Raw genomic sequence first — 144,179 nt, 5'->3', positions numbered from 1 at the left:
ACCGTGGAGTTGAGGCACTACCTCAAGACTCTCGAGCATCGCCATCGTGGGAGACCATGGCAACCATTGCTAGCAGGTAGAATGGCAGCGCACTCAAGAAGGTGAGTCCATGGGTTTTTTTATAGGTGTGGTATGGTGGAGATTTGGCAGGATTTTTGAGAGGGAGTATCTGAGGAACAAAGCTCATTTGTCGCCTAAGGATTTGACAGAGCATGGGTGGGGTGGGAGGCCGGAACTTTGTTACAGCTAGTTGGGCATGACTCAGCTTGCCAACAAGGCATTGACTCAGCTAGTTGGGCATGACTCAGCTTGCCAACAAGGCATTGCCGGGCAGATGGGCGTTGCGTAACCTAAACTGCAAGTTCTTGAGCGCCTCTTTTCATTGGCTCATCAATTGAAATGTGTTCCATTTTTTAGCAGACTGAACTGGGCCTAAGATCTCAATACTTGGATGCCCTTGTGGATGACCAAGTGAAAAAAAAAACTAATGGGAAAACAATGTCTTTAGTATACTTGATGGGATGTATCAACTAGGTACATAAGTCTTGAAATTTGTTTTTTGGAGGGATCTTTATAGTAAGACAATATTAGATGGCAAAAAAATCTATAATATTATAATGGGGGAAGGGATTGTGACCCCTCCCCCAGACACGTGTTGATACCAGGTGAGTTTGGCCAGTGTGGCCTGTTGCTCAATGATCATAGAGGTGTTTCTTGCTCCCTCAAACCCTCCACACGTCACCTCCTGTCTCATTGCAGTGTCGAAGGGTGTAATGAAAATAGCCTATGACCTTTCAGAATAGTGGAATTAAGAGAATTAGAGTGAGCATTTTCATGAGATTACTTTGAGAACATAGAGGGTGAACTTATTTAGCGGTAGCAACATAACCATTATACTTAATTAACTTGTCATGAACAATACTTTTGCAAGAGAGAGAATTATTAGAGAACATGACAACAGTTGAGGACCGGATTTATGTGGGGCCAATCCCCCCTCCAATAGGCTTTTGTATTATAGATTCTCCCATAAAGAGAGACTTGATACAATACAATCATTGTGTTCCTTGTGACCTAGGTGATGCAATGAAGATGGAAAGCTTCATGCATCACGAGCATAACATAAACTTTGTAAAAGCATTAACCATCCCCGACCTCAGTCCCAAGGCCCCAAACACCTTCGAAGGTGGAGAGAGATAGCGAGGAATGAGGGTAGGGAAGAGGAAAAAGAAGTAGCATACGAGAAAGATATAGTTCCTCACTTATCATCACTCTTCTTGTATAGCATAGCATATGTTAACCCTCACGGCTCACGGACACCCTATCACCTACGACAAACGTTGTAACCTACGGCGGACATTGTATTATTTATTTGGTAGAGTCAGGTACCGGGCTTGTCGGTCCAATAGGAAAAGGGTAAGAGTGATCGCCGATGAGAGGCGCACTCTAACTGGACATTCAAGGGATTAGTTGGCTAAGCATGGGCACCCAAGTGTGATTGAGGTGAGCTCATATAAAAGTCAACTAAACCTAAAATTCACTCATTCTCTCATTTGTGCAATTGAAGAGTGCTCTTGCTCCATCTCCTTCTTCTTCTTCTTCATCTCTTTGTGTGTGTGTGAGAGAGAGAGAGAGAGTGAGAGAGGGAGAGAGAGGGAGTGTGTGGGCGATCGAGCATTACGAAGGCACGACGGCGGTGAAGCGGTTGAGCGCGGCATAGCGACGTCTCCTTCTTCTTCGCGGCGAGGAATCCTCCACGAAGCAAGCGTAGAGCGGTGAGTGACACACCATCGCCTTCTTTGAGCTTACTAGTTTAAGCTTGTTGTGTGCTTGGAGCCATTTGTGGCTCGCACACGGTGTATCGACAAGTTCCTTGCATTGACACGTACGACATACGCTCACATTTTTGGCGCCGTTGCCGGGGACTGCCATACATGAAGCTCGAGTAGCACTCTGTGCTTCTCCGTGGTGCAATTTCTATTGTAGTAAAGGTAAGGAAGGAGTGTGTGTGTGTGTGTGTGTGTGTGTGTGTGTGTGTGTGTGTGTTAGAAGAGGGATTTGGTGTTATACTGTGTGTTTTTTTTATTAATGGAGTTTTCAAAGGTTCTGTGTTTATTCTGTGTGTATTAAGGTAGTTAGTTTTCTGTGTACAGTAAGTAGGAAGTAGATTAGTGAGAGTTAATAGAGTGTGTTAGTGTGTAAGAGTAGGTATATTAGTTAGAAGTAGGTAGATAGAGTGTGTGTGTGTGCTCTCGCGCAGGCCGCGGCGACCTTATCCTTTATATATATAAAAAAAGGTAGGACCGGGATCGAGAATATCTCCCAGACCCAAACCCAAGCTCACGCTCAGGCCTAGGTCTCAATCGCCTTTTAAAAAAACAAATTTTAGCTTCACACGTAGCTAAAAATTGATTTTTTGAGGACCAACGAAACATCAGATGCCCGAAAATTGTGTTGTAAAGCACACAACGACCCTTTAAGTGATATGCTCGTTTCGAGCTATCACACACTTCAATCAAAAAAATCGAACATTAAAAAAACATTCAAAAAACATCAAAAACAAGAAAAAATCAAGTAGAAAACGGGGTGCAAAACACCCACAAAACAAAGCAAGTAACCTTTGAGGGTACTTGCCGACACTTATAGGGCACCCAAAGCACATGTATCTACGCTCTGGTCGTGTGCTACAGTCCGAACAACTAGCTAGTGCTTCGATTTACGGGGGTAGTCACTATCCTTCCACGCTAGAGTCTACGCCCTCGGCGGGGACCCAAGGTAGTACAACCCAAGACCCAAATATAGCGGCTAGCGACTCTTCCTCTGACTACGATATTATGGAAGAGCATCTTACACAAAGCCCCGGGGGAACAAATGAAACCGTACCTAGCTGGGCCCAACAACCTGGAAGTAGTGTTTTTAGCCATTTGATGGAAACTTTTAGTAGAGCTACGCCCTCTAAACCTACGGCTAGTGAAGTAAACGAAGGGGGTGGGGAAGTAGAATCACCATTCACATCTCCTATAGAGCCCACACTCCCTCAGAGTGTCCACGTGGACATTCTACCTACCTCATTTAATGAGGGCCCTACCGAGCTACCACCTTCCAAAGTCACCTCTAAGGTAGCAGTGACTAATAGTCAAAACACGGGAAGCAACATTGCATCCACCTCACGGAAACCCTCTAGTACACCAAGTTTGGACGGGGTATTTCGCAATGAAAATTGGGAATATGACCTACACACGAAGACTTTGACCGACCTATACATGGGCTACACATACCATGTGGGTTGGTTAGAAGTTGTACAATCCACATCTAGTGCCACTAGTCTAGAGGAACAACAACACATGATCTGCAATGTCATCCATAGGATTATCCAGCCCGAGAGGCAAAATCGAGGAATAAACATACCTTCGACGGGTCCTATGTGATTTTTAGACACGGGAAAAGGGAAACAACCCACTCTATCACAAATGGAGACTCCCCCAGTGAGTCCCATCGATCCCCCATATGTTGTTTCGCCAGGGGTCTCAATGCAATCTGAGCCCACAACTGATAGCTTTACTTTTCCAAGTCTAGCTCATCTTTCCCTGGATGACACCACGGATACCATGCCTACCCCAATGATGGGCATGCCAAGAAACACACCATGGACCTCGTTTTTTAGTAAAGCACCGCTACATGGTAGCTCAATGCCTGCAATAGTACCTACAAGTGCGTACCAATCGTATGCACTTATGGGTCCACGTATTCATGTAGTCCCTACCCCTCCCATTGTTTCAACTAGCTATGCTCCACAACCACAATACAAAAGTTCTTATTTCCATGGGACTATACCGGATAGCATTAGCATGTCACATCCGACGTCTGCTATGCCTAGGGCCACTCATATGAACTATGGACCACCACATGGCACAACATCGTACCCAACGTGGAACCCAAGGGCTTCCTATGCGCCAAGCCCAATGCCAATACCTACTCCACATGTAGTCTCTGGAGCGCCTTCACCCACGGTGCCTACTCACTTAGGTGACTTGGCAACATTTGCTCAAGCTATTGGTCGATCTATTGCTGAGAATATGCATAACACGCCTGATAGAGAGCCTAGAAGTAAGGCAGTACAAATAGCCAAGCTCACACAAAAATTTAGTGGAGACGAGGATGTGAGAAAGCATATCGAAGTGTTTGAACAAATATACGATTCTCTAGGAGAACACAATGACCTACATAAGAGCAATGCTTTAAGCCTAACCTTAAGTGGAAAGACTGGGGATTGGTATAGAACCCTAAGAGTGGAAGAAAAAGCGATTTACCCTACTCTTAGGAGACTGATCTTAAAGGAATACATACGAGAGGGAGTGCTTTGGGGTGTAGCCTCTCAGCGCCAGAAAGCCCAACGAGAGGAAGGAGAGTCGGTGAGAGACTTTATAAGTCGCTTGAAGCATTTGAATTCTCGTTGTAATCCAAATGAGCGCTTCAACAATAACTAATTGCTTGATAGATTCATTAGGGGGTTACGACATGAGGATATCTACAATGGCCTAGTCATTAGAGGTATCACCACTTGGGAAGCAGTCACCACCAATGCGATCCAATTGGAGGATAATTTAATGATTCAAGGAGAAAGAGTGTCTGTTGAGCCTAAATCTATTAGCTCGCAAGCATCAGGGCATCAGCCAATGACCCTAAAGTCTATTGCTAAGGAGCCAGAGATATCTTAGATGACTTTAGCAGATCTCACCAAGGCTATTCAAGAGAGTCTTAGAGACAATCGTGCTCCGCAAAACAATCATATGTATCCAAGAAGGGAGCAGCAATGGTGCTCAGTATGCTATGGACCGCATAGTACCAGTGAATGCCCTACTTTTAGAGTAAAATTCAATGGGAACTGCAATGCATGTGGGAGGTATGGTCATCAAGCTAAGGATTGCATAGTATTTAAGCGTGCGATGGCCAATAGACCAACCTTAGCATGGACAGACACACCTCAAGTGCCTGCCTTGATGCCGGCCCCACCTCTTGAACAAACCGCACAACACATGGTCTCTAGGGCCCAAAATGTTGTTCAAACAACACCCTTACCACCTCCAGTGCTAGGACCGCAACACCACATTCGAGAATCACTTCTGTGAATCAAGTGGGTTGTGAGTCATCTATTTCTTGTTTGGAAGGCTATGAGGAAGATATAGATCCTAATATCGCCTATGGGATGGATGTGCTTGAAGAAAGTCCACAATACTACATGGAGGACTATTGGGGACAAGTCAAACCTGTATATCAAGTAGCTTCTCTTGCGGCAAGAGGCCAAAATATCAACCCACTGCTAAGAGACCACCTCTTCAATGTTATGAGTGTGGAGGTCCACATCGTGTAGTTGAGTGTCCTATTAGGCTACAAAAGAATGCCACACTGATGCAAACCAATCAAGCGAGCACGTCTACAATGCCAATACTCATGTGTAATCGATGTGGCATAGATCATTTGATTGCCCAATGTCCAAATAATCCAAATGCACCGAAGATCACGCCATTAAACTTGATTGAAGTTACCGAGGAGCCATCACCAAGTACACCCATGGTACCATTAAACATACTCACACGATCGATGCTCCAAAAAAAAATTATATTCTTGAGGAAAGAGACACGGCATCAATTGCCCAATCACAGAAAAAGAAGAAAACACGAAGAAAGAGATCGCAAAAAGCAGCGAAGTCAGACCCCAGTTCAAAGACCAACATAGGGACTGGTGATGACCCCGTATATATGAACGACGCTGAAGAAGATTCTGATTCAGGTGAAACCATGGAGACCAAAATGACCACTAACATAGAAACCAACAAGGAAGATCTTCATGAGCCACAATGGCCAGGATCCAAAAAGAAGATAGGAACTTACCCAAACCCTACAGAGGAGATTGAGCGAGTCAAGCAATTAAGGAGTTTGGTAGAAGATATCCAAAGGGATCTAGAACCAGCACCTAGGAAGATCCAGATTACAGACACCGTGTTCCCTACGCAACAACAACCTCACCAAGTCCATAGACCCTTGGATATACCTAGTGTCATCCAAGAAGAAAGTGACTTAAAGTCATGGGAAAGTGGGCGTACTCACTTCTTGATGGAAAGAATGTTTACAGAGGGACTACCTGATCCTATCGAAGAAATGGAGATCCCATCTTCCCCACGTCAAGGGACTCAAGGCCAAAAGGTGCCGTTAAACATTGCCAAATTGATGGATTTCATGTCTTCAGAAGTTAGAACCACCATCATGTCCAAACTATATAAAGACCCCGAGCTAGTCTCAGCTCTTCGAGCCTTCCTCAATGGAGAACTGAAGTTTGGGCTACCACAATTTGCACAGATGGATGGAGCTGGGGAGATGCCAATAGAGGAGGAATACATAGATCCACAACCGAACCTAGATGAGAACCTTGTTATAGAAATACCTGTTAACAAGTTGGGACAATACTTTGAGGGTGATGAATCTAATGCGACTATACCAATCACTACTAAGGGATTAACTGTGAAGGGAATCCTTGATGGTGGCGCTGGGGTTAGCATTGTGACTAAAAATTGCTGGGAAACTATGGGAAGACCTCACCTTGCGACCACAACCATAGTAGTGAAGATGGGCAATGGGTCTATTGTTAAACCTATTGGGATGCTAGAAGATCTCAAGATCAAGGTCTTTGGACATAAAATAAGGATTACCTTTATTGTTATGGATTTCTCCAAACACACTATGGCATCGGAGATGATCTTAGGACGTCCTTTCATGAAGGAAGCAAAAATGGTGCATGACTGGTCTAAAAACCATGTCTACTTGCAGTTCCAAGATTCTGTCATTCGAGTGGATCTTGTGACGGGTCGAGCACATCCTCTAGGAAACAGGTTTATAATCGATCATAGATCTGACACCACAGTTCACTCGGCCCCATTGGAGTATTGTTACACGTGTAAAGCAGACACTGATGTTGGGGAAGATTCTCCTTATATGGATGTACTACCTGGGATGACTGAGTCGGACAATGTGGATTGGGTCCACCTAGCAGCAACCATAGACACTTGGGGAAATAGGGGGATGACCTGGGTAACACCTGAGGGGGATGAAATACCACCACTTGTACCCTTAAACATGCTAGAAGCAATGCATATAGCTTCTGATGATCTACAAGATGAAAGTTTGACTGGCATTGAAACCAGTAGCACCTCACAAGACTATAGCCCACACGATTTGGGATCAGAATCATCGATTGACTTTGACTCTGAGGACGAAGAATCTGAGTTAAATCTTAGTGCAAATGTGGGCACAAACCATTCAGGGCCCAGTGGTAACCTAGATGATAATCTATCCAAGGGAGCAGAAGACACAAGTAGTGATTCATCTAGTGAGTCTTCACTAGAAATCGATCGTAATCGAGAATTAAACAAGAAGAGTAAGAGATATAAGAGGCGACGATATCGAGCAAATGTGCGTGCTATAATAAATGAAAAGAAATCTACCGCAGAATGGATTAATTATATAGGGGCATGTGATGCTCATCAAAAGTTGGTAGATAACTGGGGTGAATACCTTCAAAGCGTTATGTGGTGTAGTTCACAACCCATTGACATCGCACAACTAAAGGCTACAGATAAGCCAAAGTTGAGCCGTACCATAAGGAGACGACAAAATTGAGAGTTAGCTCAACAACAAAAGGACTCAGAAGTTAAATCATAGTCCACAGAACATCACGACCCCACAGACTTACACCCTGCACTTGAACATTTCAAATCCTATACCACAGAGGAACGTAAGGTTGTGTATACAAAGGCTCAAAGAAAACCTATCGATGGGAGCAATGGAGTCTATGATGGTCCAGCGATAGTTAAGGAAATAGAGTTAGCAGACCCAGGAGAAGAGTCTAAACCTGTTTTCATTGCCCAAGATCTGACCGAGACTGAGGAGTGTGTACTTAAAGAACTTCTCAAGGAATTCAGGGATATATTTGCCTGGACTTATCATGATATGAAAGGTGTTCCACCTTCCGTGGTGCAGCACACAATCCCCATGAATAGCATGGCTAAACCAGTTCAGCAATGACCCTACCCAATGAATCCTAAATATGCAAAGATCGTTCAAGAAGAGATTGAAAAGCTTGTGGAATGCGGATTCATATACCCTATTGAGCACTCAGAATGGGTGTCTCCAATAGTGATTGTGCCAAAGAAGAATGGGAAACTCAGAGTGTGCGTGGATCTCAAGAAGGTCAATGCCGCCACTAGGAGGGACCATTACCCCTTGCCATATTCAGAAATCATGCTTGAAAGAGTTGCAGGGAAGGAAGCTTATAGATTTTTAGATGGGTACTCTGGCTACAATCAAATCACAATTGCGTTGGAGGACCAAGCTAAAACAGCCTTTATAACCGAATTTGGAGTGTTCGCATTTCGTGTTATGGCTTTTGGCTTAACCAATGCCCCGGCTACCTTTCAAAGATTAATAAACACTGATTTTAGAGAATATTTGAGGGAATTTTGTGAAGCTTTCTTAGATGACCTTTGTGTTTATTCCTCTTGGAAAGAACATCTATCATGCTTACGAAAATTGTTTGAGAAGTGTAGATTGTATCGCATCTCCTTAAACCCTTTCAAATGTCAATTTTGGGTTAAACATGGAGTCATTTTAGGGCATATAGTGTCCAAAAATGGGATTTCCACAGATGAGAGCAAAATTAAAGCCATTGCAGAATTGCCACCACCTACAAAATATAAAGGAGTTCAAAGGTTCATGGGCCATGTTGGTTATTACCGACGGTTTATTTTAAACTTTGCCGAGATAGCTCGTCCTTTGTACAAGCTTCTTATTGAGTTCCAATGGACTACGGAGTGTGACCATGCTTATGAGTCATTGAAAAAGACCTTGACTAGCGCTCCTATTCTACGAGTGCCCGATTGGAATGTAATTTTTCATGTGCATATTGATGCATCGAACTTTGCTATTGGGTGTGTTCTAGCTCAACCAGGAGAACATAAAATGGACTACCCCATTAGCTTTGCAAGTCGTCAGTTGAATGATGCCGAAAGAAACTACACCACTACAGAGCGAGAAAGTTTAGATATGATTTATGCAGTGAAGAAATTTTGCTACTACCTTCTGGCCAACAAGTTTGTGTTCTATGTTGATCATCAAGCCTTGTTGTATCTAGTAAATATACCTTGTTCCACGGGAAGAATTACACGATGGTTGTTAATTCTCCTTGAGTTTGATTTTACCATTGTGGTGAGACCTGGTAAAAGACATGTCATGGCTGATCATTTGTCTCGCATACCCAATGGTGAAGCCCCTACTGGAGTCGATGATGAATTGCCTGATACTTCTCTATTCCTAGTCGAAACCATACATGAATGGAGTGAGAAGATTGTGAATTTTCTAGTTAATGGTTTTCCACCCAAAGAGCTTCGTAAAGACATGGCTCGAAAATTGTTAAAAGAATGTGAACCTTACTCTCTCATTGCGGGAACTCTCTACAGGCTAGGGAAGGATGATATTCTTAGACGTTGTGCCCGTGAGGATGAGTATTTATACATACTGCAAGAAGCCCACATGGGTATAGCCGGAGGACATTTCTCAGGGGAACTAACAGCTAGAAAGGTGTTACAATCGGGCTATTGGTGGCCAACCTTATTTAAGGATACATCACTTTTTGCAAAAGGATGTGATGAATGCCAACGTTACAAGATCACAAACCAAAAGGATAGGATGCCCTTACATCCTGTTAAAGTGACTCAACCATTTGAAAAATGGGGTTTAGACTTTGTAGGCCCAATTAGTCCGGCAGCTCGTAGCACTCAATCTCGATATATTATCGTTGCCACTGACTATGTGACAAAGTGGGTGGAAGCCAGGGAGACACGTAAGGCCGATGCAAGGTCAACTGCCAAGTTTCTCTTTGAGAACATTGTTACAAGATTTGGTTGTCCCTTTGAGATTGTGAGTGACAATGGTACTCATTTTATAAATGGAGTAATAAAAGAACTCACTACCAACTTTATGATAGCTCACCATAAATCCACACCTTATTATCCACAAGCAAATGGCCAAGCTGAGAGCACCAATAAGACCTTAATCTCTATCTTAACCAAAACGGTGGAAGCTCATCACACAGATTGGGATTTAAAGCTTACATCAACTCTATGGGCTTATCGTACTGCGTATAAAGTTGCCATTAACTGCACATCATTCAAGATGGTGTATGGCCAAGAAGCGGTTATACCATGGGAGTTTGTCGTTCCTAGTCTTCGAGTAGCTTCTCAAGAGGGTTGGGATGGTAACCCCTTAGTTGAGCGATTATATATTCTTGAAAGGCTAGATGAAGAGAGGAAATTAGCTGTGCAAAATGCACTTGTGGAGAAAGATAGGAGGAAGAAATGGTTTGAGCGTCATCTAAAGAACAAAGATATCAATGTTGGTGATAAAGTCCTTATGTATGAAGTGCGTAACGAAAAGAAAAAGTTGAAATATGCGGGAAAAGGACCATATAGAGTATGTGAGATCACCCCACAAGGAACCATTCGTGTGGAGACTCTTGATGGAGTTGAAACCATTGGATTCCTCAATGGGAGCAAATTTAAAAGATACTATGATCCTTTAAGCCAAGAGGAGTTGCGTGCCATCCATACAAAAAAGGCAGCCAAGGCACAAATAGAATTGAAGAAGATACAAGCTCAAGCTGAGGCTAAGGAGCGACAACAACGTATAAGACGAAAACGAGAGGCTAACCTTGGAGTCACACATGCATTCACGTTAAAATCGACGAGGATTGGTTGGACTCTGACACACCTCTACGATACCCTATTGAGCTAAACAGCACCTATGGAAAAGTGCTATATAATGCCTTATTGGACACGGGTGCTAAATATAATCTGCTATCATATGGGGTGTGGTGTCACTTAGGGAATCCACCTCTATCTGAGAGTATTATCCAAGTCAAGGGTGTCAACAAGAAAAAAACTATGGTTTTTGGAATCTGGCACACTTCTGTCAGTTATAACAATGGGGTTGTAGCTCAAGACTTTTTGTTCATGCCTGTTGGAACTATGGAAGGTAATATAAACCTAGGACGCACGTGGATGATAGCCACCAAATGCACTATTGATTAGGGGACTGGGGGTGTCACAACGCAAAAACCAACTCTTATCCCTACCACTCAAGCCATAGTCCCTGAGATATTGCCTAAGGAAATAAAACCCAAGACATTGCATGTCCAAGAGGTTGAACCATACGTCCCCATAGCCCAACTCTCTAGAGCTTCAACTGATGTAGTTGAAAGAAAGCTTGAGACACACAAGAACCATCCTAATATAACAAAGAAAACATACAAGTGGGTCCCTAAAGCTTCTTTAGTAACCATGGCTGATGCTAAAAAACGGAAGCCTCGTAAGAAACGTCCCCCTCACTCCAAGAAATGTAAAGAAACATTGCGTTGGATTCCTAAACGACTATTGGAAGCCCAAGGATACTATGAAGAAAATGCTCAAATCTGGGTGCCCAAACGTAAATTGTACTCTTACCTGTCACATCGGGCCCATGTGAGCTCAATCCTATGGCTCCAAAACAAATTGAAGATCGTGGAAAGGAAAAAATCACAGAATGCGACACACCTGCTCCAGAGCTAGTTTGGGTACCAAAGAAAGAACGATTTGTTCCACCTAGCTCAAGAACAGGGAAAGCAAATGAAGCTTCCTATACGGAAATAGAAGCTTCGATACAACCTCCACCTACCATTGTACATATCCATACAAGAAAGAAAGAGTTTACACCTCCCGTTGTAAGTTCACCACCTACAATGATGTTGCAAATAAAATCATGGGAGAGTACCTTACCACCCTTGCAACTAGATGAAACACATAGAGCGGTCGAAAACTATTGGTTGAAGCCTTCACCTATAACAACTTGGAACAACTGGTTTCAAAGGGTGACGACATCATTTCAAATGGTATGATCTACCCAAGGAAGGGGGGAGTGTTTGTTGACATCCATCATTCACTTGCTTCCCTCTCAACCTTCCTCCCTGACCTCTTAATCTCCCAATCTTAGGGAATGTACATATAAATCTTTATACTCACAAAAAACAAAAATAATAAAGAGCAAGAGCAATTAGCAAACGAGTATGCACAATAAAAGTCAAAACATTGACCCAGACCTACACATTCACATCCGGTACATTGAAATAGAAACCTATGTCATTAAACACCTTTGATCCTCATCACTCGAGTGATGGAGGGTCGGTAAGATTAGTACGATAGAAGTGTTTTTGCTTTAGAGTTGAGTGATTAGCAAAGTTCCTTTTTCCCACTGATGTGCCTCTTAGAGGTATTCTTTGTGTTTCTTAGTGTGTACAGGAACGGGTTGTTGTTGTTAGGATTTGGAACTTCATGGGATTTTTCTCTCATCCACTTCAAATCAAGCGCAACCATCAACACAAACAAGTGTTTCTTGTCCATTAGCATTGCCCCTTATCTTTTTTGCATCTATGATTGTTTGTTTTGATTGTGATTGGTAGCATAATATTCATCACATTTGCTTAGTATCAAACATTTAATTCAATGTAATTTTTTGTCATAATCACTTGTCTAGGATTAAAAATCAAGCAGTCCGACTAAGTTAGTTTGACCAAGTTAGGTGTTAGAGATCTTCTCTTAATACCATGGGGAATTCCTTCCTAATAATCAATGGTTACTTAGGTTCTTAATCCGATTTAGGCAGCATTGTGTGAAATGTACTAGGGCTTTCTAGTGGGCTTGACCCTATTGACCTTTCGCTTAAGTATTATAAAGGGAGTCTACTTGTGTGATGAGCCTGGGGAGGTGTATCAGTGTTATATGACCCCCCAAAGTTACAAAATTAAAATGCTGAAAATGAACAAACAAAAATCAAAGTGCAACATTGTAAAATCTTAAGCTGGAAGAGAAATCTCAGCTTGATTGGGTACTTCACTCACATGTATCGCCTATGGTATTAGAGCCCTAGAGGTTCCCAGTGTGGGCGCTTTTCCTTGAAAAGCAAAAAACCCAAGCCATACAAAATAAGCACACACATCAAAATTGAATCACTGTGAAAAGACTTTGGGGGGTCAAAGAAAAGATAATCAGTCAGGCGATGATTTCATGAGAAATTCCTTTTATCCTAGCTTAACTACAAGGTCTTCTAGGTATAGCCTCTAGTCAGTCCTCGAACATGAAATACTTGGCTCTCGCGATTAAACAACTTAATTGACCAGAGAAAATTAAGAAGCTTACCCATGGTATTAATAGTCAATCTTTAGTGCCTTTCGACCGTTAAATTAGCGACCCCAGACTTGTTTAATTTTTTACCTTTACATCTGTTTATGCATTTGATTATATTGCAATTTAATGTTTATTGCTGACAAATTGTTTAAAATTCTATTACCGATCAATTTGTCTGCCTAAAACTGCATATGCTTTTTAATCGCTTATGAGAATGCAATTATTGTGCCAATGTTGTTTGATTTTGCAGTGAATGAAGAAGGCTAAGGACATTCATCTCAAATGCTCTTCCACCTCGACGAACGAGCTTCAACTCAATAGCTTCCGAGGACGGAATCTACATCAGGAAGGGGGGCATGTTAACCCTCACGGCTCACGGACACCCTATCACCTACGACGGACGTTGTAACCTACGGCGGACATTGTATTATTTATCTGGTAGAGTCAGGTATCGGGCTTGTCGGTCCAATAGGAAAAGGGTAAGAGTGATCGCCGATGAGAGGCGCACTCTAACTGGGACATTCAAGGGATTAGTTGGCTAAGCATGGGCGCCCAAGTGTGAATGGGGTGAGCTCATATAAAAGTCAACTAACCTAAAATTCACTCATTCTCTCATTTGTGCAATTGAAGAGTGCTCTTGCTCCATCTCCTTCTTCTTCTTCTTCATCTCTTTGTGTGTGTGTGTGTGAGAGAGAGAGAGAGGGAGTGTGTGGGAGATCGAGCATTACGAAGGCACGACGGCGGTGAAGCGGTTGAGCGCGGCATAGTGGCGTGTCCTTCTTCTTCGTGGCGAGGAATCCTCCACGAAGCAAGCGTAGAGCGGTGAGTGACACACCATCGCCTTCTTTGAGCTTACTAGTTTAGGCTTGTTGTGTGCTTGGAGCCATTTGTGGCTCGCACACGGTGTATCGGCAAGTTCCTTGCATTGACACGTGCGACATAATAGAATAATAATGATGATGAAGAAGATGGCAAGCTTAAGCTTTGGAGCATGGCTCTTGGTTGGATTTGCATTCCCTAGCCAAGAGTGTTGGTGTAGGCTCTCAACTTCTCAACAAGCTTGGAGAAGGAGATGGAGCTCTTGCCCTTTGCACTTCAGACAATGTGTGTGTGTGTGTGTGTGTGTGTGTGTGTGTGTGTGTGTCTGTGTGTGTGTGTGTGGGGGGGGGGGGGGGGGGGGGGGGGGGGGGGGGGGAGAGTATACCCTGCAAGCAAGCCCCTAGCTTTCCTTGGTCGACCCCTCATTGTAGCTCAAGCTGGAAGTTGAATGGACCCCTACAAGCCTAGCCAATCACATGCATAGTGTATATCAAGAAACCATGCTAGCCTTGGCACAAGTGTCCCCCTTTCCCCTTTGAGAGAGAGGACTTGATAAATGCAAACACAATTAATTTAATTATCTAAATTATCATTGGACCCTTTGAAAGGCCAACCAATAGGATTTAGGCACACCATGAGGGCAACACAGAGAAGAACTTTACATGTGTCCTTGTTGCTTCTTTAGACTAGGCTTGCCTTGTGTGAGGGTGTGTGTGTTCTCTCTCATGCCATTACAATAAGGGCTCGCCCCGTATGAGTAGGGATTGTGGTTGAATTTGGGAACACCTTAAGCCCCTCAAGCACCTTATCATGGAGCACCTTAGAACCATAGTCATTAAGCACCTCAAACACCTTAGTCAGCAAGCACGACAAGCACCTCAAGCACCTTAGTCAGCAAAAGCACGACAAGCACCTCAAGCTTGGGCCAGATTCCCACCTCAAGCACAACCCTAGCTTGCCTACGGTCTAAGGACTTTTAACACTAACCTTTGGAGGTCTTTAATGAGGCTAACCCTAAGGTCTTTAAGCTCTATTAACTAACATTGCGCTTTGACATACCATCTCTCATTTGGACCCTTTAACCTTGGCCTCGTGTTGAGATAGATACATAAGCATATATCTATATTCTAACCCTTGTTCCCATTTATTCTCCCACATTAAATGATGAGTTTAATATAAAAAAATAATTTGGGTTCGTTAGATATTAGATTTCATGACATTACCTCTCTCTTGAAACCATAGTCGTCCTTGACTATGAGGTAGAAGTGATAAAGCCTTAATCATTAGTCGATGTTTCTTAGCAGGTAGAGGATCCCTTTTTACCCTATGACATCATTCCAAGATGGATGACTAATCAATTTGGGGCTTGGGAGACTTAGTTGCCGTAAGCATGTCTGCTCTTGAGTCCATTTCATTCTCCCAAAGTAGAGTGACAAATTCTACTTAGTGTTTGAGAGATGTCGTCATCACAAACATGATTCTAAGCCTGCATACTAATTAAATTTGTGCACAAGAAAAATAATTAATCTTATAAGACAAAAACATTGATCATTTAAAAGAAACATGTACATTTGGTTACTCTAATGTAGCATTGTAAGGATTGACAAGGTTCATACTATCCTTAAGCTGTATTTCGTGCATCCATCTAGCATCTTCAAAAGGATAATTTTTGAACTTAATAAGATACCGTCGGATAATCTTACCATGTTGTAGTACCTTGTCTTCATACCAAACGATAGCTTCGGGTTGGAGCACCTCTTCTTGGTCTTCAATTTTTGGGAGGGTCTTCAATAATTGGTTCTCTTGGTGGCTCTCCTTTGTATGGCTTAAGTAGGCTCACATGAAAAGCATTGTGTATGAGACAATGGTTGGGCAACTTGAGTTTATGAGCCATGTCATTGATTGGCTTCAAGATTTGAAAAGGACCATAGTATCTTTTGGCTAGTTTAGCATAATACTTTTGAAGGCCAATAGGATTTTTGCCCGTTGTTTGCCTTAATCGAGTATTGGGAAACTTGAGTAAGACCCAACCATTTTCTTTGAAATTTAATGCCCTTCTGTGCTTATCAACAATAGCCTTTTGTCTTTGTTGAGAGATGGATATAGCTTCCTGAATCTTTTGGAAAGATTCTTGTAGGTCACAGCTATACTCATCAGTAGTGAAGATCTTCCTATGTAATTTAAGTAGCAAGCGACTTTTAGGTCTTCCATCTATGATCTCAAAAGGTGCCTTTTCCATAGTAGTATGGATAGTATTATTGTTCGTGTACTCTACAAAGTGTACGTACTTCTCCCATTGTGAGCGTTGATCTAATTCTGTAACACAAATCTTTAGTAGATCGAGTATCGTAAGATTGGCTATCTCACTTTGGTTATCCGTTTGTGGGTGATAGGCCGAAGAGAAATTGAATCTTGTACTAGATTTTCAAATAGACCTTTCCAAAAATTACTGGTCATTCTAGGATGTCTATTTGACACGATGGATGTTGGCAACAATCCATGGTGTTTGAAAATCTGGGATATGAAGAGGGTTGCCAACTGGTGTGCCTTAATAGTCTTTTTGACAAGAATAAAGTGTGCTTGCTTGCTAAACCTAACGACTATTGTCCATATTCCCGTATTCCCATGGATAGACTTAGGTAATCCAAAGATAAAATCCATGGATATACTCTCTCATAATGAATTAGAGATTGGCAATGGCTGGAGTAATCCAGGTTGCTTTCCTCTATCATACTTGGTCTTTTTGGCATACCACACATTTTGAAACATACTCTTGTATGTCCACTTTCATGGTAGGCCAATAGAAGTATGTCTCTACTCCTTGAAGAGTAGGTTGAATGACTCTATGCCCGCATAGGGAGGAGCATGAGATTCATACATGACTTTCTCATGAAGGGAGTGTGAGTGCACGTGTACGCGGATTCGTGCGTACGTCCGCAGTGTGGTGCGTGCGGGGAAGGGGAGGAGCACAAGGCCGGTGTGGGTGGAGCAACCTCTGGAAGTAACTCAAGTGAGTGAGTTGGCGGCCTTTTGGCGGCCGGCTTCCTCTGTAAGGGCACCACATTTGGCATGCAAATGATGCTTTTGTAAAGGCGCCACTCTGTTACAATATCGGCCAAGGCATTGTTAAGCATGACATCTTTCCCTAGCAGCCCCCGTCGAGCAACCTCATCATGAAATCTGCTGCCTGTAACAAGAGACGGCCTTAAAAGAGATTCCACTCAAGCACTAATTGTGCTCTCTGAAGAGCATCACATCCGATATACATATCAACCAAAGCACTGCTACGTTGAGCACTTATTCTACTGAAATCCAAACCTTGGTTGCAGCTCAGAATTCCCAGATAGCACTCCGACCAAGCGGACTGGATTGGCACGGAACCGGCCCCCAGTGAATCTTTAACGGCCCATATCTTGGCAACCGGAACTTCGATGATCTAAAAAGACCAACACGCTCCGCAAAGTGAGCACTCCAAGCCCGTGCATTCATTTCATTTCTGTCACCTTAGCTGCAGTTGCCTAATCCGATACAGATATGCAATCGACTCAAACTTCAATATGCCTTAACTTCTTCACCGTAGCTCCAATCGACGAGCCATAAGGACAGGCCGATAGAGCACTTCAAGCACTACAGTTCTAGATCATAATCTCCCACTTGTGCTCACTTCAAGCATACTCATGTTTGGCATCATTAAGGCATTTGTTGGCCCTTTTTAGCCGCATCTGGCATACATTAATCATTAAATGTGGTTGGTTAACAAGCCCTGGTCACTGACCATTAATCAAGTAAGCTTTAAATAAGCTCGATATGTATTTTTTTGGCATCTTTCTTAGCATGGGAGCGGAGCTGCACGACATCCACCCCCTCTGAACATGCACAGCCTTCGGTCTGTGCCAACTGCACGTCAATCTTCATCTGCTTTAGGTACCTTAAGCTCTTTCCATCATCAGACTCACGTAATTGGTAAACATATGAAAAATAATGTAAGGCTTACACCCTATAATCAATGTTCTAACTTAATCAGAGGTAGCTGCCCATCAAAAATCTCTGAACCGTATCTGTCGTATCTTCAAAGCATTCAGTTATGGATAACCTCTTTAGTGAACCCCGCCAGACTCAAGTGCTCCAATTAATGATGCACACGGCTGGACCATTAAGCTCTCTTAAGGGAACCCTGTCAAGCTCAAGTATGCCTTACTCTGTCTGCACACGGAATGGCCGTCAAGTCCCTTACTTCAAGTTCTGTTAGCAGAACCAACTCAAAAAAATGTGAAGATACTTCATCAATTTTCCAAAGAAGTCGGCTAGAAGCTAGCCATGTAATCTTATTGAATGCATAACCAAAAACTCTTCTGACTTAGCGTAATCTAGAAAACAAAACCTTGTACCATGCAACCTGCTACAACAGATAACTGGTACTCTTGAAATCTGGAAATGGCACTTCAGTAGCCCCCAGGATCAAACGGGAACCCAATCATTTGTCCCTTTGTGAGCATTCCTTTAAAAAAATTGCACCATCCTCCAGGATCATAGGGAAAATACAAGAATTTCCGATCAGTAGAGCATAAACATACATTAACCCACAAATCTTCATGCAAACCGCCTGGATCATATGGCATATAAGTCCATTGCCCCAGACCATGCATATATCTGTCACCTCCTGGGTCAAAAGCTAGCTCAAAATCCCCTACATCATAGGGTAACATCAAATTCCATATAGCATTAGGTAGCACCAGATACTGCAATATCCCCTGTGCAATTGGCTCATCCAATTGTCGATAATCAATCACAGGTAAAAGCATTGGCAATGCACCTTCACTCTCACTAGTATTGGAATCCCAATCATGCATATCTGAATACATAAAATCCTCTTCATTAGGCTCAAAAGATGCATCTGAAAACAATTCTCTATCTTGTAGAGGCTCAAAATCAAGTAATGCATAATCTAACAACTGCATAAGTTCATCATCTGTTGAATCTGAACAAATTGGCTCATGCATGAATCTAGATTGATTGGTATCCTTAGCATCTTTGTTTGAGAACCCTTCCAAAGCTTTGTACAGTAAGCACATAAGGTCCAGGTCCACAAGTAGAGAAGGTTCCTCCATCTCGCACATCTCAAGCTGCTGCATACTAAACGTATCTGCTGTAAATTGTTCTTTAAGTCTTTCACCCTCATCCACATATCTTTGCACTTCTGTAGCACAAAGTTCAGCATGTACATTGAAAATTTCATCTACTGCCCTGTCTGTATCATCGGTACAATGAAACCAATCATATTCATCAACAAGAGATTGCACTTCACTACGCACCCCCTCTGAATCAGCATCATCAAGTTCATGATCATTCTGCCATAGTGTGAGCCCTGTGTCACAGATTCTCGATAGAGAAGAAGTTTGCTCCCTCTCTAAATCACCATCATCAAATTCAGGATCAGTCTGCGAGATCGGTAGCTCTAGGTCACAAAAGCGTGTCAAAGGAGTCTGCACCCCCTCTGAATCATCATAATCAAGTTCAAGATCAGCTTTCTAATTTGGTAGCTGTGCTTCACAACAACTTGTCAGTGAAGGAGTCTGAACCCCCTCTGAATCAAGCACATACTCTTGCTTAGCCAAGTCCTCAAAATCTGGTACATCCAAATTTGATAAATCTAGTATACCAAAAACCATGGTATTGTTGCTCTCAACAATAGCCCTGCTTTGACCTATAACATCTATATCATTCATCAACTCTTTGGCAGAACCTGTACCAGTATCTTCAATCACCTCTATGGTAGAATCTGCACCAGAAAAATTTTGCTCTAATTTTGGTTCATTAGCAAAAGTATTACCTATAACCGAATCTTTTTGCATGTCTACTTGAATTTGGTTGCACTCATTTACCTGCAAAATTTCTTCTTGAGCTTTAGCCACTTCACTGTTTTGATCCCCTGATTTCTTTTCTTCATGTACTGCATGCATAGGCTCTTTGCAAAATTCATTATGTGTATCCCGAACTGCATGTGTAGATTCTTTGAAAAATTCACCCTGTGTATCCTGAAGCTGTAAAGCCTCACCCTCAAAGACTTCTACTTCATGCACAACATCTGCAAAACCCAACTTTGCATACACAGCTTCAACTTATATGTCTTCATCATTAGCCTGTAAGAAGGTAGCATCCTGCATAATAAATTCATCAATCACAGCTTCTAACTTTGATCATACTTGTCCTCGAATATCTGCGTAATCTGGTAGACTTGAACTCTGTTCTTGATAGATTTCATATTGCTCATAACGTACTTGCACAATAGCTTCTTTGAAATACTCCCAGTCATCGTTGCAAGCTTTGGTAACCTCTTGAATCTGCTCCTTCGCATCTGAACTCACTAATTGCTGAAAAGATTTGATCATCAACTCTTGTGGTATTCCTCGTACCTTGGTCTCCAACTCATAGCACTCTAGGTAGCCCTATGGATCGTATCCATCAAAGAGTCGTCTCTCATCGTATACTGCATCTAAAGCTACATCCAAAGCTTCATCCATTTGGTTTTTCTTCTTTACGGTCTCTATTTCAAGCAGAGATCCTTGAACCAATTGAAGCATCTTCGAAAAATTTGGAACTGTTGACTTGTCGTCAAAACCGTTTGTACTTAATTCTGCAATCATCTTCATCATCTGCTCTAAATTCTCCATCTTTACCTCCCACCCCGGCTCGTTTCACGTCCGGTTCACCAAAGATGTCTGGGGATATGTATTCGAAATGTGAACCGGGCAGGCGCCGGGCCTCTGGCTGTGAGAGGTGTGAAAGAGAGAGAATGAGAGAAACCGATGCAGCTGAATCTGGAAATCACCGTACCCTTCAATTCATTGATTAAAGCTTTGAGTACAACTTAATTTTTAGCCAAGGCGGGCTGTTAACAGCACCGTCACTTGGATCATCTGCTAATTAGGAGCTTAAGCTCCCGTTTACAAGATTAACCCGGCCGTTAACGACACCGGACTTAACAAAATGCTTAATCAACTTTGGATTGATGTTGGTGATGGAAATTTTCTTATGTCGCTTTATCTGCTTCAAATACCTCGCGGATTTTGCAAGTTTCAATTCAGTTCACTGCCTCGATCATCAAGCTTCAATTATTACCAAAGTGCATGCCTTCTCCTGCTTTCTTCTCTTGCTTTGGTTCAAGACCCAGCTCGCCATCTCAAGCCTGCTTGCTTACTTCAAGCTCCCGTTTGCTTGTAAATCTCCTTCTCACCTTTGCCTGCTCAAGCCTCGACCTCGATCTTCCTTCTCCTCTTTGGCTTGCTCTAGCCTCGCTTGGAATCCCCTTTAAAGTACCTTCCTCGCATGCAATTGCCTTGACCAAGCTCTGAGCCTTGGATTCTTCTTGTTCAAGCTCGAGAGGGAGAGAGAAATATTCTTTGTTCTACCCTTTTTCAAGCTTGAGAGCGAGAGAGCTTGGAGCTAATATCCTTCTTTGATCGATTGAGCACGAGGGAGAGAGAGCAAGATTGCCCCTTGTGAAAGCTCGAGAGAATGACAGAGTGTTCTCTTTGTCCAAGCTCCGAGAGAGAGAGAGATTGTGATTGCCTTCCCAGCTTCGAGCACCCTCTTCCCTTGCTTGTTCACCTCTTCCTGCTTTGCTTACCGAAGAATAGTCGGAACGAGAGCTCAAGATCGGACGAGAGCCCCGAATCCTTGCCTTCTTTCCACCTCTCCTCGCCTTTGCTTACATTCTTGCCTTATTGCCCTCGTCGTTCCCTTCCTTTTGTCTTCAACAACCCATATTCATGCCCTAAAAGGCCCTCTAATAATAGCCCTCACTTCCCCCTAAGCAGCGACGGCGTCGTCGTTGCTAGGTGGGAAGGAACTTGATGACGCGGCAGCCCTGGCTGGGGAGGAGAGCCAAATGCGGCAAAAATTGTGCCGAAAACCTTCGCCATGGACTGTTGATGCTTCTCCCTTCACGCGCAAGCTCACGCGAGCTAAGCCTGTTGGCTCAGCACGAGTCCTCTGCTGCGCCCCTCGCCACTAACCTTAACGCCATGCCTTGGCTTGTTTTTATTTTCCCCCCTTTTCATACACACTAAAGACCTATTTCATTTAAGCAATTGGGCGGCCATTGATTTAGGCTCTTGGGCGGCCTTGCCACTTGGTTGCCTTAGGGTGGTCTAGCCAATTTATGAGGGCACCACATTGGACATGCATAGCGGCCAAAGCATTGCCGAGCAAAACAATTAGGCGGCCTTCATGGGTTAAGTTGGCGGCCTTTTGGCGGCCGGCTTCCTCTGTAAGGGCACCACATTTGGCATGCAAATGATGCTTTCGTAAAGGTGCCACTCTGTTACAATATCGGGTAAGGCATTGGTAAGCATGACATCTTTCCCTAGCAGCCTTCGTCGAGCAACCTCATCATGAAATCTGCTGCCTGTATCAAGGGACGGCCTTAAAAGAGATTCCACTCAAGCACTAATTGTGCTCTCTGAAGTGCATCACATCCGGTATACATCTCAACCAAAGCACTACTACCTTGAGCACTTATTCTACTGCATTCCAAACCCTGGTTGCAGCTCAGAGTTCCCAGATAGCACTCCGACCAAGCGGACTGGCATGGAACCGGCCCCCGGTGAATCTTTAACGGCCCATATCTTGGCAACCGGAACTCCGATCGCTGATCTGAAAAGATGAGCACGCTTTGCAAAGTGAGCACTTCAAGCCCGTGCATTCATTTCATTTTTGTCACCTTAGCTGCGGTTGCCTAATCCGGTACAGATCTGCAATCGACTCAAACTTCAATATGCCTTAACTTCTTCAACGTAGCTCCAATCGACTAGCCATAAAGACAGGCCGATAGAGCACTTCAAGCAATGCAGTTCTAGATCATAATCTCCCACTTGTGCTCACTTCAAGCATACTCATGTTTGGCATCATTAAGGCATTTGTTGGCCCTTTTTAGCCACATCTGGCATACATTAATCATTAAATGTGGTTGGTTAACAAGCCCTGGTCACTGGCCATTAATCAAGTAAGCTTTAAATAAGCTCGATATGTATTTTTTTGGCATCTTTCTTAGCATGGGAGCGGAGCTGCACGACATCGAGAGACTCCATTATTAAGACTATTGTTCCCAATGGTGTACCTCAAACTAAGTCCTTTTCAACCAAGATAATAGATCCCTTTCCCAATTTTTCTATTGCAATGAACAAGTCCAACCTTTCATGGACAACTTAAGGACCTCTCTTCTTAAACAAGAAAAGAGAAACCAATGGCTCTGATACCAATGTAATGAGAATAGCCTATGAACTTTGAGAATAGCGGAATTAAGAGAATTAGAGTGAGCATTTTCATGAGACTACTTTGAGAGGGTGAACTTATTTAGCGGGAGCAACATAACCATCATATTTAATTAACTTGGCATGAACAATACGTTTGCAAGAGAGAGAATTAGAGAACATGATAAGAGTTGAGGATCGGATTTCTTTGGAGCCAGTCCCCCCTCCAATAGGCTTTTGTATTATAGATTCTCCCATAAAGAGATACTTGGTACAATACAATCTTTGTGCTCCTTGTGACCTTGGTGATGCAATGAATATGGAAAGCTTCATGCATCACAAGCATAACATAAACTTTGTAAAATCATTAACCATCCCCGGCCTCGGTCCCAAGGCCTCAAACAACTTCGAAGGCAGAGAGAGATAGCGGGGAATGAGAGTAGGGAAGAGAAAGAAAAAGTAACATACGAGAAAGAGATAGTTCCTCACTTATCATCACTCTTCTTGCATAGCATAGCATAATAGCATAAGAATGATGAGAAGAAGATGGAAAGCTTAAGCATTGGAGCATGGCTCTTGGTTGGATTTGCATTCCCTAGCCAAGAGTGTTGGTGTAGGCTCTCAACTTCTCAACAAGCTTGGAGAAGGAGATGGAGCTCTTGCACTTTGCACTTCACACAATGAGCGAGAGAGAGAGAGAGAGAGAGAGAGAGAGTACCCTGCAAGCAATTCCCTAGCTTCCTTGCTCTCTAGCTTCAACCTTCGATTGTGTGTTGCTCTTGCTCAATTTTCTCTGTCCCTTGAGCCTTGAACGGTTCTCTACTCAATTCCTTTCAAAAGAGCGCTATCTTGAAGCCTTAACACACTCCAAGTCTTAGGATTTCAGTGCTGCTGCCAAGCTTTCTCAAGCTCCAATTTCCTATTCAATTCCTTGCTCACAGTCAATTCTACAGGTCTGCTTGCCCAATTCAGCTATGCAGATCTACTTGCCTTGTCAGGTGCCCAAATTTCCTACGAAGCCTGCTACCTTACTCAATTTTTCCCACAGTTTTGAGCACTATTTCCCAATTTCTTGCTGCAGACTATGTGTATAGAGTGAGTGAGTGAGTGAGTGAGTGAGTGTGTGTGTGTGTGTGTGTGTGCGCGCATGCACGCACATACGCACACATTTCCTCCCTAGCTCCTTCTAGTGCTATAGAAGGCCCCACTTTTTCTTATTCGTTGTGCCTTGGTCTGCATGATCCTGTAGAGCTCCGATTTGCTCACTACTGCTCGATTCTCCTCAGGATTCTTTGCATTTCAATACCTTCAATTTTTGTAGATTTTCCCTCGACTTTTTGCACACTAGCTTGATTGTGTCCTTCAAGCTTGCAGTCTCGATTCTCTCTGCAGAGCTCAAAAAGCTTTTGCTGTAGGTCGATTTACCTTGTTGTTTGGCTTTCAGCAGCTACTCCAAGATCTACAAAAACTCAAGCTACTTGACTTGCAAATCCCCCCTACTTTAGCTACTCTATGAACCCCCCACAACCCCTCATTGTAGCTCAATGTCAGGACAAGGTTCCCGTAGTGGCAAGGCCAAGGGGTCATGGACCTAAGGGGCACGGCCCAAACCTAAGGACTAGGGCGGTCATGGACTACGGCCATGCGATCGGGCTAGTAGACAGTGTAAGAACTAGGGAACTAGACTCTAGGATCCTCCTCCCAACCTCCCATTATATAGGCGGGCTCCTAGCCCCTTGCCCTAGACGGATCCCCTGTCCACACTGTCTAGCCCAATCGCCTACCCCACCGCATGAACCTGAGCAGATTCTTGACTATCATGATTTACATACGTGTCATCATGTACATCGACAAGCTTTAATCAAGTGGAAAGATTGACCTGAAGAAGGTGCCACTTGGGAAAACATTGGTTCTCTTAAGAAGAAGTTTCCCACTTTTGTTTTCGAGGACGAAAACTCTCCCTTAAGGGGGGAGTAATGTCAAGACAAGGGTCCCGTAGGGGCAAGGCCAGGAGGTCACGGACCTAAGGGGCACGGCCCAAACCTAAGGACTAGGGCGGTCACGTACTAGGGCCAGGTGGTCGGGCTAGACAGTGTGGACAGGGGATCCATCTAGGGCAAGGGGCTAGGAGTCTTCCTATATAATGGGAGGTTTGGAGGAGGATCCTAGAGTCTAGTTCCCTAGTTCTTACACTCAAGTGGGAAGTTGATTGGACCCCTACAAGCCTAGTGAATCACATGCATAGTGTATATCAAGAAACCATGCTCCTTGGGACAAGTGTCCCCCTTTCCCCTTTGAGAGAGAGGACTTGATAAATGCGTACACAATTAATTTAATTAGCTAAATTATCATTGGACCCCTTGAGAATCAATAGGCTTTAGGCACACCATGAGGGCAACATGAGAGGAACTTGACATGTGTCCTTGTTGCTTCTTTAGACTAGGCTTGCCTTGTGTGAGTGTGTGTGTGTTCTCTCTCATGTCCCTACAATAAGGGCTCGCCCCCCATGAGTAGGAATTGTGGCTGAATTTGGGAACACCTTAAGCCCCTCAAGCACCTTAGTCATTAAGAACCTCAAGCACCTCAAGCTTGGGCCGGGTTCCCACCTCAAGCACAACCCTAGCTTGCGTACGGTCTAAGGATTTTTAACACTAACCTTTGGGAGTCTTTAATGAAGCTAACCCTAAGGTCTTTAAGCTCCATTAGCTAGCACTTCTCTTTGATAGATCATCTCTCATTTGGACCCTTTAACCTTGGCCCCGTGTTGAGATAGATCCATAAGAACATGTCTACATTCTAACCCTTGTTCCCATTTATTCTCCCACATTAAATGATCAGTTTAATATGAGAAAATCATTTAGGGTGGTTAGATATTAGATTTTATGACAAAGGGAGTAAATGGGATGCGTCGAATCAGAGGTTGTAGGTGCTATTGTATGTGATGTGTTGAGGCCCATGCATGTGCATCCCTACTCAAACAATTTCATATTGTAGCAGGCATTTCCCATCAGTGTTTGTGTGTGCGTGTGTGTGTGTGTGTGTGTGTGTGTGTGTGTGTGTGTGTGTGTGTGTGTGTGTGTGTGTGTGTGTAATTCTGTATTAAATTTAGTACATATACACAAAAGACCATAACATTCAAAATACAACTGGCTTTAGATAACTAGAAAATGATTTGTACAAACATACTCAGTCTTAGATTCTTTTTTGGACAACATAATAAGAATGAAGCATCATCTCAATGATCCTAAACAAAAAGTAGTAGAGCTATCGCGATCATCGGTTGAATCAACAAGGATCTTCAAAGTCGGACTATAGCAATGCTATACCTTTTTAAAGTAAAGATAGAATTCTCACCTGCATCCATACAATCAAGACAACATATTTTGTTAGGCTTGGCTATGTATGGCAAGTGTCTAAGAACCTATTCGTTGTTATCCATGTCAAACTTAAAAAATTATTAGCCTAACTATTGTCCTAAATAGTACTTAAAAGTATAAAAGTATGAGAAAATCTCAAGTAATTCCCACTTTTTTCCGAGTTGAATTTTTCCAAGCCAAAACTGCATTCTCATAGTAAAACCCACATGACCTTGAAAGCCATAAAGTAGCCTTTTATTTTATCCAAGAGCTCAAAAACCATTCTAATTATTCTCACAAGCTAACCACAACTTGTATGCAAAATCACAAAGTGATTTGAGAAGCCATGTTTTGCAACTACAACCATATTGTATGGACCAGAGTCAAGCCCTTCAAATAGTGGGACAAAATTGCCTAGTGGAGAGAATATTCCCATAGTCAACAACTTAGGAGGGCCAACAAACTATACCCATTGTCAACGACTATGGAGAGCCAAATCTCTTATAATGCCAACATACTAGAAACCATTTAGGATGAGAACTGCCTACCTCAATTGAACTTTAATCCGACCAAGTTAGATCACATACTCAAGCAAAAGCCAGAGTAAGAATCAATAGAGATATAAATTTATGCCAAAAAATAATAGGATAACGCAATGAAAAAGAAATTTCTCGATCAATAAAGAAAATCAGAGCAAGTCCCAGTAAGAACCTGAACCAGCTGAATCAATATCAATTTAAACGATTCAGCTACACTATAGTCAAGGAGATCAGACAAGGTGTCTATAGCTTGAACTAAGAGTCCAAAATATTCCCAACATAAAAAAGAATGTGCATTTATCCAAGAATTTTTTGAGTTTCCTCCATAAGATAAATAATTCTAGTGTATTATGCTTTAAAAATCCTCATGCTAGTGGATCAAACTTAAACCTCATTAGCAATTATCCTGCTACTATAATCATTCCCAGACCTTATGTGTTGTGCCAAATTTAGAACTAAATTATGAGTCCAAAAGTAAAGCCTCAATGTTCCATGACCCGTTAGTCCATGCCAACTATATCTCTAAAAGTAATAAATTAAAAATGTGCTACACAATAGTCTAGATCCTTGTCTTTAAGGTATAGATTATTTACACTAGCTATTTTTAGAGCAAGTACCAATATGATGTCATCGTAAAAAACACCTACATGTACAACCAGTCAGCTTTAAAAGTTAATCCCAAAACCATTTTTAGTGCCAATGAGAAGTGGAACCAATTGTCTAATTCTAGTATACCAGCTTAATACATTAACACAATGCCCCAAGTTATGAGCAAACCATTACTATTACTAATGGCACAATAAAAGCAAAAAAAATCAGCCAAAAGTATTTCAAACAAACCAGATCAACCTGGTATTATGAGTATCCAAAATAAGAGCCAATGAGGTAAGTAGCATTAACCAAGTTTAGTGAAAGCCATAATCTAGTGTAGCCAAACGTGAATTTTTAGTAATATGTATCATGTTGAAGCATTCCTAATTTTTATTGAAAAGCCAGACCAGCTATTCTTTGTCAGATATAACAACCAACCCATTAGTCAAGAAACACAAGGAAATGGATTTGAAGTAGCAAGTATGAGGACAAACCCATATTTTTTGTGCCCATGACTGCATGCCCAACAAATTAAACCTTTCTTTAACCATAAGGCACCTCAATAATATGCCAAATGCATAGTTGAAAACCCCTACCCTTCTCACAATAAGATGCTAGGTAACTTCAAAGTGCAATAAAATGATGTTAAGTGAGGAAGAAACACTCGCAAGTTTTCCCTATAATCTCATTGTATTGATGTAAAATCGGTTCAACCAAACATTAGTATGCTAGAAATCAAGGCCACCCAAGTAATGCAGGCAAGTGTTAGTCATGCATAGGATGTGATCAAGAAAATTAAGCTAATACAATGTTAGTCCTTCAAAAGTGTAGTGAGCTAGGCATAGGCTTTTTTTTAAAGGGGGGAAAAAGTGAAACGATTGTAGAATGTATAGATGATCTGTTAAGATGTTTCCAACTCACCAAACTCCTAATGTTTGAAGTCCATAGCAATCAATTTACATTCACTCTCCCATGTTCTTGAAAGTTAAAAAAACACATACATTCCAAGCCTAAGTGAGAGATGGAGAAAATCCCTCACTTTTATAAAGAATCCGTGCTTGGTCTTGGCAGGGAAACTAGCAGCTACCACTCCTCAATTGCATAGCCAGTTGTGTGTGTGAGTGTCTGGGAATTGTTAGTAGCATCCCCTCAATGTAAAGATTTGAGCCATCCTCTTAACGTAAATCTAGCAGTCAGAGGCAATTCTAATCAGGGGATTTTGGCATCTAGAAGGTCATAGGAGAAGGTTGAGAAAAGATGCAAACTTTGAGCCGTTGATCAATGTTGCTTGGATTGGTGACACATGGGGTGTTTGATTTGAATTTTAGGTTTGTTATTTCACCTTTCTTTTCACGGCATGCCATGGCTTGACCTTTCTTGGATTCTATTCTTTCTAATAGAATGCCAAAGTGAAGCTTCACCTCACCTCGCATGGCTTGACCTTTCTTGCATTCTATTCTTTTAGAATGTCATAATGAAGCTTCACCTTAGATAATTATAGTTAAACTCAAACTCATGCTTTTATGGATTTTTTTTTTGGCTTGCTAAAGAAGACCTTAGTCAACGAGGCATAAAGGAGGGCACACTACAACAAAAGAAGGTGTTATCGACGCATATATCGACGCTGCCCGTCGCTATGAGCGTCGCTATACGCGTCGCTGTGAAACCAGTCGCTATTAGTGACGCTGATAGCCACGCGTATAGCGACACGCATAGCGACGCATATAGCGACGACCATAGAAGAAAAAAAAATTCTTGGGCAGAGGGCAAGTAGCCTGGCCTGTGCCCAGTTAAAAGATGGGCACAGCCACAGCCAGACTTCCTGCCCTCTGCCCAAGAAAGCGAGCAGCACCAAAATATCAACCATGCTCCCGCGCGCAGAAATTTCGGCAGAGTTCTCTTTGTTTTTACATAAACTTTTCAAAAAAAACCATATCATGTATACGCCTCCTACATGGATACATGAGATTTAAGGCCAATGAAAGACAGCCATACCAACTGAAAAGCATAGTCATAACTTAAAAGCATAACCATAACGAACCATAACCATAACTTAAAAGCATAACCATAACTTAAAACCATAACCGGCTATAATCACTTTGATCAAAACCATAATGCAGATAACCATAACCATAAACAAAATTAACAATAACCATAAGCATAACCAGAAAGAGGAACAATAACTGTCTATACAATGACAATGACAATAATCATAACCATAAGGGAAACAATAACTGTCTGAACACTAACTATTTGTACAAAAAAGAGACACAAAAGCGTGTCTGTGTCTCACAAAGCATATAGATGAAATCTGGTCCACTAATGACTAGGCGTCGCAACCTGCACATAGGACAACTCGCAAAATTAGTATTGATATTACTTCACATATACTGACTTAATTAAATCAACTCACACGTATTACCGTCTCACCTCAAGCGATCAGCGAGACTGTAAGGCCTCCCAGTCTACAGGCTCTCTTGAAGCTTCAAGATCATTCAATACTTCATAGATACCTCTGCGATATCCATCTGACTCCTCCTCGCGTGATGGAGATCGATGCATCGCAAGATTCTGCGTTTATACAAAAATCAAAGTAATAAGAATACATGATTCATCGCGTTTTAAAAAATGCCATAGTTAAGATTGGATTAGAAACTCACAAACTCATAGCGAAAGGTGTCGAAGCCTCCGCTGCCAAGATGAGATGTCCCCCTAGTCACTGTCGTACCTACGCGGCCTCACGCTGCTGTCTTAACCGCATGGCCGCTGTCCGCTCATCCTCCCTGATCTGTAGCCACGTCTCGTGTGGGATGCCCAAAGGCTTTGGCGAGCCGGCCCTGAAAGCCTTCCGAACTGCATCTCGTCGATGTTTGATGGTGTCCCATGCAACACCCTTGATCCACCGCGCCAAAACAACGAAAGAACCCGGAGCAGGCTGGTACTCTCTCAGGATGGTCTCCACTATGTAAGTGACTTTTTTCTTTTCTTGCTGATCCCAAGACGTCAGAATGCTGGTCGAAAACTGCAGCTCCACGAGCTAGCGAATCCGATGTCGCATCTCAGTCCCGACTCTATCCATGTCAACAGAACCATCTCCCCGTACAGTATAGAGCTTGGAGGCACTAGGATCGTGTGCCCCCCAAGGTGTCCGAGGTGTGCCAAGAGGTGTGTCGAGAGGTGTGCCTAGGTAAGACGGGGGTCGTGAGCGAGGAGGGGTCGAAGCATCTGTGGACCCTCCTCCACAGCAATCACCACCTCCACCTGACGATCGTCGAGATCGGCGAGTGCGCCTGTGCTGCAGAGATGAGGACGTACCCGCCTCTGCCCCACCCCTAGGTGTCGAAGAGGCCGTGATGGGAGAAGAAGGCGTCATACCCATAGGCGTCCTGAACCCCGTAGGCGTCCCCCCCTAGGCGTCGGTCCCTCGGGTGTGAAGCCCGGAGGCGTAGTACCCGTGCCTCTGGCTACCCAGTACTGAGAAGCCTTTGCCATCTGAGCAGGCGTCATCCGTGTAACGAAGCCCATGAATGCATCTGCACTCATGGAAGCGGGATCTAGAATCTCGTCTGCCATACTAAAGTCCTGCACAAAGAAGTAAAATGAAGCGTCAGAACACAGTTGTTTAAATTAACTTTAAGCTTAATTTTAAATCAAAGTCTTCACACAAACACTTACAGGCCTAGCTAGGCCTCGACGAGTGAGGCATCATCGATAAGATATTGCACCGTATCATCGTCTATCTCTAATTGCAAACATAACTCTGCCCCAACTCGTTCTGGCAGATTGTCTTCATCCATTGCATCTTCATCTACAAGTGTCAATTCTAGCTCGTCTGTGTCATCCCTCGTATATCTGTCAGCTTCCTCTGCCATACCTTCATCCATCTCATCTAATGTCACAGTAGTATGGACGTCGTCTGACTGACTGTCCTCCAAGAGATCTTGCCCTTCAAATACTTGTTTATTTCTTGGAGCAACCTGAACCACAAACCACCATTGTCGCTCTCGAGGGTCCGGTACAAGACCACTTGCTCGTAATGTTCGGGGAGAGCAAATGTGTCGCTCGCATATGTACAAGTATTTGTAGAATCTATTTGCACAAGTTTGTTTCCATCTCTGCGTATCGTTGCATTGCGACCAAAAGTAATCATCTTGAACCAATTCACATCCAACAAAAACATCTCAAACCGCCTGAAGCTTACTTTCAGGATATCTGACACCAGACCACAGTAATCCAGGTTGCTAGTGCTCTCATTTGTGTCTCTAGCACTGGCCGTGCTTTTTATCCTAGGAATAATAGGGAAATGCCGCAACACTTTAGCTGGCATTGTCTCGCCAACTGCATCTTGTTTGTAGCGCATTGCTCCGCACTTAGGACACGACATACAATCTGCGAATTCATTGCGAAAAAGAATGCAATCATTTGGACATGCATGAATCTTGTTGTAGTCCAAGCCAACTGAGGTCAGAAGTTGCTTTGCGTCTGGCCTGGAGGGGGGCATTTCATTGCCAACCGGGAGAAGTTGCTCCCGCAATAACCTGTTTAAGCCACATTAAATTAAAAAGCTCTCCGAGCACATCACCGTTGCAATCGGAAAATCTCTTTTGTAAATTACGTACCTAAACAAAGCAATGACGCTTGCATCTGACCACCCGTACACTGACTGAAGATTCAAAAACGCCAGACAAGTACGAAGCACAGATATTTTGGCGCCTTCATAGATTGGTTGATGTGCCAACTTCCTCAACATGTCTTCAAGAGATAGGCGCACGGCTTTTGGTGCTGCTTCGTTCGTGTTCTCCTCGCTTGTGTGGAAGAAGGCATCCAACATCTCCTCCATGCCGTCGTCTTCTGTCTGTAATCCCTTTTCTGCTTCCATCCGTGGCTCTATATTGGTCGGACCTTCACGCATAACCTTTTTTCTCTCTCTCTCAAATGTAGGTGCTATGTCACGGAAATGAATGCCCGTTCCGTAGGAGTCGTATCACAGATTCTGTACGGTTTCTCTAGCAAACTCTCCGTACTTGTGCACATGCTCATTACATATCCTACGCTTGCACAGGATTTAATACTTGCAGAGCGTGCACGAGCATGCAATCTTTTCCTCCATGTTAGTTGATGACGTTGCCATCTACAATGATTATGAATGTTGTTTTATAATATATATATATATATATATACTCCTCACAATGTAAACTACCTCGCATTCTCTAGTCTTGCCCAATCTCCGTACACCTCGGTCCAGAGGTGTACGGAGATCAGGACCACCGGGTCAAAATCTCGTCTTTATTGGTCAAATCCTATATGGATAGACACATACGTGCACTCCCAGGTGTACATGGCAATGCATGTAGTAGGCAAAACCCCTTTGCCTCTTTTAGTTCCATAGTTTCTTCTCTGTCTACGAACCCACCTGCCTCCATTCCGAGGTAGCCTATCAGAGAAAGCTTTCCAATGCCGCACTTGATGAATCATATATTAAAGCATGACCATTTTTGTCATTTTTGTAATGTTCCGTCTGTTTGCAATTTTTTGCACAGGTTTTTCCAAGGATATTATGCCCATCCTGGTGTTTTTTTCACCACATGCACAAGCCATGGAAGTTCTCAGCCCAATGAAAGTTTTCTACCTGATTGTAAACCAGACGGGGCCTCCATGTCCAAGCTAGAAGATAATGTGGAGATGGATGAGCAACTTGAGAAAGATTCAGAAGCCTTGCATGGTTCTTGCTCAAAAAAGCGATCTCGATCTCTCTTTCTCTCTCGATCTCACTCTCGCTATCTCTCTTTCTCTCTCTCTCTCTCTCTCTCTCTCTCTCTCTCTCTCTCTCTCTCTCTCTCGATCTCGCTCTCGCTATCTCTCTTTCTCTCTCTATTTCCTTATTTTCCTATCTCTCTCTCTGTCTCGCTCTTCACTTCCCTACCTCTCTCTCTCTCTCTCTCTCTCTCTCTCTCTCTCTCTCTCTCTCTCTATATATATATATATATATATATATATATATATATATATATATATATATATATATATATATAACTCTCTTTCTCTATCTCTCTATTTCCTCTCTCTCTCTCTCTCTCTCTCTCTATCTATATATATATATATATATATATATATATATATATATAACTCTCTTTCTCTATCTCTCTAGCTATTTCCTATCTCTCTACTGATCAAACGAGCGACTGAGCTAGGGAGATCTAGACGTCCACGACTGCAGAGGACTACACAACATCGACAAAGGCTGCACCAGAGGATCTAGCTAGGTCACTTTGGCTCGACATGCATAACGCCCGGTCAGACTACTGACCATGGAGGAGATTGATGAGATCCGCCAGCGACAGCTACTGGATCTCCTATGATCTACCTATCCCAGCTAGCTGGTTTAGCCGTTTAGTCCATACCCAGCAGTTTAAGATTCCATAATATTTTATTTTGTCATCTTCTTACTCTGACTTTGTATCAGATCCATCACATTGTAACTTTTTTGTCTCATGTCTCATAGGTCACTTTGGCCTTTCAAAGACGTTAATATAACATTTCATTTCATTTCTCTCTTTAATTATTTTTCTTTAATTTTAATTTCTTAAGCATACATTAATTCTCTCTCTCTCTCTCTCTTTCCTACACACACACACGCCTCTCTCTCTCTCTCTCTTTCCTACACACACACACCGCTCTCTCTCTCTCTCTCTCTCTCTCTCTCTCTTTCCTACACACACACACACACCGCTCTCTCTCTCTCTCTCTCTCTCTCTCTCTCTCTCTCTCTCTCTCTCTTTCCTACACACACACACCGCTCTCTCTCTCCTACACACACACACACGATGTAGAGAGAGAGAGAGAGAGGGGTTTTGGGGGGGGGGGGGGGGGGCATAATACCTGCGCAGCAGGTGGAGACCAAGATTTGAGCAGAGCGCAGGCGAAAATGGCCTCTGCTGCTCGCGGGTTTTGCTTTTTTTTCCCAAAATTTTTTTGCGTCGCTATACGCGTCGATATACGCGTGGAAAATAAAGCCTTTCCACGTGTATATCGACGCACATTGCGACGCGTATATCGACGCCCGCTAATTTCGTCGATATACTCACGTCGATATCTCCATGTAGTATTGTAGTGGCATTCGTGAAAGTTTGATCCCATGATGTGAAGTATGTATTGACTATTGAAAATTTCTATAATATTTTAATCAATAAAAGAATTGTTTCATTTAAGAATCTCATAAAATTTTATTTCATTGAATTGTTTTATTATTTTCTATGCTTATTTGACCTCCCGTTTGTTAAGAAACTTAACAAACGTTAAAAATATTTTCTTGTTTTGATTTATTAATAGATTTCTTTATATACTGCCTTTTCATTTTATTGTATAAAATGTAAATCAACCCCCAGATTTTAAGTGGGAGTCTCCACTCTACTTTTCATTTTGAAGGCCTTACAAAACTCTCCTTTTCATTCTACACAAAGTGAAAGGGCACACAACTATTTTTTGCAACCCTTCTCTAGAAGTGTTGCACCCTTCTAATTTTAGAGATGATGTCAACCGGATCTTTTCACCTTGTAATCTAAGCGAGGCCTTTAATAAAATATAGGACATTTGTGACCATGTATGTATAATGGACAATGTAAACCACAATAAAAATGACATGTGATTATCGGCACTTATTCACACCTACTTAACCATAACAAAAGGTTTCATCATATGGTGATGGCCGTCCTTAAGGTTGGTGATATATAGGTAGATTTAATATAACTTTTCTACTCACAATTGTGAGCATGGCCGAAAAAATAAAGAAAAAAAAGGGAAAAAAAGAAAAAAGATCTAAAACTCTCCTTAATGCAATTTAATCATGTGGTGGGTGCTTGACTACTCAAATTGGACCAAAAAACCCTTTTTTAAGCTTGCCTCTCAGATAGACTCCCCCTCCCATTCCACTATACACATCCACTTCTTTTCAAGAACCTCCTTTCTCGAAAACTCATCCCACTACCCATCTCCATTGCAGTACCAAAATATAATTGTGATATTGTTAGGAAAAGCCCTTGACTTGGCGATCTATACGCTTGGAAGCAAGCATGACTCGGAAGACTGGTATAGGGCTACCCATGCCATGGTGTCAACCTACAATAAATAAATATTTGAACTATATGGCGCCTACTTTGCTAAGCCTCGATGAGAGGCGGTGGACATCCAACATGTAATCTTCAGCACCTCAAGGCTCGGCTTGACCTTGAGGTTGTTTTGTAACTTTATGATGTGCTTAATACAATTCACTCACAAATTGTGAGTTTTGGAAAAAAAAAAAAAGGAAAAGCCCTTGACTTGGCCAACCAAAAGAGCCACGGCAAGCACTTGCCTTCTTTGAATTTGCATCTCCTGCTTACTCCCCACAACTCTCATCCCCCCTTGACTTCTGTAGGCCTTCGTGACTCCTCACCTTGTTACAATATATACAAGCACACCTATGGATTCGTCCATCAATATTTTGCTCCCTTCATTGTTATCAATGTTATGGGCATACATGCAAAAGAAAGTTGAAAACATTCCCATTAAAAAATCCTCTTAAAAAGTCATCAAACAATGTCCATTTTTGCATCTTTGACTTTGCTGATGTGATTTAGCATGAATTCACGTAACATCACTCCCCTCCATCTAGTTGGAGTCCATTGGGATAACTAGGGGGTGTAGACCTGGTGTCAATGCATGGGTCATAAAAATAAGTGCTTCTGCAACGACCCATAATGTGTCTCTATTATGCAATGTTAGTTACATGTAGAAATCAATGTGAAGCATGATGAGACTGTTTAATTGTGTTTAGCACATTGCACTTGCTTATCTTTTCCTCTGTTGTAAAATTGATTTCAATCAGTTTTACAATCGAAACTTGCTTGCTTCGGTTTCAATAGCTTTACATTGATATCTACTTAGGTCTTCATAAAAGGTATTATTAGTTAAATATTCAATTGTGTATTGGCTCCAATTTGGTGCTATTGTAACTCAAAATAGTGCCATAAACTTAACTGGTGGATTGGCTTTACATTGAGGACATAGCAAATAAATATCATATTTCATGCTTCACCAATACACTCTTATTCTCCATATGTAGCGCAACGTTTTCTCCTTTGAACAGTGGATACCTCCTCCACATTGTATATGATCTAATTTCATATAGAAATCTACTTCAAAAGGTTCAATACACAATCGTAATATTCTATCTATTCCAAGCTTGTACAAACTTCTTGAAAAAAGTAGATAGGATGTTGCTTGATAAATCATCTTAAGTGATGAGTAGGAGATAGAATTCCAATAGCTAGTAAAGGGGTCATTTCTTCTAACCATTTTGGCACCATTCTATGTTGAGTAGAAATGCATCTAGCAAATTATCTACACCTTTAGGAGGTACTCCATTAAGAATTCTTGAAAGGTGGTTTCTCATCGATGAGTGGTCCCTTTCTTGACTACTGTAGTAAAGTTGATTCAAGTAAAACAATAAACCATCTTACAATTCTTTTGATGTTGCATGGTTATTTACAAGAGGTAGTAAGGCTTTATGATCCACCATAAATATGAATTTAAGGCCAAAAGATAATGCTAGCCTTTACAACATACATTATTCCTAGTCCTTCTCGCTCAGTGGTTGTATAATTGTTATTTTCACTATTTAATTGTCTACTTGCATTGCAAATAGGAAAATTCATGTTGCCCTCACCAAGCTCAACCAATCCAATATTGAAAGTGTATTATAAAGATGAACATGAAAAATTTTATCCGATCAGGTGCTTTCAAAATTGTTGTTGAGTTGAGAACCATTTTAAGCTTGTGAAAGGTCTTCTAAACCTTGTAATGCGTTGCTTTTTCTAGAAGAAAGAAGATCATCTTGATTCAAATGTGATTCTGGATACATGTTGGTGGAAGCTCCAATGTAATAGAAGAAACAAAAAGCAAGCTTTGTAAGTAAGGCACCTCGGGGTGTCCGCACTCTCTCATTGTATTCTTTTCCTGGCTGGCCCTGTGCAAAGGATATGCCATGACTCTATGTATCATGTTGTGATTAATGCAAGCTCTAATAAGCATTTTTTATTTAAAAAAATCTTGTGAAAGGACTCGTCACATTCATTAGTCCATGTGAACCCAGTAATCAAGCCACAAAGAGACTTGGCAATTATGACATACAAATAGATAAATCTTGGATAATACTCGCAGTGTCCCATATATCTTTAAACTTATTTCATGGTGGTATGGCTATGAAAATCCAGGATCGATTTTATCTTCTCCATATTGGGAAAATACGGTTCTTTGACGTTGTATGCCCAAGGATTTTTCCTTGTCTAACAAGAAGAACACACGCGTTAGATTCATTTATACCTTCTCTCCTTTTTTTTTGGGGGGGGGGGGGGGAGGGGGGTGTCACCTATGTGCAACCATGCAAGGAAAACCCTCTATCTACGAACCCTATAGCACTAACCCAATCGCTTATCTACAAATGTTGAAGGAGTCATATACTCCCCTTTCTATAGTGTTTGTATAGTTGACTTAACCCCCTCCGTAATATATATGTGGGTTATATATATATATCTATAGTTACAGATATTGTGTCATTTTAATTTAATAATTTTACTAGAGTTTACTTTATAAGTTGACATTGATTTCAAAAGCTGATCAAATAAGTATGCAGCCTCCAATTCAGTAGGAATCCGCTTGGAGGCTGCATACAAACTTTGACTATTCTTCCTCCCCTGCTCAAGGGGGTCAATATGTATAAATTGTGTATATTGTGTGCGTTCAAGTGTTATTTCTAGAATACTTTATCTATGAATTTTTGACACCGTTCTCCTATTCAATCATTTTTTCCCCAATTCCATTTTACGATATCCTTTTGTATATGAAAATGTGAGAAAAGATAAAATTTATAACCCCTTTTGTTGCACTCACATCATATAGTTTCATAATTATTAAGTGACCCCCCCTGGACGAGAAAATCTGGCACGAGAAAATGTTTCCAAAATTTATAAGGGATATCTTGAAAATTTTGAAAACATTTTAGGCATTTTTTAAGTTTGCATGAAATTAACCAAATTTGAGAGGTATTTATCAGAAGTTTGGGTCTACTTAGCAATGATTTGATTTACTTTCAAAAGAAATCGGAAAAAAATTATCTGTCTCTACAAATTAGTTGCTAAAGATGGCCATGGAAAGATACTTTGATTTAGCTTTGTACTATTTTTTTATCAACTCGTAGTGTTGAGCATAATTCCTGAAATCATTTTTTATTTAAATGTTGGAGAAATTTTTGCAAAAGTCTCTAAAAGCGACAAAAGTGGCTATTTTTTACAGGACTGGTGTTAAAGTGATTCTTATATATTCTATCAATTTTACACTTTTTGAAGATGATCTTGGTCTCCTCTATGGAAGGAATGAACACACAAGCATCCATGTAGATTTCTAGGAGTTTTCTCAGGCATTCTTTAAAAGCATGACTCATCAATCTTTGCAAAGTGACTTGGGCATTAGTAAGCTGACAATACATTACTCTATATGCAAATATACTGCATTCCATGGAAAAGGCCATTTCGTGTTGGTCTTGTGGCTTGATCGCTGGTTGATAATAACATGAAAATCCATCTACCAAGCTGTAAGCTTCTTTTCTTGCTACCCTTTCCAAGAGACAATTAGTTATAGGAAGATGATAATTGTATTTAATCGTGTCAACGTTTACTTTCCTAAGATTGTCACACACTTGCAATTTACCATTTTTTCTTGAAGAAACGAAGTCCATGTGTCTATCTCATGAATAAATTCTCTCTCCTTTAGTTATTCAATATCCTCCTAGTGTTATTTTTCATGGAAAAAGTTTCATTACAGATATAAGGACGTTGTTTACAAGGTTTTACATCTTGTTTGAGAGGTATTATGCTCCCAAATGTTGGGATCTACTCCCTTCAAATCTTTGTATGACCAAGCAAATACATCAACAAGAATTTTTCCACAATTGTACCATTCTTGATATTAGATATTCTTGAGCCTATTGGGTGAGCTAGAAGAGGATGCTTGGTGGCAAGGGAGGGTACTCCTTTGGCTAAGGTTGAAGGTTTCAATTTGAAAAAGCTACATTCGTGGCTTTGTGACCCTTTAGTGGCAAACGCCTTAACTCTCGAAGCTTTGGAGAAGGTATCCCCGTGTATGGCTTATTAGGTTTTTATCTTGCCTCCACCATGGTGAATGCTTATTGGGAAAAAAAAGAGAGAGAACAATTTTCAGAGCCACATAGAAATGGGCATCCCCAAGGGTCAAGATCATCTTTGCCACTCAATTTTCAGCGGCATGTGCGGATCATACAAAACCAACTAGCATCAATGGTTTCGAGCAAAAGGGCGGCCTACCGCTCATTCTCGATTACCTATGTGGAACAAGGAGAGAGCTGGCAAACAAGAGGTACCCGATTTTTAGCAAGCCAATAAACGAGCCGGAGTGCTTGATATAGTTCCAGTGTTCGGGGAAAATGTGTATCAGCTTAATATTGTGCCGTTTTCGATTTCAAAAGTGCCAGTTGAGGGCAAGCACCAAAATAGAGAAAAATAGTGCAAAAAAAAAAAAACCTCATGTTTTAAAATCTCCTCTTGGTAAATTCAAGAAAAGGACTTTTGTAGGTTTGGGAAAATTGTTTTTCCCGAACAATGTTTATTTCTAACGCCCTTGACCAAATAAACGGCCTTGACGAGCCCCCCTCTTGGACAAAGAGCCTTCAATCCTGCACACAACGATCTAAACATTTTCAACACCATTGTGGCGATGGCGGAACAGCATCGAGAACAAGAGATGAAGGGATTGAATACTGGAGAGCCCGCAATGGGCATTCCTTATGCTTACGCTTCTGCAGCGCACCCGCGTCACGGGGAGCGACATGTTATAGCGCCTCCGTATCAGCAGGTGCCCTTGCAGTACTTCTCACGCGACAACCCTTACCAGCAGGGATTGATCCCACCCAACGCTCTCTTCCATGTGGCCCCCAATGGCATTCCCTTGCAGCAGACTATCTACCGGGATACCCCTGCGCCTTTCGAATGTCCTCATTGTGGAGCCTCCGGAGTTACCAATGTCAAGTACGTAGCAAGCTCTTCTTTCGGTGTTCTCACTGTCTCATCCATCAATCTCAAACTTGATCGTGGTCAACACGTGAATTGAGAATGTGTGTGCACTTGAATCTTAAGATTGCATTCCCATTTCTGTTGCCTCCTTGGGCCGTGGCCGTACTGCATGAAGCTTTTTTGTTGTTATGGTGGGCATATGCATTTCCTTCTTTGTATGGAGCGGGAGGACATCATTTGAATTTGAGGCATTTGGCTTTGTTGTATGATCTTTCACTCTTGTTTAGAGGTTGCCCTTGCAAGGTTGTAACCAATGATGTATTTGATTGGTTCTATAGGTTAACTTTGGTCTATACCGGATGTTAATATGAATTCTCTCTCTCTCTCTCTTCTCCCCATCGCCCTCCTCCAACCGTTGGACCCTATCTCCAATGATCCAATTTCAAGGTGGACGGGCTACTTAAAAGAAAAGAGAGCTCTTTCCGGGCCCCCGCTGGCGTCTCCGGATTCGGTCACGTTGCCGTCCACCGCGACGTCTCGGTTCGGGAATATTAACCCGATTCCGTTTCGATGAACGACACGCATTACACCCTTGACACAGGACTGCCCCATGTCTTAGGATTGACTAACCCATGTCCAATTGTTGTTCACATGGAATCTTCCTCCACTTCGGTCTTCAAAGTTCTCATTTGAATATTGGCTACTACCACCCTCGTTGCCATGCACTTGTCTTTCTTTGGTATCAGAGCCTATACTTGCTGATGCCTAGTGGATACAGTCGGTTGGAGGACCAATTTCCCACCAGCAGTACAGTGACTCGTTTATGCGTTTTTGTCGTACAGGAATATCTCTCTTGCATTTTTACATCTAGAGGGGTTGCGTATATTCTACTTTGATTTCCTCGTGAAGGAGTGCCTTGGAGCTCAAATTTTCAACTGGGAAGTAGGAGAGAAATCTGCGGTTCTAGAGATGGTTGCAGGAGGTCTTGGATGGGTGTATTCAACACGACTTGGGAGGCATTGTATTTATGTTTTTAGCATCGGAGAGAACGATGTGCAGCTGCTGTGCTTTCCTTGTAGAGGACAGAAGTTGGGGTCTTGTTTGCTATCCCGGGTAGCCCCCATTGCATGTGTGTTTTTGCTATTTGGAGAGGTGGCGGTACATCAATGTTTGTAGCCGTTCAAGAGCCTCTTGTACCGCATTTTAGCCCACAAAGAGGAGTCAGATCTGTGTTTTCCCAACCTATCTTGGCCATGTTTTTTAGCCATGGACAATCGGGTTTATGTCTGCGCTTTGCGATTCAAAGAGGATTGTATGGTGACGTCTTTTAGCTGTAACCTCTTGGACTCATGGTAGCGGTTATTGGTCGTGGAGATCTCTTCTTGGGAGGTTTGTCTGGAACACACACATCTATGGTGGATATTCTCTCGTGTTCTCTCATGGAATTGATATGTTGGAGGGCAATGGAGATTCTATTCTTTGGTACACCAATGGAGAAACGAGATATGCAACTTACATTTGACTTGCAAGGTTGTGTGTGTAACTGTGTGTCACAAGTTGGTGATGTGGCGTGCCCAATTGGAAGGAAAATGGCTGAGAGGACAAGAAGAATCTGAAACCAGAGACCTTAAAGATGTGGCCGTGGGGCTAAAGGGTTAGTGTAACAGACTTGGACACTCCAAGTCAAGATTCTACCGCGACACAGGAGAGAATCACTTAAAATACTTCACAACTTTAAAATCACAACTTAATTTGGTCGACACGGCCCGACGTAGTTCCATGCCAAGGGAGATTGGCCCCAAAGACTGGCGCCCCTTTTGGTATTTCTTTTATATTAATCTTTGAGCAAAGTACAACTCCCGCAGGAACCTCTGCTCTCAGACTCTGCGTCCGAATGCTCTGAAGAGTGAGGCCCCGAGGGCTCTTTTATTCTTACAAGGGATGCCAAAAGCAAAGCCCCAAAAGCAATTAAACTCAAAAGCATTCAAGCTTTAAAAGCTTTTAAAATAAAGCAATTGTTCCAAAAGCAACTGAAAAAAAAAAAAAAGCATCAGCGTGATTTGTGGAAATCTGTACACCATGTCAACGTGATTTCTGGCCCTACCACGTCAGCACCGTACGGACTACCACGTCAACATGTCAGCGTGATTTCTGGGATTCTGCCATGTCAGCAATGCAGGGCAATTTTTGGGATTCTGTCCCCTGCTGCCTATGCGTCCGAGCATGCCACACCACCAGTTTGTGACATACCCCCCTGTTGAAAGCATTGTAATCGCCCTCAATTACGCCTGCAAAACAGACAGACCATAAACTGTCTTAGTAGACACTGATTGTTAGTACCTACGCACTAGACACGACACATCTAGCACATGTACAAAGACGCAAGTCACATTACTGCACATACATCACATGACAAATCACATTAAAAAATTATTCCAAATCTCAGACAATGACTGCTAGCAACGTACTTAGTAACCAAATCCTCACTGATGTCGGGTTAACTAATCCCATATTGCGATCATATCTATAGAGATTTTTTCGACTCAAGCACTGTCGTATGCAAGTAGTCATTCGCCTCAAGCATTGTCATGTGCGAGAAATCTTTTTCGGGGATCCCAATCCATCACTAAGTTCATTTTGAACAGAGTGGTCCAGTCATTCATTCCATTGAATCACTCGTGATTCATGATTTGTTATCAAGTTCTTTCAGGAGCTGTCATTGCTCGATCTCATTCTTAGTCCCGCTCTTTTTTCTAGATTCTTTCAGAAAACTTCAGTTTTGTTCAAAATTCAAAATCATCTTCCAAAATAAAAGTTTTGTTTCATAAATCCATAAAGCAAAATAATGCTAATTCAAAAAGCTGTTCTGGAACGAGTATCTACTGTTCTGTCAATGTGCCAGTCATTCTGATTCTTGTGTCCTTTTGGGAGACTTTGTAGCGAAATGTCCTTGTTCTCCACGTTCAAAACACTTTCCTGTTTTGAAATATTCATCTCTTTGGTCTTCTGTCAGTGAAGGTCGTCTATCTTTTCGTCGATTGTTTCTGCTATGACTTGTTGAAGGTTCATCTGATGGGTAAGTCAATCTACCCGAATGTATAGCAAATCCCCGCTTCGCATGTTCCATCAACTGTTATATAGACTAGGACTTCTGTTTGAGACAGTAGTCTCGAATTTCTTTGGGAAGCCCACAACTAAATCGTTCAATCTGTTCCTTGAAACTGATCTTCTTAAAGGATGAAACGGGTAGAAAAATTTCCCAGAATCTTTCACAGTAACAATCCAATGATTTTGTCTTGACCATCCGAACATGGTTCCAGTCAGTTGTCACGTCTCGTTCGTATTCTTGTGTGAGCCAGGAAGAAATAAAGAGTTTCTTAAATTTCAATCATTTTGTCGGCGCTTGTTTCCTTAACAACAGAGTGGACCACCATGTCTGTGCATTGCCTTTCAGAAAGGATGTCGCTCGTCTGATCTTGGAGTGCTCTGTATAGCGGCCTCCAGAGAATGCAATGTCAAAATGTTGGATAAAGGCTAAAGTCTTGGGAGCATCTCGAAACCCTGAAAGTGCTCAAACTTTACTGCCTGTCCTCCCTCCTTGAATTCTTTGGGCTTTTTGCCCTTGTTGTCGAGGAAATCATATTGATTGGCTTTGTAAAAATGCTTTCTTTTGGCATAAAACCGGTGATCGTCAGAGTCCGAATGGTCAAAGGCAAGGTGGAAAGGTACGTAAGGTACGGTACGTGTTCGGTACGTATTGTACGTAGTACCGAATGGATTGAGTGGTAAGGTACGTAAAATTCGTAAGGTTTTTTTCGAAAACGTCAAAAACCTACAATATGGTCCGTACTTGATAATAAATTCATAAGTATCACTTCTAGGATATTAGCTCACTGTTCTACTATCCAAGGCTGTCATAAATAGACAATCCAAGGCGAGTCATGACCACTTTCTTGACATTCAATATTCACAAACAAATACAATTCAAAGCTTCAGTTCTCTCTCAAATCTACTTCAACAAACTTCAAACTTCAAACTACAGAGAACTTCATATTCATCATGATTTGCACACTGTATAGTATTCGACAAACGAGACTTGAAACTTGAGAGGCAATACAATTCATAAAGTACTGAAATGACACAGAATCATAGATGGTAGACCGTAATCTCATCAAAATACCAAGATGAATCATGATAGAATCCATACAAAAAAAATGACATCTAATAAACCATAATCCACAAAGAAAGCCACAAGTCCCGACTCAACAAAACTACGAAGCATGCTAGCAGTTGCACTGCCACAAAGTACATACTACTAAATGAATGAGAATCAAAAATCCACATCAGGCTCTGAAGATGAGGAGTCCATGTTTCCATATGTCAAGACATTGCCCTCCTCATCAAACTCTGGCTCAGTAGTGGTGGGATCTCCTGAAGCACCCGGCTCCAGCTCAAGTGGGTCGTCCTCCTCTGAAGTCTGAATGAGACGCACTCTCTCTGTAGTACTCTGTAGTCAATAGTTTGCAATAAACAGGCGCCCAAACTCACTATGTCTCAATAACCAGGCGGCCAAACCCCCAAAACAGAGGCGAAATTAAATCCAAAAACGCAAAGGGGAAATTCGTTTTTTTTTTAATAAATAAAATAAAATAAAAATTAAATTGGTGGTACAGTACGGATCCGTACGGTACCGTACCGTACTGTACGGACGTACGGTACTGTACGGATCCTACCTTGGTCAGAGGACGAGTCCTCGGTAGAATTGTCAGAAACTGGGCAAGATTTAGTCTCTTCTTTGCCTTTTTCTTGCCCTTTCCGAAGCTTTGCTTTTTGCTTCGCTTTTTCCCTTTTCTGTCTTCTTCGCTCGAATTAGAAGAGCTAGAAGAACTGTCAGAAGAAGAAGAAGAAGAACTGGGCAGTCCTTCAAATATTACACGCTTCTCCTACTTTTTCGCCAATGTAAAAGTAGATTGACGACCCAAATAACCCTGGAAGTCAATTCCTTTCTTCTGCTTTTTGTGATGCTTTTTGGCTTTATTGTTTGTGTTCAAAAGCTGACTGATCCGTGTATCAACCACCTCTTCCAATTCTTGCTCTGTAAACATCCTCGGAGCAGGAGGTTTCTTGAGTGGTGGTTTGATGGGTGGCTCTGTGGCTTTTTGCCACTGGGTGTGCACCTCATCGAAGGATTGCTGAGTCAAAATTTTTGCAAATTTTGGATCCTTCGCAAGATTCATCATCATCTTTGTCGCATCGTCAACCAATTGTCGACGTTCCATCTCTTTAATCTCCGCCTGAGTAGGCCGTACTCTTCCTCTGATTGCTCATGAGAATCTTCTCCGCGATCTCCTCTCGCATTCCCAGATGCGGAAGAAGTCGACTGATCTCCGTTAGAATCCATAAGTGTCGCGAGAAAAGGATTGGATTTCTCGGTAGAAAAGAAATTGGCTGCGCTTTGATACCACTGTAACAGACTTGGACACTCCAAGTCAAGATTCTACCGTGACATGAGAGAGAATCACTTAATACTTAACAACTTTAAATCACAGTTCAATTTGGTCGACACGGCCCGACGTAGTTCCGTGCCAAGAGAGATTGGCCCCAAAGATTGACGCCCCTTTCGGTATTTCTTTTATATTAATCTTTGAGCAAAGTACAACTCCCGCAGGAACCTCTACTCTCAAACTCTACGTCCAGATCCTTTGAAGAGTGAGGCCCTGAGAGCTCTTTTATTCTTACAAGGGATGCCAAAAGCAGTTAAACTCAAAAGCATTCAAGCTTTAAAAGCTTTTAAAATAAAGCAATTGTTCCAAAAGCAACTGATCTCAAAAAACTATTAAAAAAAAAAGCATCAACGTGATTTGCGAAAATCCGTACAGCATGTCAGCTTGATTTCCGGCCCTGCCACGTCAGCACCGTATGGATTCTGTCCCCTGTTGCCTGTGCGTCCGGGCATGCCACGTCATCAGTTTGTGACAGTTAGAGTTTAAAAACTCTAACCTTGTCTGTGAGGATTAGTGGTGCTAATCCTATAATTAAGACTTAAAACTTCATACCTAAGATCAAACTGAGACTCAAGAGACTGAGTGTGTGTTTGATTGCTTGAATGAATGCTTCAAAACTGAGTACAATAGGCTCCTTATATAGGAGACGAAGAGACATAAATGAAAAGACACGTCTCATGGTGAAGAGACGCGACTTTAGATGTAAAGACACATCCTTTCGGCGAAGAGCTGCAACCATTGGTGGACGAAGAGTCGCAACCGTAGAGCGAAGGGTGTGATTAATCGTCAAAGGAGTGTGGCTTTTGGCGAAGAGGCGTGTCTCTTGAGCGAAGGGTCGTGACCATCCAAGCGTAGGGGTCCTCGGTGGCATGGCACTTTGCGTATCTACAACTAGGAGTAGATGTAATACTGTAACATAGTCACAATCATGACACTCCCTCCCATTTAAAATGAGAGCCCGTGTCAAAGAAATGACTTTTGATGTTGATAGAACTCCGGAAAAGCATTGAATCTTCGAAAATCTTCAGTCTTTGGGTTATCCGAAACCTTTGTCTTTAACCTTTGCTTCTTGCGAAACCTTTTTGCTTTGACTGCGAAATCTCATGTCATTGCATTGTTCAAAGACTTATTAGAGGAATCTGGCACAATCAGATTGACTGCAAGAAGGGATTGATCTTCAAATCCTTCATGTGATGTAAGACTTTTGACTTAAGATCTTCCAATAACTGCGAAACATTTGGTGAAGAGGAAATCTTCTCGAGGCACTTTTCAGATGGGGTAACTTCAACTTTGTGAATCAATGCAGAGGATTTTGGATTGAGATTGTAGTCATCTTTCAATAATGAATCCCAAAATTCTTCAGAATCATCTTAAACAATTGTCACTTCATGACTTGCAATTGGCATATCATCATCCAACAAAGAATCAAAGAAAGCATAGTCGTCTTCAGACTCGGAATCTACAACTACGTCCTTATCTTTGTTTGGTAATGAAGTATCACTTGGAAAAACTTCTTCATCAATAATAATTTTTGCATCTGCATCGGAGATCATATTCATTTCATAATCCACTATATCATGCTGTTTGACTTGTACACGTGAGGCTTGAATCACTCGTTCCGCACGATAAAGCCCGTGTAAAATCAGTTCACATCCATCTTCGAAAGCTAATTGCTGGATCATATTGAAATAACCAATGCTGACCAAGAATCATGTTGTAGTAAGATAAAGGCATAACTTCGAAATCTAGTTGATCTGCATAATTTTGAATACCGAACTGCAATTGTCGAACTGTCTCATCACAAGTTAAAATTGATCCATTTGCTAATTCCACATCATATAAGTGAGACGTCTTCTGAGTTGGCAAGCCAACTTGTTGAACTATCTGAGTACTAACGAAATTATTCGAGCATCCATTGTCCACCAAAATGTTGATGGAGCGACCATTGAGAGTTCCAAGAAGGCTCAAAACTTGCTTTGCAAGAGGCTCCAAAACTGAAGAATTGCACTGAGCATGCTTTATAAGAATAGTGGTATCTTTTGAGACATGAATTGTATTGACCATAGATTTTCCTTTGTCCTTAGCAGAAGCTGGTTGTTCAATATTCGTAATGTTTTTGTGTTGAAATTTCTTTTCAAATTAGATGGATTTGGTTTTTTTGGACATTGATACCATCTATGGTCACCACCGCAAATTGTACATAAACCATCTTTCTTTGAAGTTGAAGAAGCATTTGACGAAGAGCCTTGCTGAGTATAATGCCGATCTTGAGAAAAATCACGTCCTTTACCACAATCAAGTGGAGCATTTGAAGAAGATCTGCTTTGAGATTATCGATCTTGAGAATAGAACCTTGAAGTTGAATAAGGCTCCGTTGCTTGCTGTCTGAACTGAGATTGTTACTGTTGACTTTGGTTATAGCGTTTTCTGCGATCACGCTGTGAAAAGCGAGCGCTATTTGAAGATCTGTCACCAGGGAAAAAATTCCATGTAGGGTGCCGATTATCGCCAAGAGGCTCCACATAGGCTATTGAAGCATCCAAGGTGGTAGGGTTGTACTTGTGCACATTGTCCTTTAGGGTTGGTTCAAGCCCGTCTATGAAACTGTGTAGTTTATCAGAGGGATAAGTTAAGGTTTCAACTTACAAGGGCTGTCAGTGTTAAAAACAAAAAAACCAACGTACAAAATTGGCTAGCGTAAAGAAACTTCTCCACCCAGCGGAAGAAACTTGGAACGTTGTCGTTTGCTGCCGCTTAGGAAGAGGTGTTCAACAAATCAATTATCAGCCCAGCGTTTCCAAAATTTAGCCCAAAGCTTGCAGAGGTTAGCTTAGCGTTTGCAAAATTCAGCCCATGGCTGCAGAGGTCAACCCTTCGGGGTGTGTGGGGAAGGGTGCCGCGAAGGGACACATTGCTTGGGGAAAAGGCGCGAGCAAGGGAGAGATGGATGGCCTTCTGTCGGGTCAGTGCCCTTTCGGATGAAAGGGTGCGAACACACGGGTGCAAACAAGTACGACCCAATGAAAGGGTGCACGAGGTTCGTCGGGTGCGTTGCACACACACTTTTTTGTTTTGTCTTTTAGATATAGATTTGAACAGAAAAAAAATTTCAAGTTACCTCATGCTCGTATGCACATGTGTACCACCGTTCTTCTACTTCCATACAACTCCGGGAAAGGGGGTAGAGTGTAGCGGTGAGGGTGAGAGACTCACAACCTTTGGGTCCCGGGATTTTTTTTTGCTCTGATACCACTGTGAGGATTAGTGGTGCCAATCCTATAATTAAGACTTCAAACTTCATACTTAAGATCAAACTGAGACTCAAGAGACCGAATGTGTGTTTGATTGCTTGAATGAATGCTTCAAATATGAGTACAGTAGGCTCCTTATATAAGAGACTAAGAGACACAAATGAAAAGACACGTCTCATGGTGAAGAGACGCGACTTTAGACGTAAAGACACATCCTTTTGGTGAAGAGCTGCAACCATTAGACGAAGAGTCGCAACCGTAGAGCGAAGGGGTGTGACTAGTCGTCGAAGGAGTGTGGCTTTTGGCAAAGAGACACGTCTCTTGAGCGAGGGGTCGTGACCATCCAAGCGTAGGGGTCCTCCTTGACATGGCACTTTGCGTATCTGTTACTAGGAGTAGATGTAATACTGTAACGTAGTCACAATCGTGACACTGTTCAACCTATGAGCACCGACTGAGAGGCCTTGACCCAAAACATCAAAAGCTTGAGCTCTAGCTGAGACTTTCATAAATCGCATTGACATGCTAACGTGACAGGTTGTATGGATATCTGCGTTTTGCACCAGCAGATTTTAACAGATTTTGGCGATGGATTTTGAGAGCAGACGCTTTTGGGTATGAGTGCTTTTGGACCTTATGCTTTTTGGCTCTGCCTTTTGGACATCCCTTGTAACTTTATAAGGACCCTTGGGGCCACTCTTCCATAGAGCATGTGGATGCAGAGTCTTGGAGAGAGTTGGGCCCTCAAGAGTTGTACCTTTGTGAAGCAATATAATAAAGAAATACGGGGAGGGATGCCAGTCTTTGAGGCCAGTGCGTCTTGGCTTGGATGCGTCTTGGCTTGGAACTCCACCATGTCGTGTTGACTCTCCTTTTCTCTCTCTATTCAAGTTTAGTTTAGTTATTTGCAGTTTGTGTTCGTGTGTCACTGTGTTGCTATTGATTTCTTGCTTGGAGTGTTCTTCTTCTACGGAGGATCCGATCCTTTCTGCAGCACACATGAGCTCTCGCGGAGAATCTACCAGAGGCGACACCCTTCTGACCTTTGGGTTTCGGAGAGATAAAGAAAAGCCGAGTCCGAGAGTGGAAATTGAAGAAACCAACAGAGTTTTGGGCAAATTTCGGGTGAGGAATCTGTTGGAATCAGGGTTGCAGGAAAACACAACTTGGAGAAGACGAAGGAAGCTCAAGGCACACAACAGAGAGTGTACTATTTAGTGTGCAATGGAAAGATAAGATAGCCCTAGAGTTATGGACGTATATACAATGCACGGGGAAAAAAAACCTCCTAGTGAGGGAAAAAATGCCCTGGCGGTCCTAGGTGTTCTCACACACATCACTACCACATGTATATGCTAACAAATTTCTCCTGGGAGTGATGCGGTGAACACGAGCTGGCACATAGAGTATAGGGAAGTGCCATGTCCCGAGGACATGATCGGTCCACAAAGGGGAGTAAGCCCAAAGCTTTGTGAAAAGCTTCGAACTTCTCACGAGACAATGCCTATGTGAAAAGATTTGCAAGGTTGTCCTGTGTTGGCACATAAGCCAAGCTGATCTCCCCTATTGAGAGCCTCTCCCTGACACAGTGGTAATGCACCTCAATGTGCTTTGTGCGAGCATGAAAAATTGGGTTTCTCGCACCTGCCAATGCGCTTTGACTGTCAGTGTAGATAGTGTTGGCAGTGTCCTGTCAACACCCAAATCAGCCATAAGGCATGTGAGCCATACACACTCAACCGTAGCTGTGAAGATTGCCCTGTACTCAACCTCACAACTCGAAGTGGCCACAATAGGTTGCTTCTTGCTCAACCATGATATGCATGAACTGCCGAGCATGAAACAAAAACCACTCGTGGACACTCGCGTGTCAAAACAACCAGCCCAATCTGAGTGCGAAAAAGCATGTAAATCTGGCGGCAATGATCTCCCTTTGGGATAAAACAAGCCAAGATGTAAAGTGCCACTCATGTAGCGAAAAATCCTCTTGACAGCGTGCCAATGCTTAGACCCTAGGCTATGCATAAATCTGCTTACCTGTGAGACTGCAAGTTGAATACCCGGCCTCGTGTTGCATACATAAATAAGGCAGCCAACAACAGTTCGGTAAAGAGTGACATCGGCAAGATCACTAGCATCATGAAGACTCAATTTCAAACCTGTTTCTATGGGAGTGACAACAATCCTCAAGTCCAAACTTACATAGCAATGTCTGTATGTAACTTGTCTGACACAAGGCAATACCACCATCACATTGCTTAAACTGTATACCCAAGTAATGATGCAACAACCCCAAATCTTTCATCTTCAAAGTAGCATTCAAATCAGCCTTAAATTCAGCAATATGTCTCTCATTTGGTCCAGTGAACAGCAATCATCCACGTAGAGAACGACAATGAGAAGTACATCACCCTCACGCTTTACATACAATGTGCTTTCTATTGGACTGTTACGAAAGCCTCGTTTGACCAAATGAGTGTCAGCCTTCTCATACCAAGCACGAGGAGATTGCTTGAACCCATACAAAGCTTTTTTACATTTGTACACTTTATCTTCTGCCCTTTAATGAAAAAACCGCGAGGCTGCGTTACATAAACTTCCTCAAATATGTCACCATTAAAGAAAGCAGTAACAATGTCTGACTGATGTACATCCCAACCATAATGAGCTTCCAATGCACATAGAAAACGCACAGTAGTGATACGACAAGTGGGAGCAAAAGTCTCTTCATAATCTATGCCTTTTTGCTGTGCATAACCCTTTGCAACAAGCCGAGACTTATAGTGATCAATCTCACCATCCGGCTTGCGTTTCAACTTGTAAACCCACTTTGTACCAATGGCCTTTTTGCTAAGGGGCAAATCACATAAAGTCTATGTGTCATTTTCTATAAGTGCATCATATTCAAATTCTATGGCAACCATTCAATTTTCTGAATTCTGTGCTTCATCAAAAGACAGAGGTTCCTCTACGTCATGTAAGCTAGACACAACCAAAGCATAACAATCTGATGCATAAGATGCCTGGCGAGAACCTGAACGAGTACGACTAGACAAAGGTGCATCCAATTTACTGTCACGCAAAGTATGCACCAACCATTTTGGCATACCTCTAGCCTGCTCATTCTCAGCCCTTTCCTCATCAAGTACATCATGTACATTTGCATGAGTAATAGGCTAATTTGTAGCATTTTTAGAAACCCTCGTAGGATGTACATTTGCCTCATTGGAATTTATATTCGAACTTCCACCACTGAAAAGAGGCAACAAAGTGTCATAAAATGTCCTGTGAGCTTGCATTACTGTCTCTAGTACATGACAGCAAGGGCTGAACAGAATCTTCCCCAAACACAACATCTCATGAGACCAAGATACGCGTTGTTTGCCGATGAGACAACTTGTAACCTTTGCTTTCAACACTATAACCAACAAAAATACATTTGACAGCCTTATCATCAAATTTTCTGCGCTGTGTTTGTCGCACCAAAGCATTTGCCAAACAACCAAAACATGCATGTGCTCAATAGAAGGCTTTCTATCATGCCGTACTTCATATGGAGTCATAGACTACAAAGCTTTCGTAGGACACCTGTTTAGTACATAAGTGGCACACATGATAGCCTCAAGCCAAAACGAATATGGCAAAGCTTGAGTTTTGACCATACATCGTACCATTTCCGTGAGAGACCTGTTTTTCCTCTCAACAACACCATTTTGCGGAGGTGTATACGGCACTGTGCATTGGTGTTTTATCCCACGACTAGCCAGAAATGCATTAGTTTCATGAGACATATATTCCACCCCTCGATCGGAACGGAGGGCGCCCATAGTACATTTCGAGACATTTTCAGCCATAGCCAAAACTTGTTTGAAGCACATAAACACTTCTGACTTTGCTTTAAGCGGATACACCCATGCATGTCTGGAGTAATCATCAATGAAAGTCACGACGTAAAGGTAATTGTCCAAGGACGGGATTTACATGGACCCACAAACATCATTGTGCACAAGCTGCAACCTGCATGTGGCCCTAATTGAACCATCCTTTGGAAACTTCGAAGTTCGAACGCTGCATCTTACCCAAAATACAGCCTTCAAAAACATGTTTGATAGGTGCTTCAAGAGGTGGCAAAGAAGCAACCATATCAGATTTCTGCAAACGTAGCAAACTGTCAAAATTCATATGCCCAAAACATGCATGCGAAAGTTTTGCATACAACATCATTTACAAAATTCTGCCCACACTTGTCATACAAGGTGAGCTTATACAGCCCATGGCATAAAATGCCAGATGCAACAATTTTATCACCAAAACTGAGATCGTGTACTGTACATCTGTCATCCACAAATTTGACTACAAGTCCAAGTCTAGCAAGTGCAGATACAGAAAAAAGATTCTTCTTGATCCCTGGTACATACAATGCATCAACAAGTGTGAAAGAACTGCCATTTGTAGCAGTGAGCACAATCTTTCCAACTCCCTGAACAAGATAAGAGGCATTGTTAGCACAAGTGACTGAATTCCTATGAGGGACAAACTCAAGAGAGGTAAACAAATCACGATGTGAGGTAATGTGCTTTGTAGCACCACTGTCAAAATACCACACATGTGAATTTGCAGCAACTTACATGCATGCATCATGGACAGCAGGATCATAAGTATACTCTGCAATAAAAGCCCACTCTACATCTACATCAGCATCACAATCTCCTTTCACAGAAGACTCTATAATAGCTGCACTTGTATTGGACCTTATAGTTGATCCAGCCTCTTTCTTCTTAGCCTCTTTTGCCTTCAATTTCGGACACTGCTTGATCAAGCGATCATTAGCTTTACAATAATGGCAATGCATCTTCTTTTTGCCCTTATCACCAGAATTCCTAGATGAAGTGCTGCCAGGAGAAGCATTAGGAATATAAGATTTTCCTTTCGTAGAAGAACCATGAGAAGTGGTTACGTTGCTGTTACCACCTTTTCTTTGAGCAGCAATAAAAGCATGTTTAACTGTCATTAAATATCTAATATCTAACCAACCCAAATGATTTTATCATATTAAACTGATCATTTAATATGGGATAATAAACAGGAACAAGGGTTAGAATATAGACATGTGCTGACGGATCTATCTCAACACGGGGCCAATGGTAAAGAGGCCCAAATGAGAGATGGTCTGTCAAAGAGCAAGGTTAACTAATGAAGCTTAAAAGACCTTAGGGTTAGCTTCATTAAAGACCTCCAATGGTTAGTGTTAAAAGTCCTTTGACCTTAAGCAAACTAGAGCTGAGCTTGAGGTGGGAACCCGACCTAAACTTAAGCAAGCTAGGGCTATGCTTGAGGTGGGAACCTTAAGCAAGCTAGGGCTGTGCTTGAGGTGGAAACCCGACCTCAACTTAAGCAAGCTAGGGTTGTGCTTGAGATGGGAACTCGACCTAAACTTAAGCAAGCTAGGGCTGTGCTTGAGGTGGGAACCATAGTTACAGGGAATGGCCATTTTCAGGTCTCCGTTCCCCGTTCCCATCCCAAGTTCCCGTTCCGGCTCCCCGTTCCGTGTTTCAAACGTGAGTTTCCGAAACAGGGAATGGCATTTCATGCATGTTGCCGTTCTCCGTTCCCCGTTCCGATTTCCCATTCCGGGTAACTATGGTGGGAACTCCACCTAAGGTGCTTGTCATGCTTGATGACTAAGGTACTTGAGATACTTGTCACATTTAATGAGGAAGTTGCTTGAGAAGCTTCCTATGCATTGGGGGTAAGATGCTTGAGTCAAAAAGAGAACCTACACACTTAATGAGGAAGTTGCTTGAGAAACTTCCTTTGCATAAAAATCTCAAAGTTAGGGGAATTCTAAAAGAGCACATGGGACACATGTCAGACTCTCACTAAGCTTAACCACATGGTGTGTTTGAATGCTATTGGTTGGGCTAAAGAGGGGTCCAATGAGCTTCTACTTCCATCTAACAAATATCTAGATATTTTCAAGCTCTCTCTCTCTAAGGGGTAAGGAGGACACTTGTCAAAAGACTATCCATGTACTTGACTGCATGCTGCATGTGATTGGCTACGGGGAGAGGGGCCTAATGAGCTTGCAACATGCAGAAAGGTCACCACTCGCCCAAAGCAAGGAGGGGGGGTGCTAGGGGGATATACTCCACACACACACTCATTTGCAAGGCCATTCTCACTTGGGGAAAGTTGAGGAACACCACCTCCTTCTCCAAGCTTGTGAGAGTGAAAGCCTACACCAACACTCTTGGCTATGGAATGCAAATCCAACCAAGAGTCATGCTTCAATGCTTAAGCTTGCTATTTTCTCCATCTTCATTACTATGCTATTATGTATGCTAGTAAGAAGAGTAATGATAAGAGAGGAACTATTTCTTCCTCCTATGGAATGTTTCTTCTTTCTCTTCCCTATCCTCATTTCCCGTTAGCTCTCTCCACCTTCAAAGGTGTTTGAGGCCTTGGGACTGAGGCTTGGGATAGTTAATGCTTTCTTCAAGTTTATGTTATGCTTGTGATGCATGAAGCTTTCCATCTTCATTGCATCACCTAGGTTACAAGGAACACAAAGATTGTATTGTACCAAGTCTCTCTTGATGAAAGAAACTATAATACAAATGCCTATTGAAGGGGGGACCGGCTCCATATGAATCCGGTCCTCAACTATTGTCATGTTCTCTAAACACTCTCTCTCTCTTGCAAAAGTATTGTTCATGCCAAGTTAACTAAGTATCATGTTTATGTTGCTACCATCAATTAAGTTCAACGGCTATGCTCACAAAGAATCTCTCAAAAGTGCTTCACCTAATTTCTTAATTCCACTACTCTCAAAGTTCGTAGGCAATTTCCATTACATTGGTATCAGAGCATTTGGTTTCTCTTTTCTTGCTTAAGAAGAGAGGTCCTTAAGTAGCCTATTAATGGTTGTTTTTGTTAATTATATTAGGGTAAGTGGGTCTGGGATCTATTATCGGTTTTGTTGAGCCCACTATGTGGGCTATGGTACACACCTCGGGAGATTTGGTCTTAATAATGGAGTCTTTTTAGACTTGCCTACGGCTTTACCATTATTGAGCCATAAGAAGTCCGAAAGGAGCTATTCCTCGACAACTTCGCCATGTTAGACTCACTCCACTCTCTATAATTGACCAATTCGAGCCGTGGGTGTAGATACTTAAGTGCCTATTTTCAAAGGCTAAGAGGAGTAGCAACTAAGGTTTTGAATTGCCAAAGCATACACTAAGTAAACACATAAGTTTAATTAGCATGGCTGACAATAACCAAGAGAGGAGAATGAACATTGATAACTTTGATTTTGCACATGAAGGTGCCAATGATGATGCCCCATGTTTGTTAATTATCTTGTCACTAGGTTGCAGCAAGCTATGGGCAATCCCACTTTGCAAGCCGAAGTTACTCAACAACTTCGTGCTTATGGGATTTCCTTTCCTCTCCAAGAGGAGAGAGAGCTTACGAGGCCTCTTGAAGAGACCCCCAAAAGAAGACTCTCTCCCATACGAGAGGAGGAATCCAAAGATCAAGAAAGCAATGAATCCCTAAATTCCTCCGAAGATGTGGCTCCACGAAGAAGGAGGACTAAACGATCGTCAACTCCTCCCAAGAGGAAACGCTTAACTCATAGTCCTTCTCCTCGTCACTTCAAAAGGGAAGAGAGGAAACCAAGGAAGAAAAGGGCAAGAAAGAGGTCACCCTCTTCTCCTTCTTCTTCACCTTCCTCCTCTACCGATGAAAGCTATGGCTATTCTCCTAGAGAATATAAGAGGGGAGAACATCGCAAATCTTACCCTACATGGCGAAGGTCATAAAAGCTCAAGAAGTTCAAAGAGGGAGGAAAGAGTATCTCTTTTCTCATCTATGATGGCACCTTTGGTGCTACCGACAAAGTATTGGCCTTCGTCCAACAATTTGATGCGGCCTTTGGAGACGAGGGCTTCACGGAGTCCTCCAAGCTACGCCATGTAGCTATGCACTTCCAAAAATCGGCTCGTCAATGGTGGGCTAGCCTTCGAGGCAATGGCGAATCCCCAAAGACATGGAAAACTCTACGAGTTTCTATCATGAAGCAATTCCTTGCAAGTGATGCAAAGGACAAAGTGCTCACCGAATGGCGGAGTTTAAGGCTTCTCTCTCGTGAGTCTATCCACAAATATGTGGACAAGTTTTGGGATTTACATCTCAAGGCCACTGTCTTTCAAAAGATTGAAAGACAGACTTTCCCGAGCAAAAACAACAATTTTGTGTGGGATTACCTGAAGAGATGGCCGAGTATGTCAACTCTCAACTGCCTGACTCTATCAGGGAAGTAATCCACCATACCATGGTTGCTTCACGCATCAATTTTTAACAAGGGGTTAGATGGAATGTCAAACCCATGGAAAATAAAGACGAAAGTGATGTAAAGGGAAAAATTAATGCCCAAAATTTTTCCCACGGCCATTCCAATAACAACAACAATTGGTCCAAAGAGGAGGAGTTTACAAAGGTAAAAATAAACTCTCTCGTGAAGAGCTTGAAACTTTTCTCAAGGATCACAAATGTTTTAAGTGTGGGGAGCAAGGACATGGCTATCGTTCTTGCCCCAAGAGAAATGCTCGCAATGAGACTCCTAGAGCTTCTACTATCGAAGCTCCAAAAGAGGATACTCATTGCAAAGGATCACCTCTCTCCTATGCTTGGGGAAAGGTAAGGGAGCATGATGCTTTCATCTTGTTTGACCCTGGTTCTACTCTCAACATCATAACAATAGAGTTGGCCACCAAGTTGGGCATTCAAGCTTTTGAGATGGGAGATGCTGTAACTGCCGATGCCGCTTTCAAGGGACAGCAAGCCTCCGTTACTCCCTTGATTGGGAAGTTGAGGCTTCATGTCCAAAGCTATGTTGACAAAGAAGACTTCTTCATCTCTCCTCTCCAACATGAGGATGCTATCCTAGGGATACCATGGTTCAACCGCATGGCTGTCAACATGAAGTTCCTTGAAAGGAGAATCTACTTCACCTACAGGGGAAAGAATATGTATATAGATGCTAATGAGTCTGGTCGTACTATACCACTTGTAAATCCTCTCGCCCTTGATAAATCAATGAAAAGCTCAGTTTCTGCGTACATGATTTTTGTCAAAGAATCCTTAAAAGGTCCTAATGTTTCATCAAAGGTGAATGGTAGGAATCAAGAAGAGTTAGACTTGTCTAACTTTTTAAAAGGATTCCAAGATGTGTTCATTGATGATATCCCTATGGACTTATCTCCAACACGAGGGGATGATGACCATCGAATTGAGCTGCTATTAGGGAGCTCACCGCCTAACAAACCTCCCTATCGAGTTTCACAAGCTCAACAAGAGGAGATCATGAGGCAAGTACAAGAATTGGTAGACAAAGGAATGGTGAGGCCTAGCTCCTCTCCCTTTTGCTCTCCAGTCCTTTTAGTGCAAAAGAAAGATGGTACATACCGCATGTGTGGACTATTGCGCACTAAACCATATCACTATCAAAAACCGATTTCCCGTACCTCGGGTAGAAGATCTGTTTGATAAGCTACAAGGCTCTACCTACTTCAGTAGGATTGACCTTAAAAGTAGCTACCATCAAATAAGGATAGTGAATGAAGATATCCTAAAGACCGCGTTTCGTTTGGCCTTCATGAATATCTAGTCATGCCTTTTGGCTTGACTAATGCACCAACTACATTCAATCGATTAATGGAGAAAATTTTTAGACCCTACCGCAAATTCACTGGAGTGTTCTTTGATGATATCATCATCTACTCCAATTCCTTGGAGGAACACAAGTAACATCTCCAAGTGATTTTTCAAGCATTAAGGGAGAATAAGCTTTTTCTCAATCAAAAGAAAAGCGAAATTTTCCTTCAAGAGATTCAATACTTAGGTCATATTATCTCTCGAGATGGTATCCGTATGGATCCATCAAAGTTGGAGGTAATAAAAGCATGGCCTAATCCAAGGAATCTACATGAGCTAAGAAGCTTTATTGGTATGTGTGCATACTATAGACACTTCATAGCAAAATTCTCTCCAATAGCAGGACAATTACATGACTTAACAAAGAAAAACGTTAAGTATTCATGGACTGCTAAAGAGCAAAGTGCTTTTGACAAGCTCAAAGAGAAGCTTATCTCCCAACCAGTCCTTATGCTTCCGGATCTCTCAAAGCCATTTGAGGTCCAATGTGATACTTGTGGTGATTGCCTTGGAGCAGTCTTGCTTCAAGAAGGGCATGCCATAGCATATGACAGCCGAAGGCTCAACACGGATGAACGGGTCTTAAGCAATTATGAGAAAGAGCTATTAGCTGTTCTACATGCCCTTGACACATGGAAGCACTATCTATTGGGGACTCCATTCATCTTACGAACAGACTATCAAAGTCTCAAGTACTTCATGACGCAAACCAAGCTTTCCGACAAACAAATGAGGTGGGCAAATTTTCTTTCACAATTTAATTTCCACATTGCTCACATTACTGGTAAGCACAATCAAGTGGCTGATGCACTTTCACGATGACCAAAAGTTAATGCTGTGTCAATAGCAACTCACAATGATCTATCTTCTATGATAGATGAGTATGCTACTGACCCTGACTTTAAAGACATAATGTCAGCCCTTGCTATGGGGAAGAAAGAGGAACCATTCACCTTGCAAGATGGTTATCTTCTCCATGGCAATAGGCTATGTGTTATCCACTTCCTTCTTGAGAAAGTCATGTATGAATCCCATGCTCCTCCCTATGCGGGGCACTCTTCGAGGAGAGTAGACGTACTTTTATTGGCCTACCATGAAAGTGGACAATGTGCTTGAGGTGGGAACTCGACCTAAACTTAAGCAAGCTTGGGTTGTGCTTGAGGTGGGAACTCCACCTAAGGTGTTTGTCATGCTTGATGACTAAGGTACTTAAGGTACTTGTCACATTTAATGAGGAAGTTGCTTGAGAAGCTTCCTATGCATGGGGGGTAAGATGCTTGAGTCAAAAAGAGAACCTACACACTTAATGAGGAAGTTGCTTGAGAAACATCCTATGCATAAAAATCTCACAGTTAGGGGAATTCTAAAAGAGTACATAGGACACATGTCAGACTCTCACTAAGCTTAACCACATGGTGTGCTTGAATGCTATTGGTTGGGCTAAAGAGGGTTCCAATGAGCTTCTACTTCCATCTAACAAATATCTAGATATTTTCAAGCTCTCTCTCTAAGGGGTAAGGAGGACACTTGTCAAAAGACTATCCATGTACTTGACTGCATGCTGCATGTGATTGGCTACGGGGAGAGGGGCCCAATGAGCTTGCAACATGCAGAAAGGTCACCACTCGCCCAAAGCAAGGAGGGGGGGTGCTAGGGGGATATACTCCACACACACACTCATTTGCAAGGCCATTCTCACTTGGTGAAAGTTGAGGAACACCACCTCCTTCTCCAAGCTTGTGAGAGTGAAAGCCTACACCAACACTCTTGGCTATGGAATGCAAATCCAACCAAGAGTCATGCTTCAATGCTTAAGCTTGCCATCTTCTCCATCTTCATTACTATGCTATTATGTATGCTAGCAAGAAGAGTAATAATAAGTGAGGAACTATTTCTTTCTCCTATGGAATGTTTCTTCTCTCTCTTCCCTATCCTCATTCTGTCACCAGCGTGTGACTACTATCTATCCTTTTTGTTGATTTCTTTCTTATTATTTATTTACTTTCACTTTTTGGAAACACCCCTCGGGAAATCTAACTGCCCTGCATTGCATAGCTAGTGTGGAACTGTTCAGAGGGAGTCCAGGCCTGAGGGCAAAAGAGCACTAAGGTTGGACAAGGACTATGGTTAGCCAAAGTGGGGTCATTGACTAGCCAAAGTGGAATCCTTTGCTACAGAGGCTACACTTCAGTTTTGGGTGTGCGTGCAGTGTACAAAGGGGGTCGGATGACCTAGATAGATACAATGGCAGCATCTCCTAAAATTTAGGGAACTGCTATTTTGGGACCTGAAAATGTGTTTGCGTCATTACCTTCGGAATGACAAGGGGAACATTTTCTTACTCTGCCGTGAAGTCAACTGGGCCACCGGTTGGGAGATTTTTAGGCGGCAACTCCGAAACGGGAAAATGCTTGTAAATGTGCCAAGTGGCACCTTCTGGTGCACTTTCCTCATGCAACAAGAAGTGGCGCTGAATTTTAAGCTGGGAGAGGCTCATTTTCAGTTTTTGTTACAGGTTAAGAGCTATGGAGTGCTTGCTTTCCCTCTTATGCATAGTGCGGTGCCAGGAGTGATGCCCTGCACGCTACGCACTGCCCTCTCTCTCGCCTATGGCAGTATGTTATGCCCCACTAGTGGGCTCTTCATTTGACCAATGTACAGTTGTGTGGGTTCATGCGCGATTGCCGTGGCAAGAGCCTCTTGCACAGGTACTGGATTAGCTAGCGGCTAATCCCCGCAGGTACAGGTGATTCGGAGAGGTTTCACGCTCGAAATCTCGTCCGATTCAAAGGGCAAGTAGCCCTACAGGTGCGGGAGCTCGAGGACTTGCTACAAATGCGACCGGCACGTGAAACGGAGCCCGAAACAGTAAATTACAGCCTGCTGTGTATTTTTGCAGGTTTAGGGTTTTTGGTTCTAAACGGACCCTAATACCCCCAGGAGGTTCGGGGACGCAAGGCGACCGTTGTACAGGCGATCTGGCGCATTTTTCAGGGCTGAAAACAGAGAATTCAGCGTGCTGCAGATTCTCGCCAGGTTTTGCAAAGTGCCGTATGCGTCGGGAAAGTCATTCAATGCGTGGGAATACTGACTGTGAAGGGTCCTAGTACAATTATGTTGCCGAAATCGGGCCGGAACAGTTGAAATTCAGCCAAGTTTGTGCGGGGCAGCTTGTAGGGATCCACAACGTTTATTCCCTCTTTTGAACAATAAAGAAATACCGAAAGGGGCGCCTAAGTTAGGGGCCAATTTGGTGTCGGTCTTCTCATACAGGTGCATTCTAGCATCTGTATCCCATTCCCCTCTCTTGTGTCATTATAGCACAGGTAGAATAGACGACTAATAATGGGTGAAAGCTGCGGGGCAGCTTGTAGGGATCCACAACGTTTATTCCCTCTTTTGAACAATAAAGAAATACCGAAAGGGGCGCCTAAGTTAGGGGCCAATTTGGTGTCGGTCTTCTCATACAGGTGCATTCTAGCATCTGTATCCCATTCCCCTCTCTTGTGTCATTATAGCACAGGTAGAATAGACGACTAATAATGGGTGAAAGCTAAATCAAGGTTTGAAGTAAAGTCTACCGCCCTTTTTGGATTGAACAGGCCGGTTTCATGGTTCCATCGACTGGATTAAATCACTTTTTCCCATAGAAGTGAGCCTTGGTCAGTTTGGGCTTGAATACACAGGGGATCATAGACCAGACACAGGGAATTGTAATTATGGCTCACAGACCAGATGATGTGACTGAAGAGGTTTCCTCTTCACAGGGTCAACAGACACATGAAGTGGGTGAGTCTTCAAGACCACCACAGACGGATGATGATATATTCAGGACCGAGTTGGCTACTGCTGTGGCTATGTTCACACAAGTAATGCAGAACCCGAGGTTTTTAGCCTTTCTGCAACCTCCTCTTCCGTCTTAGCAAGTTGGGTCACTGGATCATATTTAAAAGCCTGTTAAGGCTCGAGCACATGTGATTCATACTGCACAGTCAATGGAAACACCTGTACACTTGACGGAGAACATGCAGTCTCCACAACTTGTGCCTAAGGTGCAAGAACAGGTGGCTGAGATGCCAGTCTTTTAGGCTGTACCAGTTCAGCCCGCCACCTTTCAGCAGCCTATAGCTGGTTCTAATGGGCAGGGAAGCAACCTACAGGCTATGCAACAAGTCTTCCCACCACCTTCAGTACACCCTGGCTATTTTGGAGGTGGATCGGTATTCCAGAGCATGGCTGGTCATGCACTTGGAAATCATTTTTACACGCCAGGAACAGTGTTCGGGGGTGCTCAAACGATGATGCCTAACCCCATGTACAGTGTCATGGGTATGCAACCAGGGTTTCAGAGCACTCAGGGCCAATTTGGGATGCCACAGGCAAATTTTGGTACGGCTGGAATTACAAATCAGCAGCCAAATATGGCATTTCTAGGTCAAGTAAATAGCGGCCAAGGAACATAGATGAACCCTAATAATGTTTCCATGTTTCAATCACTTCCATATGACAATTTAACGCCGTTGGAGAAGCCAACTCCGTACAAAGAAGGTGGCAAAGGTGTGTCATTCATGACCTTTACAGGGTTTGATGACAGGAAGAAGGCTCTCATTCCTCCAGCAGTTTGACAAGGCCTATGCAGGGGGGAACTTTACAGAGGCTTCAAAGGTCTGCAAGGCAGCCACTTTCTTGACAGGGAATGCGGGACAATGGTGGACAACTTTATTGCTTCAAGGGCAAGCTCCGTCCACATGGATTTACTTCAAGCAGATTTTTGCAGCAGCATGGTTATCTGATGACTTTGAAGCAGATGTCATGACAGAATGGCACCAGCTTAATGCTGCCACTTGCAGAAATCTAGATGATTACAATCGGACGTTTTGGAAAGCTCTACTTCCAGTAACTTCTTATAGGTTTGTGCCATTGACAGAACAGATTGAAAAATACTATTGTGGTCTACCTAAAGGATTGAGAAAGTATTGTACGAAGACAAAAGTCACTACTTTGACGCAGCTCATCGAGGTAGCAAACACTGGCAATGGTTTGCTCAAAGGAGAAGATTGTGAATTTAACACTGGCGTCAAGGCAGGATCAGGCAAGAAAAATTCAGCCAAGAAGCACGTTCCCAATGAGGCTCCTAAAGGGACTCAGGAGTCAGCCAACGCAGGGAAAGATAAAGCTACGACTGAATCAGAAAAGGGAAGGGACCAGCAAAGAAATGGAAAAGACGTTTTCCTCGCAAGTCAGAAGAGCAAAAGAAGGTCATGAGGACAGAGAACAAATGCTTTATATGTGAGCAGTCTGGCCACATTGCTTACAATTGTCCTACAAAGAAAAGGCCAGCTGATTCTGATGACAAGGAAGACAAGAAAGGAAAGAAGCCCATGGCTGGTCTAGTGCCAGATATGGTGGGCGACAAGCCAAATTCAGATGCAAGTGAGCTTTGCAGAGCATGGGGAAAGGTTAGGGATCAAACAGTGCTTATCTTCTTTGACCCAGGGGCCAAAGCCAACTTTATTTCCCCAGAATTGGCTTCGAAGTTGGGAATCAGACCTGAAGAGATGGGATATACAGCAGAGGCAGGTTTGGCATGTCTTGGCCATACAGAGACTGTGACACCCATCATCGGAAAGTTGCGCCTACATATCTAGTCCTATGTAGATGCTGAAGAATTTTACATCATGCCACTGGACGGATGTGATGTGTTGTTAGGTATTCCTTGGTTGTTTCGTGTACAGGGAATCATGGATGCCTACAACAAAAAGATCACTGTACAAAGCAGGGGAAAGACTCACATTCTGGATGTAAAGCTTAAAGGGGAGTCTATTCCCACTGTATCAGCTTTTGCTATTACTTCTGTAATGAAAAAGCATCTTTCTGCGTACTTGGTTTTTGCACGTGAAGTGTCAGATTGTGATGAATCAAATTTATCTGTGTTAGATAAAGAAAGGTCAATGTTTTTACAACAGTATAGTGACTGCTTTTCCGATTCATTACCGTCTCAATTACTGCCAGAGAGACCCGAGGACCATGCGATAGATTTGGTGCCAGGCAGTAGCCCACCAAATAAGCCTCCGTACAGGGTTAGTGCGGCTCAGCAGAAAGAGATAACGAGCCAAGTACAGGAGCTGTTAGACAAGGGGCTGATTCAGCCCAGTTCATCTCCATTCTGTTCTCCAGTGTTGTTGGTGCAAAAAAAGGATGGCTCATGGCGTATGTGCATCGACTACCGTGCACTGAACAAGAATACCATCAAGAATAGGTTCCCTATACCTAGAATTGATGATATTCTAGACAAATTAGAAGGAGCAGCTATGTTTAGCATGATAGATCTAAAGAGTGGGTACCATCAGATCCGCATTAGATCAGAGGATGTGCACAAGACTGCTTTTAGAACAACGTTTGGCCTTTACGAATTTTTAGTGATGCCCTTTGGTCTCACAAATGCTCCTGCTACGTTCAATAGGATGATGGACAGAATTTTCCGTCCACACCAACAGTTTGTTGGTACATTCTTTGATGACATGATAGTCTACTCAAGGAATGAAGAGGAGCATAGGCATCACTTGGCCATTGTGTTCGAAGAGCTACGCAGTCATAGGTTGCTCATCAATGCAAAGAAAAGTGAATTTTTTCTGGAAGAGATTCACTTTCTGGGACACATTGTCTCAAAGGATGGTGTCAGAATGGATCCTGCAAAAGTTGAAGCGATCAAGTCATGGCCAAATTTGAAGACGGTGCATGATGTCCGAAGCTTTTTGGGACTATGCTTCTATTACAGAAGGTTTCTCCGAAATTTCGCTAAGATTGCTTCACCTTTACATGCTCTTCAAAAGAAGGCAGTCACCTTTAGATGGACACAGAAAGAGATTTCAGCTTTTAATCTCTTAAAGGAAAAGATGACTTCAGATCTAGTCATTGTGTTGCCAGATCTTAGGAGGTCATTTGTGGTCCAGTGCGACGCTTGTGGTAGTAGCATTGGTGCAGTGCTAATGCAAGATGGCAGGGTAGTAGCCTATTGAGAGCAGAATTTTGCAAGGGCCAGAGATGACCATGCAGGTCTATGAGAAAGAGTTACTGACTGTGATTCATGCGCTCTTAAGTTGGAAACACTACCTGCTAGGTGCAGACTTTGTTGTCCAAACGGACCATCAGACCTTGCGATACTTCTTGACACAAGCAAAGTTATCTGAGAAGCATATGCGATGGGCAAATATTTTGTCCATGCTCCACTTTTAGATTGTGCATGTGGAAGGCAAGAAGAACGTTGTGGCTGATGCCTTGTCAAGGAAGCCACAAATTTCAGCTGTGTCAATTCCTTATCATCATGCACTTGATGATATGAGGGAACAGTATGAAAATGATGAAGATTTTGCAAGGGTCTTGACCAGCTAAGGGATGGACAACGTCATGAACACTATCTTCTCAAAGATGGGTTCATAATGATGCATGGCAGATTGTGTGTCACAAAGCCATTGCGTTATGGAAGAGAGTCATGTCCCACCGTATGCAGGGCATCGTGGTATCGATGCTACAGTTAAAGTGGTTGAGACATTCTTCTATTGGCCTACATTGAGAAGAGATGTAGATGCCTTTGTGCGAGAATGCCTAATTTGCCAGAAGGTCAAGTTTGACAGGCAAAAGGCACCAGGGTTATTGCAACCACTACCCATTCCAGATAAACCATGGGAAAGTATTGCTATGGATTTTATCTCTGATCTTCCGAGAACGCAGACAGGAAACGATGGTATTTGGACCATTATTTGCAGATTCAGCAAACAGGCTCATTTTATTCCTGTCAGGAAGAAGATAAAACCAGATCAGATGGCACGTTTGTTTATGAGCAATATTTTCAAGTATGATGGCATGCCACAGTCGATTGTTAGCGACCGTGATCACGCATGACAAGTTTATTCTGGAGAGGCTTGTTTGAGAATATGGGCACCACGCTCAAATTCTCTTCGTCATTTCATCCTCAAACAGATGGGGAGTCAGAAGAGGAAAATTCTACTGTCCTAGATCTGCTGAAGTGCTATGTGTCAGAGCATAAAGGAAAGTGGGAGCAGTATTTGCCATTGGTGGAGTATGCATACAATAATACAGTGCGTTCATCAAGTGGCAAGGCACCTTTTGAGATAGTTGAAGGTGGCAAGAAAGTTCCTCCCATACTGCATACAAAGGACAAGATATTTGAAGTAGATAAGTATGTTCAGGACATGGATGAAATGTACAACAAGGTCAAAGTGGCCTTAGAAAAGACTCAGGCAAAGCAAAAGAAAGCAGCTGATCGTCACCGTCGTGAAGTGGTATTTTCACTTGGTGATTGGGTGCTTTTACGCTTTGAAAAGGCAAGGTTAAAGAAGATGAAGGGCAAGGAAAGACTGTTTCCAAAGCTCAACATGCGTTACTATGGGCCTTTTCAAGTGTGTGACATAATCAGTGATGTTGCATATAGGCTGAAATTGCCTGACAGTTGGAAGATTCACAATGTGTTTCATGTGAGTCTCCTCAGACCTTATGTGGGTGATGTGCCAGAAGATATGCCAGCTGAAGATCAGCCGGAAGTCGAGAAACTTGACGAGATCTTGCTCCCGGAACAGATTTTGGCACATAAAGAAAGAAAAGTGAAAGACAAGGTTGCTAGGCGTTACTTGGTGAAGTTCAGAAACTATCCACCAATGGATGCTAAGTGGATGGAAGAAGGTGAACCTGCAGAGTCACCAACTGTGTTATCACTTTACCTTGAAGCCTTTGATTTGCAACCTACCTTGACCCCATGAGTTTCAAAGCTATATGGATTGTCAGTGTGACAATGGCTTCTGAACAAATGATGTACATGGTATTTACAGTGAGCTCAAATGAAATACCTGTTACATGAATGTTAGAGCTGTACAGATTGTCAGTTTGGCAATTGCTCTTATGGAATGTCCAAAAGTTTGGTTAGTGCTATAGAAGTGAGTATTTCTTGTCAGTTTGTCAAGAATACAGTAATTGCTTCTATTAAAGAGTACATGTGTAACTGCATTCTTAAACTATCGGTTTGGGTATGCTCGAAAGTGTTACGGGATCCAACGTGTACTATAAGACAATAGCAAAATGTGCAGCTACCATTTTGTCATTGGAAAGTTAGTGACTCAAAGCAATGGCAGAGTGCGCAGCTACCACTATGTCATTGGGACAGTGTTCACACGCAGGCAATACATGTGTCGACGAGGTGTTGAATACACCAAGGTTGACAATGAGCATGTATGTGTCGTATATGTGTCGACAGGTGTTGAATACATCAGTGTTGACTATGAGCATGTACGACATAGATGCAAACGAGAACGTTTGAGATTTCAAGAGGGGGGTATGTCCCTAGCGTGTGACTACTATCTATCCTTTTTGTTGATTTCTTTCTTATTATTTATTTACTTTGACTTTTTGGAAACACCCCTCGGGAAATCTAACTGCCCTGCATTGCATAGCTAGTGTGGAACTGTTCAGAGGGAGTCCAGGCCTGAGGGCAAAAGAGCACTAAGGTTGGACAAGGACTATGGTTAGCCAAAGTGGGGTCATTGACTAGCCAAAGTGGAATCCTTTGCTACAGAGGCTACACTTCAGTTTTGGGTGTGCGTGCAATGTACAAAGGGGGTCGGATGACCTAGATAGATACAATGGCAGCATCTCCTAAAATTTAGGGAACTGCTATTTTGGGACTTGAAAATGTGTTTGCGTCATTACCTTCGGAATGACAAGGGGAACATTTTCTTACTCTGCCGTGTAGTCAACTGGGCCACCGGTTGGGAGATTTTTAGGCGGCCACTCCGAAACGGGAAAATGCTTGTAAATGTGCCAAGTGGCACCTTCTGGTGCACTTTCCTCATGCAACAAGAAGTGGCGCTGAATTTTAAGCTGGGAGAGGCTCATTTTCAGTTTTTGTCACAGGTTAAGAGCTATGGAGTGCTTGCTTTCCCTCTCATGCACAGTGCGGTGCCAGGAGTGATGCCCTGCACGCTACGCACTGCCCCCTCTCTCCCCTATGGTAGTATGTTATGCCCCACTAGTGGGCTCTTCATTTGACCAATGTAGAATTGTGTGGGTTCATGCGCGATAGCCGAGGCAAGAGCCTCTTGCACAGGTACTGGATTAGCTAGCGGCTAATCCCCCGCAGGTACAGGTGATTCGGAGAGGTTTCACGCTCGAAATCTCGTCCGATTCAAAGGGCAAGTAGCCCTACAGGTGCGGGAGCTCGAGGACTTGCTACGGATGCGACCGGCACGTGAAACGGAGCCCGAAACAGTAAATTACAGCCTGCTGTGTATTTTTGCAGGTTTAGGGTTTTTGGCCCTAAACGGACCCTAATACCCCCAGGAGGTTCGGGGACGCAAGGGACCGCTGTACATGCGATTTGGCGCATTTTCAGGGCTGAAAACAGAGAATTCAGCGTGCTGCAGATTCTTGCCAGGTTTTGCAAAGTGCCCGTACGCATCGGGAAAGTCATTCAATGCATGGGAATACTAACTATGAAGGGTCCTAGTACAGTTATGCTGCCGAAATCGGGCCGGAACAGTTAAAATTCAGCCAAGTTTGTGCGGGGCAGCTTGTAGGGATCCACAACGTTTATTCCCTCTTTTGAACAATAAAGAAATACCGAAAGGGGCGCCTAAGTTAGGGGCCAATGTGGTGTCGGTCTTCTCATACAGGTGCATTCTAGCATCTGTATCCCATTCCCCTCTCTTGTGTCATTATAGCACAGGTAGAATAGACGACTAATAATGGGTGAAAGCTAAATCAAGGTTTGAAGTAAAGTCTACTGTCCTTTTTGGACTGAACAGGCCGGTTTCACATTCCTTGCTAGCTCTCTCCACCTTCGAAGTTGTTTGAGGCCTTGGGACTGAGTGTCACGTGACACATCCAACCCGATGTGTCCGTGGACAAGCTACAGCACGACAAGGGTTCAGTCAGTCCAGTTCAGTCTAGAATAGGAAGTGACCTGACACTTTTGTGAATCTGTTTGCAGACCGTGCATGCCTAGACACTTAGTGTAGATGCATATCCTCTGGTTGCACACAACATGATCATATGCATTTTCCATCAGAATCCATCAGAATCCTTCAAAGGAATTTTCCAGTGCATTTAACCTATTTTCCCTATTTTTGACTTTTTTCACTTATTATATAAGTGACTTTTGTTGGAAAGTAGGTAGGGCAAATTGATTAAGTTTGTATATAAGCAAACCTAGACTAGCACTAATTGGCAGAAGAGGCAGCAGGAGCACCAGTGCTCAACAGGCAACTTCTCAGCAAGACCTTGGCGGCGGTTTCTTCTCCAAGCAAAAGACTTCCTTTCCTAGTGTTTTTGCATCAGATGCTTATTGCCCTCATCATGTTAGGTGCAGCGGAATGAATGTTGTATTTTCTCAAGATTAGTGATCTTTATTGCTCAAGGTTCCTTTTAGTTCTTAGGGAAGGAGAGAGCCTTCCGTCTTGTGGAGAGTGCTATGATCACAACACAAAGTGAGTGGACACTGTGCGTGCAAGTGAATGAGTCTGACAGAAGGAGAGAGAAGAGATACGACACCCGAGAGGTTGTAAAACCCTCCTCCGAAGGCCCCACTCTCGTCGGCGAGAGTGGTCTATTCTTTGATTGCACAAAGGTGTACAATGCGTATGCAATGGACTATGCAACTTGGTCTATGCCGACGACGACGACGACGACTTGGTGGCTGAAATCTGAGATCTTTTAATCGCTGAATTTCGGGACTGTTTTGGTGGCTGAAAATGACTGTTTTGGCTGCGTTTTGTTGGTTAAACTTGGGGGTTCATCTGCAACTGAATGGGGGAAATCTGCTAACGTTCTGCTGTTGACAGAAAACGCTGGTTTTTTTTAGGGTTTTCTGCGTTTTTAGGGTTTGCTGCGTTTTTAGGGCTTTCTGAAAACGCTGGGATCTGCAGGTATTCCAAGGCTGAAAACGCTAATGAAGCTGAGGTTCTACTGTGGATTGAAAACGCCAAGGGGAGTGGGAGGATGGCGCGGGGTCATAAGGGGGGTACTGCTGAGAAGTTGCCTGTTGAGCGGGAAGCTCCTGCTGCCTCTTCTGCCATTTAGTGCTAACTTGGGTTTGCTTATATAGAAACTTAGCAAAATTGCCCTACCTACTTTTGTTGGAAAGTCACTTAAAAATAATAAGTGAAAATACCAATAAATAGGAAAATAGGCTAAATGCACTGGAAAATTCCCCTAACTGATGCTAATGGATTCTGATGGGAATTCCGATGATCATGCTGTGTGCAACCGGAGGATATGCATCTATGCTAAGTGACTGGGCATGCACGGTCTACGAATAGACTCACAAAAGTGCTAGATCACTGCTAATCTAAACTGACTGAACCCTGCTGTGGTGTAGCTTGTCCACTGACACATAGGGTTGGGATGTGTCACGTGACACATCAACCTCAGTCAGCTAGCGTTTTCTATCAAGAAGTTCATCAGTAGAAGTTCCCAGCACCTAGCGTTTCCAAATTGCAGCTCTAGCGTTTCGGTTTCAACAGATAAGACCCGCCATTTTCAGCAGACAAAGACTGGTAGTTCAACCCGAAAAGACCATCAGTTCAGCCCTAAAGAACATCAGTTTTCAGCCCTAAGACTTGCAGATTTTCAGCGACAAAGATCAACAGAAATCAGCCCCAAAACCAGCGTTTTGGATTTGCAGCAGATTTCAACCTTGAGCGTTTTTGGACAGCACGTAAAGACCTTCAATTTTCAGCCCTAGTGTCAGCCTTGTCATCTCCGTCATCGTCATTGACATAGCCTAGACTTGCATCAGTCACATGCATTCAGTTTGTACCAGTTTGTGCAATCAATAGTAGACCACTCTTGCCGACGAGAGTGGGGCCTTCGGAGGAGGGTTTTACAACGTCTCTGGTGTCGTATCTCTCTTCTCTCTCTATCTCTCAGTCTCATACACTTGCACGCATAGTGTCCACTCACTTGTTTGTGATCATTGCACTCTCTCATTAAGAACGGAAGGCTCTCCCTTCCATACGAACAAAAAAAACCTTGAGCACAGTTCAGAGCACTCATCTTGAGCAAAGTTGAAACACTCATTCCGGTGCACCTAACATTGGTATCAGAGCTTTGGCAGTGTTCTGTATCACTCAAGGAAAGAACCACAAGAATCACAAGAATTTTTTTTTGCTTGTTGCGGTCGCACGAACCCAAGTTCTCTTAGGCATGTCGATTCCTAATCGTGTTTTTGAAGAGTGACAGGAAAACCAAGAAAGAAGGGCTTGTCCAGCCTCCCCTTGTGCCTCTTTTCACTCATTGAGAGGGGACCGTGCACTTAGCGGCCGGCCAATCGACGTGAGGTGGGAAAAGGCAACCTTGGTGTGAGCGCAAGGCCGCCAAGGGGTGCGTCCGCGGAAAAGAGTAGAACGTGGGTAAAGAGAAGATCCTTCTCTAACACAGATTGCAAGCTAAAGAAGAACCTCAAGACCCTCAAGAACCCAAGAACCCACGACCCGCAAGAGCCCAAGTTCCTCGTGAACTTAAGAACCCAAGACCACAAGAACCCACAAGAACCCAAGACTTCAGAGAATGGTCATCACTCGAAGCGGAATGGATACTTCGCTTGGAGGTGATGAGCATGAGAGAGGCGAAGAAGAATTTTCCCCACCAGGAGGTTTTTCCGACCCTCCCCCTTCCCCATCTATGCCAAGGATTGCACTAGCTTCTATGGAGGAGTTGGAGCAGATGTTTATGGAAAGGAAGTAAGAACGCGAAGCAAGAAATGCAAAAAGAAAAGCATAAGTGGATCGTAGACACGTAGAAAGAAGAGCAGAAAGAACAGCAGAAATGGAGCGCAAACACCAAGAAAGAATGACAGCCATAGCGCGTGAGTGCGAGCAAGACGCTTGGAAGCCAAAGAACGACAAGCCAAGTTGGATCGTGAGCGTGCAGAAAGACAAGCAGAGAACAAAGCAAGACAAACAGAACTTGATCGCGAGAACAAAGCCATCAAAGAAAAGAGCGACCAACACATGAAAGAATTCTTGCGACTCTTTTCTCAAGTTTAGGCACAAATGCAAGAGATCGGGAAAAGGAGACTCTCTCAGTCTCTTTTTCTCCCAAGCATGACATTGGATTTGAATGACAATGATTTGCATGATGATTTGAATGACAATGATTTACATGATGATAAGCATGATGATTTGAATGATAATGATGAGCATAATGATTTGAATGACAATGACAAGCATGATGATTTGCATGATCAAGATGTGATTTCTCACAAGCATGATGATTTGCATGAAGATAATGTGATTGTTCACAAGGATGATTTGTTAGTGGATACTTTCTCTAGTGAAGCTAACCTCATTGCAGATTCCATCAATCTCGAAGAACCGATCTTGGATCTCGAGTCGAGGTCCACAGAACCCCCACAGGCAGATTCGATCCCTCACGAAGAACCGATCTTGGCTCTCGAGCCTAGGTCCAAGAACCATCACAGAAAGTACTATGTGTTTGCATGATTATTCAGCACGCATTGATCGAGTGTTTCATTCGTGACCGTTTCCTGTATTTTAGTCAGTGTCTTTATGTGATCCCTTTTACTATGCATGACGTATTGTACATTGAGCACATTTCACTCATGAATGAGCAAAAATGTATGCGGTTTTTTCATGAAACGCTGAAAAGTATGCATTCACGGAAGTCACATTCCATGTCTCTTCCTTGGCATTACACATTTGTAGAAAGAGCACAAGAAAGTATGAGCACCAAGCATGGGCATTTCCGTTGTGAATTGCCACAGTTGATTGCTTTAGATCCGAAGAGAAAGATTTGATCTCATTGTTTGCATGTGTGTGGTGAACGGTTAGGCACTCCGTCTATGTGTTCATCTACATTGCATGTACACTCTTTGAGGAAGACGATTTTTTCCAATCACTTTACATGGAATAGGTATGTTCATGTTTTTTTGTTGGAAGTGGTTTCAGGAATTTTTAGCCATGGAGATTCTTGAAGAAGGAAGAAGCATGACTCTCGACAAAGTTGAAGCATCGAAGGAGCCACAAAAGGCTTTGTGTCGCTTTCGGTGCGGCCAAAGAAGCAAGCGTTGCAAACCTTTATGAAGTTCAAGTACTGCACGACCCACACATCAGAGTGGACCGGCGAAGAGTCCCTTCCAGGATTCCGGATGCTATTGGCAATCTCCCTCGACGCCATACAGTTCGGTACCAGTACCTCACTTTGAAAAGGAGGGGATGCCACGTGACACATTCAACCCTATGTGTCTGTGGACAAGCTACAGTACGACAAGGGTTCAATTAGTCTAGTCAGTTTAGAATAGGAAGTGATCTGGTACTTTTGTGAGTCTTTGCAGACCGTGCATATCCTCTGGTTGCACACAGCATGATCATAAGTATTTCCCATCAGAATCCATCAGAATCCTTCTGGGGAAATTTTCAGTGCATTTAACCAATTTTTCCTATTTTTGACATTTTTCACTTATTATTTTTAAGTGACTTTTGTTGGAAAGTAGGTAGGGCAAATTGAGTAAGTTTGTATATAAGCAAACCTAGACTAGCACTAAATGGTAGAAGAGGCAACAGGAGCACCGGTGCTCAATAGGCAACTTCTCAGCAAGACCTTGGCGGCGGTTTCTCCTCCAAGCAAAAGACTTCCTTTCCTAGCGTTTTTGCATCAGATGCTCATCGCCCTCATCAACCTCAGTCAGCTAGCGTTTTCTATCAAGAAGCTCATCAGCAGAAGTTCGGAGCACCCAGCGTTTCCAGATTGCAGCCCTAGCGTTTTGGAGCCCAGATTGCCCACTTCTGGCCTAGCGGTTTCAACAGATAAGACCCGCCATTTTCAGCAGACAAAGACCGGTAGTTCAGCCCGAAAAGACCATCAGTTCAGCCCTAAAGAACATCAGTTTTCAGCCCTAAGACCTGCAGATTTTCAGCGACAAAGATCTGCAGAAATCAGACCCAAAACCAGCGTTTTGGATTTGCAACAGATTTCAGCCTTGAGCGTTTTTGGACAGCACGTAAAGACCTTCAGTTTTCAGGCCTAGTGTCGGCCTCGTCATCTCCATCGTCGTCGTCGACATAGCCTAGACTTGCATCAGTCACATGCATTCAGTTTGTACCAGTTTGTGCAATCAATAGTAGACCACTCTCGCCGACGAGAGTGGGGCCTTCGGAGGAGGGTTTTACAACGTCTCTGGTGTCGTATCTCTCTTCTCTCTCTATCTCTCAGTCTCATACACTTGCAGCATGGTGTCCACTCACTTGTTTGTGATCATTGCACTCTTTCATTAAGAACGGAAGTCTCTCCCTTCCATAAGAACAAAAGGAACCTTGAGCACAATTCGGAGCACTCATCTTGAGCAAAGTTTAAACACTCATTCCGTTGCACCTAACCTTGAGGCTTGGGATAGTTAATGCTTTCTTCAAGTTTATGTTATGCTTGTGATGCATGAAGCTTTCCATCTTCATTGCATCACCTAGGTTACAAGGAACACAAAGATTGTATTGTACCAAGTCTCTCTTGATGGGAGAAACTATAATACAAATGCCTATTGGAGGGAGGACCGGGTCCATATGAATCCGGTCCTCAACTATTGTCATGTTCTCTAAACTCTCTCTCTCTCTTGCAAACGTATTATTCATGCCAAGTTAACTAAGTACCATGTTTATGTTGCTACCATCAATTAAGTTCAACCGCTATGCTCACAAAGAATCTCTCAAAAGTGCTTCACTTAATTTCCTAATTCCGCTACTCTCAAAGTTCATAGGCAATTTTCATTACATTAACTGCGCGCTGTTTAGCCCTTTTTTTTCTGGAAAGTGACTCTTGCAACAACCATGTGCATAATGCACCAAACTTCACAACTTCAGGATTTCCTTGGGTCATAAGTCTCGAAGTACTAGCAAAGTCTGGCAAGAATCTGGCAAAGAATCAAGAATAGTCTGCACAAGGAAATTGTTAAATGACTTCATCTGCAGAAATAAGTTGCTCATTAATATCCTTGATACGAGCAAGGAAAGTGTCCATCTCATCTTCCTCAGGCATAATCTTTGATTCTAGCTCTTTATGCAGCAATGCAATTTTTGCCGCATTGCGACCTGTATAAAGACCAGCCAGAATATCCCAAGCTTGTTTTGCAGATTTTGCTGAACGAATATGAGGAGTAATAGTGCGCTTCACATACAACGCTATCAAAGCATCAAAGCATGAGCCTGCGCATCATCTTTTACATCCCAACGAGCTTACTCAGCCGTAGGCAAAACATCTCTGGCAGTAGCAATCCTTCCATCAAAACGTGCAACATCCTCAACATTGCCTACATTCTCAGAACCAGGACGTACATTAATGCTTTGCACATTATTCCAAATGCCCTTTGACACAAGAACATGTTGCATTATATAAGCCCACATAGGTTAATTGTCCCCATCCAATCTGTCCTCATCAGCAAACATCTTGAACACATCTGTGTTGTTGCCAGCCATCGCGAATGCCTGCACTTGATGTGAAAACTGCTCAAAAAGAGGAGAAACATAGTGAGACCAACGCGTGCTATATAGCACAACCCTTAGAAGAGTGTAAGGACCTGTTATGTAGAAAACGACACTGACAAAAACTAGCACAAAATGACGAAATTTGCGTGCAACGGAGGCTGAAATGAGCCCGAATCAAGTAGGTCAAGCTCTAAGAGCTCGCCCAAAGTATTTGTCAACCTGCTGACGCTCACCAAAGTTCACAGAAATCGGAGAAAGTGAGTAGGTGTGTACTGAGTTTCTGGTGACTAAGCCCGACAGGATGCAACCTGTTCTGATACCAGACAGCCAATTGTTTGGAACGTAAAAATATACACTATTGGTAATAACCCTAAAAAAATAAGAATTTCACAATAGAAACCTAGAAACATGTAAACTATCACTCTATATAGCTAAATGAAAAGACCTACTTGCCATAGTTACCCGGAACGGGAGGGTACGGGACGGACGGGATTGGGAGGGAGGAGGGGGGCCGGAACGGTAGACCAAAGAAACTATATATATTATACGTATTATAGGCTCATATGTTAGTGAAAAACTATAAGTTAAGCTTTTGAATTCGACCATCCTAATTAGAGCGATATTTAGACTTGTTTTATGATGATGGAGTTTGACTCTTGAGAGAGAGAGAGAGGGGGGGGGGAGGGGGGGGATGGAGCTTGAGACACGAGAGGGAGGGATGGAGCTTGAGAAAGAGAGGTAGAAGCCACATTTGTTCTTTGAGGGTGTTGTGCTTTCCGCCAAAAAAGAACAGGTAGAAGCTAGAGCTCCATGTCCAAGCTTAAAGCTTTAGCAAGGAGAGTAGCTCAGTAGAGATGCTGAAAGCTTGAGGAGGAGGTGAGACGAGCCTCTAAACATCCCCAAATCAGCCCTTCAAATAGCCCCAAACTTGTCCCCAAATAGCCCCAAATCTACCCCCAAACATGCCCCCAAATGGCTACTTTAAAAAACGTTGACTTCTTTGGTTGACCGTTTCGGATTCCCATTCCGCCGTTCCGGGTGCCGTTCCCCCCCGTTTCGGGTCATCGTTTCGGTTACACCCCGTTCCGGAACGGCGTTCCGTTTTCGACTTCGTTTCGGGAGTTGGACCCGTCCAGAATGCTGTTTCGGAACGTTTAGGGTCCGTTCCGCCCGTTCCCTGTTTCTATGCTACTTGCATTAAACATCAATCAAGTGTCCTATCATGATACGAACATGGGACACAATACCAGATTTCAATGATAGCATGACAGATTGTTTATATGTATGATGATCTCAATTTTCATTGTTCAATACCATAAACTTAGAAACAACATAACTCTGTAAGAGACAATGGACATGATACATGAGTGAAGATCCAACGATTGACTAATGATTATCAAAATATTGCAAATACAAAACTAAACACTACAATCATCTCAGCATGAGAAGTTCATATCATTCATCACTAATGTTTGATGTCAACTACAAAAGCTCATAAACCAACAAAACTACTACACAGTATGAATAGTACCGAAAAAAACCAACGGAGTCAGGAGACTCAATCTCTCCCAAGACAACTAGTCTAAAACTCATCATCGGATGAAAATGAGCTCTATCCATAAGAGGGAATGTCTTCATTTGTCAAGACATTGCCCTTGTTGTTGTATTTTGGTCCACCGTCGTAGACACTTGTGGTTGGTCTGCATCTTCCTCAAGATTCTCCTCCTCTGTAGCGTAAATGAGATGAACAACCTGATTTGCACGGCCCCACCCTTTGCAGACAAGAAGCTTTCGTTTGTGAATGCTCTCACGTCGTGCACTATCTAGATGTGGAACTCGCTCCTGGAGTGGAATGTTGTATGCCCGCGCTTGTGTTTTGGTCACATGCTGATCTACACTCTCCAACTCTTTATGAAGGAGTCAAAGAATCTCCTTGTGCTTATCTCTCGTTTGCTGCTCAATGTCCTCTGTAGTTGGATCAGACACCATCTTCACCTGTGTGGGATCTACTTGCCCATAGGAAAACCAACCAAACATGTGTTACAAAGAGTTCGATCCTAGAGTAAAATCAAAGAATCATAGATTACTTGCTTTGGTGTCCCCAAAGCGTGGTAGGCTCGCACAAGCTTCATGTTGGCTCTACAATAAACCAACCTCTCTAACTGTGCGGTGCTGATTCGATTGGGTATTTTGGTGTGGATCAATGAGTAAGCACTCCAGTTGCGCTCACAAGCACCCATAGAGCAATCCTTCAATTGAGAAATCACAATGGTTGTGAAATTATATACCAAACAAATTGCAAATTGTAACAAACTTGGACACTCCAAGTCAAGAATCTACCGCAACAGCACCAAATAACCACTTCAAAACAGTTCACAGTTCACAATTGATTCACACTGGCTCGGCGGAGTTCCGTGCCTAGAGATATTGGCCCCAAAGATAGGCGCCCCTTTCGGTATTTCTTTTTGTATTAATTTGAGTTCAGAGTACAAGAGTGCAGGCAGGCGCTCACACTCAGACTCTACGTCCAGATGCTCTGAGTTGTGAGTGGCCTACCCACGTATTTAAAGATACAAGGGATGCCAAAAGCAGAGCCCCAAAAGCTTCTTTTAAAAGCTGTCCAAAAACCTGAAAATTTAAAGCTCTCACTCTCTAGCCTTATTCAATAAAATAAAGCAGTTCATAAAGTTCTCTCTCTCTCTCTTGCTGGATTTGCGTGGCCCAAAAGCATAGGCGTAGATTAAAGCAAAAGCCCACGCAAATCTGCCCAGCTTTCTCCTCTGCCGTAAATCCCGCCGCAAAAAGCGCTGGAGTCCGTACAGCCCTGCCATGGCATCCTCTGTGTGATTTTCGGCCCTGCCGTACAGGCAGCCACGTCATCATGCCCAGAATTAGGGTTTGCAGATTTTTAGGGTTAGGGTTAGGGTATGTAGCAGCTAGCTATAAATAAACAACCGACAACAATTGTCAATGATACAATCAAGGAAACGTACCGTTGCTGAGATAAAGAAGCACACTCTGCAATGTGGCTCTTCATTTGCAAGAAGAGATGGTAAACCAGCCCTAGTGTCGACCCCTCCATGTCCATGACACGCAACATCACGTGAAGAGGCTGCAAAGCAAAATATTTTTATTGTAATCTTCCATGCTCTTGGTGGTTAGGATTTTGAAGTTACCCCATTCTGCAAGGACTTGCACTTCAAATCATAGTTATTTCCGGATGCGTCCGGTTCCCAGTTTGTACTACTCTACACGTGCGAGTCCGGATGGACTCCAATTGGGGTTTTCGGACGTACAGGTAGCGTGTAAAACAAACGGGCCCCCTTTTGTCAAACCTGCAATTTTTATGCCCGCGCGCGTTGATCCATGCTAATAACCAGTATGGAGAGTGTGAAGGTTCTGCAAAGGACTCTGAGCCCTCCTTCCTCTTGCCCACCTTCCCCACCACGACCCACGTCGTCGGAGACTCCCCTTCACCACGAAGCCATTCCTCTGAGGCTCTCTTCCATTGTGCTTTAGGGTCTACCAAGGTGAGGTGTCACGAGGACGTGGCAGTTATTAACCATGTCACAGAGATGTGGCAACTGCTAACCTTGGTTGTTGGTTTCTTTCCAATGGGGTTTATTTTATTTGTTTTGAGACCCTCTTTTTGAAGTAGCAAACGGTTGGACATTGTATGGCCAATGTGAACGGTAGATTTACCCGCAGACGGGAAGTGGTCGGCACTGGAATTCGTATGGTAAGAGGATGTCTAGGCTCAGAGCAAGATCATATAGGTTCCCCCGTCGCACTTAGCAAGTTGGTGGATACTAGGAAGTGAACTCAATTAAGGCGTAAAGTCAAGGTGGGACTACCAACAAAAAGTATCCGACAGTTGGGCCACATTGCACTTTTGGATGCGGCTCCAATGAGGATAGATGGTCAGAAGACCAGTGGGAACCCAACGGAAGCATCTCCTAAAATTTAGGGAACTGCTATTTTGGGCCGTGAAATGTGTTCGCGTCATTACCTCCGGTATGACTAGGGGAACATTTTATAACCCTGCTGCGAAGTCAACTGGGCAACCGGTCAGGATATTTTTAAGCGGCAAACCCGAAACGGGAAAATGCTTGAAAATGCGCCAAGTGTCACATTTTCGTGAACTTTCCTCTTGCAGAAAAATGGGCGCTGATTTTTAAGCTGGGAGAGGCCTCATTTCAGCATTTGTCACAGGTTAAGAGCTATGGAGTGCTTCCTTTCCCTCTCATGTACAGTGTGGTGCTAGGAGTGATGCCCTGCACACTACACACTGCTCTCTCTCTCCCCTACGTGCAGTTATGTGATGCCCCACAAGAGGGCTCCTCATTTGACTGATGTACAGTTGTGTGGGTTCATCCTTTTGTGCTGAGGCAAGAGCCTCCTTGAGCAGGAACAGGGGTAGCTAGCTGCTGCTCCAAAGCAGGCACTGGTGAGGGTCATAACCTCACCATACAGGTGCAAAATCAGCGCTGTGTATGCGCTGTATATTTACTGTTTTTGAGCCATACGGACGCCAGGATCATTGGGAATCGTGCCCCACTGGCAAAGGACAGTTAGGGGACTGTTTGGGGCTGAAAACAGGGCAAAAACCAGTAAATACAGCGTGCTGAATTTACTGTTTTTGGACAGGAATCAGAGGGTATACGCCAGTGCAAGTGAGTTCCAGCAGAGGAATTGGTTTCGCGCAAGTTTTGGGGCTGTTATGCTACCGAAATTTGGCCAAATCAAATGGTATCTAGGTGGATACACCACGTGAAGGATTCCCAGGACCTTACCTTGTAATTTACCCTCCTAAAGAATAAAGAAATACCGAAAGGGGCGCCAATTTTGGGGCCTACAGGTTGTCGGCGTCTGGTCGGAGCATTCTAGCTTCCGAGCCGTGTGTGTGATATAGTGTTAATTCCCGTTACAGGTCTCCTTTGCAAAGTGCTCTGTGTGTGTGTTTTAAGTAAAGAATTTCGGGTGAAAGCCAACGCCTACCGCCCTACGGGCCGGTTACATGGTTCCGTTGCCGGGACATCAATCACTTTTTCCTCAAAGAGTGAGCCTGGATTGTTCAGGGTAAAGACACACAGTGCAAGAACGCGGGGATTACACTATGGCCGACAAGGGGAAGGGAATTATGGAAGAGGGTTCCTCTCCAAAGGACAGGCAGGAGATTCCTATGGTTTTTGAGATTGGGGAGAGCTCACGGCCACGTCAGTCTGTACCTCCTGTCAACGTGAATGTCCCTCCAGTAGTACAGGGCTTTATGACAGGGCAACTTGAGGATGATGCGTTTAAGACTCAGTTAGTTGCCGCGGTGAATGTCTTTTCGCAGCTGGTGCAGAATCCGAGGTTTATGGAATTCTTGCAAGCGCCACCAGTGCAACAGCAAAATAGGCAACCTACGCCGCGTACGGAGCTTGTTGAAGCTCAAGCCCAGGTACTTCATGAGGCGCAGGAGGAAAGGGAACACTCGCATGTTGCGGAGTCGGGGGCTCCAAAGCAGGTTCCTCCCGTGCTTGAACAGGTGGCTAGAACGCCTATTCCATAGGTTATGCCAGTTCAGCCCGCCACCTTTCAGAGCGAGCATGCTGTCTTGAATGGGCAGGGAGCTGGATACCAGGCTATGCACTCAGTTTTTCCACCACCCACGGTACATCCTGGGTATTTCGGGGGTGGATCAGTGTTCCAAAGTATGGTTGGTTATGCGTCTGGAAGTCAGCCGTACATGCCAGGAACAGTGTTCGGGGGTATGCAAGGCATCATGCCAAACCCCATGTATGGTACTATCGGCATGCAGCAAGGTTTCCACGGCAGCCAGGGCCAGTTTGGGGTGCCACAGGGTCATTTTGGCATGGCTGGTTTTTCTGGACAGCAGCCAGATATCGCACCTCTTACGCAAAATGTGAATGGCCAAGGCGTGCCGATCATGCCTAGTACAATGCCCATGTTGCAGACCATTCCGTATGACAACTTGGGGGCACTAGAGAAGCCGAAGGCTTACAAAGAAGGTGGTGCAGCGGTAAAGTTCAGTACCTTCAGTGGTTTCGAGGATAAGACAAAGGCACTCACTTTCCTCCAGCAGTTTGATACAGCTTATGCGGGAGGGAATTTTACAGAGGCCTCGAAGGTTAGGAAAGCTGCCACTTTCTTAAAGGACAATGCGCTTACATGGTGGACGACATTGTTAATGCAAGGACAGGCACCCGCCACTTGGGTTTACTTCAAGCAAATGTTTGCATCTGCTTGGCTATCAAATGAATTTGAAGCCGATGTCCTCACAGATTGGCACCAGCTTACTTCAGCTTCGTGCAAGAGCTTACTGGAGTACAATACGAGGTTTTGTAAAGCATTACTCTCAGTGACCTCCTACAGATTTGTGCCATTGACAGAGCAGATAGAGAAGTACTGTTGTGGGTTGCCTAAAGGGATTCGCGATTACTGTACAAAGAATAGAGTGGCTACCCTTACTCAGCTTATGGAAGTTGCGAACACTGGTCTTGCCTTGTTGAAAGGAGAGGACAGTGGATTTCCGAGCAGTGACAAAGGAGGGCAGCAAAAGAAAAATTCAGCGAAGAAGCCCTTTGTGAAAACGGCTCCTGATGCGTCACAAGGGTTTGAAAAGGCCATCAAAGACAAGGATTCAGCCGGGACTTCTGGAGCGCAGGCAAAGAAACAGAAAAGGAAGCCAACGCCTACCGCCCTACGGGCCGGTTTCAAGGTTCCATTGCCCAGACATGGTGGGTGACAGGCCCAGCACAGATGCCAGTGAGTTATGCAGGGCATGGGGTAAAGTTAGGGATCAGACGGCACTCATCTTCTTTGATCCAGGTGCCAAAGCCAACTTTATATCACTAGAGTTAGCTATGAAGCTGGGCATCAGAGCTGAAGAGATGGGGTACACAACAGAGGCAAGGTTGGCATGTCCTGGCCACTCAGAGTGTGTTACTCCCATCATTGGAAAACTGCATCTGCATATTCAGTCGTATGTGGACACTGAAGAGTTTTACATCATGCCGCTGGAAGGTTGTGACGTCTTGTTGGGGATCCCGTGGATGTTCCGAGTGCATGGAGTCTTGGATGCCTACAACAAAAAGATCACTGTACAGCATAGGGGCAAAACTCACATCTTGGATGTTAAGCTTAAAGGAGAGTGAGTCCCTATTGTATCTGCTTCTGCTATCACTTCTGTAATAAAGAATCATCTTTCTGTGTACTTGATTTTTGCACGTGATGTCTCAGATAGTGATCAGTCAAATTTATTTGTGTTAGATAAAGAAAGGTCAACATTTTTGCAAAAGTTTAGTGATTGTTTTTCTGATTCATTACCGTCGCAATTGCCGCCAGAGAGACCTGAGGACCATCGGATATAGCCCATCAAATAGACCTCCCTACAGGGTTAGTGTGGCGCAACAGAAAGAGATTATGGGCCAGGTTGAGGAGTTATTAGAGAAGGGGTTGATTCAGCCTAGTTCTTCACCCTTTTGCTCCCCAGTGCTCCTAGTGCAGAAGAAGGATGGCTCATGGCGCATGTGTATTGATTACCGTGCGTTGAATAAGAATACCATCAAGAATAGGTTTCCTATTCCTCGCATTGATGATATTCTCGATCGTTTAGAGGGTGCTGTAATTTTCAGCAGGATAGACCTTAAGAGTGGGTACCATCAGATTCGTATAAGCCCAGAGGATGTGCACAAGATTGCGTTTAGAACGACATTTGGTCTTTATGAGTTTCTAGTGATGCCGTTTGGGCTAACAAATGCTCCTGCCACGTTCAACAGAATGATGAACCGGATTTTCCGCTCGCATCAACAGTTTGTTGGAACATTCTTCGATGACATGATTGTGTATTCGAAGAATGAAGAGGAGCATAGGCGTCACTTGACCGTTGTGTTCGAAGAGCTGCGCAATCACAGGTTACTTGTCAATCCTAAGAAAAGTGAATTCTTCCTCGAAGAGATCCACTTTCTGGGCCACATAGCCTCAAAGGATGGTGTTAGAATGGATCCCGCAAAGGTCGAAGCTATCAAGACATGGCCAGACTTGAAGACTGTGCACGATGTCAGAAGCTTCTTGGGATTGTGTTCCTACTATAGAAGGTTTATCAGAAATTTTGCAGAGATAGCATCGCCTCTTCACGCATTGCAAAAGAAAGAGGTCACTTTCAAATGGACCCAAAAAGAGATTTCAGCTTTTAGTCTCTTAAAGGAAAAGTTGACTTCAGATCCAGTTATTGTTTTGCCAGATCTCAGAAAGTCATTTGTGGTCCAGTGTGACGCGTGTGGCAGTAGCATCGGAGCAGTGCTAATGCAAGATGGACGGGTAGTAGCCTATGAAAGCCGAATTTTGCAAGGGCCAGAGAGGACTATGCAAGTCTATGAGAAAGAGCTCTTGGCCGTGATTCATGCGCTTTCTAGCTGAAAGCACTACCTCTTAGGTGCTGATTTTGTTGTCCAAACAGATCATCAGACCTTGCGATACTTCTTGACACAGTCAAAGTTATCCGAAAAGCATATGCGATGGGCAAACATTCTTTCCATGTTCCACTTCCAGATTATGCATGTGGAAGGCAAGAAGAATGTTGTGGCTGATGCGTTATCAAGAAAGCCACAAATTTCAGCTGTGTCAATTCCTTATCATCATGAGTTAGATGACATGAAGGAACAATATACTGCTGATGAAGATTTTGCAAGGATCTTTGAACAGTTACAAGAGGGGCAACATCACGAGCACTACCTCCTCAGAGATGGTTTTATGATGATGCATGGCAGACTTTGTGTCACTAGACCACTGCGACATAAGGTCATGGAAGAGAGTCATGTCCCACTGTATGCAGGGCATCGTGGCATTGATGCAATAGTTAAGGCGGTAGAGACATTCTTCTATTGGCCTACCTTGAGGAGAGATGTGGATGCCTTTGTGCGAGCATGCATAGTTTGCCAAAAGGTCAAGTTTGACAGGCAAAAGGCACCAGGGTTGTTACAACCACTGCCGATTCCGGATAAGCCATGGGAAAGCATTGCTATGGACTTTATCTTTGATCTTCCAAGAACGCCAACAGGGAATGATGGTATATGGACCATTATCTGCAGGTTCAGCAAGCAGGCCCATTTTATCCCTGTCAGGAAGAAGATAAAATCTGATCAGATGGCACGCTTGTTCATGTACAATGTGTTTAAGTACCATGGTATGCCACAATCCATTATCAGTGATCGTGATCCTCGCATGACCAGTTTGTTCTGGAGAGGATTGTTTGAGAACATAGGTACTACGCTCAAGTTCTCGTCTTCGTTTCATCCACAAACTGATGGACAGTCAGAAGAGGCTAATTCTACTGTCTTAGATCTGTTGAAATGCTATGTGTCAGATAATAAGGGCAAGTGGGAACAGTATTTGCCTATGCTTGAGTATGCATACAATAATACGGTGCATTCGTCTACTGGCAAAGCACCTTTTGAGATTGTTGAAGGCGGCAAAAAGATTCCTCCCATTTTGCATACGAAGGACAAGATCTTTGAGGCAGATCGATATGTTGAGAACATGGATGAGATGTATAAGAAAATTAAAGTTGCCTTGGAGAAGACTCAGGCAAAGTAGAAAAAGGCTGTTGATCGTCACCGTCGTGAATTGGTACTATCACCTGGTGATTGGGTTCTCTTAAGGTTCGAAAAGCCAAGGTTAAAGAAGATGAAGGGCAAGGAACGGCTGTTTCCTAAGCTCAGCATGCGTTACTATGGGCCTTTTCAAGTGCTTGACAAGATCAGCGACGTCGCTTACAGGCTGAAATTGCATGATGCGTGGAAGATTCATAATGCGTTTCACGTGAGTCTTCTAAGACCCTTCGTGGGTGATGTGCCAGAAGATATGCCAGTTGAGGATCAGCCAGAAGTTGAGGAACTTGATGAGATCCTGGTACCTAAGCAAGTTTTGGCACATAAGGACAGAAAAGTTAAAGGACAAGTTGCAAGACGCTATTTGGTGAAGTTCAAGAACTATCCGCCTATGGATGCAAAGTGGATGGAAGAGCATGAACTGTCAGAGTCACCAAATGTATTGCAGCTTTACCTTGAAGCCTTTGGGTTACAACCTAGGGGTAATGATAGAGCTAGTACATCAAATGTACATATGAGTTCAGTGCCATAGATGGAAATGGCAAAAGTATGAAGGCCTCATTAAGTCATTTGTATCTATGTATGTTACGACCTTTCTTGCGGATACATGCGATGATAAAAGAGTGTTAATAGCACAAGATCATCAATGGCGTGTATTTATGGTATGCAATCGAGGATGTTTGCGATTTCAAGAGGGGGGTATGTCACGAGGACGTGGCAGTTATTAACCATGTCACAGAGATGTGGCAACTGCTAACCTTGGTTGTTGGTTTCTTTCCAATGGGGTTTATTTTATTTGTTTTGAGACCCTCTTTTTGAAGTAGCAAATGGTCGGACATTGTATGGCCAATGTGAACGGTAGATTCACCCGCAGACGGGAAGTGGTCGGCACTGGAATTCGTATGGTAAGAGGATGTCTAGGCTCAAAGCAAGATCATATAGGTTCCCGCGTCGCACTTAGCAAGTTGGTGGATACTAGGAAGTGAACTCAATTAAGGCGTAAAGTCAAGGTGGGACTACCGACAGTGGGGCCACATTGCACTTTTGGATGTGGCTCCAATGAGGATAGATGGTCAGAAGACCAGTGGGAACCCAACGGAAGCATCTCCTAAAATTTAGGGAACTGCTATTTTGGGCCGTGAAATGTGTTCGCGTCATTATCTCCGGTATGACTAGGGGAACATTTTATAACTCTGCCGCGAAGTCAACTGGGAAACCGGTCAGGATATTTTTAAGCGGCAAACCCGAAACGGGAAAATGCTTGAAAATGCGCCAAGTGTCACATTTTCGTGAACTTTCCTCTTGCAGAAAAATGGGCGCTGATTTTTAAGCTGGGAGAGGCCTCATTTCAGCATTTGTCACAGGTTAAGAGCTATGGAGTGCTTCCTTTCCCTCTCATGTACAGTGTGGTGCTAGGAGTGATGCCCTTCACACTACACACTGCTCTCTCTCTCCCCTACGTGCAGTTATGTGATGCCCCACAAGAGGGCTCCTCATTTGACTGATGTACAGTTGTGTGGGTTCATGCTTTTGTGCTGAGGCAAGAGCCTCCTTGAGCAGGAACAGGGGTAGCTAGCTGCTGCTCCAAAGCAGGCACTGGTGAGGGTCATAACCTCACCATACAGGTGCAAAATCAGCGCTGTGTATGCGCTGTATATTTACTGTTTTTGAGCCATACGGACGCCGGGATCATTGGGAATCGTGCCCCACTGGCAAAGGACAGTTAGGAGACTGTTTGGGGCTGAAAACAGGGCAAAAACCAGTAAATACAGCGTGTTGAATTTACTGTTTTTGGACAGGAATCAGAGGGTATACGCCAGTGCAAGTGAGTTCCAGTAGAGGAATTGGTTTCGCGCAAGTTTTGGGGCTGTTATGCTACCGAAATTTGGCCAAATCAAATGGTATCTAGGTGGATACACCACGTGAAGGATTCCTAGGACCTTACCTTGTAATTTACCCTCCTAAAGAATAAAGAAATACCGAACGGGGCGCCAATTTTGCGGCCTACAGGTTGTCGGCGTCTGGTCGGAGCATTCTAGCTTCCGAGCCGTGTGTGTGATATAGTGTTAATTCCCGTTACATGTCTCCTTTGCAAAGTGCTCTTTGTGTGTGTTTTAAGTAAAGAATTTCGGGTGAAAGCCAACTCCTACCGCCCTACAGGCCGGTTTCATGAGGCTTCGAGTTTGAAACACTGTCACCTACTCACCTATGTGCACGCGCATGTGCATAGTGTACATAGAGAATGGAGATGAAGAATGTGTGACGTGTGGCATGATTCCTTGCAGATGGGCTGTGTCAAGCGTTCAGAGTGGCAATATGTGCACCAAGTGAAGGCCCTCCCAAAGGGCAATGGACATGCAGAAGTATCTTTTGTGGGCATTCTTGGGATGGAGGTCCCTTGCGTATCTGTTGCTATATATCGGGCATTTTTGGCCATGGTGTGGGAGGCCCATGCAATGATGGGCCTGAGGATGTTGTAGAGATTGTCACGAGGTTGCATGCAGATGCAAGGCCTAATGGACAAGGCAGAGGTGCTTTTGTAGAGGTGTCGGTGAATGATTTGAGAGGAGATGCCTCTCAAGCTTAAGGAGATGCTTCAATGAGCACGCATGCTGAGGGAAGGGCTGATGTAAGTGGCTCTTTCAAGTCGAATGGGGGGTCCTCAAGCAAGAAGAGGAAGGTTGCACAAGGGGGTTTGATAGGTGCATTTGGCTTGCAAGCAAGCAAACCAAGCCTCACATAGTTTTTTTAATGCTGAGGATGATCCTGAATGGAAAGTAAGGAGTCCTTACTTTTTGGAGATGGTGAAAGCAATTGGACAAGTGGGTCCTTCATATGTTCCTCCCTCTTACCATGTTTTGCACACTGCAGAGTTGAATGACGAGATCAAATGTGTAAAGATTGAGATCATGGGTGAGTGCAGTAAATGGAAGAGACATGGATACTCTATTGTGTGATATGGGTGGTGCGACACTAGACGTAGACCTATCATTAACTTCCTTGGCTGCTCTATTGTTTATTTCTAGGCCTAATCAACATGTGAGTAAAGATGATTTAAAATGTCTTTTTTTGTGCTTTGCTTTTAGGTCGAAGCCAAGTCTTGCAGCATGTGTAGCTTGTATGGTGTCGGTGGTTGGCGTCTGCTTTATTTGCCCAGCTTTTGATTGTCTTTGGCATAAACAGCACTACTGTCCAAGTTGTGGCCAAAAGGTACATTCCTAATTCAAAGGCTAAGCTTTGTACACATGTACTTTGCATGTGTATATTGACACTCAGGTTCTAAACTTGCAGGTAGCAGATTTCAACAAGTCAGATCCTTGTGCAATTATGGATGCCACTCAATGGTCTCAACCGAGCTTTGCAGTTCCGGCATAGATCATACCCCTACTTGGATATGGTTAAGGAAATTTTTTTGTCAATTTTTATACATCAAACCAAAGGTTCTCAGCATGTATATGTAACAGACCTGAAGTGGCCTTTTCAAGCTTCAATCAAGACTGCGAATTTTCTCAGTGTATCACAAACCCTATATAAAGTTTTTGTTTCTGTCATTCCCAATATCATTAAGTTAACTATTATGTCTTTCTTTGGCTCAAGAGCTCTCTCTCTCTCTCTCTCTCTCTCTCTCTCTCTCTCTCTCTCTTTGTGTGTGTGTGTGTGTGTCACCCAAGTGGTAAATTTTTATCCCATTTCGCGCTTGAATAACATGTCTTCAGTTGAAGACTTGACAGAATGGTTTGTTCCACGGCGTTCGAACATCTCTCTCTCTCTCTCTCTCTCACACACACACACACACACACACAATGGTTTGTTCCACGGCGTTCGAACATCTCTCTCTCTCTCTCTCTCTCTCTCTCACACACACACACACACACACACACACACACACACACACACACACACACACACACACACACACACACACACACATAATCTGAGTATTTCAAAGGAGAGGGTATTCAGAGTTTTCTTTCTGAAACTTGGAGATTATTGAAATACTTTAAATATGCACAATCTTCTAGAATTTCTATGTAACAACTCTTTACATGTGACTCAAAAGTACTTGGAGAATATTGAAGTACTTTAAAAGTGCAGAATCTTCTAGAATTTGTGTGTAAAAACTCTTTACATGTGACACAGAAGGGATACAAGTTTTATGCATATGTGCACGAATGGGAAAAAGAAAGGGATTTATTGAGCATACTCTTGAGCAAGAAGGGTACATGTGTGTTATTCCTTGCCGACGAGAGTAAAGAGTGAGTAGGGATGACATAGTTGATAAAATCAGTGGTTGGGTACAATACAAACAAGGTGAAGACCCATGACATTTTAAAACAAAAGATTGGAAAGGAAGTCTTGGGTCCTATATGAAGGAATTATCTTTTCAAAACAAAAAGTTGAAAAGAAAGTCATGAGGATCTTCAAAGAAGGAACCCATTTACAAACTATGAAATTGGATTAAAAAATTGTACGACTTTCTCCTTGTTCTCTAGGGTATGTTTTAACATGGCAAAAATTTGTGAGGACAGATTCCAATAAAGTTGTTGCACGAGTGGTAACTTAGAGGTGCAACATCAATGTATATATGGCAAAGGTCCTTCAGGTTATTGAGTCCAATTGTTCTGATGTGTATGCTTGAAATGTGTAATGGAACAAAGCCATGGACCTTTCTTTGGATTTTCATATCCATGTGTGTTTGTCATATGAAAAAGCTATTGCTAAGCTCCATTGCGGAACGACATATATGGACTTAGTAATCAATGCATCAATTCCGATGTCATGAGAAATTTTTTCCCCTTCTTGTATTGCTATTTTCTCTTCATTTTCTTGTTTTATCACTTTCTATATGATATTAGAGCATAGTAGGATTTAAAGCATTTGAGAGTACAAGAGAGCTAAGGAATTTATCACCTGAATGAGTGTTAGCATGAACACGAAGTGTGGATTCATTGTTGACAATGGTTGGTTGTAATGGTGGATGTAGTTAATTATGTCATGTTTAGGGGTTCCAAAAGTTACAACAGATCTAAGGGCTTCTTTTGGTGTGTGTGGATTGGCTCATGTTAAATATCGGCTAGCTAAGCGACATGTAGGTGGAGCTGACGGAGGGAGCCGATCACGGCGCTTTTTTTTTTGGGGGGGGGGGCAACTTTTTTTAAAGTTATGTAAGACAGGCTGCAGGAAATGCGCAGATGTGCGTGCGTAGTGCAGTGGAGCCCTGCTCTTGACGGGGAGGTCCGGTGTTCAAGTTGTATGTCGTGCAACGCGTTGACCTTTTAGTCAACTCCTCCTAGCCGGTTTGATTTGATCGACAATCGGCTCCAGTTGCCCTGCCACGCAGGCAAGCTAACCGATATTTAACCAAACCCGTGTGGATTCATTGTTGATAGGCAAGAAAGTGCAAATATTATGTAGGCACAATTGAAGAGATAAAATTAGCTTGGGCGGTTACTCATCAAGAGCTTTCTATATTATGTGTGTTCAAGATATCAATAATACCCCAATATACATGTCATACTTACATTGTGGGCGTATTAAAAAAACCTCCACCCCTTTCTAATGTATACATGAAAGTATATATTGCTTAGCAAATCCCGTGATATGATACATGTTTTGAAAAGTGATAGTCTCGAGAAAGTTACTTATATTGTGGCCATTAGAGGTGAGAACACACCGGGGATGTTTAGTAGGCATGAAACACTATAAATTTACATTTCTTCACGATGTTATTGCTCATGTTGTGAGAGCATCTTTCACTTTACAGAATCGCTGGCTCATACAGAGTACCAGTCTGATTAATACAATTATTAATAAACTTGCCCGACGGCTGGAGAGCTTCCATAGCACAGCGGTAGTGCATCCGCCTTTTAAGCGAATGGTCATGGGTTCGAACCCCATTGGAGGCAACTCACTGTGGAAAATGTTTTCTGCTCCGCTTCGCATCAACGCAAACTCTGCACTTGTTTCATTTTTCAAAATGGTAGCCAGTGTTACTTAGCTTGTGGATGTATGAAGTCTCAAACACGTCAAAAGGGATCGTTTTAAGGGGAAGGGAGTCCACAACGAGGTGGCAATAGAATAACCTATCTTCATGAAAGCAGCGAGTCTACATGTATGTCACGCCAATACATCTCTCTCAAACGATGCTGATTTTTGAAAGGCCCCTCTGAACGTCCAAATGGTGTATTCCAAAGCATATTCAAAGGTGACTTCCGACAAAGCCATGTAAAACTTGCGGATAAATGGAAAAGACCCACGGAAAAAAACTCTCGTAAAGAGGGTAAGAAATTACTTGTCCATCTAAGCGGGAGAGAGGATGACAACTGCCTGTAAAAATAGCCAGAAAGTGCTCTTTGCGACTACACCCAAAAACTTGAAAGCCACCAGTAGTATCACTAAGGACCTTGGTTCCAAGGCACCTGCTTGATACTTGGCAAAATCTCACCTACTAGATAGAAGCCATGGAGTTGAGGAGACACATATTAACTAAAAACCTGGTGGAGAGAGAAGAGCTCCAACCCAAGTGCACCCCAACATCCACAACACAACAAAAAAAGGAAAGAAAAAATATTATAAATAGAGAAATCAAACAAAAAAGAAAGTCCTACTAACAAGGCAAGATTTGCACACACAAGCCACGAATTGGGCCTTTCCAATCAAGACTCCTACTGCTTTACTGGGTGTCATGTCCTTGCAATCACTACAAATGGCATGTGCATTAGAATTGTTGCATCTCAATGCAACGTTTCAAGACTATGGAAAATTCTGCCAACCTATTATAATCACTAGTATGTGACCCGTGCGTTGCTGTGCTAAGGAAATATCGCCTCTATCCTCATGGGGTTATCTTCTCTTCCAAGTAGAACACTATTAATACTCTCTTCCTACATGTATCGTCTATTGCATTTCTAAAGGTAATGCATGACACAATCTCTTGACATATTATAACAAACATGAATATACGTAAAATGTTGCAAAACATTCTTTGATACAAGCTTGGTAGTTTCTTATAGAACTTATTTTTCATGAGGTATCAGCCCTTGTTCAAAAAACTTAGAAGTGCTCTACCTTTATTGGGGTGGGAAGAGAGAGAGAGAGAGAGAGAGAGAGAGAGAGAGAGAGAGAGAGTCCCCCTTTTGGTCTATCTTGGTCAAATAATGCTACCAAGCTTGATTATACAGATCATATAAGTTAGCATGATGTGAAGAGATGAAAGCTATGAGAAGTCAATGTAATAATAATTTTTTCTGGGTGAAAATGGAGTGGGTTCTAGAATTGGTTTCAACAATGGGAACACAATTGAATTCAATGTATCTGCTCTACTCTCATGCTTGCTTCTATTCTTGCATCTTTCTTGTGAGAAAGACATGGTAGTAGTGTACATACTAACCTCCTATATTGTAGGAAGGACGTCTTTCCCTTGGTCTACCTAGGGTTGGCAAAAACACTACCAAGTCTAGAAGTACAAAGTGGGCAAGTCAACAAATTTTTAAAGATGAAGACCCATAACAACTACACTTCGTAATCATAAAAGTTTTCATGTCTAAGAGTAGAGTTGTGAAAAGATTAGGTCTCATAATTTCCAATGTACCAAGAGAGCTTCAAGTTTCACAAGGATGAGTTGGATTTATTTAACATCAAGAATGTGATTGACCGTTTCATCTATGTTGATCTGTAGATGCTGAATCACTTGTTTGGATCTCTATCTATGTTTTGTGCATAAGCATGACAATAGTGTACATCATCACCTAATCACAAGAATGCATAAGCAACTTAGTACGATAAGGTGCACACTATTTGTTGATTACACTTTCATGCCATTTTCACCTTAAGATGTGATAGAAATGAAAGCAAAATAAGGCCGTTTAGTTGTTATTTTTGTAGGAATGTTGGCCATTATGCTAAATTGAAGGACGTGGTGCAAAATTCAGGTTATGACCTAAAATCGTGTATGTCATTGATCTCTCTCTCCCTCTCTCCCTAAATTACAAACACATGTTCCTCTTTGAAAGAGAAAACTGTATTAAACTATTTACATGCAAGAGCCTTTTCCTTTATGCACAATCTATACCATACTAACCATTTGGCTTAGCTCTTAGCCCCTTAAATGTGAGACCGAATATTAAGGCAATGTAGAAGAGCCTCTTTTTGTATACACATCATGTCCTTGAAAATTTGAGAGTATGAGCATCATACCCTACTTAAGTGTTCACCTTTTGATCACATCAAACTTGCTTTTCTTACATTTTAGCTTGGGCCATGACTTACATTTCTCTCTCCTAGAAACTTCACGAATTCAATTTGTCAAATGCCACCATTTTATCCATAGTCTTCAAGCATGCTACATTTAGTATTTGGTCCTATAGGTCAAATCTAACCTTTAAGGATGACTCTCTCTCTCTCTCTCTCTCTCTCTCTCTCTCTCTCTCTCTCTCTCTCTCTCAGGTCATTGTGATTTTCTCTATGATATTAAAAATCTTACCCCCTCTCCCTTTGTGAGAAAGTATGCAGGCATGTAAGCACTTTTGTTCAAGAATCAAGACTCATTGACTACATTTTTAAGGTCTCATGTGTATTTCTTCTTCTTCTTCCTCCTCCTCCTCTTCCTCCTCTGTGTGTGTGTGTGTGTGTGTGTGTGCTCTCCCCTTGTCAGAACTCATATGATAGTATTTGTCAATCAATTATTTATTTTGGTGACGTTACGCTCTCTCTCTCTCTCTCTTTCTCTCTCTCTCTCTCTCTCTCCCCCCCCCCCCCCCCCCCCCCCCCCCCCCCCCCCTTCCCTCCTCATTCTCTCATTTAAGCTATGCAACAAGAAAACTCCTTGCGAGTAGTGTTTCAAGAAGGTTTTCCTAAGCTTAGTGGTTGAGAGTCTCGATTAGCTGGTCTCAAACCGGGTCAACATAAAGTAAAGTGGAGAAAAATGGTAAAAAAATTCTCTAACATTACAAAATATATTAGTGCTTTTTTGGTTTTCATCTTAATGGGGAGGAAATGTGCATAGCAGATACATAAAAAAAGTTAAGGCTGTTTCGGCTACAAAGGGCAGGTGTAAGAAGTTCTCAAGGACTTGGGTTGAGAGAGAGAGAGAGAGAGAGAGAGAGAGAGAGAGAGAGAGAGAGAGAGAGAGAGAGAGAGAGAGAGAGAGAGAGAGAGAGATCACCCATGCAAGGAAGACACACACAGAGCATATGCTACACTGCGAGCATCCTTTCCCATCGTAACTATGCAAGGGTAGCAAGGGACAGTTATGTTGCTACAACCAAAGTTGGTTGGTGCTACAAAGAGTGAAATTCAGGGTTTTGTGGACTCTCAAGGCCATGCCAAAGTGATTGGGCAGTTGTGAAGATCAAAAGCAGGCAAGGACCAGTGTATATGTATGCTATATGTGGTTTTCAGGGCCAAGGTGCTCTGATGCGGTGTCTGTTAGAGAGGTGCATGATTAAAGTGTGCAAAGTGCAAAAATGGGAACGCTAAAGGTGGCCCTCAGTATGGTTTACAAGTGGGTCCAGACGGCTCCTCAAGCGGAGCTATGATAGTTTCAAGTTCAAAGTGGTTTGCAGATCCTAGACAATTGTTTGCGGATAAAGGATCATAGATGAAGTGAGTGCATAGGCCCAAACTATTCATCTTATGAAACAAGTCGGTCTTTTCAGATCGGCAATTGGAGTTCAAGTGGCCAAGATATGAGCTGTTGAATTTTCACCTGGGGCCAGTTATGTGCCAGTTGATCGCCTTGATCGGTGTACCATCTGGGGTTTTTTCCAGCCTTGCCAAGGTTTGCATGAGAAGTATGCGGTATATGAAGGCCATAGGATTTGACGGCACATCAATCAAAATCGGGATTCCGGAGATATTGGGAGTTGAAGTCTGCGTCAGCTACCAACCGAGTGGTGTCATATGAGTTTTTCCTGTTTTGATGGCTTTGATTTGTGGGCCCGACAAAGTTCGAAGGCGGCGGGATCTGCATGGATTGAAGTCGAGGAAATGGGGCTTTGGTGGCATTTTAGAATCCGAGGATTGAAACTCTGAGCAAAAAACGGTGATTGCCTAAAGTGAAGGAGAAAAAAATAGTTTTTGCAAAACTTTATGGTATTTTATGAGGGTTTTAAAGAGGGGATCCTATGATGCCACCATGTGGCATGTGGAAAATCCCACATACGTAGGGCAGAGCAAATGGCAAAGGCTTCATATGTTGGAACACGCCCCTATTGAGTGTATCAAAGAAAGCGAGAGAGAGAGAGAGAGAGAGAGAGAGAGAGAGAGAGAGAGAGAGAGAGAGAGAGAGAGAGAGAGAGAGAGAGAGAGAGAGAGAGAGAGAGAGAGAGAGAGAGAGAGAGAGAGAGCTCCCTTGTGAGCTCGTGGTGCCATGGAGTCCTGGGCACACGGCACTGCGCTGGCGTCACTGGTTGGTTTTTGACAACGACGGTGACACGTTGCTGGCAAGCGACATAGTGATAGTCATTCGACGGCAATGGTGATGGTGATGATGTGGCACTCCACAGGGACAATTCCCACGCACCCTTAGGCACCACAATTTTTGGAAGCAAAGGTGGGCAGCACCGATGGCACTGTTGGTGCTCTAAGAGGGAGAAGGCTCACACGTTGTGGAGGGCAAGTGAGATGAATAAAGCAAGTGGTTGGCTACATGCAAAGTAAATATAAAATTAGAAATTGACCAAAAATAGAGAGGCTCTACACACGCCTATAAGGGCCACATTTTTTGGCATTTTTAGGGAGGTGGCTCAGTTTATGGAGAGAAAAAAGGAGCTTCGGTAACGAGAGTCAAAGGAGGAGAGTTCCAAGACACAAGAGGCACCAGTGAGGGCTGCCTAGGCCAATATTGTGCTCGTTGAGGCCATGGCAATGGAGCCAGATTGTAGCAGGTGGTTTGGTGATTGTAGATGGTGTTTTTGTCAAAGCAAGAGCAAACCATTGCCGTTTTTTGTGCCATTTCTTCCCCCTCTCCTCCCTTCTCTTCTTTGCTTTGCTCCAAAGTGTATGGTGCGGTTTGTGTGAGCGATGTGTGTTGCTTGGGCTGTTTGTGTGTGTGAGACAGAAAGAGAGAGAGAGAGAGAGGTGTTGTGTTGCGGAATTTCTAGAAGCAAACAAAATTGGAGTGACATGATGTTTGTTGACTGTGTGAAGCGTGCATGCATTGGTATGCATGCAAACAATAATGTGCAATTTTGATTGTGATTTCTAGTGGATGGGGGTATTGTGAGTACCCTAGGATATAGAGAGGCAACTCTGTTGTGTTTTTGGGTGTGTTCCCATTCCCCCTCTCCATCTTCTGTGCCCCCATGGAGGAGTATCTGATCGCTCCTCTTGAAGGTGAAGTTGTGGTTTTGGAGCTGTTGGAGGTGAATTTCTAAAGACGAAGTGCTGTTAAAGATGGTGTGGTTGGGTTTTCCTATTTTCATTGGGGTGGAAGATGCAAAAACCTAGTTGCAGGATTATGGTCTATTTGTGCTAGAGAGAAGACTGTCAAGAGAAGAAGGCATGGTTCAAGTATTTTTGCTCCCAATTTGTGGCAAAGCGAAAAGATGGCACAATGGATTATGAGATGAAGAAAAGGTAGACTGTATGACTTTGGAAGCAGCTTTTGGATGCCAATATGTGCCAAAAGTGCAACTGCATGAAGTAAAGCGGAAGCTGGATGGTCTGAAGCAAAGCCAGGATGGAGATTTCCAAGCATTTGAGTGGGAATTCAAAGCCCTTTGGAGATAGCTTATGGAGGTACTTGCTGCACAAAACGTTGATTTTTTGAAATTGAGAAAATTCATGGATCTCTTGCATGAGGGTTTGAGATAAAGTTGAAGCAGATGGGTCTCTGACATATGCTGGAGTGGTTAATTTGGCAAGAGGCCAAACCAAGAAGATTTTGAAAAAGTGACAAGCTAGGCAGGGCGTGTCAAATGCTCTTGTGCCTAGGCCAGTCGAAGAGGCGGAGGTGAAGCCAAGGTTGGTGCAAAGGGATGTGCTGGTGCAAGAGGAACCGAGGGTTCTATGGTTGCAAAGAGATGGAGTGGTTTTGAAGCCAAAGATGCCAGTTAGGGAGACTCCATTTGTGGAATAAGTGAAAATGGTTCTAGATCGGGTAGAAGATGCACATGCAAACTCATGTATGGTTGGTCAAGATCGATTGGTGTGTGCTAGAGATCGAAAGGGCGGTTTGAAAATGATGTTGAAGAGGTGAAAGTAGAGGAAATCCTTGATCTTGAGATGGAGAGAGAAGTGGAAGCAGATGATAGTAGTTCTATGGGTGCCAATACGACATGGGAAACTGATTCGTCCTACTTAAGCTATGAGGAATTTGATCTTTTGCATGTGGGTAAATATGTGAAACATGTGTTTGAGGAGCAGGATAGGTGAAAACTTATGTGCTGGACAAAACACAAGTGGAGAAGTGTGGGCCTATATAAGTGGACATGCTATGCTTGTGAAAGTTGCTATGGAGTGTGCTATGGTGGTGCAGCATGCACATAGATTTGTTAAGAAAGATGGAGAAATCTTGTCTAGAGACGAAGTGAAAGAGCTGGTAGGTGAAGTTGATGATACAGAGGAGCTGGTTGATCTTAAAGGTCGAGTCAATGAAGAAGGGCTTGATGATGCTAGGATTGAAGGTGCTATAGGCATGGAGATAGTTCCACAGTTGATGGTGGTAGAAGAGCGTATGGTGGAAGAGATTCTAGTGCAAGAGGCATGTTCTATGGTGCAAGAAAAAGAATCCCAAACCGATCCTAGGCCGTGTCCAATCTTTCAATGGAGGGAAATGACTCGTAATTGAAAGGTATGCTTGTAAGTGCATCTGTGTAGTCTGTTACCCGCCAGATACGAGTTTCTCTTGATGGGATCTCTGCTTTACATGGTTGGGAGGGAGAGTCAAACGTGTTTGTTGGATCAGATGATGTGCTGGTAGAGTTAGATATATATGTGAGGCAGGTTGGTGTTTGGAGAGATGAAAAAGTGCTATGGACCTATTGTGTGCATGGGTGGCTACGTGCTTGGGTACGGACTATTGGAGGTTGATGCAGATGGATGGAAGAGAGCAAAGCCAGGTGTTTGATCCAAGAGGTCAGACTATGCAGGGGGTGGGGAAACCCACAATGAATAAAGCGGTTTTGTGGTTGAACATAAATGTTCAGCAAGGGGGTTGGGCAATGATGGTACAACTAAAGTTAGTTGGTGCTACAAAGAGTGCATTGCAGACTTTTGTGGACTCTCAAGGGCACACCAAAGTGATCATGCATATATGAAGATCAAGAGCAAGCAAGGAGCAACAGATATGTATGCTATATGGGTTTTCAGGGTCAAGGTGCTTTGATATGGTGTCTTTCTGAGGTGTATGATCGAAGCGTGCAAAGTGTAGAAATGGGAGTGCTAAAGGCGGCCCTCAGTATGGTCTACAAGCTGGCCTAGACGGCTCCTCAAATGGATCTATGGTGGTTTGAAGCTCAAAGGGGTTTGCAGATTTGTACCGAGTTGGGAACAGTTGTTGCAGATGAAGGTTTAGAGATTAAGTGAGTACATACCTTTGAAGTGCTCATGTTATGGAGCATGTCAATATTTTTGGATTGGCAATCAGAGTTCAAACGAACAAGATATGAGCGGTTGAAGTTTCACCAAGGACCAATTATGTGTCAGCTTGATCGCCTTGGTTGGTGTGCAATTTGGGGTTTTTTCAGCCTCCCCAAGGTTTGCATGAGAAGTATGCGGTATATGAAGGCCTTAGGATTTTACGGCACGTCAATTGAAATCTGGATCGCGGAGATATTGTGAGTTGAAGTCTACGTTAGCTACCAGTCAGATGATGTCATATGAGTTTTCCTGTTTGATGGCTTTCATTTGCGGGCTTAGCAAATTACCAAGGTGGCAGGATCTGTGAGGATGAAGTTAGGGCATGGGGCTTTGGTTGCGTTTTACGGGTCCGGGTGTCGAAATTCTGAGTAGAAAATGGTGATTGCCTAAAGTGAAGGAGAAAAAAAAGTGTGGGAAACTTTATGGTAATTTATGAGGGTTTTGAAGAGGGTTCCTATGATGCCGTCACATGGCATGTAGGAAATCCCACATGCGTAGGGAAAAGCAAACGATGAAGACTTCATATGCTCAAATGCGCCCCTATTGGGTGTATCAAAGGGAGAGAGAGATCCCTTGTGAGATCGTGGTGCCATGGAGTCCTCGGCGCCTGGCGCTGCACTGGCGGCACTCGGTGATTTTTGACGATGACGGCGATGCACCGGTGACAAGCGGCATAGTGGTAGTCATTTGATAGAAATCATGATGGCGACGATGTGGAACCCTATTGGGGCCCATTCCCACGTGCCCTTAGGGGCCACAATTTTTGGAGGAAAAGGTAGGGAGCATCCACGGTGACATCGGGGCTCCAAGAGGGAGAAGGCTCACCATGCCATGGAGGCCAAGTGAGCCGAATAAAGCAAGCAGTTGGTTACATGAAAATTAAAGCTAAAATTAGAAATCGACCAAAAATAGAGAGGCTCTACACTCGCCTATAAGGGCCACATTTTTTGGCATTTTGAGGGAGGTGGCTTAGTTTTTGGAGAGCAAGAAGGAGCTTCAACAATGAGAGCGAGAGGAGGAGAGTTCCAAGACAGAAGAGGCACCAATGAGGGCTAGCTAGGACAATTTTGTCCTCGAAGGCCGTGTCAATGAAGCTAGATTATAGCAAGTGGTGTGGTGATTGTAGACGGTGTTTTTGTCAAAGCAAGAGCAAACCATTGCCATTTTCTTGTCGTTTCTTCTCCCTTTCTCCCATCTCTTCTTTGCTTTGCTCCAAAGTGTATGGTGCCGGTTGTGTGAGCGATATGTGCCCCCCTAGTTGTTTGTGTGTGTGAGAGAGAAAGAGAGAGAGGTGTTGTGTTGTGAATTTACAGGAAGCGGACAAAATTGGACCGATATGATGTCAATCGAGTGTGCAAAACACGCATGCATTGGTATGTGTGCAAGCAGTGATGTACTTGCTGAGATGTGCAATTTTTTATTGTTCTTTCTAGTAGATGGGGGTGTTACGCGTACCATCGCCTATAGAGAGGCATCTGTGTTGTGTTTTTGGGTGTGTTACCATTCCCCCTCTCCAATGTGTGGATAGCTCAAGAGTTTAGGAAACTTCTAAATTCAATAAAGAAGTTATATATTATTTTAACACAAATCTTGAATATTTCAAAGAATTGAAGCATTTGATAAAATTGAAATGACATAGAGATGAAACACATAAGTTAAGATCTCTCTCTCTCTCTCACTCTCACACACACACACACAGACACACACACACACACACACACACACACACACACACACACACACACACACACACACACACACACACACATAAGTTAAGATCTCTCTCTCTCTCTCTCTCTCTCTCTCTCTCACACACACACACACACACACACACACACACACACACACACACACACACACACACACACACACACACACACACACCTAAGTACTAATGCAGGTAGATTTGTATGCACAGTTTTATCCATTCACTAAGAATTGTTATCCTAGTACAAACTTTGACTCTATACCATGTTTGTTTTTGCCCTTTCCTTTTTATATAAACCCCCCCCCCCCCCCCCCCTCAACCCCACAAACAACATCCCCCCCCCCCCCCCCCCCCCCATGGGGCTTGGGATCTCCTATACCACTTTGATGGGTTTTTCTTTGCCTCTCAAGTTGTTTTAGGCGAACATGGGCCTTTACACTTCATATGGTGCTTGAACTATGGGACACCACCCCAAATGGGGTAACTGGCACTCATTTTTTGTTTTTTTGGGACACTGTATTAGGTGTCTTGATGACGGGGTTACATGTGTAGTAACTGCTTCACGCTTGTCCTCTTACCCTCTCTCCTCATGACTCTATTGCCGCATGTTCTCTTTGCACCTGTACGCAGTATGATGTCCCTTCTTCTCTCCCACTCTGTCCCCTACGTAGTGTGCCATGGCGACTACCTTTTCTAGCCAAGGGCTTTAGGAACCGAGCAAAGATCGAGAAGGAATCCTACATGCTGGCATTCCTCATCACTCCCTCCGCTGATGGAATACTATATAAATGAGGTGAGGATGGCCTTGTGCCCTTCACTTAGCCTTTTCTTTTGCGTAGAGATTTGAGGGCTTTTTTGGTGGCCTGCCTATTGTCTAACTACGGAGCTGATAGAAAAAGATGGTGCTTCTCAGGTACGCATTCTACTAAAAAGTACCTTTTTATTGGTTTCTTTTAAAAACTTACGTCACATCAGATGTTTTTAATATACTGTGCAGCATAATGAAACAATCATCTGTGGTTCTATGGGCATCTAGATAAGTATTTTTGGCCCGATTCACTCACTTTATAGGTTTGCAAAGTGTGGTGATCTTTGAGTAAAAATGGTTCCTTGTTGTGATTACTGATCTTCTTCGGGAGCATTTCTAGTGATCATTCTTTGCGTCTTGCTAACCGAAACTCTAAGTTTATTTTTTATCTCATAATTTTCTAGCCTCTTATCCATAATACCATCATATATTCTCTCATGGGTGTGTTGTAGGGCTAAGTACACATGGTGTTACTACACCAGGCTCTGAATTAAGAGGTTTATTAAGAGGTTTTTTTGGGCGGCCATTGATGTGTTAAGACTGGGTACTGGTTGTGACATGGTTTATGGCTTGATTAAATTGATACTGCACTGCATGAATTTTTCTAAAAAAAGAAGAAAAAGGAGGATGGTCGAAAGGATGCTTTGATCTATTATGGTTAAATAGAGTGGATACTTATGGCCCAAAAGGCGCCAGACAATTGTACTTTTTTGGATTGGGGTTTTTAGTTATTTTAGGTATCAATATCTTGGTAGATGCTTTAAGTAGCTTTTGCTCCACGAAAAAAGGAGTGAAATATGGGTGTCGCTCTCTCGGTACTGCTCACTTGGTTTTTTTTTGCAGGTTTCTTATAACAACGTTATGGTTTAGCAAACCATATCTTATTGTAGTTTTAAACATGACACTGGCTGGTACAATCTATAATGATATAGGGTACTGCGTATTCAATTAGATCATAGCATTTTTTTTTGGCTTGAAATGCTGGACCAAATTTTGGTTTAGGTTTGATACCTAAACGAAACAAAGGGTTTTGAGGATTGAGTCTGATATCAGACTACTGTGACTTCATGGAGAAATATGATAAGAAGAAAACCGCATAGATGAGTTTCTTTGACTAAACATTAAATAAATACCTTACAAAGTAATTTAGGTGTTTTAGGGAAGGCTTGGGGAGATTTTTTTTGAGACACTTTGATCAAAAGGGGTAGTGGCCTTCTGATCAGAATGATATTTATATTATTATCTATTTAAGTTCTAAATAAAATGGGGCTATATAGGAACCATACATTTAAATATTCCATAAATCAAAGGGATTTTGTCTTTTTCCACAAACTAGTATAAAAAATACAGACACCTTTTAACTTTACAAAACTGGATTACATATGCACTCTGGATGTTTGTTTTAAGTGAAAAAGTTGTAAGCTGGACATGGATAACAATTTATATAGTCAATCAACAACTGTAAAACACAGTCAAGGCTAACGTATTTGTTGTCTTGTTTGAATGGATGTAGGTGAGGACTCTATCCTTTCTTGGAATTTTTGGCTTGAAGTAAATGGCTGTTAGTGACTTCACTTGCTCCTACTACTATTTGGGAATTACTTCTTTGATTGGTTCTTGTATTTGTATATTAGAATGAGATCGCATTCTTATAGCCATGTACAAAGATAATTCTAAAACTGAGTTGTTTTTGTACTAATTATTGTCACTTTTCTAAAGCCAAATGTCTTTTGAGTGTAAAAGTTCATATATGTCTTATTATATAAGTAAAACAGCTACACACACGCCCTATACATAAGGTTTTCCCAAGTCTTTGGGCAAAACAAGACGCTTGGTTTGAAAAATAGCTCAAATCTTAGTTCTAAGTTGGACCCACTATCTATAATTCCTTTTTTTGGTTGGCTGGTGTGTTAGGTTGTCCCTCTTAGGCTAATATTCTGGCCCACGGCTATTATACTTTCTGACTTTTCCGGTTAAGGAGTGGAGGTCCAACCTACATTACTAATTATATATTTTCTATTAACTTTCGGGATCACAAACATTTTAGACTGACAGCTTCCATGAGAGTGATCTACGACCCGGAGAAGCATACAAGGATTTTAGAACAAATTAGGTTTTATCTAAAGGACCATTCTCCAAAAAAAACCTTGGCTGTTAGAACTAGACCTTTTTTGGCTCGACGGGCCAAAAGCTGTGCTACTTATTACCCTAAATAATCCCTTTATTACTAATAATTTTTTCTATTGTAGACCCTTTCTCTTTTGCAAGGCCTGGAATTATCCTCTAAGCCCCTTTGTGGAAACCTCTCTTGTCCTCAGATGCATTTGCAGTTTGGATGCTTCTCACTTAACCTATGATTCGGCTCTTGCCTTGGATAAAACATTATCTATCTTACACATGATTTCTTTCTTTCAATGATTGAATCAAGATTTTGGCTACCCTGGACAAGGACTCCGAAAATGGGGTTGCTATGATTTTCCATTACATAGCCCAATTAACTATGCTTTCTTTACAATATCAACAAGACCTAGCCTTGTTCTCTTCTTCTGGAGCTAACCTATATAACTTTCTCAAAGAATTATGTGGCCTCAATCGATCTTTTATCAGTACCCCTACTACTTCAACTATCCCTCAAACCGGTGGCATCTTTTGCAGAGATATGAGGCACTTGAAGTTGTCAAGGAGTCTCAAAACAATCTTTGCTCCCTTAGTGACTCTAATCTTTTGAAAATGGTACCAAAGAGTCAAAAGTTTTTCCTTTCTTACCTGTTAGAAAAATTGAAATTGAGTCTTTTGGAGTGGATCATCAGCTCTGGGTTTTACCTAACAAAGCCTTTTTGGCACCAATTTTTAGTGAAACCTGGGTATATTTGGCTAATCTTCTTGCCTCAACAGTTGAGGATTGTAGACTCAAGATTGTGAAAGGAGAACGATTCCTAGACAAAGGAGAACTCATTAAAACCCCCTTCAAACTTAACTTTATTGACCATTCCAAATGCTCCTCTATAATGCAGGATTGTACATTCGGACGAAAGGGAACATGGTGCTTGCTAAAAGTAATCCCGACTTCTACACGGATTCAATCTGGAATGTATTTGAATGTGCATGCAAGTTTCTTGACCCTAAAGCCTCATGCAGATCCAGTTGGTTTGACCATGCTATTTGGTTTATCCTCAACCATCTTGACCAACTTTTTCCTGAGAAGCGAGTGGACTTTCATCTATCCCTTATCTGTTCTTGGTTAGGGGGCCAAGCCAAACAATTGGTGGTTGCTCAAATTGCTTTCAATATTTCTCGTGGGATTATACTGGATATCTTAAAGAACTCAAATTTGATGAACGAGGGCCCTCTGGCCACTTATGCCAACTACAAAGGTGTTAAGATTATCACCAATTTAACCAAGGCTTGTATTGAAGATGATGACTCCCCCTTGCTGAAAAGGCCTAACTCTTTAGACACCCCCAATAATACATTGACATCGTTTTTGAAACCTAGTTCTTCCTCTAATTTTAACAGAGAAAAATATCGCAGCTTTACTAGGGGAAGAGGAAGTAACACTCCTGTAATCACCTCCTCTACTTATGATCAGCTATGCTGTGCATGTTGCTTTTGGCCCGGCGTGTGGAAGGATGCATCTTACTAAGTAGATCTCTTGCAAGGAGTTTATCTACGAACATTGTCTTTTCCAAAGTGAACTTTGTGGATGGCTGCACCCAAAAACAATATTTTGTGAGTGTTTTGACTTACTTTTCGGAAACCATGAAATACTTGATAGTGTACTCATTGATTGGAAGTATTGACAACCTAATAAGAATCTTGTCTACAATAATGATTTTTTACGACACCACCATTCTGGAATGTGGTTGTGATAAATATATATTTTTTGTAAGGATTTTGATACTTATGGCAAGCATGTTTGCACTTGTGAACTTGACTTAGTTAAAGATATAACAATCCGAAAAAGTTTAGCTGAAGGACTAAATCACATACCCATTTTTCCAAGTAGCCCATATCTTGCTCTATCGGCTTTACTTAGTTGCTTAACTGACCTTATCACTACTCTTCAACTAGAGAAGACAGTCCTACTGGACTTAGCTAAAATGGTTGAAAAATGTTTCTTTAAAAAAATCTCACTTATACCATGCAATGGTTGTCTACTGAGAGTTCCTGGATCACACCACAACTCGCAGTTGAATTTCACAAGCTTTCACAAGATTGGTTTATAGTAGGGCTGGATAAAAGCTCCAACTGTCCCACTCTTTTGTGAAAAAACTTGGCTTGGAAAGCAACTCACTCTCGACTATCTGGGAAGGAATTCACACCGCTAAACATATCTCCTTGTGAGGTTACTGATAGAATTTCCAAACACCTTGAAAACCTTAGCTATTCTCTTTAGGCTACCAAGCTTCCAATGCTTTTTCCCACCTATAAACTTCATAAGCATGAATTTTGATGGATATCTGACACTTTGAATGGTATTTTTACTAGCATTACTAAAGATATCACCCTTTGCCTCGACCTTGTACTCTCAAAATTTGAATCTGTTTGTGCAATCAAACAAAAAATTTGTTCTAACTTTCTCCAAATACACTATAACCCATTTTGGCTGGTAAAAAACTCCACTTAAGCTACTCTTAACCTCCCCAAACAGATATTCCATCTCTTCACAGCAGATATCACTCAATGCTATGAGAATATACCTTTGGAAGGTGAATTAGGGCTAAAAAATGTTCTACTACAAATGATTGGGTTAGCCTTTAAACATGCTAGGAGGAATGGGTTTTTCTACATTTCTCTCTCTAAAAAACCTAGATGGATTAAGGAAACCCAATCTTCTCACCCCTTACACTTCAATGAGGAAAAGATATTTAGTAATATATCTTGGGTTCTCGATAACTGCACTATTCTCTTCGGAGGACAATGCTTTAACTAATTCCTGGGCATTCCCATGGGATTCTCTTGTTCACCCCTTATGTGTAATTTATTCTAAGTAGCTTTCTTTGAACACAAATGATTTCTAAAAATCATGGGTGATAAAATCAACTATCATAAACTTTCACTATTTAAGGACACTTATAGGTATATGGATGACATATTAAGCCTCAACAATAAAACTTTCTTAGAAGAAAATAATCATATTTACCCTAAATGCCTTAAGATTGAACCAAATTATGGCCAAGGGTTTACTACAACCTTTGGCTTCTTTTCTACTTCGGTACAATTCCTTAACTTCACAATTGCACTTTATAACCCCTATAATGGTGGCTATGACTAGCGGTTCACTTGGAAACGAGACCTATTAGATATCCCTCCCATAGAATTCATAAAAAAGAACAGTAGTCGAGCTCATAAAGCTTCTCTTAGTACTGCATTAGCTCCTATATTTGATCTTATATTCCTCCTCTAACTGCTTCTCAGCTTGGGAAGACATCAAGCTGCTTATTCACAAGTTTTTCCTTAAAGGATTCAAGAGAAGTGACATAATAAGCAAAATCACAAAAAATCTCTCTCAAAATGAATGGCCTGGCTTACAATTCAGCCATGCCAACCTCATCTCTCTAATTAGGTAGTAGGCCTATACAGAATGGGCCTACTACCGACCCATTGTGCATGGTGCATGGGATAGGGCGGGCACACACACACACACACACACACACACACACACACACACACACACACACACACACACACACACACACACACACACACACACACACACACACACACCTTAGTACTAATGAAGCTAATGATCTGTATGCACAATTTTACCCATCCACTACAAATTGTTAGCCTAGTACAAACGTTGACTCTATACCGTGTCTGGTTTTTCCCTTTCCTTTTATATGTTTTAAAAAAAAACCTCCGCAACCCACAAACAACACGAGGGCCCCCCCGCCCCCCCTGGGCTTGGGTTCTCCTATACCACTTTGACGGGTTTCTCTTGGCCTCTTAAGTTGTTTTTTGTGAACATAGGCCTTTACCCTTCATAGGGTGCCTGAACTACTATGGGACACCACCCCAAATGGGATAGCTGGCGCTCATTTTTTATTTTTTGGGACATCGTATTAGGTGTCTTGATGACGGGGTTACATGAGTAGTAAGTGCTTCACGCTTGTCCTCTTATCCTCTCTACCTCATGACTCTGTTGCCGCATGTTCTCTTTGCACTTGCAGGGACTATGATGTTCCCCCTTCTCTCCCACTCTCTCCCCTATGTAGTGTGCCGTGGCGATTGCCTTTTCTAGCCAAGGGCTTTGGGAACCGAGCAAAGATTGAGAAGGAATCCTATATGATGGCGTTCCTCATCACTCCCTTCACTGATGTAATACTATATAAATGAGGTGAGGATGGTCCTATGCCCCTCACTTAGCCTTGTCTTTTGTGCAATGTTTGTGTCTGAGTACAGAGAGATTTGAGGTCTTTTTTGGTGAGATGCCTACTGTCTAACTATGGAGCTGATAGAAAAAGAGGGTGCTTCCTAGGTCCACATTCTACTAAAAAGTACCTTTTTATTGGTTTTTTTTTGAGAAATTCTATCGCACCATATGTTTTTAATATACTGTGCAGCATAATAAAACAATGATTGATGGTTCTATGGGCATTTAGATATGGAATTTTGGTCTGATTGGCTCACTTTATAGGTTGTAAAGTGTGGTGATCTTTTTCTAAAATCGGTTCTTTGTTGCGATTTTTATTGATCTTCTTTAGGAGCATGGTTTCTAGCTCTAGTGATCATTCTTTGCATCTTGCTAACTGAAACTCTTGAGTTTGTTTCTTATCTCATAATTTTCTGGCCTCTTATCCATAGTACCATCATATATTCTCTCATGGGTGTGTTGTAGGGCTAAGTACACGTGGTGATGGTTACTACACTAGGCTGTGAATTAAGAGGTTTTTTTTGGGCGGCCATTGATGTGTTGAGACTAGGTACTAGTTGTGACATGGTTTATGGCTTGATTAAATTGATACTACGCTGCTTGAGTTTTGCAAAAAAACGAAGAAAAAGGAGGATGGTTGGAAGGATGCTTTTATCTATTATGGTTAAGTAGAGTGGATACTTCTAGCCCAAAAGGCGCCAATCAATTGTACTTTTTTGGATTGGGGTTTTTACATATTTTAGGTAACAATCTCTTGGTTACATGCTTTAAGTAGCTTCTGCTCCACGAAAAAAGGAGTTAAATGTGGGTGTCGCTCTCTCGATACTGCTCACTAGTTTTTTTTGCAGGTTTCTTATAGCAACATTATGGTTGAGCAAACCATATCTTATTGCAGTTTTAAACATGACATTGGCTAGTACACTCTATAGTGATATAGGGTATTGCGTATTCAATTAGATCCTGGTATTTTGTTCTGGCTTGAAATGATGGACCGGGTTTTGATACCTAAACCAAACAAAGAGTTTTGAGGATTGAGTTTGATATTAGACTTCTGCGACCTCATGGAGAAAGACGGTAAGAAGAAAACCACATAGATGAGTTTCTTTGATCAAACATTAAATAAATACCTTACAAAGTATTTTATGTGTTTTAGGGAAGGCTTATGGAGATTTTTTTCTGAGACACTTTGATCAAAAGGGGTAGTGACCTTCTGATTAAAATGATATTTATATTATTATCTATTTAAAGTCTAAATAAAATGGGGCTATACAGGAACCATACATATAATTACTTCCATATATCAAAGGGATTTTGTCTTTTTCCACAATCTGGTATAAAAAATACACACACCTTATACTTTACAAACTAGATTACATATGCACTTTGGACATTTGTTTTAAGCTAAAAAGTTGTAAGTTGGACATGGATAACAATTGATATAGTCCATTAACACCTGTAAAACGCATTCAAGGCTAACATATCTATTGTCTTGTTTGAATGGATGCAGGTGAGAACTCTATCTTTTCTTGGAATTTTATGGCTTGAAGAAAATTACTGTCTGTGACTTCACTTGCTCCTACTACTATTTGGGAATTACTTCTTTGATTGGTTATTGTATTTGTATATTAGAATGAGATCTCATTCTTATAGCCATGTACAAAGATAATTCTAAGATTGAGTTGTTTTTGTACTAATCATTTTCACTTTTCTAAAGCCAGCTATCTTTTGAGCGTAAAAGTTCATTATGTCTTATTATATAAGTAAAACAGCTACAAACACACATGTATCACTATCTGCTCTAATTGTTTTATAAAGCCTACCCTAATATCCTTACACTCACTCTCACATAAAAAGCATCTCTGGATAACTTTTGGCCACTTGGAACCCTTTACCTAATCCATGCTTTGGCTAAAGCATACCCTGTAGTGTGAACACACTCGTACACACATCTACTTTGATTAAAACCTGATCTACACACACATACCACAAAATTTCTTGGCAAAACTATTGATACTATAAACCTAGCTTGTTTTCAGACTTACACAACTACTATCTCTATGGTACTTTCCCAATTTTTGTGGTGTGAGCAAACCCCTTGAGTTTGGGTCATGGTTTTTTCTCACCAACATGGGAACCTCCACCCGTTGGTTGCCTACAATATAATCATCTTCTGTACCCCTCGTGGGATGGGGTCCCTTAGAGGGTGCTTGATATTTGGTTGATGTACTCTGACTGGATTTGAGTATGTTGCATTTAAAATGTTTATTACCCCCAGAAGGGTGGGGTAATTAACACGTTCTTACTTTTCCATTCACTCTCCCCCTACCACCTACCTCTTATTGGCAGGTGCACGAGTTCTTGTTGTGCTACTGTATGAAGCCCTACCCTTCCCTTCTCTCTCCCACACTTATGTTTCTATTATCTAACCATGGTGGCTAGATCGTGTAACTATCTGCCTTGAGTATTGAACTTGTTGAGTATACAGACTGGGTGGGATTTGCCTCACTGTGCAAATACAAAAATAGCTCAACCTTTGTGATACTACTATAAAAAGAGGTGAGGGTTGCTTGGGCCCCTCACTTAGCCTTGATTGCGTTGTGTGTATGTGAAAGAGAGGAGTGAAGGATTTTTCGTTAACTGTGGAGTAATGGAGGTAGTCAAGCATGGCATTGCGTCTCAGGTCGGTGCTCTACCTGGCTTGGGTTGTGTTGAAACTTACACTTGTTTTTTATATTGGCTTTCTGCTTCTACCGCACTCAACATTTACTATGAACTGGTTTTTTTTGAATTGAGAGATAGTTGATGCATCCTACTAGCTAAATTATAGTGGTGGTGCTTTACCTGGCTTAAGGTTTACTGCAACAGACACTTGGCCTATTGATTTTGTTTGCCGCACTCAGCATATACTTTGAATTGCTTAAAAACATTGGCTTACTAATCTAGTATGATGAACACACACATATACTGTTAAGTGTTTTTTAAAAAACCAAAGAGAATTGATGCATCATCCTTACTGTCTAAATCTTTAATGCATCCTTTTATGATTGATTTTGTGTCGTTGAAGATTATGCATTGCAGGTTGGTCTGTTGTGTGGGTTTTTCTGAAGAAGAAAAGGCATTGAGTTCACCTTTATTTAATTTGGTTTGCTTGTAGATTGATTGAGAAAAATAAGGCTCGTTCTGTGGGTGTGGTTATCTTGATTCTACTCCGTCAGTTTAATACTTAGGAGTATTTAGGTAAGATGAGAGAATGGCTAATATCTTGTGTAGGAACAACTGTTTGTTGGGGTAAAAAAGATACAGCTTTGGCATAAGATTATCAAAAGAATAAAAATACTTTCTCGGTTTTTGGTTATCTAGGAATGATTGTACAAACCCAATTTTTCATCTCAAATTGGTCCTGGACTTTTTCTGATTTTGAATTAAGTAGCCTAACTGGCTTACATTTTTTTTTTGGAAGGAATATTTGTAAAAATGTTATAAAGTGGGCCATTTTTTGGCACCCACCATTGGTATCTTTTTGGCAAAACACTAAGGTATTCATGATCATAATCTACCTAGTAAAGTGATTGGCAAAAATACAAATCTTGGGAAAAGCCTTTAATGAAGGCTACATAAACACATAAAAACAAAATGGGACAAATATGAGATTAAACACTTGGATCGGAAGGGGTAGTGGCCTTTTGATAAGAACTTAGTCTAACTTTATTTATAACCTATAAACTCACTTGAATCTTAAAGGAGTGATGACCTTTCTGAGTGCAAGTGAAAATTGAACCTCAAAAGGAACTAAAAACACAACACACCTCAAAATAAAACAATGGCTTTACAATTACAAAGAAAACAACAACAAACAAAACCACTCTAGTAATTCATATATATTTTGGATAGTAGGTTTAAATTAAAAAAGGTTGTAAGATGGACATGGATAACAACTGGTAGGGTCCATTGATACCTGTAATACGTATTCAAAGCTAATGTATCTGTTGTTTTGTTTGCATGGATGCATGTGAGGCCTCTATCTTCTCTTAGGATCTTTTCTTCTTACTGTTGTTCATCATTGAGTACTTGACCCTTTCCACATTATAAACAAACATTGCAGTTTACCCCTTGAATAAAATCATTAGAATGATACCTCATTCTCATATTTATGTACAAAAATGAATCAAAGACTGATTTGGTTTTGTGCTATTCCTTGTCCCTTGTCTAAAGCCAACTATCTTTTGAACTATATTTTTCCTTTGTGTATAAGTAAATAGTTTAAAAATAGTAACATACACGTCCTAAACACAAGGCTCTCCCAGTTTTTTGGGGCACTCGGACGCTAGCTTTAGAGATTTTGTTGGACTATAGAGTTGTGATGGATTCACTGTCTATAATTCTTATTTAGGTTAACTGGTATTAGGTGGTCTATCTTAGACTAAAGTTCAAGATACCTGTTCACGGCTATCATAGTCTTTTGACTTTGCCAATTTTAGGTTTGCAGGTTAGTTCATCTATACTTACCTTCATTCTAAATATTTTTAGGTACACACTTAGGTTAAGATGACTGCTCGCATAAGAGTCATCCATAATCCACTAAAACACGCAAGAATCATAGACCAAATTTCACAATACCTTAAAAATCATCCCCCCTAGAAAATCCCTCTCCTATCCTTGACTTTTGCCTTTAGATTGGATGTTTTGTAAGGTTTTTGTTGAAATGAAGCAATGAGTGACTTAAGCAGGAAAAAAAGGTTGAAGAAAAAGAATATTGTACTCAACCTATTAAATGAATTAACCACATAAAAATCAAAAGCAAAAAACAAGTGATACATGTAACATCTTCTAACAAAAGAAGATCGAGAAACAAGGGATGTGAGCTTATGATGCAACATTTACTTAAGTTCGTGTTGACGGATATTGTCTGAAATGTATAGAGGATTTTCACTATGTTGATCACAATGCTTTGAAAAACATGGCCAATAAACTTGTGAATGGTATACTAGTTTGTGACCAGCACGCTGTAGCAGCCGAACAAAACATGTCCTCTATTCTCATAATACTATCCTCCCCTTAAAAGGGCCAAAATATCAATGCTTGGGTTGTGTTTCTTACCATGTAAGACCAATTATAAAATGAATGTAGGATTAATGTATACAATGTTTTTCTACGCATTGATAAACCTCTTCGTTTAACTTATTGACAATAACATCAACTCTCAAGGGTGGACCTACCTATGCCTAGAGGACATGAAACAAAAGCGATTGCATAATCGGAAATGCCCTCCTTTTGCCTGTCAAGAGACAACATTTGTAGAGAGACCAAGCTTGCACCAAATCTATGACACATATGCATGTGAATTTAGACAACGGGGGGAAGGGGAAGGGGGAGGGGGGATTCTTTAGTGAATCGAATTATAATATGATAACGTAGAATACATCAAAGAATTTCTGAGCATTTTTGTTGTTTTTTTGAGGGCTCGCGGATAATAAGGTCATTATGAAGTTGTTTGAGCATGTCAACCTCTGGCATAATATCATATGCCTTCAAGTTGCAAGCATATATGATTGGAATCAAAAGAGAAGCCCTCAATTTTCCGCCTCTAGAAAACATTCAATGATGGTTGTAGCACTAGTCTTACATTTGGGGGGGGGGGGTGGGGGGTGAGAGAGAGAGAGAGAGAGCCAGTAGCAGGCGGCTCAGCACTTTGTAGTAGAGAAATAGAGAGGGAGAGAAAGCAACATGCGGGCTTTTTTTGGCCCGTAGAAGGCCATAGGATTCATTGTGCAAGGTTGTTGCAACATCGAAGCCGTTGGATTCTGTGGTTGGATGAGCGCCATATGGCAAGGGTCTTTGTAAAATAACTTTGTTGTCCCTTCAATTGTTTCCTTACAACTTCTTTGAGAGACAAGTATCCCTAAGGGATTCAAAAGTCTTGTGAATAGAAAGCTAAAACTTTGGAATAGAAAGCTATTCTCCAAGGCAGCATTTACTTTGTCTGCATGCTTGAAAATGAATAGAGAGATCAAAACATTAAATAAAATATTCATAAGAGTTTGATCTTACGATGATCAAAACATTAAATAAAATATTCATAAGAGTTTGATCTTATGATGCAGTCTTCGAGAAAGTTTTTTTGTCTAAGCAGCAAGTTTCCTCCTTATACAAATACAAATTGGAAATACTAGTAGAAATTTTCAACTTTGCAAAATATTTGAACTATTTTCTAGTTATTTTATCGGATTTTTTTCTCTTTACCATCCTTTACAACCGGCTAATCTCGATTTTCAATCGGCTTAAGCCTAGGCTCAAACACACCTTTCTCAAACATTGAAGTATTGATAAACGATTCTCATTTGAGGATTTCAAAAAAATTCACTTCACTAAATTGTTTAATTTTTTCCTATACTTATTTGAAAACATTAAAATATTTTTTTGTTTTGATTTTTAATGTGTCTTTTTATTTTACTTCCTTTTTGTTTTATTTTGTTTCAAACTGATGTGCAATGTGCACCATTTACTTTATTATTGGGGCCCCTTCATAATTTATAAGCCATTTGCGAAGTAGCGGGTACCAACTAGAAGAAGAAAAAAAAAGGCCTGATTGAGACTTACCTTAAATGTTATTTCAATTTTATAATATTAAATGGATCTTTTTATTTCACCTTCCATTTTGTATCCTCACATGGCTTGACTTCTCTTGCATTCTGTTCTTTTAGAATGCTGAGTGAAGCTTCACCTTACATAATTCTAGTAAATTCTATACATACATACATACACACACACACACACATATATATATATATTTATGTACTTATGTTTATTAAACCTACCTTTTTTTAATGTAGGCATTAAAAAAGAAGTCCTTAAATAACAAGACATTAGGTAGGGCATTTATAGCATAATCCATTGTTGAAGACAATGGTGAGGGTCAAATCGATCAGTAAGCCATTCTAGAACCGCTAGTTTGTAATTGTGTGTGTATATGAACAATACAATTTTATATTAAGACAATACAACTGCAACATTGATCAAGACCTTTTTCAAAACTCTCAAAATACCCCTAGCCTTGAGATTATATTTCTCTAATCTCTAAAGATAAATTTGTTTGTAGCTTTTCACGAGAAGAGCGATTGTGTATCAACACAAGATGCTAAAACTAGAATTTGAGTTGGTTATGTAGGCTTTAGAGATGAATTGCTCCTTTATTTTTAAACATGCTAAGCACTCAAAAATAAATCTCAATTATCAAATTAATAAAGAATAAAGATTATCAATTTGACAGGTATTTTGGGAATTTCCACAAATTAAAAGGGTATCTATGATAGCCTTGGTGCTGGCTCTCGAGAACTGCAAGGTGTCGACCTCCACAAGTATGTAGAAGTTGTGTGCGCCCTCTAGCATCCAGTCGGTTTGCACGACCTGCATGGTAGAGAGAGAGAGAGAGAGAGAGAGAGAGAGAGAGAGAGAGAGAGAGAGATGCCTCAACGACCTGTGCAGATTGGAAGGTGGGCTATCCCCAACGGTAGAGAAAGAGAGATTGAGTTTGAATTTGGAAGTAAAAGGTGCAACTTGCACCAGCGCATGTTAGAGAGAGAGAGCGTGCAGGCAGCCAACAAGCTGAGAGAGAGAGAGAGGAAGAGAACAAAAACGTTGCCACTACATGTTCATCTTCTTCTTGGAAGGTGTGCAAGCTCAAAGCTGATGGTGCAGCTACACATGGAGCTACATGCCACTCTCAAGAATCCGAACTACAATGACATGTAATTATTGTGTGATGATTGCATTGTGGTGTATGTGCTTCAATCCCTGGTCACCGCTCACTCCCCCTTCTTCCACTCTACTGTTCTTGAGAGAGGTTGCAGTTTCCTTTGAATCCTCTCTCTCTCTCTCTCTCTCTCTCTCTCTCTCTCTCTCTCTCTTCCTCTCTCTCTCTAACGTTTGCAGGTTCCATTGTATGAGGAGATAAAGATAACATTGAATATTAATATGGACGATACAATGTTGACAAAAGTGGACGGGGCAATTGCAAAGCTGATGGTGATTGTGATTGTAGTGATGGTGAGTAGATTGTGTAAATGGAGGAAGGTAACAACAATGGAAGCAGATGGCTATGTGGAAAATGTAATGCTGATGCTGGGGAACCATTCAACGTATTGACAGCTCAAGATGGGGATTTTGCCATATTAAATTTGACAATGGGTCCAGGGTTGTTGTGGCAATGGGTCTTTGCAAATTTTAGGGATGGTAAAAAAGGTAGAGGGTTATTTTGTTTGTGATTCTGTGACAACGTTGAAAGATAAGAGAATCTTTCTCTCAAATTTGTCCATAGATTGTGGTGTTGATGATGAGTCAATCGTAGTTTGGTGAAGAACCCCACAACGAGTGAATGCTTGATATCCCCAGCCGCAAAAATAGTGATGTTGATGTGCACACATTCAGCTCTGCTATGGAAGAAGGGGCCAATGGTGATGACATGCAAGGGTATGGATAAGAATCCACATGGATTTTACTAGCAACCCATTTGCAACCCACGACCCGGAAGAGGCCCAACATAGCAAGAGGAGCAGTAATGTTGGGAAGGTAAGGGATACCCGCAATGGAACTGGCATACTAGATGGTGTGGGCACCTTAGTAGGCAACACTGAAGGTAAGAATCCCCTATGAGCTCAAAAGGCTTGCCATTTTAAGGTGGTGAATGCAAAGAGGATGCACAATCTCTCCAACAATGTAGGGCAAAGGCGGCAACAAGGGGTGCTCTTCATGGTTGATGAGGGCCGGTTGGGGGGTGCCCAGAATGTGCAATGAATCTTATGCAAACATAGATTAGTAGCTCCATGAAAGATTGAGAACCTGCACCACCATGAGATTCTGCGAGCGAGTGGCACACCCACGAGGGATGCATCCACCTCCCTTGCAAGCAAATGTGCCTCCAACATAGGAAGAAAGACCTTAGAGCCACGACCAACAAGTAGAAGACTGTAGGTTCTTTGCAGATGCCATTGTCCATTCTGTCAAGCTAGAGAGAGAGAGAGAGAGAGAGAGAGAGAGAGAGAGAGAGAGAGAGAGAGAGAGAGAGAGAGAGAGAGAGAGAGAGAGAGAGAGAGAGAGAGAGAGAGAGAGAGAGAGAGAGAGAGAGATAGATAGATAGATAGATAGATAGATAGATTTTATTATCGTCCTCGGAGGTCAAATATGACCTATGGGACCAAAGTTACATGTGATGTAGTATGTGTATGGATGATGAGTGACTCTCGATGCTCCAAAATTGTAGTGATGAGAGTCGCAATGGAGAGCCCACACTTTGGCTGGGAGAGGAAAGTGTGTAGGTCTAAGTTATGGCTGAAAATGTGAGAGAAGCAAGTTCGGATGTGATCAAAAGCTGAGCACTCTAGTAGTGTGTGGTACTTAGACTCTCGAACTTGCAGTGAGCATAATGTGCACAATCAATTTGACTCTTCTCCATTGCCCCAACGCCCTATCTCGCATCGAAGGAAATGGGAGCTAAGCCGAATTGCTGCGATAGTGCGTATCGCGGACAAGGGAATAGGCTCAAGCATGTAAGTGTGAGTACGGTTTCCTCTCTCAGCGAAGAACATGGTTTTGTAGTTGGGGGCAATATAGGTGGTGTAATGTATGAAGCGTGACCCACCGGATTTCTCCCAAGCCGTAATACATTGGCGTTGTAGAAAAGCTTCATTCACTTGAGAGTCAATTGAAGCATCATGTGGCAAGTGTAATGCATCCCATCTCCCAAACCACTTCTTTATGTCTTGCATCCATCCCGTGCTCAAGATCTTGCTTTTATGCGTCTTTTGAACTTTTTTGCTTGCTTCCCATGCAATTGTAGGAAGTCGATGTGAGGGGTTTTGATGCATCTTTATCATGTACTCCACAACCCTTTCCATGCCCATAACCTCAATTGGAAGAGATCCCGACTCAAGAAGTAGGAGCATATATGGTGTTTGTGTCTTAACTTGGAGAAAGTTTGTAAGAAAACGCTTTTGGACATTCTCAAACTCTTTCCAAGTAGACTTTGAGATGCTCCTGCCCCACACTTCAACTCCATAAAGAAGAACCGGTGTCACCAATGCATCAAAAAGATACTTCTTGAGAACCCAACACTTGATGTTTCCCGCATTACACATGTTCTCAAATGCATAATATGCTCTCTTTCCCGCTTCCAAACGACGCATAGCACATTCATTCCACTTGTGATTGGATGGAACCTCAAGGCCAAGGTACTTAAAGCTCTCAACAACTGCAAGTGTCTCGTTGTTGTACACAATGCATGGCTTCTCCTTATGGTTGGTTTTCACAAGCATAACCTTTGTTTTGGATTCATTTACAATCAGCCCACTATGCAAGCAAAAGTTCTCAAGGACAACCATAAGTTTTTGTGCATCTTCTAAAGTTTGTGCTAGAAGCACTACATCATCCGCTAGAGAGAGAGAGAGAGAGAGAGAGAGAGAGAGAGAGAGAGAGAGAGAGAGAGAGAGAGAGAGAGAGAGAGAGAGAGAGAGAGAGAGAGAGAGAGAGAGAGCAGGCAACCAAACTGAGAGAGAGGAAGCCACAACTACCCTATTTCAGTTTTGAATGCAGGCTTACGTCTTTCATCCAAAGCTTCTATCATAGAACATCCATCATGATGCCAAATGAAGCATGCATTCATGCCACAACCCCTGATTATACAGAGGACCATGTAATGCAGGGCATTCGATTGGGCGCCCACAAGCGCAGGGTGCTGATGCAGGCACATTTTATTCAACATTGTGGAGGCTTGCAGTTGAGCATGAAGATCATCGAAGGCTTGCAAAGCCTCTGCAAATTTACGGCTCCTAGACACAGCTGCATGCCTTTGAAGACTCTTAGATAGTATGGAGGCAGCCATGTCCAATACATTGCAAAGTCTCGAGCAATCAGATTCTTGAAGCACAGACTGCCAATTTTTTGCACATGTCAGGTTGCAAGCTTTTGCTGCAAGGATGAGTGGGATGGGATCTTGGAAGGCAGGGAGGAGGGTGGTGTGGGGCAAGTGAGAGAAAGAGGGGCCATGCCACCGTCGGAGGCTGCGCCGCTTTACTAGTTACATTAATGTGAGAGGGTATGAGACAAATGTGAATGATGGGGTATAAGCTAATTGAAGGTAGAGTGGCACTCCTTCGATTGGGTAGGCTCAAATCAAGCAACTCAATGGATGGGTACACATGGAGACCACCTTGGATGAAGGAAGCCAAGACAGATCCTCATCGCTAATGCATGAACAATCCACACTTTGAGAAACGCTCTAAAGGGTTGGTGGACCCGCCAACTTGCTAGCGAGAGCAAGTGCTCATCACACAAACGTAAAGCTGGGCTAGGCCTCGTGACTGAGTGACATGGGCATGGGAGGGTGGGATCTATGGTGGAAAGATTGTGGGCCGTAGATGTTGACAACGATGGCGAAAGTAATCTAGGGTACCCTAGATTACTTTCAGCGGTGGTCGCCTTGCACACGTGTTTTTAAGTAAATAAGGGCTTGCATGCTTCAAAAACGTGCGCAAGGCAAAGTTGTTAATGCATGTGTCTCTCATGGGCGAGGGCGCGTGTTCAAACCCCACGTCCACAAAATGGTGTACCCTAGATTACTTTCTAAATGCAGGTACCCTAGATTACAAAAAGTAATCTAGGGTACCTGTATTCCAAATCTATGGCCCACAATCTTCCCACCGTTGATCCCACCCTCCTATGTCTGTGTCACTTAGTCACGAGGCTGGGTTGGACTAGCCCCTTAACTTGTACCGTGACTTTCCAAATTACTTTTTTAAAAAATAAAAATAAAAATCAACTCTCTATCTTATATTACATTCCGAGGTAATTGAAACCTTGACAAAATCCTCCTAAAAGAAGGATCTTGTCCCCTGCCCTATAGCAATGAAGTCGTCCACAAGTCTAATCAGAATACATGAGTGGACAAACCCTGCCGCGAGAGTCATAACGCCGGTAGATTCATAGTAGCCCTACAACTAAAGAGATGCTGCTCCTGCATGCTTGCAACTTTTCCGCAAATTGAGAGTCGAGAGGAGGATCCACCTCTTCTTGTTCGTCTCTAACAAGTCCCCAACTGCTTTCTCTCTTTTGAGCCATCAATTAGTGTGACTGCCTCAACACTCACTCCTTTGAGCCAACAATCGACGATGAACTGGTGATCAGACATGGATCTCTCTCTCTCTCTCTCTCTCTCTCTCTCTCTCACTCACACACACACACACACACACACACACACACACACACACACACACATGCAAGATGAAAAAGTTCAAGTGGTTTTTCATATCAATTTTATCTCTAGAGAGGAAAGGCATAAAGGTGGTGGACCTAGCCCTTGTCCAAGCTATTTTTGCTTTCTAAAAGAAACCTTAGTGTTGGGTTGGGTTTGGTTAGGTTAGGGAGACTTTCATTGTTCATGATGGAGACTTACTTTAAATGTTTATTTCACTTTCATTTCATATCATGACATGTCTTGACTTTTTGGCTTTCTAAAAGAAACCCTTAGTGTTGGGCTGGGTTAGGGGGTCTTTCATAGTTTTCAGGGTATGATGGAGACTTACCTTTCATTTCAAATCCTGTCTTTACTTTTCTAGCATTCTATTGTTTTAGAATGCTGAAGTGAAGTTTCACCTTGAGTAATTTTAGTAAATTTTACACACACACCCACACATATATGTTTTTTTTGCATTCTATTGTTTTAGAATGCTAAAGTGAAACTTCACCTTGCATAATTCTAATAAATTCTACACACACATATATTAATTAGTTCTTTTTATTTCACCTTTCATTTCACAACTTCACATGGCTTTACATTTCTGGCATTTTATAGCTTGATTCCAATTAGTGTTATTCAAGAAAGTCTCTTTTATTAAGCGGCTGCTGATCGAGTTTCCTTTTCACAAAGAAAAAAACCGGAAATACTAGCATTAATTTTGAGATTTGCAAAATGTTTGGACGACTTTCTCACATATTTCATCCGTTTTTCTTTCGTTTATCATGGTTTGCAGCTAGCTAGTCTCGATTTTCAATCGGCTCAAGACTAAGCTCATGCAATTCTTTCCCAAACACTGATCCCACTTTCTTATTGTTTTTGAAAGTCGTCGTGACCCTTTCACTTGTTTTGCATTCTATTGTTTTAGAATGTTAAAGTGAAACGTCACTTGCATAATTCTAGAAAATTATATGAATACACACACACACACACACACACACACACACACACACACACACACACACACACATATTAATGGGTTTTTTAAATTTTGCAGCCTCACATGGCTTGATTTTTCTTACAGTCTATAACTTAATTTTAGTCAATATTTAGGAAAGTCTCTTTTATTAAGCGACCGTTGACTGAGTTTCCTTCCCACAAAAAAGCGAACCGGAAATACTAGCATAAATTTAAAATTTGCAGAATTTTGAACTATTTTCTCACATATGTCACCAGTTTTTCTTCCCTTTCCCATGATTTGCAACCAGGTAGTCTCCATTTTTAACCGGCTCAAGGCTAAGCTGAGGCAATCCTTTCTTGAACATTGATTCTATTTAAACTCAACCTAATGATTTTATCACATTCTAATTATTTTAGAAAGCCATCGTGATTCTTTCACTTGTTAGTTTCATATTGCACAAGAAAGCCTCGTCTAGAATATATCTTTTAGGTGTGTCCTTTGTCTTGTATAAGAAACACCTTTGGAAGAGCAATGGTGAGGAACATGTGCCACAAGGAGGTGCCGTTGTGTGTCGTAGCTTGGGTTGTCTACTTGGATGATGCAGCCTCGACGTCCTTGCTCCAACTAGGAGGTGCCGTTATGTGTATTGTAGCTTGGGTTGTCTACTTGGATTATGTAACCTCGACGTTATCACTCCAACTGGTGCTCATTGTGCCTCTATGAGAGATCGCCACTCTTGGCCATTGCCTATGTATCTCCTCGATTATTATCACTTCTTCTAGAATATTCAATATTGATTGTCTTTTGACTATTATTTTTGTGTTTGTGTGCTACCTAGCAAGTATAATCAATTTTTCTTTGACTCTCTCTTAGAGTCCCCTCTCAGCTAGGACCCACTTCAACATGTTGCCTTGTCTCTTTGTGCGACATCCTCCCTTTTTTAATTTCTCGCCGGTTTGCGTGGTGCCTTGGGATTCTTCCTTTGAGTCCCTTGATGCTTTCAAGGACATGTTCCCGGTGTGGGTTGAGTTCATCAACCTCTCGCTATGGCTGAGGGATCATTTGAAAGAATTTGCAACCTCCTCGAGAACACCGTTGTTTGTGCCATCCAACAAAGAAGCGGGTACCACAACAAATAAGGTTTTCATTTGGTGGGACCTTAGAAAACCCCAACCTAAGAATCTGATAGTAAATATGGAGGCTGGCTTGAAGTTGATTCCATTTAATTTTGGCACCTTCTTTGGTGCATGCTTTAAATGCAATGGGTCTGGTCACTTCACAAGAGCTTGCCCACCTACATCGAGCATGGCAGTAGACCCAAAGAATGGGGAGAGAGTTGCAATAGAAGCACCACAAATAACTACAAATACTTGGAATCCACCACAAAAGAAAAGTGAGATGCCATAGACGAGGGCGGGGGTATAGCTCAATAGAAACCATGAAGGCCCTCATAACACAAAAATCCAAGAGCAACGAAAGAATTCCTTTCAAGTCGAGAATAGTTGAGTAAAGGGCCGCCCATAGATTTTTTTTCTCATCCTCCTCCTTGCAAAAATCACCTATCTCAATGATCCAAAAGATTGTTATCTCGCCTACATTCAGTAAGGGTAATGCAAGATTCCATCATGTCTCAAACATCTCATGCAAGCGATTCATATCACAAGCTAGGGCAACTCAACATCTGAAAGAAAACCCACTAGATAAACCCAAAACTTCTTTTTTGTATGATAACTCTTTTGATGTGTTGCATGATACCAATCCAGAGAACACATGACAACAAAGCTAGAAGGACCTCAATCTGAGGTTGAGAAAATGTTGAGGGAAAAAGACAACCCAAAAGAGAACATTGAGGAATTATTCCTTAAGGTGGAGGAGTTCAGATCTCTCTCTTAATGATGGATGATATTGTTATCTAGTCATGACACATGAAGGGCTTAAAAACCTACAAGAAGCATGCCCTATTTTGGGTTGAGGTAAGTAAAGCCAGGGAAGTCAATTGCTAGGCCATTCAAGAGCATCACTTAAGTGCTTCTAGGAGTAGGAAGTAAGCAACAAGTAAGAAGATGGTATTTTACGGTGAAGAAATTTATAAATAAAGTGGCATCCTTACCATTGTGGATAGGGACTTTGAGCTGAAGGTGGTCATGAATCATGCATCTCGGAGAGCCCTGGGGATGAAGGTTAAGTGAGCAGATAGTTAATCACCATTTTCAACAGTTATGACCCATCCAATGCCAAGAATAGATCCAAATCTTAGGTGAATCTTAGAGACACCCCTATTGAAGGAGAACGGTTTGTGATTGGAGACTATGGTATGGTAGCAAAGAGAAGGGATAGAACATGGCAAGCTTTGAAAAAGTGAAACGGTAGAGCTTGTGTGAGAAATGGGCATTAATGGACTTGTGGTTGACTGGTCTGTAAAATAACACGTCAAGCTATATTTACATAAGCCTCCAATATGACCACACAAATTCTCGTCTTGCCAAGTGTTATTGCTCCCATCAAGCTGACTCGATTTTGTTGGTAGTTGAAATGAATGTAGTTACATCATAGAGCTTGTCAGATCACCTACCACTATTCATGAAACTCAGCTATTGGAAATAGGGCTGTAGGGAAACGCACACAGCTTGGAGAAGATGAAGGAAGCTCAAGGCACACAACAGAGAGTGTATTACTTAGTATGCAGTAGAAAGATAAGATAGTCCTAGAGTGATGGGCATATATACAATGCACGGGGAAAAAATGCCCCGATAGTCCTAAGTGTGTTCACACACATCACTACCACATGTATATGGTAACAAATGCCCCCTAGAGTCATGTGGTGAATGAGAGCTGGCACATAGAGTATATGGAAGTGCCATGCTCTGAGGACACGATCAATACACTAAGGGGAGTAAGATCAAAGCTTTGCAGAATTCTTTGAACTTCTCATGAGACAATGCCTTTGTGAAAAGATTTGCAAGGTTATCCTATGTTGGCACATAATCCAAACTTATCTCTCTTGCTGAGAGCCTCTCCCTGAAATAGTGGTAATGCACCTCAATGTGATTTGTGCAAGCATGAAAAATTGGGTTCCTTGCAACTGCCAATGCGCAGTGACTGTCATTGTAGATAGTGTTGGCAGTGTCCTGTCCAACACCCAAATCAACCATAAGGTGTCTGAGCCATCCACACTCAATTGTAGCTGTGAAGACTGCCCTGTACTCAGCCTCACAACTAGAAGTGGACACACTAGGTTGCTTCTTGCTCAACCATGATATGCATGAGCTTCTAAACATGAAACAAAAACCAATTTTGGACACTCCTGTGTGAAAGCAACCAACCACATTTGAGTTTGAAAAAGCATGTAAATCTGGTGGCAATAATCTCCCCTTGGAATAAAATCAGCCAGGATGTAAAGTGCCACTCAAGTAGCAAAAAATCCTCTTGATAGCCTACCAATGCTTAGACCCTAGGCTATGCATGAATCTGCTGACGTGTGAGACTGCAAACTGAATATCCGGCCTCGTGTTGCATACATAAATAAGGAAGCCAACAACAATTTGGTAAAGAGTGACATTGGCAGGATCACCAGCATCATGAAGACTCAATTTCAAACTTGTTTTCATGTGAGTGGCAATAGGTTTGCAATCCTCAAGTCCAAACTTATATAGCAATGTCTCTATGTAGCTTGTTTGACACAAGGCAATACCACCATTACACTGCTTAAACTGTATGCCCAAGTAATGATGCAACAACTCCAAATCTTTCATCTTGAAAGTAGCATTCAGATTACCCTTAAATTTAGCAATATGTCTTTATTTGGCCCAGTGATCAACAAATCATCCACATAGAGAACAACAATGAGAAGTACATCACCCTCACACTTTACATACAATGTGATTTTTGTTGGACTATTACGAAAGCCTTGTTTGACCAAATGAGTATCAACTTTCTCATACCAAGCACGAGGAGATTGCTTCAACCCATACAAAGCTTTCTCACATCTGCACACTTTATCCTCTTGTCCTTTCTTGACAAAACCACGAGGTTGTGTTACATAAACTTCCTCAAATATGTCACCATTCAAGAAAGTAGTAACAATGTCTCACTAATGTACATCCTAACCAAAATGAGCTGCCAATGCACATAGAAAACACATAGTAGTCACACAGCAAGTGGGAGTCAAAGTTTCTCCATAATCTATGTCTTTTTGCTATGCATAACATTTTGCAACAAGTCAAGCCTTATAGCGGTCAATCTCACCATCTGGCTTGTGTTTCAACTTTTGAACCCACTTTGTACCAATGGCCTTTTTGCAAGGAGGAAAATCACATAAAGTCCATGCATTATTTTCTATAAGTGCATCATATTCTGATTGCATGGCAGCCATCCAATTTTTTGAATTTTGTGCTTCATCAAAAGATAGAGGTTTCTCAACATCATATAAGCTAGACACAACCAAAGCATAACAACCTGATGCATAAGATGCATGGCAAGAACCTGAACGAGGACGACTAGATAAAGATGCATCCAATTTATTGTCACATAAAGTATGCATTTTGGCATACCTTTAGCATGCTCATTCTTAGCCTTTTCCTTATCAAGTACATCGCATCAATAATAGGCTGATCCGTAACATTTTCAAAAACCCCTATTGGTTGTACATTTTCCTCATTTGAATTTACATTCGAACTTCCACCATTGAAAAGATTCAACAACGTGTCATAAATGTCATGTGAGCTTACATTACTATCTCTAGTACGTAACAACAAGGGTTGAACAAAATCTTCCACAAACACAACATTTTAGTGAGACCAAGATACGCTTTGTATGCAAATGATACAACCTGTAATCATTTCTATCAACACTATAACTAACAAAAACACATTTGACAGCCTTATCATCCAATTTTTTGCACCGCGTTTGTGCCACCAAAGCATATGTCAAACAACCAAAAACATGGATGTGCTTAGTAGAAGGCTTTCTATCACGCCATGCTACATAAGGAGTCATAGATTGTAAAGCTTTTGTAGGATATCTGTTAAGTACATAAGTGGCACACAGAATAGCTTCAAGCCAAAACTAATATAGTAAAGCTTGATTTTTGACCATACCTCATGCCATTCTCATAAGAGACATGTTTTCCCTCTTAGCAACACCATTTTGCTGAGTTGTATACGGCATTGTGCATTGGTGTTTTATTCCACCACTCACCAACAATGCATTTAATTCATGATACATATACACCCCCCTAGATCGGAATGGAGGGTGCCCATAATACGTATTGAGACATTTTCAGCCATAGCCAAAAATTGTTTGAAGCACATAAAACCTTCGAACTTTGCTGTAAGTGCATGCATGCCTGGAGTAATCATCAATGAAAGTCATGACGTAAAGGTAATTTTCCTAAGGACGAAGTTTGCATGGGCCCACAAACATCACGATACACAAGCTGCAACCTACATATAGCCCTATCTGAACCATCCATTGGAAACTTTGAATGCTGCATCTTACCCAAAATACATCCTTCTTAAACATGTTTGACATGTGCTTCAAGATGCGGCAAAGAAGCAACCATATAAGATTTTTGCAAGCACAAAAAACTGGCAAAATTTCGATGCCCAAAACGTGTATGCCAAAGTTTTTTATATGAAATAGCCTTAGAATCCACAACATCATTTGCAAAATTCTACCCACACTTGTCATACAAAGTGAATTATACAACCCACAACATAAAATTCCTGATGCAACAATCTCCTAACCAAAATTGAGATCAAGTACTATACATCTGTCATCCACAAATTTGACTACAAGTCCAAGTCTAGCAAGTGAAGATACATACAAAATATTTTTCTTGATCCCAGGTACATACAATGCATCAACAAGTGCGAAAGAATTACCATTTGTAGCAGTAAGCACAATCTTTCCAACTCCTTGAACCAGATAAGAGGCATTGTTGGCACAAGTGACTGAATTCCCATGAGGGACAGACTCAAGAGATGTAAATAAATGACGATGTGAGGTAGTGTGCTTTGTAGCACCATTATAAAGATACTACACATGTGAATTTGCAGCAATTGACATGCATGCATCATGGACATGAGGATCATAAGTATACAGAGGCTCACTCTGCATCTACATCAGTATCACAATCTCCTTTAACAAAAGACTCTACAATAGATGCACTTGTATTGGACCCTGTAGTTGATCCAACCTCTTTCTTCTTAGCCTCTTTTGCCTTCAATTTTGGACACTGCTTAATCAAGTGACCGTTAGCTTTACAATAATGGCAATGCATCTTCTTTTTTCCCTTACCACTAGAATTCCTTGACAATGAGCATTAGGAACATGTGATTTACCACTTGTAGAAGAACCATGAGAAGTGGCTACATTGCTGTTTTAACACCTTTTCTTTGAGCAACAATGAAGGCCTATTCAACTGCACACTATTTAACCTTGTTTTTTTTGGAAAGTGACTCTTGCAACAACAATGTGCACAATGCATCAAACTTGACAACTTTTGGATTTCCTTGGGTCATAAGTCTCCAAGTACTAGCAAAAATTTGGTAAGAATCTGGCAAAGCATCAAGAATAGTCTACACAAGGGAATTGCCAGAAATGACTTCACCTGTAGAAATAAGTTTCTCATTTATATCCTTGACACTAGCAAGGAAACTGCCCATTTCATCTTCCTCATATATAATCTTTGACTCCATCTCTTTATGCAACAATGCAATTTTTGTGTCTTTGCGACTTGCATAAAGACCATCTAGAATATCCAAAACTTGTTTTGTAGATTTTGCTGAACAAATATGAGGAGTAATAGTGCACTTCACAAACATCACAATCAAGCAAGAGCCTACACTTCTTTTAGATCCCAATGAGCTTGCTCAGCCATAGGTAAAACAATTTTGGCAGGAGCAATCCCACCACCAAAACCTGCAACATCCTCAACATCGCCTACATCCTCAGAACTAGGACGCACATCAATGCCCTACACAATAATCCAAACACCCTTTGACACAAGGACATGTTGCATCATGTAAGCCCACATAGGGTAATTGTCCCCATCCACAACAACAAACATCTTGAACACATTTTTGTTGTTGTCAGCCATGGAAAATGCTCCACTCGATGTGAAAACTACTCAAAAAGAGGAGAAACACAGTGAGAATAATACGTGGGTATATAGCACAAACCGTAGTAGACTGTAAGGACCTTAATGCAAAAAACAACACTGACAAATATTATGCACAAAATGACAAAATAGCATGCGCTACTAGTACTGTAGTGGAAACGGAGGCCAAAATGAGCCCAAATTATTAATCCAAGAAGACTTAGCTCTAGGAGCTCACCCAAAGTATATGTCGACCTGGTGACGCTCACCAAGGCTCACAGAAATCAGAGAAAGTGAGCAGGCGTGTGCTAGGGCAGCTAGTGACTAAGCTTGGGAGGACGCAACTTCCTCTAATACCAATTATTGGAAATAGGGTTGCAAGGAAATACACACATCTTGAAGAAGATGAAGGAAGCTCAAGGCACACAATAGAGAGTGTATTACTTAGTGTGTAATGGAAATATAAGATAGCCCTAGAGCGATGGGCGTATATACAATGCACGGGGGAAAAAGCCTCCTAGTGAGGGAAAAAATGCCCCAACGGTCCTATGTGTGTTCACACACATCACTACCACATGTATATGGTAGCATAAAAAAATCCAAGGGGGAGGGTTAGTGCCTCCAAGGGTCATATAAGAATTTAGTCACCGGGAACACCTTTTCAAATATGCCCTCTTTAGAAGTATGAACAAAAAATCTTGTACATGCTTGATAAAGATGTAAAAATGGAGAATCCTAGAGCTTTGGGATTCCTTTGCTAAGAGTATACAAAAAGAAATTAAAACAACAGGCCCAAGAACAGCATATTAGAGAGTTCGGGACTTTAAAACCAATTTGAGAATCACCAATGTCATAAAGTTTTGTCCATATGGACAAATCTCAAATTATTTTTTAAAGGAAAAATCCTTCCACAAGGTAGTACTTAAAAATTTCTTTCTACCCATGCTCTCAAAAATTTTCCTAAAATTTGGCCATGTGGTCAAATCTTAAGATCATTTTGAAAATGGGAATTGAAAAATTTCCAAATTCACTAATCAAGAATAAAGAAGTCCCCTGAGGAATATCACAAGCAAATAGAAAATGAAGTTGAGCTACTGAACAACAAAAATCAAGAAAAGACGACCTCAGAAGCAAAACACAGGAGATGGTTTGAAGCAAAATAAAACCTTGCTAAGTAGCAGATCAAAGAGGTAAGGAAGGCAAGATTATTATCTAGAGAGATCTATCTGTAACCTGAGGTTGCCAATCAAAACTTCTTCTTCAGGGCACTCAAAGTTAAGAGGAGTTGAGGAACCATCCACTCACTTATAGATAACTAGGGGAATGTTGTTCAAGACCCCAACATTATGGCTAATTTGATGTTGGATCCCTTGAGTCATATCATAGGTCAACTGGAGTCCCAAGTACAACACAAAATAGAAGGAGATGAAGGCCAAGAACGACGGCCCTATAGGAGATAAAAAAATATCAGAATGCCTCAAAGAATATAAGGAACACCTCCATTGTAGGATAAGTCCCCTTGAATCTTTGGTATGGGGGGGACTTGCTACCATCATTAGTACCTACATGCTGCGTTGTTTTAAAATGTCGAGGGAAAATTGCCAGGCTTCGTGCACTATGGCCATCGACTTTGATGCAAACATTGGCGTTTCAAAACGCTAGAAAGGGGAAATGGAAACACACCCAAAAACACACAAAGACTACCTCCCTATAGCCCATGGTATTCATAAACCCACTCCTCTTAGAAACTCCTTCAGAACAACACAATTACCACAACGTACATCTTGCATTGCACAACAGTAGGTGTGCATACACCTCAGAGATCAAAGCCCTTGTAATTCTTGCACTGCTTCAATCACACACACGACTACCAACATGGAACTCTCTCTCTCTCTCTCTCTCTCTCTCTCTCTATGCACCGAAAAAACATGGACCGAAGATCTCTCTGTCTCTCTCTCTCTCTATCTCACACACACACACACACACACACACAAAATCCTTCACTGGACAAAAAGCTTAGCTAATAATTATTTCAGGAGCCCTTCATCTACATCTCTATTAAGCCACCCATTACATGATCACACAAACAAGTGTCACAGTAAAAGCAGGTGTTTGGACGCTCAGCTAAAGGTAGGATACGAGTCGCCAAGACTAACCCATACTCCCGAGTGTGGGGAGTACTGTTAAAATATCCTCTTAGTTGATGACCATAACTACGGTACAAGAAAATCTTATGAGGAGGTAGACATTGGGCTAGCAGGTATAACCGATCTGAAAAACCTGGCTTACTTGAATGCTCAATGTAATAATACTGTGGCCCTAGGCCAAGTGCCTCAGTAACCATTGCCAATCTGATATTGTTTCTAAAATGCTCATGACCCCAAAGTGTCACACGCGTTAATCGGTCCTGATATGTCCACCACTCAGTTTGGGAAACAGTTGTTCCTAACTGCGGAAATAGATGAAGCTCATAACGGAGTAACGTTGCTCTCCGAGTAGAGTCCCTTGACTGATAAAGATGTGCAGTTGCTATGGAAAAAACCTGTTCTTGACTATATGCCATAATATGTTTAATACACCTGGGAAGCAAATTAGCTGGTGTTTCTTACTCCGGAGAAGTTACTCTGGACTCGGTTTTTGTAAAATAACACTTATCTTTTATAGACCCACATTGGAAAAAATAGTAGAGACTACCCAATATTGAGTAAACTCTCACCTATAAAAATGGCACTTGAAAATCTTATCCTAGTGGATAGCTATATGTCATGAGCCTACTATAAGGTTTGTGGAAATATATGTAAACTGCAGTGGATTATCATCCAAGGCTAGATACAACAAATTGGACCAGATATCGACTATGGGAATAGACTTCTATTTGTTACCATGGGATGTGGTGGACAATATGTCCTGTCTTTGCTTTTTACATTAAAACTATCTTTACATTTTGACATTGTAGTTAAAAAAAAAAACTCTCTATAGTGGTTTTTGGTATTCTCTGCATTAAAGGGTCGTGCCTCCTGCTGCACGCTACCGCCTGTACTAGGGTGGGGGTCTGCATCCGAATAGGGGAGCAAATGTAGTGCAACATGGCCTGTAAACTCGGGATCTTAAGCTGGGGGTATCCGTGAGGATTTTCCGTTATTGGCGACCTCGATTTTAGGTGACATGTACAACTTGGTGTCGCGTCGTCTACAGATGGGCGTCAACATGTATAACTGACTCATTAGGTGAGTTCTCTAACTCACTTAGCAACGTGATCTGTTATCACCTCTCTGTGTGTGTCTGTTCAAAACTGTGTGAGTGTACATCTGCCGACTGCTGTAAGCTCAACATGCCGAAAAAGTATGAGAAGGTGATTGTGGAGGCTTCGTCGGCTCCTAATCTACAGGTTAACAACAGTCTGTTTTGTTCTCGAATCTGTTGCAAGGTTTTTTATAGCCGGATTTGAGGCTCTGCTGAAAGTAACTGGTTTTTTCAATGAAATGGTTTGTAAATAAACATTATTTAGTATATCCTTTTATATATAAAAAAACCAGGTTCCTAAATATGATCTCATTCTGGTTTATGGGAAGGATGGAAAGTAACTCATATTGGTATGAAACATTGGGATTTTTTTGAGTCTCCATGTTGGCTTTTCCCGTGAAATAAGCGGGTGTCGAATAGAATCCGGGTTATGTAAAAGGCCTTTGGTTGAGTTAATATATGTCCCTATTTGAAATAAAACTGCCAGGTTTTGAGAATATTTTAAATAAATGGCTGAACTGAGTACATGATTGCGTGTTGTCTGATGGAAAATTGTATGTCTAGAAGTTTTTTTAGCTTCTCAATAGTAGGTAAGCACTTTTTGGATACTTCACGGCTCTAAATATAGCCGGAATTTCACAGAAAATTTAAAATAAACTCAATACAGTGAAATGTATTGTTCGGTTACCTTGGTAAGGTGTATTTCAAGTGAGTTGAAGTACTCTAGATAAGTTGACAGATCTTAAACTGATTTGTTTTAGTGCAGATACCTATTTTACTGAATCAATAGAAAGTTATTTTAAATCTGTTGTATACTGGTTTCAGATTGGTAGCCCTATCTTCAGATATTCTGTAGTATTCGAGTGGCATCACATACTTGATTGTAGTTCTACATTACAGATTTCAAATCTACTCAGCCTTTTTACCATAGTACATCACTTACCGGGAGATTAGTTTTCGCGGGGCTTCTCATGGATTCTGAGTAGTGATAGATTTCTACTGACCATTAGTGGTTTGAACCTCGGATATTCAAATAAAATATACTTACCATCATTAGCTGGTTTTTTTCTCACTCGAGTTCATATGATCTGATCTTTACTTATATAAATTGAAAACTTCTAATGAGTTGGTATAAAAGGATCTTTATACTATAAGGAATGTCATAATGTCTATTTTTCCATGGAATAAGTGGTGTGGCGAATAAAGTATGGGTTCTAAAAACGGTTTTTTTAGCTGAGATTATGTCTTTTGGTAATAAAAACAGCCAGGTTTCGAGGATCTGGTAATTAATAACTGTACTGATTACTAGATGGCATGGTGTCTAAATGGAATTTGGTAGTTCTATGAGTTTTTTTAACTTCTCAAAAGAAGGTAAGCTTTATGAAGTGGATACTTCAGGGCTTTGAATAAAAGCTGGAATTTCATAGAAAAATTAACTTAAAACATTGAGCTGAATGGTTCGGTTACCTTGGTAAGTTGGAATACAAACTAAATTCTAGTACTCTATGTAATGTAACAGATCTTGGACATATTTTTTTTCAACTAAAAGTTGTTCTGGAATTACTTAATACTTCGGGTGTGTAGCCCTAGCTTCGGATATTTTGTAGGAAATGAGTGGCATCATATACCGAATTGTGGTAGATAGCTGGTTTCAAATTTACTTGGACCTTTTTTAATATAGTACTTCACAAGCTGGAAATATTAGTGAAAGTTTTTGGTTTCTGCTCACCAAGTCAGCATAGGCACTGATCTCTACTGGCCATAGTTCGTGGGACCCTCGATTATTGTATAAAATTTGCTTGCCAATGTTGGCTCGCTGTTTATTTTCACTCAAGTATATATTAGCTGGTCTTTTTCTAACATCTTGCTGTATATTCTACAAAATGCTTCTAGTAGGTGTGTTAAAATGGTACTTGAGAAGATGAGTATGTCATAATTTTTTCCTTTGGCTGATCCTGGTTGGAGACTTTTTAGTTATTTCTTTCTTGGATGGTGTTTGAGCTGGCTCTAAGGGACTGAGTCATCTAGGGTATTTTGGTATATAGTTTATAGCTGACTCGGGGCAGCAGTATGTTGTACATGACTTAATAACAAGGTTATTTCTTGATAAAGGTAGTGAATTTATCTAAGAAAGGGGTATCTCAGGTTTGTAAATTGGTAAATACTTAGTATTTTTGGGGATATCTCAGCTTGGTTATAAAACTGGTTCCGAAAATAGGATCAATTTCAAAAAGTTTTTTATACAAGGAAGTGGTGGTCCTTGATAAACTTAGGTCTTGCTTAAGATTTCTTGTGCATAAATCTATAGAAGGTATTTCTCTCCAATCTATTTAGGGTTGAAGCTCTGTTTAATTTTGATAATCTCCTAAAATCTTAAGGATTGATAAAGAAAGTTTTTTTATATATTAAAAAAAAACAAATATAATCAAGAAATAAACTAGTTTTATGGATGCTCTATGGGGTTTGTCACTTTCCATATCAGATTGGCAGAAAAGCCAAGAAACTTTTTTATCTAAAAGAACAAAATACAAGTTAAGAACTATGTTTTTTTAATGGTGACATGGATAACAACTGGGATGCCCAACATCACCTGCGTACAGCCACGTGCTAACGAATTGTTTTCTTGTGGCTATGGGTGCAGGTGAGGGCTACCTTCCTTAATTAAAACATTCTGTTCTTAACATATGGAGGATCTCTTAATGTGAAGCAAAAGTTCCCAGACTTTGGGCTGGCGGTTTCCCGAGCTATATTCTGTTTTCTTCATTACCTTGTACAAAATTTATTTTCAACTGCAAATAAATTATTGTACAAATCCATTGTACTTTTCTAGAATTGTTGGTCTATGAACAATTAGTGTTCGTTTGCGTATATATATAGATTTAGAACTGCTACACACACACACGTGCACGCACGCTTTCAAGAAGTCTGTGGTCTTGCCAGGAAAGCACCGGGCTTTTGGCTGTGAGAGTTTGTTAGAGAACTCCAAAACATATATGAAGGAGTTATACCATAGATACCTTGAAGTCTAGGGTTTGGAAGGAAGTGCAATCAAACAAGCCCCACTCTTTCTCTCTTGCACTCACACACACAAAGAAAGAACAAAAAAGAGCATATCAAAACAACACAGAGATGAAAACATCAAGGCTATGGTCGTATTGTATCATGGCTAATATGAAAGGGTTAATAGATAAGTTAATGACGTTCAATCTTTGCCGACCAAACATGCTACAAATTGTTGTTTGGAATTGTGATTTTGTGCTTACCATAATATATATGTTTTGTCTAGTGATTGTATGTCAAAAGAAAAGCTATAGTCTATAAGGGGTAGTATGATGGGATATGATGAAAGAAGTATTTCATTGAGCCTTTCTGGGACAAAGAGAAACACTATATGTTGTTGAAAGTGTCTTTTACGGCTAATCCATACGTTCATTGTAATAGGTCGCACAGAGTGGAAGCGATAGAAATTCACATCTTGTGGATTATCATCTAGCATAAATCTAGTATGTGCAAAACGTAGATATGAGAGAAGTGAAGAGAAGAGAAGTTTCCCTCCCAAGCCCTATTCTTGCCCGTAGTAGGCAATAAGGATACTTCGGGAGAGATGTACTTGTAGCGGGGAGAGATGTACCTTGTGCACTAGTATTTCTTCACATGAAGGTTGTTGATATAGCGTTGTTAGGAGTTTTTTGGAAGAAGTGATTGTGTATATGTACATACACATGCATGGTGCATCGAATAAAGGATTGCCCATTTTCCAGAGCCAGGTGGTTGCGTGGGGCCCACATGTGTACAGGTAGGACAACGTGTACATAGTACATCGATTTTCATTATCATCAGTACCGGTGTGTTTTTTCTATAATAATGAGGAGTTGGTAGCGTGTAAAATTTCTCGAGGAAGCTATCCGCAGACCAACGACATGAGGTAAGCAGGTGCGTCAGATGACATCTAGTGGCGTCAGAAGGTCGAATGGGTCAATACTTGCACGTAGGTAAGCGAGGACACAACGTGGGTGTTTTCTTGTGATGATTATGCAAAAAGTTCATCATGAGGACTATATTTGGTGGCCACTTCACGTGGTTGGGGGATGCATTATTGAAAAAAGTTGAGTGCCAAGTGTGCGGATGGATGTAGAAGGGTGACAAAAATGCACTACGTGGACATTTTTTGGCTTGTTCGGGGTCCGTTTGAGAGCAATCAAAAGGCCAAAGGTGCCCAAGGAATAAAGTGAAGTGTGGAAACTAAAAAACCTGAGAAAAAGACCAGCAAAACATGAAGAGAAGAGGAGGAACAACCGCAACTCAGTTTTTGCTATTTTTGGAGCTTGTTTTGGCCATAAATTGCTCATCCGAGATCGGATTTGAGCTCTTTGATATTGTAGAATGGGGTTTTTGGCCGCTCCGATCGCAATGCTGCTGTCCATTTTTCCAAATTCCTCACTTTTTTCTGCTATTTTGGTTGTGTAAGTTTCTCTTGTTAGCGAAGGCTCTGTTCAAACTTGTGATTGTATCTGGCATATTTCATCCATATTGTGTGAGCTATTTGCCCCATTGGTGTTGGCCCAAGCTCAATTGTATCTAAACATCATAAATTCTCCTCTTTTGAGTTGATTTTGCGATCAAGATGTTAGAGAAGTTGCTTGGGCAGTCCAATGATGCGTTCAAAGAGAGGCTCTTACAATTACAAGAGGTTCAGTTGGATAGGACAAGCACATTTGGAACATTATGGGTGGATGCAGGATAAGGCTTTAGAAAAGATAAATGAAAAGGTCAAAGTAAGGGTATCAAGAAACATGACTTGGTTTTGCGCTACAACAGTAAGCTGGACAAGACATTCCAAAAGAAGTTTGAAATTAAGTGGGAAGGCCCTTTCAAGGTAGTGGAGTGTTTTTTGAATGGTACATATCAGTTGGCTAACCTGGATCGGATTCTACATAAGTCAAGGGTAAATGAATTGCGCCTTAAATTGTATCATGCTAGATTGATGATGGTGGAGCAAGATGAGCTGTCTGCAGAACAAGTAATGTATGTGAGGGATGAGGAGACATGTGACGCGGCGAGTCTCATATTTCTTTTTGCTGCTGCTATGTTAGGAGTTTCTTGGAAGAAGTGATTGCACATGTGTACATATACATGCATGGTGCATCGAATAAAGGTTTGCCCATTTTCCAGAGCTAGGTGGTTGCGTGGGGCCCACATGTGTACAGGTAGGACAACGTGTACATAGTACATCGATTTTCATTATCACCAGTACCGGTGTGTTTTTTCTATAATAATGAGGAGTTGGTAGCACGTAAAACTTCTCGAGGAATCTATCTATGGGCCGACGACATGAGGTAAGCAGGGGCGTCGGATGGCATCTAGTGGCGTCTGGAGGTCGAATGGGTCAATACTTGCACGTGGGTAAGCGAGGACACAATGTGGGTGTTTTCTTGTGATGATTATGTAGAAAGGTCATCATGAGGACTATATTTGGGGGCCACTTCACGTGGTTGCGGGATGCATTATTGGAAAAAGTTGAGTGCCAAGTGTGCGGATGGATGTAGAAGGGTGACAAAAATGCACTACGTGGCCAGTTTTTGGCCTGCTGTTCGGAGTCCGTTTGAGGTCAATCAAAAGGCCAAAGGTGCCCAAGGGATAAAGTGTAGTGTGGACACTGAAAAACCTGAGAGAAAGACCAGCAAAACATGGAGAGAAGAGGAGGAACAATTGCAGCTTAGTTTTTGCTGTTTTTGGAGCCTGTTTTGGTCATAAACTACTCATCCGAAGTCGGATTTGGGCACTTTGATATTGTAGACTAGGGTTTTTGGCCTCTCCAGACGCAATGGCACTGTCCATTTTGCCAAATTACTCACTTTGTTCTGTTGTTTTGGCTGTGTAAGTTTCTCCTATGAGCGAAACCTTTGTTCAAATTTGTGATTGTATGTGACATATTTCATCCATATTGTGTGAGCTATTTGCCTCATTGGTGTTGGCCCAAGCTCAATTGTATCTAAACATAAAAAATTATCCTCTTTTGAGCTGAGTTTTTTGGTGTATGTGTGTCTCTCTGTGTTGAGTGGGCAAATGGATAGTCCCTCTCCTCACTCCATCGATGTGTTCCCTGTCTCGGCCACGTGGGTTGTGTAAGCCGAGTGGTGACCCATAGTGTGTGTGTGTGTATCATTCCAAGAGTGTGTGTTGGGTAATTATAGAGACATTGTGTCCCGCTCACAACATTGTTTCTTGAATGCATTCAAGAGAAACAATTAGGACACAAGAGAGATGGAGATAAGAGTAGAGGTAGAAGTAGTAGAAGACATGGAGGTATAAGCTAGGCTTGGAGATGAAAAATAAAAAATCAACAAAATATCAAATAAAAAAGTACCTTATTTATCAACCCCCTCAAGAGTATTTGCCAATTTAATGAAGATGGCAAGAGATTGAAGACTTCGGCCTTGATTGACTAGACTTAATGTTTACAAGGATGCTTTCAAGTTTAGCTACCCTTCCTCAAAGGCAAGTGTAGGGATAAAACCTAATTTGGCATGAACCCTCTCACTCCCTCTTAAATAAATTCCAAGAAATAAGAGGTCCCATTTTATAGGTGAAGGGAACCCCCAAGGGTTACACAAGAAAGAGAAGAGCCAGTGTGAACAGGAACTGGTAAAGTTTGAAACGAGCTGTCCCTGCATGATGTGGGCTCCAAATAAAGAAATAAAATTTGGGGCAAAGAATTCAGCTCATGAGCTACAACTCCCAGTTTATATACATTTTCCAATTCGGATTGAAACTTGTGTAAAAAATTCACCAAATTAAGGTATCTTCTGGCAGCAAAAGTCTTCTTGTGGTCCCCTTAGCGTAGACTTCCACTTGATTCCAATGGACACCTCATGCAATATAAAAGCATGACATTGCTCCTGGACAAAGGTTTGTAAGCATCCTCTTAATAATGCATTAAAATGAGTTCATCTTTGAACATCATGGAGACTAATGTCCCACTAGGATCTGATTCCTTCTGAGTAGCTATTAAAAAGAAATATATGAAAAATATAAAAATACATTGAATATATATATATTGGAAGTTACTCTATATATAGGATCTAGATAGGGTGTGAGATGATAATGAGATAGTAGAAAGAAAGAACCAATTATTTTTTCCCCAAGTTAAAGAGGTGGAGCTATTGACGTTTTTTTCCATAGTACTTTCTAACGATAAAGTAAGAATATGTTACCCTTGAGATAAATAATGTTGGGTTAAAGGCCCGTGTGCTCGGCTGCTTGTTGTTCACCCGCCCATGTACAACCATTCTTTTACTCATTCATAATAACTATACTTATAACTACACATTGTAGTGTGAGTACCACCCGGCCACACACTGTGTCTATCTCCTTCTTCGTGCTGGCTCTCTGTGTGTGTGCTCTCTGATCCCAACAAGTGGTATCAGAGCTTGGTAGTGAGAGCATTGAGAGCTTCATCATCATTGTTGAGTGTGCTGGAAATTGCTGCTGTTTCATTGCCGTTTTTCGGTCTCGCGCACGAGCGCATTTCTAAAGAGCAGAAGGTTTTTCTGAGCTTGGCATTGGAAGGTTCAACACTCCGCAAGTATTTTCACCAGGTGTCCTGGAGGTGTTCTAGGGTTTAACCCCCCTTTCGGAGCCATTCGTGCCATCAGAAATCCCATCCAAGCTACAGACTAGGAGCTACGTTTTTCAGCTCTCTTTGGTAGTTTTCTGCTGCCAGAGCTTCCATAGCCATTACAGGTGCCATTGTTGCAGTGTCTTCCACTTACGTGAGCCCACAACTCATTTGAGAGTGTGTAGCCTCTTCTTGGAGTGGCCTCATACACACAGATAGAGTGGGAGTTTGGCGGCATTGTCTTCTTCGACTACAGGTACAGGTGCAGGTTACAGGGAGCTTTGGATACAGGTTTCTTCTATGGTTACAAAACATGTATTTTGACTGCAGGAGAGCCATGTATATGGTTGTGGTTGGAGTGGGAGCTTCTAATTTTCTGGGCAGTCTGTTTATGCGTGTTCTTGAGCTACAGGTTTACATCATCTATGTATGTTGATGGATGTGGATATGGCAGTTTGACAGACACTCTTTATGCATGATATTGTGGAGATTTGGTTCACTTATACATAGAGCGGGTTTGCTCTTGCTTGTAGTGTTGCGGTTTGAGTACGGACAGGTACTTGGTTGACAATAGAGATTGGACTTCGTTGAGCTTGTGCATTGGTTATATGCTCACTTGGATCCATTTATGCTCACGGATTTGTGTAAGCTTGGTCAGCTTATGTCTCTATTGTGGTTATTCAGACATGGAGTATGTTTATGCCTCTATGACAACTCATTGTTGATGCATTTTGTGGCACGGTTTGCCTAGGACGGTTGAGTTATAGGTGTCATAGGTTTATGCATTTGTTTGTGGATTTCTACGTACGTTTTTTGACCATATTATGGGCTGATTTATACTCTATGCGTTTGCTCTTTGGTTGAGCAGCAGGTGTTGTCAGATTTGCAGCACTACTTTGTTGTGGCAGTTTGGTGGTTGGTTACAGGTTTCTGATTGTTGCATTCTTGTTGTAATGGGCACTAAAGAGGACACAGTTTTCAATATTGAGAAGTTGGATGGTGCTAACTTTTCATATTGGAAAGATCAGATTTGGGATGTCTTGGTGCAGAAGAAACAAATTCGACCTCTAAAGTTGCAGGGAGTTAAGCCAGAAAACATGGAGAGGGATGATTGGGAGGAGTTGGATGAGATGTGCAGGTCTACCATTAGGCTTTCCCTTTCAAATTCTATTTATTACAATGTGAAAGATGCACAGGGTGGAGCTTATGAGCTATGGCAGCGGATTTGCGATATGTATGATAAGCATTCGGCTGCTTCTATGGTGTATTGGATTGAAAGGCTTATTGATTTGCGAATGGAGGAAGGTGCTTCCATGAATGCGCATTTGAATGAGTTCAATACAATTTTCAGCCAACTTGCTACGCAGAAAATTACGTTTGAGGACAATGTAAAAGCTATGTTTTTACTTGTCACGTTGCCTGAGTTATGGGACACATTTAGGACAGCCATAAGTAACTCGGTTCTTGCGGATGAGTTGACAAGTACTAATGTGGAGTCTAGTCTTCTCACGGAAGAGATTAATCAAAAGAATAATGCAGGTAGTAAGTCTTCTAGTGCAATGGTTGTCAGAGGCAGAACTATGGACAAGTATAAGTCCAACAGGGGTAAATCAAGAAGCAAGTCCCGTGCAGGCACAAGTAAAAAGGATGTAGAATGTTTTCATTGTGGTAGAAAAGGCCATTTCAAAAAGGATTGCTACAAGTGAAAAAGGGAAAATGGAGATGGTAAGAAGAAAGACCATGATGCTAAGGACAAGCCTAAGTCCAATGTCAAGATTGAGGAGTTAAATGCAACACAGGGAGAGTGTAGCTCTCAAGATGACCATGTATGTGCTCCGACTAGTGCTACTAGTGAAGAGCTTGGTGATGTGTTGCTTGCATCCTATTTTGATGATGCTTTTCTTCTCACTCATGAGAGTAGTATGCCTATGGATTGGGTCATTGACAGTGGTGCTTCTTTTCATGTTACGCCTCATAGGTCGTGGTTTCATGACTATGATGCTTCGAGCACAGGTACCGTCAGGATTGCCGATGGGCGTTCTATGCAGATTCATGGCATTGGGGATATTCATTTGGCTTTGCCAAACTCTACTACGTTTGTCTTACATCGTGTGCGTCATGTGCCGGCTCTTGCAAAAAGATTGATTAGTGTGGGTCAGTTGGATTCACTTGGTTTCAATGTATCTTTTGGTGACGGAGGTTGGAAGCTCACTAAGGGTAGCCTTGTTTTGGTTAAAGGTGCTAAGAGGAATACGTTGTATTGCCTTTGTGTAGCTAGTGTGGTTGATCACATTGTGGGGATCACTGAGCAACCTCCTGCTTCTTTATGGCATCAACGTTTGGGGCATATGTCACTGAAAGGTTTGAAGTTGTTGGCACGTGCGGATTACATTCCCGTTTCAGATTTTGGTGGTTTTGAGTTTTGTGAGCATTGCCTTTATGGTCGACATGCTCGGTCTTCCCATAAGAAGAGTGTTCCACACAGATCTTTGGAAAAGCTAGCTTTGGTGCATAGTGATGTACGTGGGCCGATGCCCAATGCTTTTCTTGGAGGTGCTATGTACTTTGTTACGTTCATTGATGATGCTAGCAGGAAGGTATGGGCATACCCCATTCGTAAGAAAGATATGATGTTTGATATATTTAAGCAATGGTTGGCTCTTGTTGAGAACCAATCCGGTTGTAAGTTGAAGTGCTTACGTACGGACAATGGGGGTGAATTTATGTCTCATGCTTTCACTACATTATGTGTTGAGAAGGGTATACGGCGTGAGCTTAGTGCTCCCTATACACCTCCTCAAAATGGTGTGGCAGAGCGCATGAACAGGACTATACAGGAGAAAGTCCATAGTATGCTTTCTATGGCTGGTTTGTCAGATGGATTTTGGGCTGAAGAAGTTGCCACTTTTGTGCATTTGATAAATCATTCACCTAGACTAGTGTTCCTTTGGGCTTCAAAGTGCTTGAAGAGGTATGGACAGGTTTGCCACCTTCGTATGGGCACCTTCGTGTTTTTGGCTGTGAAGCTTATGTACATGTACCTAAGGCAAAACGCAGCAAATTGGATCCAAAGAGCAAGAGATGTATCTTCTTGGGTTATGGTAGCTCTGGTGAGATGGGTTATCGATTGTGGGATCCTATTGACAAGAAGATTGTGCACAACCATGATGTTGTTTTTCATGAGGACTCTATGTATAGAGCATCATGGCGAATGGTTGAGGTTCGGCGTGTGATATTTGAGGAGGATGGTCATCGGTATGATGGTCCCATGGCTGCTCGTGGGCAGCCCATTGACCCTCAGGTGGGAGATCAGCCCTTGTTGGGAGATCATGTAGATCAGCCCTTGTTGGGAGATCATGTAGATGTGGGACAACCAGATGCACCTCCTGCACAGTTTTTGAGGCGTTCAGAGCAGCGTGAAAGACAGCCTCAACGTTTTGTGCCTTATATGGATTATGTATTGTTGACTGATTGCGGGGAGCCATCATGTTATGATGAGGCCATGTCTAGTGTTGACAAGCTCAAGTGGGAGCAGGCTATGCAGTCAGAGATGGATTCGTTGATCCAAAATGATACGTGGGAGCTTACTCCTTTGCCAAAGGGTAAGAAGGCACTACCATGCAAGTGGGTTTACAAGATAAAATTGTGTTCAATGGATGCAAAGCCTAGGTACAAAGCAAGGCTTGTGGCTAAAGGATTCAAGCAACAGAAGGGCATTGATTTTGATGAGATCTTCTCCCCAGTGGTGAAGATGTCTACTTTGCGTATGTTGTTTGCTTTGGTAGCTACAAAAGACATGGAGTTGAAGCAAATGGATGTAAAGACAGCTTTCTTACATCCAGACTTGCACGAGGATTTGTACATGGAGCAACCAAGTGGGTTTGTTATTCATGGCTCAAAGAAGATGGTATGCCGGCTTCTTAAGACCTTGTATGGGCTGAAGCAATCACCTCGTGAATGGTATCGTAAGTTTGATGCATTCATGAGTTCATTGGGCTATGTACGCAGTTATGAGGACCCATGCCTCTATACTCGCAAGGCTGCAGATGGCAGTATTATTGTTTTGGTTTTGTATG

The 144,179-nt window shown here is 42.1% G+C and overlaps 1 protein-coding gene, 1 non-coding gene and 1 pseudogene across 2 annotated transcripts; 2 read left to right on the top strand and 1 right to left on the bottom strand.

The window, feature by feature from the left end:
• The first annotated feature begins 40,528 nt into the window (after nucleotides 1-40,528).
• GILP (GSH-induced LITAF domain protein) lies at nucleotides 40,529-90,037 on the top strand. The gene is made up of 3 exons (XM_086501908.1): nucleotides 40,529-40,911; nucleotides 89,573-89,696; nucleotides 89,778-90,037. Exons 1-3 carry the CDS (start codon nucleotides 40,601-40,603, stop codon nucleotides 89,859-89,861), a joined length of 519 nt encoding a protein of 172 aa, XP_086358034.1. The 5' UTR covers nucleotides 40,529-40,600; the 3' UTR covers nucleotides 89,862-90,037.
• A 2,283-nt stretch (nucleotides 90,038-92,320) lies between these two features.
• TRNAK-UUU (transfer RNA lysine (anticodon UUU)) lies at nucleotides 92,321-92,392 on the top strand. The gene has a single exon. It is a non-coding gene; the product is annotated as a tRNA-Lys (tRNA).
• A 21,286-nt stretch (nucleotides 92,393-113,678) lies between these two features.
• Nucleotides 113,679-117,951, bottom strand: LOC147423545 (uncharacterized; annotated as a pseudogene).
• Between the last annotated feature and the right edge of the window lie 26,228 nt (nucleotides 117,952-144,179).

This window comes from Adiantum capillus-veneris, chromosome 26 (genome assembly GCF_014529385.1).
Source record: "Adiantum capillus-veneris isolate H3 chromosome 26, ASM1452938v2, whole genome shotgun sequence".
Classification (NCBI taxonomy): domain Eukaryota; kingdom Viridiplantae; phylum Streptophyta; class Polypodiopsida; order Polypodiales; family Pteridaceae; genus Adiantum; species Adiantum capillus-veneris.
Note: the sequence above shows the minus strand (reverse complement) of the source record. Positions and strands in the feature narration are given on the sequence as shown.

Coding starts and splice junctions, on each gene's coding strand:
- GILP (XM_086501908.1), top strand. CDS start 40,601: ATGGCGGAACAGCATCGAGAACAAGAGATGAAGGGATTGAATACTGGA. Junction 40,912..89,572: donor TCCGGAGTTACCAATGTCAA/GTACGTAGCAAG, acceptor CTTTGCTTTTAG/GTCGAAGCCAAGTCTTGCAG. Junction 89,697..89,777: donor GTCCAAGTTGTGGCCAAAAG/GTACATTCCTAA, acceptor CTAAACTTGCAG/GTAGCAGATTTCAACAAGTC.